At 42.4% G+C, this 144,179-nt stretch overlaps 1 protein-coding gene and 1 long non-coding RNA gene across 2 annotated transcripts; one reads left to right on the top strand and one right to left on the bottom strand.

Moving 5' to 3' along the window:
* Positions 1-40,355: 40,355 nt before the first annotated feature.
* LOC142826984 (uncharacterized) lies at positions 40,356-114,958 on the bottom strand. The gene is made up of 3 exons (XR_012901300.1): positions 114,802-114,958; positions 113,917-114,047; positions 40,356-42,406 (listed from the first exon to the last, which is right to left on the bottom strand). It is a non-coding gene; the product is annotated as an uncharacterized LOC142826984 (long non-coding RNA).
* Positions 114,959-127,516: 12,558 nt separating this feature from the next.
* On the top strand, positions 127,517-143,706 carry DNMT3L (DNA methyltransferase 3 like). Its single transcript, XM_075907752.1, has 10 exons — positions 127,517-127,604; positions 128,958-129,002; positions 130,073-130,152; positions 131,639-131,751; positions 133,723-133,894; positions 135,323-135,407; positions 136,265-136,356; positions 139,745-139,820; positions 141,263-141,402; positions 143,617-143,706. The coding sequence occupies exons 1-10, from the start codon at positions 127,517-127,519 to the stop codon at positions 143,704-143,706; spliced, it is 981 nt and encodes a 326-aa protein (XP_075763867.1).
* The last annotated feature ends 473 nt before the right edge of the window (positions 143,707-144,179 follow it).

Genomic DNA, 144,179 nt, shown 5'->3' with positions numbered 1-144,179 from the left:
ACGAAATAACGCTGCTGTGTAGACTCGCCCTGAAGGCTAACTTGTGCCATCAGATATAGTCTTAGATACAGGGCAGTGCATGGGGCTCATGTGCTTCTTGGTCATGCCAGCGGGGAGTGATTTGTGACACCTGTTTCCAGGGTGCAACATATTCCCCACAGTGTGTTCAGCCAGTCACGTTGGCTGGCATGTAGGACTGGAGCCCTTTTTTCACCTGTTCTCGGCACAATTGCTCCCAGGTAAACACAGACCCACAGTACCAGCATCTAGCTCAAGTACTGTGACTCTGACAAGCCCTTGGATGGCTCACACAAGAGGGAGAAGGGTCCTCCTAATTCCTTTCTGTTATGTTCCTTCTCTGCCCAGCTGCACAAGGCTAGACCACACAGTAAACAACTGGAACCTTCTGGAACACAGAAGGTTCCAGTGGGTGAGCTATTTCAGGGTATGTCTACACTACCCCGGTAGTTCGAACTAGCGGGGGTAATGTAGTCATCCGCAATTGCAAATGAAGCCCAGGATTTGAATTTCCCGGGCTTCATTTGCATGAAGCCGGATGGCGCCATTTTTAAATGCCGGCTAGTTCGAACCCCGTGCTGCGTGGCTACACGCGGCACGGAGTAGCTAGTTCGGATTAGGCTTCTAATCCGAACTAGCTGTACTCCTCGTGGAATGAGGAGTACAGCTAGTTCGGATTAGGAAGCCTAATCCGAACTAGCTACTCCGTGCTGCGTGTAGCCGCGCGACATGGGGTTCGAACTAGCCGGCATTTAAAAATGGCGCCGGCCGGCTTCATACAAATGAAGCCCGGGAAATTCAAATCCCGGGCTTCATTTGCAATTGCGGATGACTACATTACCCCCGCTAGTTCGAACTAGCGGGGTAGTGCAGACATACCATCTGAGGGTTAACAATATTCAACTCCATACACTGTGCAGTCTAGAGGGGTGCCCAAATATCAAAATTACTCTGCCAAATCCAAACCTATTCTGAGTTAGGCATCCATATTACATAGTCACTATCACACCAAGCAATGCTAATATTGGTTTGTAGTTAGTCTTTAAAAACTCATTATGGGATACAGAGAAACTGAAACTGTTGTTTAGACTGGCCAGTTTTTCCGGAAAATCAGCCACTTTTCCGGAAAAACTTGCCAGCTGTCTACACTGGCTGCTTGAATTTCCGCAAAAGCACTGATGATCTCATGTAAGATTGTCAGTGCTTCTTGTGGAAATACTATGCTGCTCCCATTCGGGCAAAAGTCCTTTTGCGCAAAAGTTTTGTGCAAAAGGGCCAGTGTAAACAGCTCAGATTTGTTTTCCGCAAAAAATCCCCGATCGCGAAAATGGCGATCGGGGCATTTTTGCGGAAAAGCGCGTCTAGATTGGCACAGATGCTTTTCCGCAAAAAGTGCTTATGCGGAAAAGCGTCTGTGCCAGTCTAGACGCTCTGTTCCGAAAATGCTTTTAACGGAAAACTTTTCTGTTAAAAGCATTTCCGGAAAATCATGCCAGTCTCGACGTAGCCTCTGCCTTTAGAGTGGTGTCATTTCATTGTGTTACAAACGAGGCTCAGAATGAAAAGTTTTTACAAGGATGAAACTGTAGACATCTATGGCTTGGTGTCTTCAGCCAGATGAAACGAAACATGTCAGACGCAGCAATGTCACACAAAAGGAATAAAATTGTAGGTCCAAATTCATCACTGACAGAAGTTCATCAGTGCAGTTTACCTGGAGTTGATTTTTTTTTCTCCTTTTTGTTCATATATAGGAGTAAAACCGTTCAACAAACGTTAGGAATATTACATTTTGCAATATGAACATTATTGTTTACTTTAAAAGTACCCAGGTCCCAGTGATCTAATGTAATTGTTAACATTAGAGCCAGAACTTCTGCTGCTGTAAACCCATGTGACTTCTTTGGCTTCAATGGTGCTATGGTGATTTACATGTGCTGAGGTCTGGACCAGATAGGATTGTTTATTTTCACCTTTTCAAAAAATAATTACAGCAATTCTCTGCTGAAAGTAGCAAACTATCAGTTTTCTTGAAAAGCCTCATTGATCATCTGGGGGAGTACTCAACTCAGGGATGGTGTGATGGGGTGTGCATATCCCACCCTAGGCTGGAAGACATTAACACCACATTGTGGATGGAGGAAGCCCCGTCCCTCTTTCCTGCCCTCCCTCTCTGCTCCCCGCAACCATACTGTATATGCTTGAAGTGCTCTGCCAGTATAAAAGGGAACAGCTCAACTCAGTCTGGGCTGGATGCCAGAAAGGAAGGACCTGCCATGGTCAATGGAAGCTCCAGCTGAAAACCAGCCACAAACCCTGTTGGCAGAAGCTGGAGACTCTGAGGACCAAAATTAGCCTCCACACCAGATAAAGCACCAGGGTTCCACCTGTGCTGAGGAACCTAGAATTCCTGAGGCTTCATGGGCTGCTACACCACTGAGTATGGTAGGAAGTGACCCAGGGAGGGTATCTACAACCCGGGTGACCTCAGCATATTTCAGTGGGACTCCCCACTCAGCCAGTGGCAGACCGCTCTGCCATTATCAAGGCCCTGGGTCAGGGTCTGATGGATTTGGGTGGGCCTAGGTCGCCAGCTGCTCTCCTAGTTGCTTCTTTGGTGCTGGCTGTTATGCCACACTGCTCTGTACCAAAGGGCTCTGGATGTTAAGCCACGGTCCCCTATACTGAAGGGACATTATAGTGACTCTGTCTGTTAGGCAACACTGCCCTGAACCTCGGGGCCTCTCTAGTTGATTTCAGATGATAGGGCCCACTGCCATGGACCCTGGGACTACTGCCATGGCCATAGGCTTTAGACTGTGGGGGTTGATAGGTCGAAGACCAACCAACAGACTTAACCACTGTGTCTACACACCCACTACCCTGCCCCTTATGGGACGGAGTGTGCATACACTGCCACAGATAGCTATATCACAAATAGAAGTACATAAACCAGATGGAGGCCTTTCCCTTCTCTTCTTTTAATCTAGCCAGGTGAATTACTGTAGGAGACACAGATCTACCTCTGGCTCCCTCTTAAAGATGAATGACAGCATATTTCATTTGGTTTGTTGGACATTCAGTACAAATAGATGTGTTTCATGTCAGACACTATGCCATACCAGGAGGAAAATATAACTATGACACATAAACATACACAAAAAAATATATCAGGGCAAAGTCTGATATTTGGAGGATGATATATATGAATATTTTAAACCAAGATGGGTACACTCTTTTTTTGAAGGAATATTATCAAGATGATTAGTTTACTATGGCTTTTCTTTTATCATCATTGATTTTTCCATGGGCCACATCTTGCTCCTCATACAAACATGAACGGCTTCATTAAGTTCAGTGGAGTTTCTCATGAAAGGGAAGCAGGATTGAACACCATTTCTTGCCTCATGAGTCATGCCTGTCTCTGGGCAAGACTGATTTCTCAGACGGAACCAGTTAGTTACCCAGGTTACCTTTTCGCAAATGAATATGAAACTCTTTTCCTCATATCAACTCCATTTGCAAAGTAGCTCATAAATACTGGGCTGACTACGGAGGCTCTCCTTGTCCCACACATCACGTACCATGTCCATAATTCCTCTGCACGTCCCAGTTCTTTGTAGAGAAAGTAGTTGTAGCTTTTTAGGTTCTCAGTACAAAGTGAAAAAGAGATAAGGGACTTTTGGTTTGGTTTGGTTTGACTTTTTTGCATTATCAGATATATGTGATTTTAGAAAAAGGCATTCCTTTTAAATGTTTATTATAGTATATTCAATAGGTCAACTGACAGAGAAGGACCCCACTGTGCTAGGTGCTTCATAAACCCAATATTAGTTAACCCCTGTCCTACCTCATCTAATATTACTAACAGAATAGAAATCCATTAAATTCTGTGTATCACGAGAGTAACACAGACATGCAGGAAGTTTCCCTTCAAGGAAATTAGCATATAAAAATAAAAATCAGCATCCAGCATCTTTGGACACTCCATTTATTGCTACAGAAATAACAGAAATTGATCACTCATATAACTTGGTGACTTTTTAATTTTATTTTATTTTTGTGAAGATGGGAGAAATATAAGGACATCTTATGTTTCAGCCCTCTGGTCTTGCTTTGAGAAACTCATGAACCTAAGAAATAAACTGCCTATATTGAAAGATCAGTTGACAGCACATGGATAATAGCCTGCTAAGGTACTATATACTATACCATATTTTCTATATTTCTCTTTCTTTGCCATTTATTAAATGGGAAAAAATTATATGGAAACTTGCTAGACATGTTTATGAGTTTGTCTGCCCCATTTGCTTATTCCCACTGAAACCATAATCCTGTTTGTGATAACACAACTGATTGCTGTGAGAAAATATCAAAAGCAAATTATTACGATAGTCTATGGGAAACAATCAAATGAAGACTGAACATTTTTTTCCACCAAAATGATCTTTTAAAGATCAGAGAGAGACACGTAACATATAATATATATAGTCATTCCATTCTATGTAAGTTCTTATACCATGCTTATCACCATAGTATCTGAGCACCTAAAAGCAGAATCTTATCTAATTTTTTTTCATAATTTCCCATAAAAAATCTTGTAGATGTTGACTTTTAAATATATTTAATGCTCATAAAAGGGGATCTATTCATAGCCTCTCAAGACTGAAGGCCTACATTCATCTAAGGAACAGACAGAGCAAAGGCAGCAACAATACAAGCTCTCCCATCAGCATGAAGTCCTGATGTGGAGAAGCTATTTTAGTGGAAAGGAGGTGATTCCATTTCTGTGCCCAGTCACGCCATGTCTGCTCTGGTGAGACTGCTCACCAAACCAGGTTGCAGAGTTAGTTTTTTATATGGAGGCCCATCCAATAGAAACTTCCAACTCATTCAACACCATCCACTGAACACCTCTCAAATGATAATAGTCCCTTATCCATAGAGCCAGTGTAAAGGTTTCTGATGGAAAATTTTCCTGTCAGAAAATGTCAATTAATAGAAATCTAAAAGTTCCACAGAAATGTGTCAAATCAGCACAATTTTGTTTAGAATCCTTCACTCCCTGAAACATTCCATTTTAATCTTATTGGAAGGGACTTTGCAGTTTTTCATTTTGAAACAACTTCTTACTTTTAAATTTAAATTTATTTTATATTTTGCATTTATATTTCTATATTAGTTTAAAATAAAAGGGCAAAAATTAGTATAAAATGTACCAATTGATCCAAAATTAACTTGATTCCATAGGAATATTATGCTTTTAATTGCAATTTAGAACTGGGAGAAAAAATTAAAACTTTGGAATTTCCCATGCAACTGAAATTCTGAGTTTTCACCAGCTCTACTTATCAGTCTATTTCTATAGTTGTAATCATTGGCCCCTATCAAACTGAGCTGACTTTAAACTAATGATCAAGCAGTGAAAGGTTTTGAATTCCTGAGGAATCCAGTAATCTATTATCAGTTCTTTTAACCCATTGCATTCACTGTGATACAATCTACATGTTCTTGTGGAAAATCTAAAGATAACCATTGCTACAAGATTTTGTTTTAACCCCCAGGAAGGAGGCGTGGATGAAATATTGGACAACTGTTTTTGGTGGGTATTGCACATGTGAAATTTGTGGAGCTAGGCATACAATTTTGTACCGTGTTGAAGGATTTAAAAAAAGACAATTTATAGGAGAAAATGACCAGCAAGGATTTAAAATATTTAGCCTGAAAGAGGAAGCAGGGGTTAGAAAGAGTGAAGTTGAACAATATATAATGCATAAAAGTTCAAGTGAAGTCACAGATGAAATTCAGTTCTTGAGCAAGGGGAAATTCTACCTCCTTAGTAGATTAACTGGACAATATGTTTATATGCATGCCGCACAACCAATCAGTAAAGAAGACTTTGAAAAACTGGATAATGCTACCTTACCACCGAAGCTGTGGGAAAGCAGAAAAGGAAAAACACTTCCTGGAGTTCCATCCAACTTCTAAAGTATTCTGAAATATTAGGTGTTCTTTTCCGATCCTTCCTTTAACTTGGCATGCCCTGGCCAGAGAGTAAAGCCAAGTACTTTTGTCCACGTAAATCTGATGCTTTCTTTTTCTGATTCCTTTAGGCTGCTACTCGTGACTACTTTTCTCTCTCAATATAGTTGCAATTTTTGTTTTTGGACAGTTATACCTGGCAGTCTTGTTTCCACTTTTAGTGTGGTTCAGCATGGGACTAGGGAAGTTGAATGTCACAGTTTTCCACTATTTGAAACGTCTTTCCCCTTCTCCTCCTCCCCTCTTACTGTGCAGGCTATCTTAATGAGTTGCACCTAGAGCATCGCAGTTCAGCTGGCAATGAAAAACAGGAAACATTTTGGCACATACTTTCCCTTTGTGGGGTAAGAGAGGAAGCAGACATAAGATCTGGCCTAACAGTAAGAACAAAAAAAAATGTAATGCACAAAATGACTTACCCATGGTTCAGTGAGAAACCAGACCTGGATCACCGTTCTGTCCTGCTTCTCTGCTGAGAGTACACATAAGCCTAGTAATCTTTTATTAATGGGACTGGCTAGAACAAGTGTGCACTGCTGTGTCTTTGAACACTAATGTGTGTGTTGTCTCCAGGGGGCTTCTCCAAAGGGCCCTGAAGTCAATCGGAATCTTTTTGTAGACTTCACTGGGATTTGGATCAGGCTCTAACTCTTGATCTGCAGCAAACAGTGAATATTGTAATTGTGTGAAGATAACTACATCAGTCATTTCAAGATCATTGATAGATTTGACACTTTACCATCATCAGAGTTCACGTCATCTGAAAAGAATAAATGGTATCTGTATTTACAGTGAGTTGCCAAGTCCCTGCAATGTATTATTTACATGCACAGATACTTCAGATGAGAAAAAGCAGGGTATTTCTAATGATGATGCTTTCAATCAAGTGGGCTCAATATGAGAAGCGACTCACAATCTAGGGCCTAATTCTCCCCCGTCTTGGTGTTCTTCACAGCCTAATCTACAATACTCACTTGTGACTCAATTTTTCCTCACAACACAACTCTGAAGTAGGGAAGTATTATTTTCCCTACTTTCCAAACAGAGAACTAATGCATGGGGAGATTAAGGCTCATGGGGAAGGTGTGCTTAGTGTACTAGGGGAGAGGAAGTTAAGGTGGCTGTTTGTCACATGAACAGCTTCTGACTGTGTGCTGAGGCACACAGCTCTGGAATACCCAGGCAAAAACACCAGTGGGTGCTTAGCAGCCAAGCTTCCCATATCCCCCAGTGCCTCCTGTCTGCTAGTGTTTCCGCTGATCAACTGCTCCATAAACAGGAGCATTTAAAATAGGAGTGGAGAGATTGTTTTATCTCTGTACTTGATACTGTGAAAATCCTATGCCCTGTTCTTATGTCCACAGTTGAAGAAGGATGTTGATAAATTGGAGAGGGCTCAAAGAAGAGCCACAAGAATGACTGAAGAATTAGTAAATATGTCTCATAGTGACACACTCAAGGAGCTCAATCTATTTAACTTCATAGAGAGAAAGTTAAGAATGACTATTACCATGTATGAGTACCTCTATGGGGAACAAATATCTAACAATGGGCTCTTCAGTCTAGCAGAGAAAGGTATAACGTAAGCCAATGGCTAGAAGTTGTAGAAGTTTCAGACTGAAAGTAATAAGTACCTTTTTAACAGGAAAGGTAATTAACCACTGGAACAATTTATCAAGGGTCATGATGAATTCTCCATCACTGGGAATTTTTAAATCAAGATTGGATGTTTTTTCTAGAGGAAATACTCTAAGAATTATTTGGGGGGAAGTTCTATGACCTGCCTTATAGGGGAGGCCAGCCTGCCAGATGATCACGGTAAAGGCATTCTGACCTTGGAGTCTAGGAAAAACCTCTGTGCAGTTTACAAAGCATCACAAAGAGAAAGTCCTAGCACACTAGCAAAATGACTGAAGGGTTGCTGGAAGTGTCAGAGGAGTGCCTTTGGCCCAGTGACTATAACGATTTGCACATCTCTGGAAAAATCTAAAAGTGAGCAATGCCGCACGAGAGAGTTCTTCATCTTGACACCATTAATCTACTTTCTACTGTGTCTGTCAGAAAAGAATTTATCAGGATTTTCTTACTACCTTGATAATGCATTTATAAAATCTGTGTTTAGAATGAGTACTCCAGTGAAAGAGCTATAACGACAATTTTTAAAAAAGGATCAGAGAAACTTTTAATCTCCTTAATTAAAGGCAGAATGTCTTAGCCCTTAATGTTTACTATTGTCCAAACAGTTTTCCCAAACCAAAATTATAGGGATGCTAAATGGGCTTTATAATGGAAGTTGGTGGCAACCTTAGGTATGGAGAGGTTACCATCTCTGAATAATAGATAATTCTTTCTAGTGTTGCTCGATATACAATACTTGTCTAGGCAGTGTCACTCCTGTACCCAATTACTCCTATTTACTGAAAAGCATTATGTGGGGTCACAATAGAATTTCCTAAGTGGAAAGGGGATAGAAACTTGAAGTGACACTGATCAGTTTCTCCACACTGCTCAGAATAGCTCTTAAATCTAACAGAAAAACTTCTCTCAAATCCACTCTATAGTATTCAGCAATGATATTCTGCACTCAAAATGAGTTTAGAGTACTTATTAACTCCCCTGGGAGCTTTGCACAGGGCAGAATTTTGCCCAAAGAAAGCAAGCTTTAGAACTTTCTGTCTCCATATTCTGAAACTTAGCTTCATGTGCAAACGTAACCACCATCTGGAAAATTCAGACCTGGGATCTTGGGAGCTTTAGTATAGGAGCTTCTACAGTTTGAGCTGTAAAGGCAGCTGGCTCTTGGCTTAGGCTATAGAGCTCCCTTGTTCTTATCTCCCGCTGTAAGTGGTCTAAGTGCTACTACATGAGACAGTGAACCACACTAGGTGTGTAGGTTATACAAACCAGAAGTATGACATTAGTGGTGGAGCGGTGCTAAGCCATAGTCTAACTTAGATGCCAAATAAAAATAATTCAGATAGTCTTACGCTTGTTGCTAAGAGGTCTGAGTCAATGCAGAACCTACAATTACACAACAGCTTCCGATTTGTTTTATCCAATTGTGTTGCTACTTTGAGCCTCATCAGCTTCTGTTTATTGACTTGTTATTTCTGAAAACTCCAATTTGTATTCAGAGTTCAATCTAAGAGGTCCATCAAGATACACAGCTCATGGAAAAACCAGACATGTTGTGAGGTAGAGAGAAAACAGAAGGGAAAGCAGGCAAGAGGAGATGTTTAAAAAAAAAAAAAAAAAAAAAAAAAAAAAAAAAGAGAGAGAGAGAGAGAAAGGGGAAACAAAATAGAAGAAAGAAGGGAAATAGAATGAAGGGAGTGTGGTGATGGGAAAAATCATGGAAAGAGATAAGACAGGAGGCTAGATTAGATTGGGAAATGTGTTTTTAATTATGTTCATGTAGTTCTTCATGCACAAATTACAAAGTGAAAGCAACATAAACTGCTTTGCTTCAGGCATGCTGGGAAACAATCCATAGCCAAGAATACATTATAGGGGAGCTGATAGTTAGTGACTTACTGCATTATTCACTATGTAATAATGGCCAGAAGAAATTAATGAGGCCTTTTTTAATTAGCATGGCAGAGGAAAGGCTTGTAAGCTTCCTTGCTTTGGGGGTTTTAGCCATATAACTGATCAAAAGCAACCAAGTGCATTAGTAGTTAGGTACATTCATATTTTTACTATTATTATTTGTACGACAGTAGTGTCTAGTGGTGGCCCCAGTCAAGGATCGGGGCCTGTTTGTAGTAGGCATTGTACATACATATAGTCAGAGTGCCCTGCACCAGAGAACTCTGTCAGGACAAGAACCAAACACAACAGAAGGAAAAAACAGACACACTGGATGAAGAGGATTGGGAAGAAAAGAAAACAGTAATCCAAGTAAATTCTACATGTTATTATTGTTTCTATTATCTTAGTCCTCAAGGAGCTTAATAAAGTCATGGACCTATGCCACTCTATGCTAGGTGGTATAAAAACACAGAACAAAAAACAAAAACAAAAATCATCCCTAAACAAGCAGCAGGCAGAACAGTCCTTACCCATATGCAGAATACACAGCTGTGTAGGACACACAAAACTTGGAGACATCACTGGGTCTTAATGTCCACCCATCGACCTCTTCCTATCCCTATTCGGTGGCTCTGCTTCTTCTAGAGAGGATCTAATTACCTTAAAGGTGAAAAAGCCTGCCAGACCCATTAGCAGAACACGGAACCTGCGAAAGAGCCATTCAAGCAGTAATAAAGCCATTGAACTGGCATTTGCTGTGCTAATCGACAGGAACTCAGTTTAAATATGCTTTAAAATATTTTAAGTGTGTTGCTGAAGATTATAAAATCACATTTCTAAAAAATTATCATCCTTCTCCCACCCCTGGGCTGCCACGAGCCATAGGGGCACCAGTTTAAATCATACTTCGTTGGACCCAATACATCCTAAAGATGCCCCTGACAGCAGGCCCATATTTTTATCATTTAGTTGCCCTCATACAGTCACACCATAACAATGAGCATAATAGAAATAGCCAGATAATGAAGACAGACAAAATGCCCAAGCACAGTCATTTCTAGAAGTACGCCCGGCCCATGTGCAGTCATGTTGCCAAAAGAATCATGCTACCTTTTGTACCTGCCTCTATGGATTGATTAAGACTTCCTGGAACTGAGATCCTACAAAATGTCATATTCCTCCCTCTCTCCTGTGAATATTTCTCCCATGTCTCTGTCAGGTGACCTCCCATCTTTAGGATGGTCTCTACTCCTCCTATCTTTACTCTCTAGTTTTTTATCTTTATCCCAAGATGTGTGGGGGTGGGGGTGGGGGGGACATCCAACCAACCCCCAGGCATAAGTATTGCAGTTAGAGATGCTGCCACATCTTCTGTGTTGAAGTGGTTTTCTTTATATAGAGTGTTTGCAGTTTGGGTCAATGGCTCTCGGTACCCCTCTAGATAAATTGTTCCAGTGCTCCTATCCTCAAGGCATGAAGAATTGAATCCCATCCTCCAATATGTCATTATTTGGCCACAGGTCCCAAATCACAAAGATGTTGCCAATTCCCTCCTTGCCTGTTTCCACTTTTCAAACTTCCGAAATTAGAATCCACTATCTGAAATACTATAATACTGTACTGCACCTACATCTCAGACTATTATCTGCTGCATCTTCCAAAATGGAGACCACGGAGGCTGCTATTATTAGCTGAGAGATCAACAACAGACTGTGGATGTGTGTCAGTAAAGACATAGTATTTTCATACCACACTGATAATGCATTTTAAAATTCCTTGTCAATCTGTCCTTGGAATCTGTCTTGTGGAAGCTGATCCATGCCAAAACTTATTTGTTTTTAACAAAGAGCTCTGTACTGGACAGTACATTTTCAAGCTGAAAACTGAGCAAAACCCAGTGTAAAATGATAATGCGGTGTCTGCTCTCACAAAGTGTGTGCGCGTGTGCACATGCCTGTTATGCAGTGTGACTTGACAGCTACACTCTGATTGATTGGCACACCTGCAATGTCAAAAATGTATTGCATGTCACAGAATGCGTTTTATGATTCATCATGTGCATACTGATTAATTGGCCCAGCATGCTGTCAAAGTTCATACCAGTCCAGGACTGTACAGATTAGTATATTGTACATCAGTAATATGATCAACTGCCTTTAGCACTTACTATATGCACCTGTCTGACTTTAACATTTCAAAAGACCACTGGTTAGATGCATGCTGCTTTCTCAAATAGTCAATCTCTTTTTATATTTTAAACCTGCTAATCTAATCTATATTTCTCTTTTAAAATGGCTTTATCGCAGGAAAAGTGTGTCCATGGAAACCCCACTTGCTTTACACTAGCAATGTACTTTGCTGCTACCTTTTCACATCAGCTATGTTAGCAGTACTTATTCCTTTGGAATGAAGCAGTAAACTTGTCTGGAGATGTTCTGAATTATTCATAGACAACACATACAAAGATAAGTCAGGGCATGAGGTACACCTGAGGATCCAAGCCAATGCTCGTATATATAGTGAGTGATGTCTTGTGTGGCCCTTTGGGGGTGTTGAGTGAGAAGTGGTGCGTGTGACTAGGAAAGAGGTGATTTTCATTAAGCCCTGCAAGCCTGTTTTTCTTTGACTAGGTGTCAGAAAAGTCTTGCTACTGTTGCTCTCCTTTGCTCTGCCTGTATCACATACATGACCTTAAATACCTAATTTTTTAAAGCGGTCTCCCAAATTAGAGCCGTTTTATGGGTACACAACTGTAGATAAATGTGGCACAACTTTGGCATCTCACTACCATTTTATGCCAGGAAAGGGGGGTAGTTGGATGCCTAAAGGTTAATAATTGTATGTGCCAAATTGTGTCTGCAAAACTGCTGGCAGAAAATGGGAAAACTATTTGATTCTACCGCTATCATCCAGCACTGAGTTTTGAGCTGATTTTAATAATAATTAAAAACCACCTTTGCTTACTGGGCATTGCAGGTATTTTTTGTCTTCCTCAGAAACATTTGGTACCACCCCTACTAGAAGCGGGATGCTGGACTAGATAAATCAGTTGTAAGATCTGGGGTGGCAAATATTGATTCTGATTTCATGCCACTTATATTTTGATGTATCTCCACTGATCTAGATGGCATTACCCTTGATGTCCATCAATGTAAGTGAGGTGAGAAGCAGGCCTCTTGTTTCTAAAACTAACTCTTGATAACATGAGTACACTTCAGTCAGAACAGGCCATTTTATTTCTCTGGGAGGAATTAAGACAATTTTCCCCTACTGCCAATACTGGGCATCCACAAGGCAGCCTGGGCAGTGCATGGTTTAGAGAAGCTGCCTCCATGAGTTCTTCCACGGCAGACACAAACTGTCACTCTACCCACATGGCAACAGTGGATGGAACATAGTGACCCCTCCGGACTCTCAGGGCTTTATTCCCCCCCTTTAGGGAGATGAGATGTGAGCCACAACAGATTGTGAAGATCCCATTTGTGTGCAGTGCTGAGCAGTGAAATAGTCCAATTCTTTTGCATTTAAATGATCATTGTTAGTTCTCAGTGTTAACACCACACTGAAAATAAATAGAGGCAGCTCACCCTGTCAGATTATTAACAGACTCAGGCAAGTGTCACAGCCTTTGTTACATCCCACTCACAGTTGGAAAGTCTTCTTCACAACCATCAGGTCAGGCTAGTCTGCACAGAAGTTTGCTGCAGTAACAGCAGTAACCAGAACTACCTGTGACTGGCCAGTGCTGGGTGCTAAGCAGCATTCAAGTAACTGGGCAAATCTCAGGAAGTGCCCATGGCTTTGGATGAATGACTGCTTGGGGAGAGAAGCGGCACCCCTTCTGGAGGAAATGCAATTGAAAGGCACAGGAGTTAAGTCATGGGTTGACCCAAAGGTAACCACAAACAGGAGAGGTGAGGCAATGGGAAACCATCTTCTGTACTTTCTCCCACAATAATTATCATGGGAGAACAAAGCATTGATCCATGAGAGGCCCCCAGGCCAGAAGGCATAACAAACTATACAGGGGAAGAAGATCTGGTCATTAAGGGTGTGTTTATATAGCACCCTTACCTCAAAGTAAGCTACACAATTTGAGCTACACAAATTGTGTAGCTTATTTTGAGGTTATTTTGAAATAAAGCACTATTCTGACAAATGCCTTAACCCTCATGGGATGAGGGTTACAGGGATGCTGAAATAGCACGCCCATTATTTCAAAATAGATTTCAAAATAATGGGTATATGAGGCAGTGAGAGGGCCTGGCAGTGCAGGGTTTAAATAAAGCCTTTTTGCCCAACTAGCCCCACCCCATTTTACTTGCAGCCAATGCCAGGCATGGAGGTAGGATAAAAGAAAGGAGACTGGCTCAGTTAGGGGCTGACCAATGAGGAGACAGGAGCTAGTTTTGTTGTTTGCAGGACCTGAATCAGAGCCGTCTACTGGGTCTGCCTCAGGAGCACGTAAGCCTCCAACCCTTCCTCTTGTTACAAAGCGAGAGAACCTACAAGGAACCCTCTCTGAGGAGGGATAAATTGGATTCTTAGGGTCATACCCCAAACATAAGTACCAGACTTAGAAAAGAGGCTGGAAATCCTAGGCCTGGGGCCCCAGTGACAGGAGCCTACACCTCTGGAACCTAGCCAGTAGGCTACCCTGCCTCTCTGGAGACCTGGCCACAGAGTGTGTTTAAAGATGCAGAATTGCTATTTCGGGATACTTCTGGTATCTCAAAAATAGCCCCGCTGTCTAGATGTAGCCTAATAGAACAGATTGCAGGTCTAATGGTCCTGTATCAAATCCTTTAAGAAGTTCAGTGGACGATATTTGCACCAAGAAAAATAATTACCTGAACCTTTATAAAAATAATTAGAGTAGGAACATAGAATGCAAGGAGTATATATGAAGTGGAGCTCACCATTATGACTAAAGAGCTGGAAAGATGTAACACATGTACATGGGGAATCTCGGAGCTGCAATGGAATGGCAGGGTCATGGTGATGGATGGAGATGCAATGTACTACCCAGGATCTGAGAAAATGGGGTTACATTTATCTTATCCAAGGAGACACCAAAGTATGAACTTGGATATAGCCCTACCAGTGATAGATTCACTGCGATTTTCCTTGAAGCAAAGCCAGGCAATATATTGATCATACAGCTTTATGCTGCTATGATAGCAGCACAGCCACATAATTGATGTGTTCTATGAAGGGTTTGAAGAGACACTCATTAAAATACAAAGCAATCATCCTTGTCGCTGGGAACCTGAATGTGAAAGTTGGAGGTGTAAACTTTCATGAAGAAGTAATGAGGGCAACTGAGTTTACAAAATGAGAGAGAAAGGGATTTAGGGGACTTCTGCAAACGTAATCACCTGGTCATTACAAAAATCATTTTCACCCAACATCTTAGATCTTTAGAGACATGGAAGTCACAGACAGAATGATAAAGAACTAAACTATGTAATGATATAGCAATTCTAGAGATGGAGCATCCAATGGAAAAAGACTTTTCAGAATGCAGACTGTGGATCAGACTGTCACAACTGTGTGCCTTAAACAAAAATTAAAATTCAAACACACAAAAAGGTTCAACTGGTCCACTGTGTCTGGACTTGCCCATAAACAAATAAAAGTATATGACTTCTGTCCAGAGTGGATCTGAGGCATTGTCACAGGTTAAAGAGGAGGACACCATCTGCTACCTCACAGAAACATGCAGGGACTACAGTTACCCATTGATCATGTGTTTCATTAGCTATTCAAAAGTCTTCAATACTGACCAACGGGACAGTCTTTGGGAGATATTGGCAACCATAGGGTACTTCTAAACGACATCCCTCTTTCGAAAGAGGGATGTAAATTAGACATGGAAATTGCAAATGAAGCTGGGATTTGAATTTCCCTGCTTCATTTACATAATCGTGTCACGGTGTTCTGTTGAAAAATGCTATTTTGAAAGTGAAATCGTGGTCTAGACGCGGTTCTTTCCAAAATAAAAGCCTTTTTTGAAAGATCCTGTTTTCTTTCTTTCTTTCTTTCTTTCTTTCTTTCTTTCTTTCTTTCTTTCTTTCTTTCTTTCTTTCTTTCTTTCTTTCTTTCTTTCTTTCTTTCTTTCTTTCTTTCTTTCTTTCCCTCCAACCTCAAGCACGCTGAAGACATGATGCTCTGCTGCAACCACTGATGCAGTGCAACAAATATTAGTTGGGAATATAAACTACCCCTGAATGAGGTGAATATGAAATTTGTGCATTTTGACATGATTCAGAAAAACAAGATACAAGTGGATGTCTCAATCAAAGGTCAAGGTACAGAGGCAGCAGATGAATTCAGTTATCTGTGAGCATGCATATCCAATGAAGGACATTGATCCAAAGAAGGAAGACTACCAGTCAGAATGGTTTGTTCACCCATTGCCTTCCTTACAAAAGTTTGGAAAACTGTGATCTCTCAAAATATATGAAGATTTGATTAGTAAAAAGTTTAATTTTTTTCCAGAGACACTTACAGATATGAATCATAGCATACTAATGCTGCTGACAAGAGGAAAACTGAATATATTGAAGAAAAATACAGGACTATGTAGCACTTTAAAGACTAACAAGATGGTTTATTAGATGATGAGCTTTCGTGGGCCAGACCCACTTCCTCAGATCAAATAGTGGAAGAAGCACTTCTTCCACTATTTGATCTGAGGAAGTGGGTCTGGTCCACGAAAGCTCATCATCTAATAAACCATCTTGTTAGTCTTTAATGTGCTACATAGTCCTGTATTTTGCTTCAGCTACACCAGACTAACACGGCTACATTTCTATGAATATATTGAGGTATGCTACCAGCTGCATCTTGTACATCTCCTGTATGCAAAAGCAGATAACTGATTATTTTAGAAATATTATTGGAAAGAAGTAGATCCTACTATTAGAAACCAGCAGGCACAAAGTTATGTACATCGGTAACTTCAGGCACACAGGTGAAAATAACCTTGAGAAAGTTACCATAGGATGAATGGTAGCAGGACTTTTTAGCAGGGATGATCAGCAAGGAGATGGGTAGATGATTTGTGGCAAATCACTGGATTCAAGAAGGCTTACTATGTTGTCAAAAATTTTAGACACAAATAACTGGATTTCACTTCACTTCTCAACCACAAGAGTTATCCCACTCTGTAGCACAAGACAACAGAATCCAGAAGAGTGATAACTCACTCAGCCACCACAACTTATCCCAATTTGAACCCAGTAAGTGACATTTCTTTATAAATGGCATGTTCCTAACAAATGGAACTCACACTTTCCTGCTGTTCTATTTTTTGTTTAAAATTCAGATTTGCAATGATGATATTTCCCAGAAGTGGCTTCAGGTCTAAGCCAGCAGACTTAGTTTCTGACCTTAAACTGAGTGTATTGTATTGTAATTGTTTTTAACCAGGAATACATATTTAAATTACTTTAGAAGAATGTCTGAGGCATGCTTGTTCTGAGACTCGATTCACCTATTCCTGCATAATGTGTACACAAGCACAGTCAACTAAGAATCTAAGGATTTTATGATTCCCAATTTCTAGTGAATGCATTACAAAGTGACTAAACATTCAGCAATGTTTCAAGTTAACTTATTGCCACACCCATGCAGATGAGCCCTTCAAACAACCTACATTCCTTTACCTGGGAGTGGAAGGAAATCATGAAAAAAAGTAAATAAAGGAGTGAGCTAGAAAGCATTTTTGTTACACGATTATCCCCATTGTTTACTTGAATGCCCAGGGCAGTGAGAGGAGATCAGTACCACAAGTGTTTCCTAGTTACGTTAGGGAACATTAGAAAGCGATTGCTTAAGAGGCTGGGCTCACCTGGAGCAGTATCTCACTCTGTGAGCACTCTTGCTGAATCTAGTTAGTGGTACCGTACATTTCTATTCTGAGAAGGATCCAAAGTCTGGTCTATACTCAAGAGTTTGGGCACCATGGCTATGTTGGTTGGGCCATGAAAAAAATCAAACCCATAATGACATAGCTAATATGCTAGCAAAAGCCCTAGTGTAGATGCAGTTATACTGTCAAAAAATATCTTTTTGTTGGTACAATCTATACCAGCAAAACAGGTTCTTTTGCTATTATAAGCTGTGCCTACACTAGCTATACCACCCAAACCTTTCTCGTGAAGGCAAAGGGCATGTCTTCACCACAGGCAGCAATCAAACATGAGGGGCTCCATTTATCACATGTTGTATAGAGTGAACACCATAAATTGACTGATGAGCACTCTCTCATCCGCTCCAGTGTGCCACCAAAATGAGAAAACCAAGCGGAGTCAACAGGAGAACATCAGCTATCATCAACTTACAGTGGTGAAGATACCGTGGTAAGCAGCCTTCAGTACATAGACTTCAGCTATGTTATTTCTGTATCTGAAGTTGTGTTACTTAGGCTGTAGCACAGACAAGGCCAAAGCCTAAATAATGCTGAGAAAGAACGTCCTTTAATTCGCAAGACAAGGACATTTTAATTATAAGAATTCTGTTAGTAAGATTTAAGAGTACTTAGCACTTTAAAATTAAACATCTTTACATTTCTGAAGCACATGACGAATCTTAACTAGATAACTCACACACTAGCTGGCCTGAGGTCCAGATTCTGCTTGGCTCTATAGCTGGGCTGCCGTGAAGAGGAGGGAGGGTAGAAAGAATTTCCTTCTTCATTTTGTGTGGCTCATATGAGGGCAAAGCAGAACTGCAATTCCTGTGTTCAGTGGATTTTCTCTGAGACTGCGTATGAAAGGGGACTGCTCAGAACACGTCAGCATGGCAGACTCTAGCTCAGAGAAGCTGAGTGACTTGTCAAAAGCCACAGAAAGTTTTTGTTTGAAATATGATCTTGGAACAGTGCTGAGTCTGGAACTCAGGGCACAGTACTTTGTTCCCAGTCTCATGCTTACATCAAGGAGCAAGTTGCCCAGCTGTATATACAGACACATGCATTTGGACTGAAAAGGTCTTCTGGGATTTCCCACCTTCCCCATTATAGCCCTAGCTCACTATGGCTACGTCTACACTGCAATGCTATTTCGGGATACAGGAGTATCCCGAAGTAGCTATCCCACTTCTTAACAGCAAGCCCGTTATTTCAGGCTTGCTATTCCAACATCCCTGTAAACCTCATAGACAGCACCAAACCTGTAGACAGCACCAAATTACAAAATAAGCTATTTCAAAATAAAATTGAAATAGGATATCCAATTTTCCTAGCTCAAATTGCGTATCTTATTTCAAACTACAGTGCAGTGTAAATGTAGCCTATGTTACCTACCAGCTCTGTGTTCTTGGGGAACCAGGGCATAGTTGCATAGAAGATGGGACAAGAAGGCATCTCCATTAGCATACACAGAATAGAGGACAGAGATTCCAAGGCAAGAACTGCACTGAACTCTGGGACACAGAAAGTGGGAAAGCATTGCCTGATGGGTAAGCTCTGCTGCAGATGCTAATGAGCCCACACCTGCACACACCCAGATCAGTAATTATTAGACCAATTTTAGTATTAAATACTCTATTGGTATCCAAAATACTGAAACTGCCTAATTGCATTATGAGCTCCTTCGAGGAAATACTACCCATAGCCAGGAATGATCAGCTCCTATTGTCTGGTCTAAACAAAAACAACTTTGGACTATTCCATAGAACCATCTGTTTACCTATAAACAAATCTAGTGTTCCCCCTTGAGCTACTGATGTTTCCTTACAAAACCCCTACCAATGCTCAAGTAAAGTGTTCTGATACCCGGATCTAAATTCTGCATCATTTCCATTGGGACTTCATCTTCTCCTCGCTGATTGCACTGAGGGTTCTACTCTGCCTGTCTCCAACACTCTGGACCCCCCGTTACCGTCACCATCTGGGAAACAATTCAGGCTTCAAAGAGTGGTGAGATCTCTCTCTCTCTAGAGGCTACGTCTATACTGGCATGATATTCCGGAAATGCTTTTAACGGAAAACTTTTCCGTTAAAAGCATTTTCGGAAAAGCGCATCTAGATTGGCCATGGACACTTTTCTGCAAAAGCACTTTTTGCGGAAAAGCGTCCATGGCCAATCTAGACGCGCTTTTCCGCAAAAAAGCCCCAATTGCCATTTTTGCGATCTGGGCTTTTTTGTGGAAAACAAATCTCTGCTGTCTACACTGGCCCTTTTGCGCAAAAGTTTTTCAGAAAAAGACTTTTGCCCGAACGGGAGCAGCATAGTATTTCCACAAAAGCACTGACAATCTTACATGAGATCGTCAGTGCTTTTGTGGAAATTCAAGCGGCCAGTGTAGACATCTGGCAAGTTTTTCCGGAAAAGCGGTTGCTTTTCCGGAAAAAGTGGCCAGTCTAGACACAGCGTCTATGTATAGTCTCCTGATCCTCCCTGCTTTATGTGATCAGTTATGGCTTGATAGCCTTAATGTTTGTAATTAGATTTAAGTTAGATTTAATACAGTAACTTTTTTTATTTGTCTGGCTCCCTTTGTATAGTAACTACCTAGGAATAAATAACTTTCATGGTTAAGCTGGTTGCTTCTCTCTGATTCTCTCTCTCCCTTTCCTCCTCCTCTCCCCCTCCTCCCCAGAGGAGTATTGTTTCTGGCTTCCTCGTTCACTCTGCAACAATGCTTCTTGTACCTAAGCTAAAGATCCCTGTAGAGCTCAAAAATCCTATGGGGTTTGCTCAACAAGTGGGTTCCTAGCAGAATGGTTCTGGTTAGGAAAGTGGGGATAAGGACATACTGAACCTGGGAGCGTATGAGGGAGGCAACTTTAAAGTGCTGTTTAACCCAGCCATTGAGCCCAAGGGCAAGTGAGGGTCACAGCTTGGCATTGGTGTGCAAACCAGCCTACTGCGTCCAGGGAGATATAAGGGGTCAGCTTGTGGGTGCTGATTAACCAATCTTCTCAGACATCCTCTGTTAGTGGGTGTGTCTGTGTGTTCCTCTGATTCTAGGGTGGGAAGAACCCAGCCCTGAGGATCCTGGATCCTACAGGAAGCTCCATTGGGAGGGGATTGGCAGAAGGGAGAAGCAGAGAATGCCAAGAACCCAAGTAATACAAGCAGCACATTGACAGAATTATCAACCTCTTAAAATTAAGGAGAGTAACTTTAAGAAATGAGCATAGCCCTGAGTAACTCTAGCCCTATATCAAACTTATGAGACCTCTTAACTAAGGATATCTTCAAGGGTCTGTCACCCTGCTCTCGGAATTGTCTGGAGAGAGTAGCTCAGGAATTAGGGCAGGTCTACATTTAAAACACTGCATTGGCTCAGTGTCACTGCAGCGCTTAAATGAAGGTGCTGCTATGCTATCTCCGCGAGAGGTAGTAGCTATGTGGACAGGAGAATCTTTCCTGCCAACATAGTGCTGTTTACAAGGAGGGGTTAGGTTGGGATAACTACAACACTCAGGATTACGGCCTTTTCACACCCTTGGGGGATGCAGTTATACTGACATAAGTCTTTAGTGTAGACCCATCCTTAGTCTTTCTCTCATTGTAGATGGTATGCTGCCTTCACGGTGCATCAGCGTCTTTCCCCAACACTTTCTAAGGCTTGTTTTGCCATTTACTTTAAGGCGACATGCACGCTTATTTATCATGCACTGTGTATTTTTTACTGCTCTATGTTCGAGGGTTTGCTGACCCAGAGCCTCTTCCAAAGTGGCCGTTTGCATTCGACACACCATCAGAACCACTGTCACTTCTTGTTTTTAAAATGTTGACATGTAACTAAGACACAGCAAATGATGACTTTTAGAAACAAGATGACACTGTTTTGCTACAGCTCATACACACCGACTGGTTAATCGGAAATGGGCATCAATAGTGTCTGCTCATTGGCCAGATTAGCACTCAGGTCTCCTCAAGCAGGGGCCGCTAGGTATGAGGTTTGAGGGGCATTCCCCTACAACACTGTCATGTTAATTTTGAACTTCCAAAACACAATAAGAACACCAAAAATAGCAGAAGATGGTATACAAAAATACTTCCCTGTCTGGTTAGATAAGAATAAGCATTTAAAAAAGGCTCCTCAAAAGATATGAGTGTGATATCTTGCTTGTAGGAAATATTCCTGATCTTTGGCCTTACTTCACGGTTCTCTTCTACAAGGAGAGATACCTCAGATGGCACCAGGGGAAGTATGCTACTGATATAAAGAGATAGAATTATCCCATTACCAAAAGTCCCTGCACCTCAAATAAAGGGAAGGGTGGGGGAACCACCGTTGCACAGTGCATGCCTCTATTTAATTACTTTAACTTAACATTCATGATTGCATTCAAGTATTTACAAGCTGCTTCATGAGATGACTCAGAGAAAGTTTGAAGCAGCACAGCTCACACCCCTATTGAAGGGGGAGGAAGTGGGTGGGAAGATTGCCTTGAGATCAGAGTCTGTGGGTTTGGGTTTTTTTTAATGCTGCTGCTTCACAAGCCCACTCTTTGTGCTGGAGTTATGATGTGGGTGTACTAGAAAAAAAGTTAAGCAGCTTAAGAAAGGTCTGCCAATGGGAAAACCCAAACTTAAAAAGCACAGCAAGGTAGGGCAGCTCTAAGAGACCCCCCCCCCCCCCCCCAAGGTGAGGACACGCATGGGAGCACTATTTGCAAGAGCCCAGAGTAGTTAATAAGCCAGTCCTGGAGTGCCAATCTGTGAGGTATGTGTGGCTGACCTGATTTCCAGCTGTTCTGTGTAGGGCTTGTCCCCTTGCACCATGCTAATGCAAATCTCTCAACTTTTTAACTGCAGGACTGCATTCATTTTGGGCCACAACAAACCACGTACGACCAAAAACACAGCTGGGGAGTAGTGCAGCATAAGAGTATCCTGGCCACATCCTCTTCTCCCTGTTACACTGGTAGCAGGGGGGAATGGCATAAGAGCCCTCAGCTCCTATATCATCTCTCTGTGGCTGGAGAATCATCCTTACCCTGCAACAATGCACACCCTGAACTTAGAGTGACCTTAGGGCCAGGTGAGACCAGCATCAAGAGATAAAGCAGCTGCCCCACACTGGAGAATGTGGCCCAGAATCTCTGACTTTTCAATCAGCAAAACAGAGAAATTTACATCCTGTGCTATAAATTACCATCTTAAAGCTGTGCAGCAGGAAATGCCTGCATCACGCTGATTGAGAAGCTCCCAGAAGCCTTCAGGCTTAACTCTTTCCCTCCACTTGCCTGAAGGCCTCCGTGAGAAACACAACAGGAAAATGACGGGCAAAAATTTGTCTCATCTGAGGAACCCAAACAGAAGAGCAGGGGGTGGCAAGGTGCCTTGTTACTCCCTTGTGCAGTTGCAGCATTGGGAGAACAGCTTACAATGGGCCGCTACTTCCCCTTCAAAGCAGGTCGGCAAGGAATGGTTGGGGAGGGTGGTGAATGGGTGAGCCTTACCAAAAGCATCAGTCACCACAGCTGACTCAAGAGGATGGAGAAGTAATCTGCACTAGGTAATAGGCTGGCACAGATTACTTGCCTACCTGAAGCATGAAAGGAACCAGAGATGAAACTGTGACCACCTGAGCTACATGCTGCTCCTTGACTCAGAGCTAATGGTAAATCCATCATCTAGACCTATGCAATTGTCATCACAAGATATAATGGATTTTAAGATTTCCTGTTGCATAACATCTTTCCTTAACTCATTTCAACATGCAACCTTAAAGGAAGGGAATTCAGTAGGTGAGGGATATTTTTCATCCAGGAAAGTAATATATATTAGACTGTTATAATCTTTGATGTTCTGAAAGGGTCAGGGGTCTTCTATATGTTCCTTGTTCTTCTAGAAAGATTTAGAGACATTTTGGGGAGTTACTTGGGGGTGCAAGGACATATCTCTTGTTTCCTTGTGCAAAAACCAGCAGTTGTGTTGTACAGGAAATTTTGTAGAATTGTCTGCTTTGTGAGACAGTCTGTTTTATGGCCCAAAATTTCACTTTTCTGTCAGGTTTCAAGACAAAGGATACTTTTCACATCATATTGTGTATAAATACAAAAAGCTACTTTGCATGAAATTCCATGTGAGTGAAATTACTTTTGGGAGGAGAGGCAATATGAAAATGAAAGGTATATTTATTGTTGTTGAAAACCATTTAAAAAAGGATTAAAATAAATGTCGAGAAAGCAAGCAAGCCACACTGCACAACTCACCAACTGTAGCCACTCCAGAGCTTGAGTCATTGGAGGTTGTGGAAGAATTTGAGTACCTGCCCCCAGTAGTCGATATCAAGTGTCTTGGTTGGTTTTAGCTTGTGAATACATCCAGCTGAGCCATTTGTGCCTGCACGCTCCTAGCAGCCAGAGCTACCAAGGCTGATCCAAACTTAGGTCTGGAAACCTGGATCTGGATTGCATCCACACTGCAAAATGCCTGGGTCCCAGTGGGACTTGGCTTCTGACCCATCCTTGGCAAGGTCAGTAGGCCTGAATCCTGAATGGTTCCTGGCTCAAGTCAGCCTATATGGATGAAAGTGGAGCATGGACTTAAACCTGACTCAGAGCCTTGGTTTGTTGTGCTGTTTAGATACATCTGAAGGGACAAGCCATCCCGTAGCATGGGTCATCCCAGAGTATTAACATTACACAGTCATTATAACAGTAGGTGAAGCTCCATCATTTCATATGGAACTAGACTAAAAAAGTACTCAAGAAGATATGGTAGAGAAATATCCTGCACTGGCAGGAGATGGACTAGAGCAGAGGTTCTCAGGTGGTGGTTTGTGGAGCACGGCTTGCCCACTGAGTATTCAGTGTGCTCCCTGCTCACATAGTGCTGGCTCTCCTCCTTTCAAACAGACACATAAAAAAGTCACTAAAGACTTTCCTATTCTGATGTTCTCCGAAGTAAGTAAGTACAGGCAGTCCCCGGGTTACGTCCAAGATAGGGACTGTAGGTTTGTTCTTAAGTTGAATCTGTATGTAAGTCGGAACTGGCGTCCAGATTCAGCCGCTGCTGAAACTGATCAGTTTCAACAGCGGCTGAATCTGGACACCAGTTCCACTTACATACAGATTCAACTTAAGAACCCCAGGCATCCCCAAGTCAGCTGCTGCTGAAACTGATCAGCAGCTGATTCCAGGAAGCCCGGGGCAGAGCAACTCTGCCTTGGGCTTCCTGTAGTCAGCCGCTGGTCAGTTTCAGCAGCGGCTGACTTGGGGACGCCTGGGACAGAGCAGCTCGGGTGCTGCTGGGTTGGTCCAGTAGCGCGGCCGCTCCTCGGCGCTACTGGACCAACCCAGCAGCACCCCAGCTGCTCTGCCCCAGGCGTCCTGATTCAGCCACTGCTGAAACTGATCAGCAGAGGCTGAATCAGGACTCCTGGGGCAGAGCAGCTGGGGTGCTGCCGGGTTGGTCCAGTAGCGCCAAGGAGCGGTGCTGCAGGACCAACCGGCAGCGCCCCACCTGCTCTACCACAGGCCCCGGGCTTTGCTCCACGTCTCCCTGGTCTGCTGGGGGGGGGGGCACTAGCTGCGTCCCCCCCCAAGAGACCAGGGAGCCACGGAGCAAAGCGGCGGAGGACCTGGGCCGGACCGCGGCGCTTCCAGATCAGCGCTGCGGTCTGGCCTGGGTCCTCCGTGGCTTTGCTCAGTGTCTCCCTGGTCTGCAGACCAGGGAGACACTGAGCAAAGTGGCGGAGGACCCAGGGCTGGACCCAGGGCACTTCCAGATCAGCTGGAAGTGCCGCGGGTCCAGCCCCTGGTCCTCCGTGGCTTTGCTCAGCGTCTCCCTGGTCTGTAGACCAGGGAGACGCTGAGCAAAGCGGCGGAAGACCCGGGCCGGACCCGCGGCGCTTCTAGATCAGCACCGCAGGTCCGGCCCGGGTCCTCTGCCACTTTGCTCCCCATCTCCCTGGTCTGCTGGCTCCCCCAGCAGACTAGGGAGACGGGGAGCAGCTTTTCTCGCCCCGGAGGAGGCAGGCGGCGGGACTAGGAGTCCCGCCGCTCTAGTACTCCGGGGCGAGAAAATCCCCGTTTGTAACTGCGGATCCGACATAAGTCGGATCCGTGAAACTCGGGGACTGCCTGTAGTGTTGCTGCCCCAGAGCTGATATCTGATCCTAAGTGGGAAAGGAGGCAGCTGCATGACTCTGATATGTTACACATGAACACATATGCAGAGGGCAGTGTCCTCTCACCCCACTCTTCTAACATGTGGTGTATGTACTCTATGAAAAGGCTAAAGAACCCCTGGAGTATGTGGTTTTTCTGATTTCTAAGGTCACTGGTCTTGTGAATTTTATTTACTTATTTCTGGAGGTGGAATATGATGAAATAGGCATAGAAACAACCAGCTCTTTTGTTGCCTTGCTGCTTTGATCTTAGATTTTGCTCTCCTCACTTGCGCAATATGGTACCTGCCACCAGAAGCCATGCTGGGCTCATTCACAGTATGTAAAAGCTAGTCAATAAAAATAACTGGAGCTAGAAGGAACAGCTCTTTTATGGTGTGGCATTTCCAAGTTATTTCTTGATACCGAGTGATCACATGTTGCCATTATAAAACAATCATGGTCTAGTATAATGTATAACTGCAATCATAAATCCAGCGTTGTATTCCAATTCTTTGACAGCAGATATGCCAGTGATTAGACCCCATGTCTCTGTGTTTCCCCTTGATTTTTGCTAGGATTGGTCTGTCTGCTTCAGCGGAATGTTCTGACTCCTACTCCTTTCTAAAACTAACCAGCTTCATCTGCTGCCTGAATAAAAGCCTCACGTTAGTCACGACATCTTCCTGCACTGTTTTATTCACATACTTTGACAGAAAATAATCTATTATAAAGCCCTACTTTTAAATGCAGGGATGGGCTCCAAAGCATCTGTCTTAGTATATGTAAGCCAGTGTCACCATAGCAGCAGCAGCATGGTGCTGCAGTACACTTATGCCCCTGTCCCAAATGCTAAGGTCAGGCAGCATGTCAGAGGGCCCAATGCATTCATAACTGTGCTATAGGCAGTACCATGGAACCTCTCTAGTCCGACACCCTCGGGACCTGACCAGTTCCGAATGAGAGAATTTGCCAGACCATATGAGATCAATATTGTCTATAAGAACATCAGAACGGCTGTACTGGGTCAGACCAAAGGTCCATCTAGCCCGGTAGCCTGTCTGCCAACAGTGGACAGTGCCAGGTACCCCAGAGGGGATGGACCGAAGACAATGATCAAGCGATTTGTCTCCTGTCATCCTTCTCCAGCCTCTGACAAAGAAAGGCCAGGAACACCATTTCTATCCCCTGGCTAATAGCCTTTTATGGACCTAACCTCCATGAAATTATCTAGCTTCTCTTTAAACTCTGTTCTAGTCCTAACCTTCACAGCCTCCTCTGGCAAGGAGTTCCACAGGTTGACTACACACTGTGTGAAGAAGAACTTTCTTTTATTAGTTTTAAACCTGCTCCCCATTAATTTCATTTGGTGTCCTCTAGTTCTTCTATTTAGGGAACTAATAAATAACTTTTCTTTATCGGCCCTCTCCACACCACTCATGATTTTATATACCTCTATCATATCCCCCCTCAGTCTCCTCTTTTCTAAACTGAAAAGTCCCAGTCGCTTTAACCTCTCCTCATATGGGACCCGTTCCAAACCCCTAATCATTTTAGTTGCCCTTTTCTGAACCCTTTCCAAGGCCAAAATATCTTTTTTGAGGTGAGGAGACCACATCTGTACACAGTATTTGAGATGTGGGCGTACCATAGTTTTATACAGGGGCAGTAAGATATTCTGGGTCTTATTTTCTATCCCTTTCTTAATAATTCCTAACATCCTATTTGCCTTTTTGACCGCCGCTGCACACTGTGTGGAAGTTTTCAGAGAACTGTCCACGATAACTCCAAGATCTCTTTCCTGATTTGTTGTAGCCAAATTAGCCCCCATCATACTGTACGTATAGTTGGGGTTATTTTTCCTGATGTGCATTACTTTACACTTATCCACATTAAATTTCATTTGCCATTTTGTTGCCCAATCACTCAGTTTGGAGAGATCTTTTTGAAGTTCTTCACAGCCTGCTTTTGTCTTGACTATCCTAAACAGTTTAGTATCATCCACAAACTACCACATCACTGCTTACCCCTTTCTCCAAATCATTTATGAATAAGTTGAACAAGATTGGTCCCAGGACTGACCCTTGGGGGACAGCACTAATTACCCCTCTCCATTTTGAAAATTTACCATTTATTTCTACCCTTTGTTTCCTGTCTTTTAACCAGTTCTCAGTCCATGACAGGACCTTCCCTCTTATCCCATGACAATGTAATTTACACAAGAGCCTTTGGTGAGGGACCTTGTCAAAGGCTTTCTAAAAATCTAAGTATACTATATCCACTGGATCCCCCTTGTCAGCATGTTTGTTAACCCCTTCAAAGAACTCTAATAGATTAGTAGGACACGATTTCCCTTTACAGAAATCTTGTTGACTTTTGTCCAACAAATTATGTTCTTCTACATGCCTCACAATTTTATTCTTTACTATTGTTTCGACTAATTTGCCCAGTACTGAAGTTAAACTTACCAGTCTGTAATTGCCAGGGTTGCCTCTAGAGCCCTTTTCAAATATTGGTGTCACGTTAGCTATCTTCCAGTCATTAGGTACGGAAGCCGATTTAAAGGATAGGTTACAAACCACAGATAATAGTTCAGCAATTTCCCATTTGAGTTTTTTTAGAACCTTTGGATGAATGCCATCCGGTCCTGGAGATTTGTTAACATTAAGTTTTTCTATTTGTTCCAAAACCTCCTCTAATGACACTTCAATCCGGGACAGTTCCTCATATTTATCACCCACAAAGGAGGGTGCAGATTTGGGAATCTCCCTAACATCCTCAGCCGTGAAGACTGAAGCAAAGAAATAATTTAGTTTCTCCACAATGGCTTTATCGTCCTTGATTACTCCTTTTATATCTCGATCATCTAGGGGACCCACTTGCTTTTTAGCAGGCTTCCTGCTTCTAATGTACTTAAAAAACATTTTGCTATTTCTTTTTGAGTTTTTGGCTAGCTGTTCCTCAAAATCGTTTTTTGCTTTTCTTATTACATTTTTACACTTAATTTGGCAGTGTTTATGTTCCTTTCTATTTATCTCACTGGGATTGGACTTCCACTTCTTGAAAGATGCCTTTTTGTCCCTCGCTGCTTCTTTTACATGGTGGTTAAGCCACAGTGACTCTTTTTTAGGTCTCTTGCTATGTTTTTTAATTTGGGGTATACACTTAAGTTGGGCCTCTATTATGGTGTCTTTAAAAAGTTTCCATGCAGCTAGCAGCATTACCAACACTTCCATTGCTTATTGGGCTCTCAGAGGACGTTTAGGGGTAAATTAAAGCTAAACAACACCACAGAACCCTGAGAGCCAGGATTGGTGTCTGTAAATAAACTTTATGGGTGTAGGATTCAATTGTGGAAGAACTCTGTATGTGTGAAGTATAGGGGTGGTGAGGCCTGCATTCTCCCCTCTTTCCCATTCCCTCCCCCCCCCCCCCTTTCCCTACTACTGATGAGCCAGAAGCAAGCCTCTAGGAACATACGCCATTGTAGCAAGAATGAATTGTAGATAAGGGTGGGAACATAACAATCTTGTTTACCTAAATGTACTGATCATGTAAACAAAGTCAAAGGACAAGCAGTACAACTGAGCCATATTGTAATGAGCAATGAGTAACACCCGGATATTTCCAAACTGCCACAAACAAGGTAGACACACAGTATTTAAAGCTGCACCAGAGCACAACAATTTGGACCTCACCGATAGGCTTTAGGTACCAGTGCCTCAGAAGCTGAGACAGTCTCCTCCTTCATCCGCAGCTGAAATGGGGTTCCCGGCTAGCCAAAGGGATGTAAGAAATGCCGCTTTTCCTATCATGTTGTTCTTTTAATTAAGGGGCACAGCTGATAGCTGTCATGAAATAAACTGCTTGGCTGTGTCTACACTGGGCCACTTATTCCGGAAAATCAGCCGCTTTTCCGGAATAAGCTGCGAGCTGTCTACACTGGCCCTTGAATTTCCGGAAAAGCAATGATGCTCTACTGTACAAAATCAGCCGCTATTCCGGAAAAATATTCTGCTCCTGCTCAGGCATAAGTCCTTATTCCGGAACACTGTTCCGGAAAAGGGCCAGTGTAGACAGCCCAGTAGTCTTTTCCGGAAAAGCGCGTCTACATTGGCCACAGACGCTTTTCTGGAAAAGCAGCCTGCCAATGTAGACACTCCTTTTCCGGAAAAACTGAAAACGGAATAGTATTCCATTTTAAGCAGTTCCGGAAATTCATGCCAGTGTAGACACAGCCCTTGTGTTTGACAGATACCTGTGTAGCGTTTTTTGTATTTTGAGAACCCAGTGTTGGACATGAGACTTACTCTTGCTGTCAACAATGGGACTGTGGGAAACTTGGCCACACCCAGATAAGTGACCATTTGGCTAACTAAAATCATGCTGGACAATGGGTAATTCCAGACCAGAGAGTTTTGGACTAGAGAGGTTCAATCTGCAATGCTACCTTCATTGGAGGGGCAGTGTCAGCAAGGGCTGCCTGGCATCATCAGTAGTTGCCCACAAAAGGGTAGGTGAGGGGAGTGGTGAACTCTGAGAGCCTCGAGTTACTACAGTCTCACAGCCCAGCTCTGCACTCAAGAGCAAGAGAACAGAATGCTTCTGCTGATGGTAGGTCTGTACTGTGACACAGGACAGCTCCTACATGCAAAGCTGCTCTACCTCACCCTAACCCAGCTCTGCTCACTGGGAAAACGGGTGGAACCCTTGATCTCCCCTCCTGCCAAAACAACAGAGACCACCATTTATAAAGCTTTCCCCAGAGGAAAGGATCAAACTCTCCACTTCTTAGTATAAATATGCCTCAGCACCGACCACCAGTGCCACAGATCCCTCACTAACCCAGCTTCTCAAGCAGGTCAAATATGGAGGCCAGGTTAACATTCTCACAGACTTTTGAGGTATACAGGTTGCAGGGTGAAACCTTCTTTCATAGGGTTTTATACAGCCGCATCTCACTGTATCCAACCACCTTCCATGTAAAATCAGTACCAATAGAAAAGTCCTTAGTGGGCCTCATGCAATCTCTGACACTTCTAGCTATGCTAGGAGTAGAAGTTTTGAATGTTAGATTTTCTTTCTTTCATTCATTCCTACTTGGTAAGTGTTATTGGTCAGATATTGTTGGGTGTGCCATTCTTATGGAGAAAAGGCTTTCTTAAAGAGTTAGGTTTTGCAGCATTTCATAAAGACAGCCTGTCCTCCTCTGTGGGCCTTTGTTCCACGGTCAACTCCCTTTCAACTGAGAATACTTTGTGCATGAGAGCTTTTTAGGAAGAGTTAATTTATTTTCTTTTAACAACATAGTGATATTTTATCACTTTCCCCAAATTAAAAAACAAACAACCACCACCTTCTCCCTCAAATACACAGAGAAAATTGTTTATAGGTAGAGATCTTGCCCATGTAAATTAAAGCCAGTAGGGAAATGTTCAAAGTCACAGAAACCAGGGGCTAGACTAGAAATATTTATACACCTTTAACAACAGTGAAAGCTACTGAATTCATCATACCAGTAAGGCCTTTACTATACTTACATGGAGATCGACGCTCCAGAGCTTGATCTTCCGGGGTTCGATTTAGGAGCTCCAGTAAGGACTAGGGATGCGAATGGTTAATCAGTTAAGCATGGGTGAGGCTTACAGCTTCAAGTTAACTGCCATGGGGCAGAAGGCATCCCAGTCTGGCTGGAGCAGCCCTTCTCGGCAAGGACAAGGTGTTGGATCCCAGATGGGCTGGAGCACCCTTCCCTCCCCGCCGCCAGCTGCGCCCCCCAGCTCCTGCTTCCTCTTCCCTGCCTCCCCCGCTTTAATCAGTTAATCGATTAAACATTACATTTAATGGTTAACCAATTAAATGGGATTTTACATCCCTAGTAAGGATCCACTAAATGGTCTGCTGATGGTGCTCCATGAACCCTGACACTCCATTGGGTCGCGAGGAGTAAGGGAAGTTGACAGGAGAATTCCTCTTATTGAACTCCCACAGTGGGGACACTGCAATGTTGAGCTAAGGTACTGCAGCTCCCCCTAAGTATGCTGTTCACGTAGCTGGAGTGGCATGTCTTAATTCAACCTGGCCTGAGGGTACTGATGCAATACAGAGATACTAATATTAAGGAATCCTCTTCCCTTTACTTGAAGCATCCCAGTGAAACTAGTGGCATTATTTTGCCATTGGATGAGCAGGAATTGATATTCAGACATTCATGTTTTGAGTGGGCTTCTTCCAAGTATGGAAAATGTTAACTTCTCCCCAAAATAAAACTCCACGAGACTGCAACGAACAAAACCTTTTAATAACTGCAGTAATGCTTTAGTCAGTCATGTTAAAAGTATGAGGCTCAGCTGTAGTCAGAGTCCAGATTAATCCTTTTTAATATTTGTCTTGTGATTTAATCTCAAATGCATTTGTTTCAAAACAATCAATTTGTCTCTATTTCAATAGCGGTTCTGTATACCCTGGAATTTATTTCTCTGTTTGTGCACTGTTCCACCCCATCACAAGTTTAATCGCCTTATTTAAAAATATTTAAGAACTTTAAATATCAGAAAAAGCAGACCTTTCACCATGAGGCAGACTGGAGATACGCATATCAGTGAATACATTTCCTGAGTAATAGCACACTACGCAGTTTATAAAATGCAATTACGCAGTAGCAGCTCTTATCAAGAAATGGATTTACACTGAATTCCTTGTAGCGATAGATCAAAGAACTTATTTTGTTGACCTATATCTGTACTTAATTGTAAAGCACTTTGTAACATACATAAGCAAATCATCTCCCTTCTTCTGAATAATTTCCTGTGTGTGAAGAGTAGTTTCCTTGACACAGATGCTTTGGAGAGAGGAACCTCTGAAAAAATAAACAGTATTTGCCTTGAATATGACTTATTCTAGAAAATTACAAATATGTAACATACTGGCTCATTATAAAAGTAATTAATTAATTAATTAAAGCACACACAAGGAAGGAGTCCTGTGGGAAAAAAATAGTATACAAACATGTAATTGGAATAGCAGGAGAATTCATTTTTATGCATCCTGGGCATAGAGCTGGTCAGAAAAATTTTGAAGAAAAATTCTGACAGCCTGATGGGAAGCCAGGATCTTGAAAGCCTCGGACATTCTAGCTCCCAAGCCTCTAGCTCCTCAGCAGCTTAGACATCCAAGCAGACTGCCTAAGACCCAGGACTCCCAGTACAACTGCATAAACAAAGTTCTGGGGCTTTGTTCTGACAGGGCTGCCTGATCAGAAGAAGAGGGGGATGGGTGAGGTTTGCTTCAGTTTTAGAGGGCTCTCAAAATGATAGAGGGGCAACTTGGCCAAATTTGAGTGACTGACTTTTCAACCTGGTGCACACGGTCACAGTGCTGGGAAGGACGGGGAGTCATTTTGCTATCTCCAGCTGGGCCCAGCTTCCACCACTAGCATCAATGCATTGAGCCCAAGGTGATCCACCAGGCTGGGTTGGGGATATCACTCCTATCTGCAGTGTGGGTGGGAGATGAGGAAGAGGCGGGGGCAGGAGTGGCCACTTAGCTGCACCCATTTGTGAACTTTAAGTAATTTTGGAAAATCCTGCAAAAACAAAATATAATTCACAAGGTTCACAAAACCTTCATCGCTACTTTCCATAGTCTTTGGTTTTAATGAGAGAAAGGAAGGTGTGATTAAATTTACATTTGTTGGTATAAAGAGGTTCATGTGTCTGTATGCACTAGTGTATCTGTTTAGTCAGTTGTTTGGCTGTTGGGTTATATGTTACATAAATTGTCAGTGGAGCTAGTTGAAGCCTTTGGCTGAGATTGTCAAAGCAGTGCAGGAGATACAGTCACTCATTTTCCATTAATTGTAATAGAAAATATGTGACTAAAACCTCCTCACTGCTTTGAAAATTGCCATCAGTGTTTTTAATAGTTAAATTACATTATGTAAAAGAACAGACTGTGTGTTTTAGATTTTGAACAAGTGGGGATGCAGAGCTAAAATTCAGATTTGTTACCACTGACTAACTCATTGTTTATGTAAACAAGAGAAAGTACTTTTTCACACAATGCACAAGTAACCTGTAGGACACATTGCTAAGGATGTTGTGAAGGAAAATGTATAACCGAGTTAAAAAAAAGACTATGTAATTTCAGAGATGATAGGCCATCAATGGCTGTTAATCAAAATGGTCAGGGATGCAATACCATACTAGTTGCTATCCTAAACCTCTTGCTCCTGAAACCAGGAGTGGAAGACAGAGATGGATCATGCCAGCTGTCCTCTTTTGCACACTCTCCCTGAGGCTCTGGTACTGGACAGTCAGAGCTAGGATACTGGGCTAGATGGACCATTGGCAGTATGACCATTCTAAATGTTTCTTTTGTTCTTACGAGTTATACATTTCCAAAGTCTATAGTATTTCAGAATAAAATATTTTGTGTCAATGAAAAAAGCACTAAAAATTACAATGAAATAAAAAAGTATTGATAATATAAAACTGTGAAAAGTTAGTATATATCAGACTACAAACTCCATTTTATTTTGTGAGTAGCATTTTCACTCTCAAACTGGACTTATTGGTGGGCTATATGGAAAGTTACCCAGGGCACTGTGGTTTGTGGGGAGGAATGTACCATGGTCAAGAGGCAACAGTCAAGAGGGAAACTGAGGGGCTCAGAATGATGGGGGAGTGGAGGTCCAGGGAGATAGTGGGATGATGCAGAGAGAAGCCAGAGGAGGCTGGGGGGTCAAAATACAAGTTTGCCCAGGGTGCCATTTTCCCTAAGGCTGGCACTGCCTCTAATTTGCCTTTTATTCTACATTGTGACTTTGACCCTCATCTTGTACTGAAATCGCCAGACAGGTGTCAGGAGAAATTCTTGCATCTGGAAGAAGGCTAACAATTCAATTCAATCAAGAGTCAATAGCCTGAAAGTTCTCCCATTCACATGACAGCACCTTAAAATAATCAACTAAGTGCCTCAAATAAATGCACTCATAACCAAGCCATGGATCACCTATGAGAAACTTGAAGTCCCTGAAGATAGTCATCTGAGAGATTGGAACTTATAAAATGGGGGCTTTCTTTCACTGACCATTTGAGAGAGGGGAGAAAACCCAGATCAGAAACAGACAAAGCTAGGAAGGAGGAGAAAGACAAGGAGAACCCTCAACTTGCTGGAAAGGCACTGACCAAGCCCCAAAGGACTCTCGAAGTGGTGAGGAAACTGAGGTAGGGATTTGCATGCAGATTTTGTTATTTTCCATAGATCTGTATTTCTTTTATGCTTTCTGTATGAGGAAAGTGTATGGCATTTAGAAACTCCTTAGTAGAATTTGGGTGTCTCATTAGACCCCAAAGACAGAAACAGTAAAGTAGAAAATTCACAGGTTTGGTGGAACTCTAGGAGCGTGCAGTAGCCACCACGGAAACTTTGGAGACCCAGTGCTAGTTTCCACAGAAAGTTTCTACTTTATGGTAAAAATGTCAAAACCTTAAAATTTTCAGCTGAAGCCAAGAAATTTCAGCCATAATACAAATAATTTTAACCAAAGAGAAAAGATTTATTTGGAAATGTAACCAGGGTAACTTGTGGCCCAATCTATCTAAACTGTCCAGGCTCCATGGTTGGACTACATCTCTCTCCTAAAGTATCACATTCTGCCCCATGCTATGTCACCACGGTGACTTAGGGGGTTAATTTTTCAAGAGAAAGTCAACATTTTCTATAAAAAACAGGCACATTTTAGAAAGAAAGAAAGAAAGAAAGAAAGAAAGAAAGAAAGAAAGAAAGAAAGAAAGAAAGAAAGAAAGAAAGAAAGAAAGAAAGAAAGAAAGAAAGAAAGAAAGAAAGAAAGAAAGAAAGAAAGAAAGAATTTTCCATTAAAAAGGTTGGAAGGATTTTTTTTGACCAGCTCTAGCTTGCATGTTTACAACATGCTTGTAAACACCAATTAGCAACTTATGTTGACAAAAATAATGATTTTTAAAATATGTTAGCTTGATCTGTCTATTTCTAGCTGCTAAAATATTTTAAAAAGGCATTTGTTGAAATGGGTTAGGCCAGTTTTTCTCAAAGTAGGCTCACTTTGAGAAACACTGGGGTGAGACAACATTTTTTTAAATCATCATTCATTTTCCCAGCCTCTATAGGTCCAAAAAAACCTATAACATTATTTTGATGTTTGAAGTTAAATAAAGATATAGTGAATCTAACTTGAAGGCCAGTAGTTAATACATTGTGAATCTGCAACTTCAACTCTCACGATATAGGGATTTTGTGAGGAAGGAGAGAGTATGGTAATATGTTATTTTAGAAGCTTAATAGCTTTAGAGGGGTAGCTGAGTTAGTCTTTAACTGGAAAAACCTAAACGAATAATTTAGCAGCACCTTAAAACATGTAGAATGGTCTCATGAGCTTTCATTAGTACAACCCACTTCTAGAAGTTTCATCTGAAGAAGTGGGTTGTATCCATGAAGCTCATGATACCATCTACGGCTGTGTCTAGACTGGTAATTTTCCAGCTGTCTACACTGGCCGCTTGAATTTCCGCAAGAACACTGACTTCCTACTGTCTGAAATCAGTGCTTCTTGCGGAAATACTATGCTGCTCCCGTTCGGGCAAAAGTCCCTTTTGCGCAAAGCTCTAGACGCTCTTTTCCACAAATGCTTTTAACGGAAAACTTTTCCGTTAAAAGCATTTGCGGAAAATCATGCCAGTCTGGACGTAGCCTACATGTTTTGTTAGTCTTTAAAGTGCTGCTAGACTATTTGGTCTTTTTAGAAATGTCAGGTGAACTGTTCCCTATTTTTAAAATCAGGAGGTACCATTTGTAGTAACCAGGCCGTTAATTTAACATTCACTGGCTTACTAAGGAAATGTAAATTAAAGAATGAGGTGGCAACAATGATAAGAGGTAAATTTGTTTGTTCAGTTGGGAGCTGGCATGTGTCGGCTTGTGCTTTGATGAAGTGGGATTGAAAGATTTCAAAGTGCACACAGGAAATGCTCTAGCAGATAAACTTTGTCCTGCAAGGTTCATCCCAGCCACTTTTTAGACTTCTGCACTTGTTTATCTGATCAGACAGTCTACAATTCTAGCCCCACAGAATCCATAAATAAAAGTGACTGTGATAGAGTCAAAAGCTGACTTCTACAGAGTTAGCTAAATATCTTTGCCTTAATGGAAAGGCTGTCAGGTACAATTGTGTACAAATGGAAGAGTGAGTTTTTGGGTCTGGTGGATTAAGCATCATACAAAAAAATACAGCTTGAAAAGAATTAATTGGTGGCAAAACTGTGATTACTTATTACAAAAAGGTCTTCATTGACACAAATCATAAGATGATCAACATTCCTGCCAAAACAATTCAACACAGTAGCCATTCAAATAAAATAAAATAATAATAATAAAATAATAATAATAATAATAATAAAATGTGCTATGTTGGCCAGATATTAGATATTTTATCTGCTATATGAAAAGTGAGGACATATATAAAATAACAATCTCTCCTGTCCCCCTCAACAAGTCTGCAGAACTTGTCATCAGATTATTTATTGAGAAACCAAACTGAAGAAAAGAAACATTTTTGAGTTTCTATTAACTATTGTCTTAAATAGTAATCTTTTGATTGTATAGTAGAACCTGAGAGTTATGAATATCAGAGTTACAAACTGACCAGTCAACCACACACCTCTTTTGGAAGCAGAAGCATGCAATCAGGCAGCAGCAGCAGCAGCAGCACACATGCACATGCGCGCGCACACGTGCACACACACACACACACAGAGCAAACCCAGTACAGTACTGTGTTAAAAGTAAACTACAAAAAAATGAAATTGAAAAAATTAACAAGGTCAGGAAACCTTACTTCAGTTAAAATTCCAGTTTTTTCTTCTACTTAACAGTATTAATGTTCACTTGTAAACTTTTGAAACAACAACCATTACATTTTGTTATGAACATTTCAGACTTACAAACATCCTGCATTTGCAAGGTGCATCTAGCTTTGAGGCTCTGCTCTATGTGTATTTTTAGGAGTTCACAGAAGGTTTTGGAGCAACTGCAGATTGACATATTCAGAATCCAAGACAAGACCTTGATCTCTAACAACACAAAATCTTGTTAACTTTAGCATGGAAGTGAGATTAAAACTGTATTAATTAATGTTCTGATGGGAGCCGTGGGTGAGCCACCTAGCTTTTAATTTTTCCCACTTTCTCAATATTGTCTAACATACTAATATCTCATATTTAATACAGCAAAATGTCAGCTTTTGGAGGGCAACATTACATTTAATATGTACATACTTTCATGCCCAATATCAGCCAACCAACAATTAATACAATATTTAAAAATATTGCATTACATACCCAAGATATCAAAGAATCTCTGTTTGGTGTTTCGGGTTTTTATCAGCATTATTATCATTTCAATCTGAAAAATTAAAGACTCAAGCTACGTCTAGACTGCAGGCTTTTTTCAGAAGAGATCTTCCAAAAAAACTTCTTCCGAAAGAGAGCGTCCACGCTGCAAAAGTGCATCGAAAAACCCATATGCTTTTTCAAAAGAGAGTATCCAGACTGAATGGATGCTCTCTTGCATGTAAGCTGTAATTGATATGAACGGAATGGCCACCAGAGCACCTGTGCTTTTTCTTCTTTCCACTTCTTCTGAAAGAACTCCCTCTTCCCCATCCACACACATCTTTTTCTGAAAGAGCTCTTTTGCAAAAAGGCTTCTTCCTTGTAGAATGAGGATTACTGATGCCAGAAAAACCCCTCTGTTCTTTCGATTTTCTTGTGGAACAACACAATTGCGTGTGAACGTTCCTCAAGTTTTGTTGGAAAAACAGTCACTTTTCTGACAAAACTCTGTAGTGTAGACATACTCTCAAAGGATAATTTAGGAACAACCATCCTGGATCAGACCCTTGGACCATCTAGTCCAGTATCCAGTCTCAGGACCAAAGGCTTCAGAGGAAGGTGTAGGAACCAAGCTGTAGGCAGATATGAGATACCCCACAACCACCATTTGAACTCATCTTGGTCTCTAAGGCTATGTCTAGATAGTGGAACTATTTCGGGATACCGGAAGTATCCCGAAATAGCAATTCCGCATCTTTAAATGGGCCTGTTATTTCTAAATATATTTAGAAATAATGGGTGCGCTATTCCAGCATCCCTGTAACCCTCATTCCACGAGGGTTAAGGGATTTGTTGAAATAGCATTTTATTTTGAAATTTCAAAATACCTCGAAATAAGCTATGCAATTAGCATAGCGCAAATTGAGTAGTTTATTTCAAGGTAAGGGTGCTGTGTAGATGCACCCTAAAGGTATGCCTCAAATGTAGTGTAAGATTGGGCACAGACTCGGGCTCAAGCCCAAACCCACTTTTGTCTACATACAATTCTGTCTGATTCAGGCCCAGAAAAGTTGGAGGCCTGGTCCCATGGTGGCTTGGGCCCAAGCTCTGTCATGTGATGGTTACTGACTAAAAGTCATCCTTTGCCAAGCGTGCCATTAACTGGTTGAGGGAGTACTGCCAAATTTTCGTCAATTTCTACTGCAAGGCAAGAAAACAGATTGACGTTAGCAACAGTTCCAGGAATGACCACACATATCAGCTAACAACAAACAATTTGGCAACGCTGGGGAGTCACTGGACCCTGTGCATGCAGCAGATTAAATGGCTGAAGACCAACTACCAGAAAGACAAGGAAGAGAACTATACCTCTAGCAACTCAACTCATACAGCACGTTAAATTTCTCACTCCCCAAACCAGTATAAGACTGCAGTGGAGCCTGCAGGTTCTGGGTGAGGATACCAACGTGAATCTTATGCTGAAACTAATCCTTGAGGAGGTTTAGCTGCCAGAGAGCTGCAGCACATCCTGGGTCCCTGCTTAGAAGAACTTTGTGATGCCACATCTCTTGCCGCCACTTCAGAACTCGCAGCAGAAACCAAAGAGGCAAAAGTCATCCCCCAAGCCTGATAAGTTTTCTTGTTCCATGTTTGTTTTTATTAATAGATACTGGCTTAAGCCCTGAAGCATACAATTTAATATCCTGTACAAAATTCAGGATAATTACAACTGTAGCTTATTCTAGGTCTCCATATAGATATCCAATCCCTTTTTTGACTTTATAACTTTGACTTTGATTTACAACTTCACCATGGGCACAACAAATCAACGTAAGCAATCTTACACAAATACGGTAGAATGTTTTGGTTCATGAATACTGCTGCACCATGCAGAATATAGACAGATTCTCTTGTCTGGGCTCAAGCAAGGTACCCAGAGCCTTTCAAGAAGGGGAGAAGAAAACATTTCAGAGGTTTATTTGTTGGTCTTTTTCATGTCAAACATTTGCTTTAATAGATGAAAATAATTCAGACTAAATTCAACAGAAATCCATTAACTTCAATTAATACTGGGGTTTGACCAAAATATGTCATGTTTGAAAGCACTTCAGATGATAGCAGTGGAGTGGACTTCAGTGGAAATACAACAGTTTAGGCCAGTGAAATATTTGTCCTTAGGTAATAAAATAGCCAAGGCTGCTAAATCATTGGGGACACAATACTTCACACTCCCTCAGGTTGGCTCTGAATGAAGCTAATAGTGTAGAAATCACCACACTGTAGTGACTCATGCAGATTAACTACAAGTTCAAATTGCATAAAACTCTCCTGTTACACAAGTCACGGAAGGTAACATAAAACTAAACTTCTTGCAAAAGCATGTATCGGTGTATTTATTTATTTAAATATATACTCAGTCATAAAACATCTTTCCCACATCCTTTATTTCCAAAAATCTAAAAATAGTAAATGATAAAGCAATCTGCCAGTAACTGACAATATAATAGTTTCTTGTTCTACTGACGACTGTACCATCATGGAAATAGGATCTTCCTTCACTCATAACAATTAGGGAGTTATATGATTTTGCTATAGTGTAGCTTCTAACCCAGTGAAGTAACCTATCAACTATGAAGAACAACAGGCAAAATGATTAGGTAATTTCTGTGCTTCACTTTTTTGTAGGCAAGTACAATTTTGCAGTTTCATAATCAAGCTCATGTTATACCAACTAAGTAATAGAAACTTAAAGTTCAATGCTAGAATCCAAATATCTGAATCTCTGGATCATTCATGGATATTTCAAAATATGCTTTTGGGGAATTCTGCCTCACTTCACCTCTCCACACATCTTACTATCTTCAAATCTTTTCACATGACAGGACACAAATATATGTCAAAAAGATCATTCCCACAACCACAAAACACTTGTTCTACCTATAAATAATGAAAGGGATTATTGATTATAAGTGCTAGCAGTATGTGGTAGATTGCTGGATTGAGTTCACATGGCTTCAGCGTATTACTTCTGTGCATCACCATACAACCTCCCATAACTATCTCTACGCCTTTTTCTGTGCAGCCCTGGGAGCTTCTTCCAGACCCCTTCCACCATGCTTCCGCCCCTCCGTTCTTAAAGTACATCCCACATTGAGGCCTAGAAATACTATTCCTCCTGCCATGGAAGTATTAAATTGAGAGGATTAATAGTAACGATTCAACCAAAAATCACAGAACTTAGAAACTGTGCCAACCAACATTGCTCTGTCTTGTTTTCTCTCACTTGATGTTTATTATTTCATGTTTGTTAACTGTATGTTGTCCATGAAGACAGTAAGCTGTTCAGGGCAGGCACCCTGTCCTCATTTTATCCGTAAAGCACCTGCCACAGATTTGGTGTTCTATAAAGAGTAAATAATAATAGGCTATTTTATTATTGTTGGTGGACTTCAGACGGTTAAGAGGTTCATTTCTGGTGCTTATCCCACATCATCTTGGTTTTGGTCTCTCAGTCAGGCTGGATGATTTACAGCTGTCTTCCTTTTGAGCTGCCAGACATTTCTTCAGGTTTGAGCCAGATCAAAATATCCTAAGAATAATTTGTCTTGTAATACTCTTGTCCTTCTTTTTCTAAACAAAGCCAAAACAAGCTATGAAAGACTTTCAAAGTCTGTGCACCAAGACAAAAAGTCAAAGTACATGTATAAATTGGGAGAAAGTCATATTTATCAGTGAAATTTCAATTCCAGATTGCAAATTTTTAAGCATTAATGATGAGGTATGACGACTTCTGTTTACAGGGGAAAATTTTCCCTCTGCTAGAGAAACTACCAGCTACAGAAAGGAAGGATGTCAAATTTTAGAGTCTGACAAACTTGCCTTCTGAGTGGTATATTACACATAGCTACTACTATGCATCATTCTCTTTACCTGAAGAATAATTTCAGGTTATTTTCAGAGGCCCACACTAAAACTTGGACTCAACCTTTAAAATGCCTGGAACTGATCAGAGTCAAACTGAAAGATGCCTAAGGTTAAAAAAGATGAACATGTGATCCATCATGTAATGCTTGGGCCTTCCCCAGACTACTCAAAGATGATATTTACTTTCAGATTCCAGAGGGTAATCTCCTCTTAACAGAGTTGAAAAGTTACACATACACGCACATACACTCCAAAGTCATAATGGAAATGTTAAAAAACAAACAAACAAAAAACAAAGCCTTCATCTTCCATTGCTGCTATTTCAACTAGTGCAACTTCTAGTAAGCAGCAGGGCAATGAGATGTCTGAGAACATTCCACTAGGCAAAACTCATCAGCCAAAAGAGCAGTCAAATTTTGAGCACCATCCTTTTTCCTTGTATCCTGCAAGGGAAGACAAATAAATCCTGTAAAGTATTCTGAAAGAGTATATTACAACACCAGCTAATTTTCCTAATGAATTTGGCCCCTTTGAGAATTAATGTATTATTATTCATCAAAAGAATAAAGTAATGTTGGCCTAATTTTACAAGTTTTGTTTTCCAATGTCTTTTTCCTATCTCAAAGTGAATGTCCTGAACTGCTCTTCAGCACAGCAGGAGAAGATAAAAAATAAAATAAAATAAAATCCAGACGGCTACTAGAAAATGCACAGCATCTGGTATATTTGAAAGTGACGTTTGCTGGATTTGCACACATGTATGTATGTAATCATTGAGCCAGATTCTGATCCCAATTATCCTAATGTAAATTGGATTGTCACTCCTGATTTGCCTTGGCATTGAAGTCACTCCTGATTTGCCTTGGCAGCAAAGAAGAATGTGATGACTAAAATAGGTTATCCTGTCTGCCAGACGTTTTGCTGCCCTATGTCAGTCTTCTGCCCTCTCATGAAATGACCAATATAAGTTTTCTTTCCCCATCCTCCCACCCCTAGCTGGCATTCAGTATTTCCTAACAAGGGATGATGTTTTGTGGCAGCAGAATGACTTTTCTTCTGTATCAGAATCTGACTGCATTTCTCTAATAAGGCCTCCTTCTTTCCTCCTTCAATACAGAGGCAAAGTACCTACATACTGAAAATCAAAGTTACTACTGTCCTGATTTCCATGCCCTTGTTTCCCGGAGAGTAAATGATTCTCACATCTCCTTTGTGATTCATTTCATGCTGGTAATAGGCAAAGTGGAATTATAATTAATTATCATGCCAACAGATCAGTGCATCTCACATTTCTGTGAGACTCATGGTTACTGATTGGATGAAGCAAATATGGCAGTCTGCATCTCTACACAAGACATTAACTATAAACATGCTAAGTACAGATGAATCCATTAAGTCTTTCCATTGCAAATATCAGAGGTCCCTTCTATGCTGAGTTAGAAAGGTACATTATCTTTAGATGACATATTATACTCCTCGAAGGCATGTAGGATTAAATCTTGGATCCACTGAAGTCATCATTGTAAAACATTTTCAATGTCTGAAAATGTTTGAGAACCTCACAAAACCTACAAGTCCATTAGATTCACCCATTCACCCAGTGTTTATGTAGGAACAGAGTGCAATAGAGCATGTGCGAATTGCCCGTTCCCAAGATCTCTGGGGGACTGCTGTCAATATCTCTGTACTTAATACAAACCAATTTGATTGCACTTGAGTCTAGTCAGCCATTGAGGGAGGAAGAGTCATGATAGTCAGGTTCCCTGGACCTTCAGAACGAACTTAGAACCTCCACTTGATCTCCTTGGTTCTTGGTCCCATTTTTTCCACAGCAGAAGAGAATGCTGCAGCCGCTGATGGACAGGGACTGCAGCAGCCCTTTATAGACCTTTGCAGATAAAAAAAGGGAGGCCGGAAGATCAGGACGCCCAGCAGACTCACCCAAAATAATGGTTTTTAGAGGGTGTCATAGGGGACCTGAGCTAAACTCCCCCCTTATCACTGGCCTGCAAGCAATGGGTACCTGCTGCCATTTCAGAGTTATCTGCCAGTGCTTGGGAGAGGGAGACATGTTTTGACCTCTTCCTCTTAGGTCTGCCTGTCATCAGTTCTGGAGAGTCCCGTGCTGGGAAGGGACACGGAGTGACACACTACCATGGTTCTCCTTAGTATGTGACAGTGGAATTGGGAGCAATGGAATCGTGGATTTAACCTTTGAGAAGAAAGGGGAGGGCCAGCTGTGGCCACAGAGCTTCTCTTCCCAAAGGATCCAGCTCACCCAAAATGGCAATAATGTTGCACAAGAGTAGAGCCCAGCAGACACAGTGAGCCAGGGCTGGCCTTACCATGAGGTGAACTGAGGCAGCCGCCTCAGGTGCCAGACTGTAGGGGGGCCCAACTAGGACCCAGAGTGTAGAAAATTGTGTCCACTACTGGCGCATATGTATTTTCTCTGCAGTACCATGAGAGGAGTAGAACAAGAAGAAGGCAGAATTGAGACCAGAGCTGGCCCAAGCTAAGGGCTGACCGGGTGATAGCCCAGGGTGCCCGACTGTAAGGGGCGCCACGCAGTGCTGCCAGGCCAGGCGGGGGCAGGGCCACACATGCACCACGCGCCCAGGGCGGGGCTGTGCATGCACCATCCACCCAGAGCCCGGGGCCCAAGAATAAGCCGCACGCCCAAGGGCGGGGCTGAACATCCGTCACATGCATGGGGGCAGTGCTGTGCACCCAGAGCCCCGGGCACAATAATGGCTCGGGCCAGCTCTGATTGAGACCTTTCAAAGTTTTGGCCAAAGCGAGGGGGCATAGGGGCGTCATTTGAGCTCCCCACCTCAGGTGCCAAAATGCTGTGGGCCAGCCCTGCTGTGAGCTGGGGATGGACTCTGGCTAGATCTCGTATCTGTACTGTGCCATAAACATATGACATATCAAGACTAGCAATAAGTCATTTTAATTTCTCTTTAATCCCAGCAGTTGCATGCATTCTGGCCTAATAATCATTCTGAAAATGTAAGTGAGAAGCCTACTATTTGTGAAACATCCTAGTTTGTGTTGCCCTTTGTGTGACAGCAAGGAGCATGTGTTCTAGAGACCCTGCTTTTAGGACCAGTCAAGCAACATTGTTCTGTGAAGATTTCCTCAGCTAAAGGACAGAGAAAACTAGATGGGGGGAAATTGTCTGGGAATATATCCTCTGCCCTAACAAAATGTAATGAACATTAACAGGTCAATCAACCCCCACAACCCAAAATTATGTGCTCTCCCTTATGTATTATTATCCTACATCCCACATCACACTCCCAGAAGATTCTAATCCCACTGAAGTTATTGGAAGTGTTTCCATTGATTTCCAGGGCTTTTGATCAAACCCATCTGTGAGCAGCTACAGAGGTCTAGAAGTGTAAAGAATGCTACAGCGAAGAGAAATGATTGGGAGTTTATCCACAAGATCGGCTGTTCTTAAAGACAAGCTGTAGCTCTTCCAGAAGCTATACAGGAAATTGGACTACGTGATCATAAGGGCCTCTTCTGATATTAAAAAAATAATAATACAAATGATCTAGTTTGTTTCTTAGCTAATATCTTGTTTATCCTTGCCAGAAAGATGGGTTTTCCTGCAGTCCTTTGCTAGGCAAAATTCCATGAACTCCACTAGAAACTTTACCTATCTGAGAACTGCAGGAGCAGTCTGTCAGTAGGAAAAGAAGGACAACTAATCCACATCTCCAACCTTTTCTGATTCTATATCAAAGGTACAATCACCCTTCAATAATCTACTAGACAAGCATCGACAGCTTCCCTCTCTGTTGCAGCAAGTGAAACAAAAGCAATACAAACAGAAACATCTTCAACATTCTTGCAGTTTTTCTGTAATGGATCACTTTTAATTAATTAGACAAACAAGTCAGAGACAGCCTGTAGGATATTTTATGTATGTTTGTGCCTAGACGTGTAATAGGAAACGAAATTAGTCTGTGTAATATGTGAACATAAAACATCTTTCATTTATTGTTTTGGCTTTCATGATTTTTTTTCTTTGCTCATTGTTGAAATGGCTTTCTGTGTTACTGTAATAGAAGTAGACACAAGAATGAAAAATGTGGTTTTGTTTGGTTCATCTTTTGCTTTCAGATTCCTAAATATGGAGCCATCACCAGACCAATAGGAAGTAGCTCAGCTGTATGCTGTAACATGAAGCCATGCTCACTCTTTAGGATCACTGCCTAGGATCAAATGAATAGAAATAATATTTCAGGCAGCTAACTCACCACATGCTATTACCATTTCCACAGCTGTGTATTGCTATTAAGTACACAACAACCTTGACAAAACCCCAGCTCTGATTCATGCAAAATTTTGGATTGATCTTGACTAATAAATTCAATATTGATTATAAAAGCCTTTTGAAAAACAATACATGCTTTGAAGGCAACTATTGTGTTTTTCACTTGAGGACTGAGCAGAGACTATTTTATACACTGCCCAAGCCACAAGAATGAAAAATCACCCTTCTGGGAAGGCACCTTCCTCCTTTTTAGAAGGAATTAGTCTCCAAGGGCCTCACATGCTTTCCCACGCTCACAGCTTGCAAGTTATAAAATGTGTGGGAGTACTGCAGTTTCGATTGGTCAGGTAGGCTGGGTTTCTGCTAGCTTGACCGAATACCTTTGAGCCCTATCAGCACACAATGATCAGTGGAATTCTTGGCATTTTTGTCATAGTATCAGAGGCAGTACTTTACAGAGCAAATGCCAATGACCTGCTGTTCTGTCAGAGCTCTGTACTTACCTTTTATTTTCAAGTCAAAGGTTAGGCCTATTTATGTAAATCCTCAGCCACCAGCCAAGTTTTCTGACCTGGTTTTCATTCTCCTAATTGTTTCAGGTATTTTTCTTGAAAAGCCTTGGTCAGTTAAATCTAGTTGTTGTTGGGGGTTTTTTTTAATTGCTTTGAAGAGTTTTAAGAGCCTTCATAGCCCACCCAGTTTGCAAAGTAGAAACATCAGTGGCCCAATGCCCCTGGGCACTTATTTAAAATTCATTTCCAGGAAATAAGGTTTTGATATGCAACTCCCCCATTTGAAGAGTATCTTTGGGAACACATGCACATTACTTTTTATTTGCATTGTGCAGCATTTGAAGTTGTGTATCGAGGCAATGGCCAATTATAGTCCCATTTGTCTTTAATTTCTAGTAAGAATATTATTCAGTTGGAGACATTTTTGACTTCCCACTTTGTCACTTTACGGGTTTCCATGATGTTTATGACGGGTTAAAAGACTGAATTTTAGTATTATGGTCTACACATACAAAGAATCATCTTCAACCCTTTACACTGAGATTCAACACCCTGTTATTATCTTATTTTTTTTAAAAGTGACTATGCTGCCAACAATAATTTAATAGGATTATCTTGCATAAATGAGTACAGGTATCTGTCTTAGGGGTTTGAACTGCTGCTGTTCCATACAACACAGACAGCATAGTTCAGTTCCTAAGTGGAGTCTCTAACTCTTCTCTTTTTCACATCTATTAGCTCTCTAATGGGTTATCAGGTCACTATTTCCTCTTCTGAGTATGGATAATCACACAGAACACATGGTGTCACATTTCAGTGGCTACGTGCCATTCTTGCTCCAGTGAAATGGACTTGAAGGGACAGAGGAAAAAGTAACTTTTTTGTGTTGACGGAAACTATAAAATGTTCTTTCACTGGTCTTACTACTGCAGCTTAGGCTGCCAGCTCAAAAGCAGCGGCTCTGGAAATAGAATTAGACTTCTGCACCCTGGGCCTGCTGGGGTTGAATGTATGCTGCGAGAGCTGAAACGCCTCACTTCTGGGGAATTAATTACATGGCTAGGTCTGTAGGTGCACTTTTCATGTTAATCGTTGGATTAGTCATTTGTCTGCTGCAGATGAGGGAATGATTGGCCTGTTTGCTCCCAGAAAAAGCATTCACATAACTTCACTGCTGTAAGTTATGGCTTCGGTTTACATGAAAATGTTGCTACTACCTGCACAATTATTTGCTACAGAGGGACACTGGGGGGAAAAAAAAGAAAAGGAATGAATGGAGGTGTCTCCATCTGAAAGCATTACTAGCTAAAACAATTTGTGTGGATCGCGTCCTATTGAACAAAGTGTTAAAATACAATGGTTGAAAAATCAATACAAAATACATTTTAAGAGAGTTGCTGCATTGACCAAGACCTAGAAATGCTAGTCAGTTGAAAAATGACTGAAACATACATTACAGCTAGACCCTGAGACTTTTTCAAAGTGTGGGCCACTTTTAAGAAAGAGAAAGAGAGAGTGTTTTCTGGGCATTTTCCCTCCTGTTTATGATGTACATGCCAATTTCCTCTTCCATTCACAACTGCTTAGCCTCTCTGTTGCAATAACAGCAATTGTTCACGTGGAAAAGTATTTCATGTATTTTGCCTTCTTTTAATAGGACCTAACTGAAGGACTTAGCAGCAGCTGAGAAGCCACAGTTTGAGAATCTTGGCATCCGGGCATTTCTTGATAAAAGCCATCTAGGTTTACGATCCTCTTTCTTCTGCTATTGCTGGCCCATTCATCCCTAAAAGCAGAGGGGAGAGCCACATTATCTTCACACTGAGTGCCACATTGCCCCCTTTAATTGTCATCTTCACAATTTGACCAGATCCAATCTCCAGCTCATGCCCAAAATATGGTTGGGGTACATGATGATGCAACAGGTCAATGTCATGATACAGTGGTTTGACATGCAATATAGCTTAGTGAAATTAAAGAAATAACTCTTATTTCCTTTCCCACAGACAAGATGCTCTCTTCTCCTTTCCACCTCATACACATCCACCAATTTCTTGATACTTAGGAAATAAAAGGTACCTTAACAGACTGTGATATGGTTATAGCTATTATAGATATTTATTACTACCCACAGTTCTATATTTTCTAGGTGCTCTTATGTAGAGTTGTGTAACACAAGCATAACATGGCTCTCTGTGCTGTTTTTTTTGGTGCAGCTTCTTATAAAAAATGTGACACTCCATGTGGTGCTGGGAGAGCGTTCTGAGTACTGACTGTCTGGTTGGTAATGGGCAATGTAGTGCACTGAGTGAGGTACACTGCATGTTGGGATAGGCATATGTAGAACCCATGGTTCTTAGAAGGCGAGGGGGTTGTTCCACAGCCAATCCACCTCTGCAGTCCACCCCAACGGAAATTTTCCATTCTTAGCCCAAAGATGGTCCAGGGCCAAAATGGGGATGTGCATGCCATCTGTCACCCCTCTAGTTAGGCAATCCCAATGCGACAAAGCCATCCAGTGTTGTACACACATTTCTAAAAGTCTCAGTCCTTCATAGCAGGATGTGCTTAATGGCCCTGCACGCTTGCGTTAATGCTGCCCCAGTAGTGGACTTCCCCACTACAAACTGATTCACAGCCAACTGGTAGCGGTCTGGAGATGCCAGCTTCCACGCAGTGATTGCCATGTGCTCCACCCGTGAGAGGGCAGCATTGCACTGTAATTCTGGGGCAAGCTCTGCACACAGTTCCAGCAGGGTGGGTTTTTGCATCCAAAAGTTCTGCAGCCTCTGCTCTTTATCCCACATCCACATAATGATGCAACCCCACCACTCAGTGCCTGTTTCCTCAGCCTGAAAGTGATGGGCCACCAGGTTCAGCGGCTCTGTGAATGCCAGAAGTAATCTGGTGTTGTTTCTTGCCATGGCATAGCAGGCCGTGCAGCTTGGGTTCCCGGTGAGATGAGGCGCTCATGATATACTGCATGACCATTCGGGATGTGTTCATAACTGTGACCACAGCCAGAGAGAGTCATGTAGGATCTATGCTTTTAACCAGAGATGGGGTGTGCACAGGAAACAGGAGTTCTTGAAAAGTGCCACCAAAAAAACCCAGTCAGAACTCTGTGGAATGCTGGGACAAAAAGAAATAGATCATTGAGCCCACACCCACACTGCACTGCAATCCAATCAGCCTTCCCATGGGCGGCAGGTATTCTAGGCAGGGGAAGGCATTGCCTTCCCAAACTGCCTCATCTGGCTGCGCCCATGCCCAGCCCTGTGCCATGTCTGCTGGCCAGCTCTCCGGAGCTCTGGAGCCAGGGCAGCCTGGGGACATTAAGGGGTGCTACTCTAGGGAAGAGAGGGGATAAGGGTCAGCAGCCACATCATGGGAGTGAGGAGGCTGGGCAGGGTCCAGAAGGCCACGGGGAGTTGTGGGGAGCATGGGCTCTTGTGGATGGGACTAGGGCAGCTTGCTTCCCCAAGCCATGGGGTCACCAACAACCCATGAGTAGCTCCATGGAATAGCTGCTATCACTGTGGATGCTAGAGCACCCAAGTATGGATGCACTCTGTTGAAAGAAGGAGAATTGTGTGAACATGCACAAATGATGTAGTTTGTTTCTGATTGTCAGTTTCTGATTGTCAGCATCAATTGCATTGACAAAATGCTGCCATGTAGAAATGGGCTAACTGAGCAGCCAGTATCATACATAGGAAAGGATGGAGCATTTCAAAGTGACAGCAAATAACAAATGAAAAATGAAAAATTCTGCAATCATGGGGTAGTAGCTAAATACATTAAAGCCAGTGATTGGTAGAATTCCTATGCTGCATTGCATAAACCCTTTCGATCCATCTTAACAAAACCAAATCCATTCAATAATGACTGCATAAATGTGGTAAATTGTGTTCGTCTTTCAAAAACAGAGATCACCTTTCCTAATATTTTAAAATAATTTTTGCTTCCCACAGTTTCTCTTCTTCTCTTTTAGAGGAATATCTTGCACTTTAGTCCTGTGGGAATTCTGCAGTTTTTTGGAGCCACAATAAAATTGTAGAATTTCCCAGGACTGGCACCTGCTTGCCACATGGTGACATAAAGGTTGTACCTTCTTGGTCAGACCAATGCTGAATCTGGGAATCTGCCAGACCAGGGGAGGTGAATGCCAGCCTCTCTGATGCTGCCAGCTGCAGGGGTCTGCTCCATCAGAAGCAGAAGAGCCAGCACTGACCGAGCAGGAACTTGGGGGCGGGTGTGCTCAGGGGAAGAGAAAAGGTAGATGCGGAGCCCCAGGACCACAGCCAGGAGGGAGCACACTGAGCCCCATGGAAGCCAGGCTGTGCTCCGGGCCCCTGACCATGGGGTTCTGCAGTCTCCCTGCCTCTCCCCCCAGGAGTCCTCCATCCACCTTGAGCTTGAGTGCCATAGATGAGCTATTTGTGGTACTCTAGAAGCTCTAGGAGGGTGGGAGAGGAGCTGCTGAGCACAGGGCCTGGCTTTTCCAGCCCAGAGGCACCCACGGGGATGCCAGACCAGGACTTTAGAAGTCCAGACCATAGATGTCAAATCTGTATTTGCTGTTATGCTCTGATATTTGGAATAGGCCAGGAAGCAGAATTTTGGTTTGTAAAATCTTCTCATTCAGGTTTTATATTATTATACAAACTAGAAAGATGAATCTACTATATAGGGTATAGCTGATCACAGGAGATGGTAGCGGCGGTGGATCAATACATTTTGTTTGTTTGTTTTTGCTTCAGGAGGTTGGATATGGAGACTGAGTAAAAAAAAAATCCTAGTTTTGACTCATTTCAGAGAAACTTGAGATTTTTTTCCATTTCAGTGAAACACAGCTTAGATCTATTTCTTCTGTGATCTCTTTTTAAATAGTTTCAGAGGGGTAATGGTGTTAGTCTGTAATTGAAAAAAACTTAAAAAATAACTAATAGTCTTGCAGCACCTTAGAGATTAACAAAAAAAATGTAGATGGTATTATGAGCTTTCGTGGGCAAAACCCTCTTCATCTCTTTAAATTGAAAGTGTTGAAGTTTAACCAGAGATGGGAACTCTACTTTTGCTTTCAATCTGAAGATGAGCCACAAAAATGTTTCTTCAAGGGGAAGAGGCGTTAAGACGACAAGAACATCGTATTTATTTTCCCAAATGTCGATAACTTTTACCCATGATCAATTTCACTAAAGCCAAAGGACACTGTAACACTACAAGGCTGAGGCAGACCTGAAACTCCCCCTGTTGGTTTTTGCCAGGCAAGCAATACAAAAATAAAATAAAATAAAATAAAATAAAATAAAATAAAATAAATAGTTCTCTCAAGCCTCTACGAATCACCTTGGTTTTGCATAACCTGTGAAGAGCTGAACCTTCATGTATAGACTTGTTCTTTGAGGCTGCTAGACGAGGAAAAGCAGAATTTGCTAGTCTGTTTCTTAAATCTGTAGCAATGCCCCCCTCTCACTGACAGCAAGTCTAACAAATGTCCCTGCATGCAGTCAGTGGCAATTGGGTACACCCGTGCAGAGTATGCATTCTACCTGAAGAAAGAAAGCTTAAAAAAGTGGACCTGGCCATAGACTAGAGGCAAAGTTTTCCTAAGGAGAGGCTGCTAGAGAGCCCACACAGAAGCAGTCACCCGATTTGCCTTTCTTTGCTTAGAGCAGACAGACTACAGCCCTGAGAGGAGCTCTGGGATGTCTGCTCTCTGTTAGTGCCCATGAGGAGCAGTGCCAGCCAGGGATGAGGTGTAATTGGATTCAGAGAGGAGCCAGGGAGTGAACACAACTTCTGCAGGAAGCAGTGAGCTTGCCCAGAAAGGAGGGTTCCAAAAAGCAAGAGATGCAATAAGATGAGTGAGCCCAAGTTGAGAGCCAGCCAACTAAAGGACTGAATAAGAAAAACATGCACAAATGTTCAGATCAATGAAGGGAAACTGCAGAGTAAGAGAGGAAATAAACCACAGAGTGAATGTTAGAATTTTAAAGAGGAAGAAACAAGTCATTCTGGGGGGAAGGGTAGGGAAGAGAAATATTGCGTATTAGCGGATGCTGGGATCTGGGGAGCAAATCTTCAGTTAGTGTAAACTCCCATGGCTCCAGTAATCTGTTCCTTTTTTGTGAGGCTGCGGTGTCACAGTACCATATAATACAGACAATGAATTGATCAACCCCCATGAAAGCTCATCACTTAGTCTTTAAAGTGCTACGACTGCTTTTTTTGTTTAACCAAGATCAGACTAACATGGCTACATCTCTGTTACAAAAACAAAGTTGAGTCTAGGGAGCAGGTTCCTTCTGCTACTGTAAAAAATAAAGGCATGTCTTCACAGCATGGCTAAAGTCGAATTAAGCCACACAACTTCAGCTACGTCAATTGCATAGCTTAATTCGGCTTTTGGTGCTGTCTACACAGAAGGAAGTCAAAGGAAGAACACTCATTTCACAAGGAGTAAGGGAAGTTGAAGGGTTACATGAATTGAAGTAAGAAGTCCTTCAGCTCGATATTATTTCAAAATAATGGCTTTCAGTGTAGACGGACTCTTTATTATTTCGGAATAATGTCAGTTATTCCAAAATAACATGCCGTATGGACATACCCTAAGTGAATAAAAATTATATTAAAGCTTGGTCAGGACTATAATACTGACTTTAATATGGATGCTGCTTAATAAACCCATTCTCAATTGGTGTCTTCATCAATTGCTGGAATCTTTGATGACCATTTCAAGTCTTTTGTGAACTTTATTCATTGCTATATGGAGTGGATTATGGGGAAGTCCTTTCTTTCCCTTTGAGTCATCACATTTAACTTAAATAGTCAGGCTGAATTGTCCACATTTCCCCTTCTAATTGCATATAGTTGGCTCCCTCCCTGCCCCTGAATATTCAGGGAAATGTCTTTGAGGATGCCAGCTCTCCTGAGAATAACAAGTTTTTACTACTTTAAGTGTCAGAAACCAACATAATTATTGATGAACAAGTTGGATTTTATTCTTCTGTGTGGACTGTCAATAAAAAGTTTGCTAAATGCTGTCTATAGAATCTTCACTTTTGGTAATGATGAAAGGGAAGGATTCTATTTGATAGAGTTTTTGGAATGCTGAGTTTGGCATACAGGCAGGTAAAGAAATCTCATATTGAATTATAAACTAGGCAAAATTGTTATAGAAATCACTGAGGGACAGTAAGCTCATTTTATACAGAATATCACCTCACCTTGACATGGGTAAATGAGGGATTTGGCTCTTACTGGACAGAGTTGTACAAAAATATTGACACTGTTGATGTAATCAGGAAAAATAATGACCCAGTTTCACATAAAGCAACACAATATGGAAATTTGCCTCAAATTGTTTCCAGTTTGTCCATGAAAAAGAAAGTATGTTTTACAGATGAATACCCCCAGCAAACCGAGGTTGTATGCCATATGAAACAAGAAAAAACTTGGTTCACAATCTCTTTTAGAAAGAGCCAGGGCCAAATTCTGCACTTATATACCTGCTCAACACCTGCATTCCAACTAACTCAGAGGAAGCTGCTGATGACATGTGTAGTTTATTGTGAGGGTGCTGTTGTGCATCAGCAGCTACACAGACATTGGTGGAAGAGGTGCCTGTGTCTGGTAGTAAGGAGATGCAGGATGGCCAGAGGTTCCTCCTCCATTGCACCATCTTTGAGAGTGGTCCTGCTTCATCCACCTTCTCTGCTTTAGGGTCTTAAGTATACACTAGTTCCTCTACCATGCTAAGGTGGCAGGCCAAGAGAAGGATGATTCAATGGGAGTAAAGTTGGCAGGCTCTGGACTTAATTGACTTGTCCCTGAATTTAGGCAGTTTCTCCTGTAGTCGTGAAACAGTTACAGGAGGTCTGCTCTGATTCCCTTCCCCCCTCTCCGCAATTGTTGGGACTTTTCTCTTTATTACAGGAGAAGCTGGCTCATTGTTGAGTATTTCATGGAAGTTTAGTTAACTTCTGTTGGTCTACACCGCTGTGTGCAATTGTCTGTACAGTTCATTTTGAATGACAGTTGAATTTGGTTCTTACTGAAGTAGCTTCATTTGCAGTAATATTCAATAAAAGTCTCATCATTACAGTAAAGGAGTAAATCTCACATCCCATACTACCCATTCTGAGCAGAATTAACTGAGGGCACAGTGCCCCAGCTCCTACTAACCCACACAAGAGCCCCATGCAGCACATCCAAATATTGACATGTTCAACTACATTTCCTACTGCCAGTACCTACAAGCACACAGTTTTCCCAAAAGAGTCAGGTCCCATAGCCTAGCACTTATTGGTACATTCTTGAATGGAAAGAAGAAGAAATTAATTGTATGGCTCTCTTAGGGTATATCTACACTGCCACCCTAGTTCGAACTAGGATGGCTAATGTAGGCATTTGAACTTGAAAATGAAGCCCGGGATTTAAATATCCCGGACTTCATTTGCATGTTCCCAGGCAGGTGCCATTTTTAAATGCCCGTCGTTCGAACTACCTGCCCGCGGCTACACGCGGCACAGAGTAGGTAGTTCGAATTAAAGCTACTAATTCAAACTACCATTATTCCTCCTGCAAGAAGGTTTAATGGTAATTCGAATTAGGAGCTTTAATTTGAACTACCTAGTCCGTGCCGCATGTAGCCATGGGCAGGTAGTTCGAACGACGGGCATTTAAAAACGGCGCCCGCCCAGGAACATGCAAATGAAGCCCAGGATATTTAAATCCCGGGCTTCATTTGCAAGTTCGAATGCCTACATTAGCCACCCTAGTTCGAACTAGGGTGGCAGTGTAGACATACCATTAGGCAGCTGTGATGCTGCCACACCAGATGCCAGGGCATGCCAAAGCCTGGAGGTCTAGCTGAACATAGCTGGAAACCAGTCTGGCTTACCTGTGGATTGGTATAGTTAAACTGGATATTACTGTTAATTAAGAATATGTTTAGTGTTTTTATTTTATGGCAGGGTGAGCAATGACACGGCGGCAGTTTTCCAGGGTTAGTTCCCAATGGTTCTCTCTACTATATTTACCTGCACCACCACAGGTATGTGCGATTGCAGCTACTGTTGGCTGCAGATTGCTGTTTCTGGCCAATAGGAGCTGCGGGAAATGGCGTGGACCGGGACACTGCTTGTTACAGCTCCCATTGGCTGGGAACAGTGATCCATGGCCAGTGGAAGCTGCAATCACCAATAGCTTTAGAGGCACAGGCAACCATGGAGAACCAGATCCAGCCCATGGGCTGGTATTTGCCCATCCCTCCTTTTTGGAATGTTTGAAGATTGCTGCAGGTATTAATCTACACAATATCTGTATCCCATGGTATAAAGTTATAGGGCGTTTTTGGATTGTAAACCTCAGTAATTGTATAACTCACCAAAGAGGAGAAAAAAGCTTTTACTAAGTCAGTCATTCCCAACCTTTTTAATGCCATGGACTGGCAAACCCATTCACAAACTTTTTGCGAACCGGTAATATTTTATTTGTATATTTGCAAATAATGAATATGTAAATAAAATGCTACCTGTCTGCCTCGCCCCAGCCCAGCCTCTTGCTCCCCAGGGCCTAACGCTCTTTGACCCCCTACGCCTACACCCCATGCCCTTTGACCCCTACAGCCCATGGCAACACCCTCTTGCCCCATGATTCCACCATGCCCTCACCCATCACCCCTTTGTCCCTCCCACCCCCACACTCCCCAGAGCAAAGCTGCTTCCCTAGGGAGTGTAGCTGTTACTACCACACGGGCAGGGGGAGCAGCAATTGCTGGCGTTCGCATGCCCTCCTCCTTCATGCCCCCTCCCCAAGCGCCTCTTGTGCCCCATGGGTAGAAAGTGGGGGAGAGCATGGAGCCCTGGCTCCCCACCATTACCGAGGAAGGTGAGGAAGAGAGGCATCTCCTGCTCCGCCTCCTCCTGCCACTGCCTCAGCCACCACGGCTGCCGGAGCTGAGCTGCCAGGAACAGCCAGCTTGAGCTCTGGCAGCCACCGTGACTGACAGATGCAGGGGTTGGGTGGGGTGGGCAGAGCTGAGTTCCACTGGGCTTGCCTTTCACCCTATGGGTGCACCTTTGCAGCCTGCGTGCCCTGTGTGTCTGTTGAGCAGTAAGGGGTAGTAGGGAGAGACACGCTCAACATCTCCATGCTCTCCCTCCCCATGGTGCTGGATCCTTCCTGCACCCCCTCTTCTTCATTCTGGCTCCCATAGTTATGCAGCTTTTGAACCAGAACATGCAATCTAAGAATTTTGTCCTTGGTTAAAACAGTAATTTCAGGATGTGTGCCTTTCAAAAAGGCTATTTGGAGACGCACGGATGTGACCCTAAGAATATAAACAATTGACAAAGGCAATGAAAAATGCCAGTAGATGGCAGCACACAACTAGCAAAGGAGAGGAGATGAATCTTCCTTCCATTACGTGAGGCATTGTCAATGCAACTATATAGTTCAGTAGCTATTGTTTCTTGGAATTGAACAGAAGCTAAGTGAGAGGGTTAATCATTCAAGCTTACCTCTGAAAGCTTGGCTAATGGTTCTTGTCTCGACCTGCCTCTCTTGGAACAAAACCATCTGTAGGACCGAAGCCATGTCTTAAAAAATGGACATTGCTACAGCTATGCTACTGTACTAGTGCCATAGTGTAGACACTTCCTACATTGACAAGAAAGGGTGTTTCTGTCAATGTAGGTAAGCCACTTCCCAGAATGGCAATAGTTAGGTCAATAAACAGCTACATCTACACTGGGTGTTAGATTGGCTTAACTACATTATTTGGGTGTGAAAATTTCACACTTCTGAGCAATGTAGCCAGGTTGATCTAAATTTTAAGTGTAGTCCAGGCCTGTGAAACAAAGATTTTGATCCTGCAAATCCTTGTGTGGCACAGCAGGAAGTTTTGAATGAGTGTGGAGGCTACTCATCAGCCCAAATAAGCACATTACATTCAGTGTCCTCCCTCCAAATGTTTCAGCCTAAATTTCCAAAAGTAACTAATTACAGTAAAACTCCAATAGTCCGGCATCCAATAGTCCAGCACTCCTGATAGTCCAGCATCAAAATAGCAAGAGCCTAGTGAGTGAGCTTCAGCAAAAAATGAGTCACAAGGTAACAGAGGCAGCAGCTGAATTGAGCAAAAAAAGGTAAAAAAGGCTTTAAAAAAACTAAAATATTACAGTATCCTGTACAGTATGTATAATAAAAAGGGGTAAGAACACTTTATATACAGTTTATATATATAAGCAGCTTATAGTACCTCCTGATAGTCCGGCATATTTGATAATCTGTCACCACCTAGGTCCCATAGGTTCTGGATTATCAGAAGTCTACTGTATATGAGTCTCATTTCCTGAGTGGTTATCATAAGACATCTAAGAAAGGCCTGATTATGAGATGGTGGGTGCACAGTACTGCAGAAAATCAGGCCTTTTTGGGGTGTCTGAAATTGGGCATGAAAAAATGGATGCAGCAAAATCCTTGGTCACTTTTAAAAATGTAGACTTTCACTTCTATTCCATGCTGATAAACAGAACTGATAACATGTCAATTCAAGTGTGGTCTAATCACTAAGGGCTGGCACTGAACAGAGCTGGGCAAATACTGCTACAAATATTTCAGCAAATTTCAGCAAGTATTTGTCCAAATTTGTAAGTGAATTCGCTTTGGCTGTGCATTTATTCCTTTTGCATTTTCTTAGATAGTCTTGCAAATGAGTTGGATGGCATGAATGTTCAAGGAAACAGAAATAAGCAAGTACGTCAACCTGGTCATGGAAGGAAAATTCTGAATGTGCAAACATGAATATTCACATTGAAAATCTGATTCTATAAGTTATACTTATCCTTGTCCAGTAACAGAAACATATTATGTGATCTATGTGTCCAATAAAATGAACTAAAGCACATACATTTTCATAATACTATGAACTTCTTCTAATGCACCTGTATTGGGCTGCCTGCCCCACACTGGGCCCTCAGGGAAGAGGTGGCAAATGAGAGAGGGGCTGTGAGGAGTAGCCAGTCAAGACTGGGCTGACCCATATAAGGAGGGCTGAAGAGCAGTCTCATCACTGGAGCTTGAGTAGGGAAGTGGACTGGCTGTTTTTTAGACTGAAAGCAGCAAGCACCCTGGATAGAACGGTGCTGCAAGCAGATATCCAGGAAATTAAAGGAAGCTCTATGTGGGCTGCAGGGATCTGCAGGCTGAGACCCAGAGGCAAGGGCAAAGGGGATGCTGGGGCTACAGGAAAGTTGCTCAGGAAAGTCTACTGTAAGTCAGAAGGGGAGCCATGAGAAGAATCCAGAGTTGTGGGCAGGCCCAGATCCTTCCCACAATCCCATTCACCACCGAGGAAGTGGCTGGACTAAAGGACTGTGACATTCCTCCCAGAAGGGCCAAGCACAGAATGTGGGACAACTGGAGGGCTACATCACAAAGAGACGTTGAGGTCCTGGGAGTGACATGGGTCCCTGGAGCAGAAGTTAGGGAAGGCCACCAGAGAAGGGTGCATTGGCTAGCAGAGCTGCTCCTTGGGACATCAGGCAGGGGGCACTGCAGTAGCGAGTTCCATCTCATCATAGGGCTACAGATTAAGAATTATTCATTGAGAGTGTCTTTTGCCAATAATGAATTGTTGAATGAAATGTGTAAATTGTTGGCAGACAGTTCATGAGCAGAAAGAGGTTAAATTCCTTGAGTAAACTAGTATCTAAAATTGTTTATACAGATGTAGCATTTGAACTGGTAAATAAATCAATTTGTGTCTTCAGGGGGTGCTCCACCCTGGGACTCTATCCTCCTTCCCCTATAGGTTTTATAAAATTCATATTTCTCCACATCCTGTACTTTTAGGGCTGTCTGACTTGTAGCCACATACTTTTTCACAGTGATGTTCAGCCCCTCCTCCCCCAACACACACACGCTCATAAGAACATAAGAATGGCCATACTGGGTCAGACCTAAGGACCATCCAGCCCAGCACCCTGTCTGCTGACAGTGGCCAATGCCAGGTGCCCCAGTAGGAGTGAATCGAACAGGTAATGATCAAGCGATTTCTCTCCTGCCATCCATCTCTACCCTCTGACAAACAGAGGCTGGGGACACCATTCCTTCCCATACTGGCTAATAGCCATTTATGGACTTAACTTCTATTAATTTATCTAGTTCTCTTTTAAACCCTGTTATAGTCCTAGCCTTCACAACCTCCTCTGGAAAGGAGTTCCACAGATTGACTATGCGCTGTATGAAGAAGAACTTCCTTTTATTTGTTTTAAACCTGCTGTCCATTAGTTTCACTTGGTGGCCCCTAGTTCTTATATTATGGGAACAAATAAATAACTTTTCCTTATTCATTTTCGCCACACCACTCATGATTTTATAGACCTCTTTCATATCCCCCTTTAGTCTCCTCTTTTCCAAGCTGAAAAGTCCCAGTCTCTTTAATCTCTCCTCATATGGGACCCGTTCCAAACTAATCATTTTAGTTGCCCTCCAGCCTATTCTAGCTGTCAGTCTTAGGCTGTGTCTACACTACATGGCTTCATTTCCCTTTGCCTACAACCCTCATCTACATGGCTCCGTCGACGGAGCCATGTAGTGTAGACACAGCCTTAAAGCCCTAAAAGAGAGGAATCATATAGTATCTCTGATTCTCTATTTGACTTGCTCCTGTATTAGTTCTGGATTTCCCAGTGCAACTGGGAGATGATACATCACAAGAGGAAAAATGGGCTCAAGTGGCAATATTTAGATTCCAAATTTCAGGGGTGTTTGGCTTTGTTTCAACCCATTCTGAAGACGGGAAGTGTTTGCAAATTTTACATCGAGGTTTGGAGCTAAATATTCCCAAAATTCAAGGACTTTTGGAGCTGAGATTTTGGTTTTGGACTCATCCCATGTGCTATTATTTAGAAAAGTGAGTGTTCTGTGATATACTTCAAAACCAAAATGAAGATGTTCCCCTAATGATCACACAAATCCCAAGATAACCCTTGAAAGTACTGCATTTCAAATGAGCATTCTTTTTTTGCTTATTCCTCTAACTGGCTTAGCAAGAATGAAAACATAATTTTACTGCAATTACCTAGGATTTGAATGAGAGTCGTTCAAAAGGAATACAGAAAAAAAAGTAGTTTTGGCATAGTTTCATGGGGTTTTGTACTTTTTTGAATGTAAAATTTGTAAATAGATTCATATACCCTTGAAATGCTTGAGTGGAGGCACTAACTCACATCCTAACTGAAGTAACTTTTGCAAAAAATAATGGAGTTCTTTAAAAAAACCTTGAAATCGCATTAAGTGACTTTAAATTACTGTAATGTATCTCCAATGGCTGGAACACTGAAAGCTGGATTTTCTCAAGGTTCTTCTGACTGTGTATAGCATGAATTAATATAAAATATAATGCTCCATAAGCCTTTCACAAGTACTGTAGTTTGAAAGTGATTGTTCAAGGTTATTAAAATACTATTAACCTACTGTATTCATTAAAGGTGAAATTCAACTCACTCTATGTAAATGCTAACATGAATTAGAGCACAATGGGAGAAAATGGGGAAAGATGCAGTCCACCACTGCACCGCAGTTCATTAAAGGCTGAAATTCCAGCCAAGGGACTGAAGCAGCAGTCACATTCCCATCCACTTACACTTGGGCCACTAGTTTTACCTAACCACAGAACTTGTTGCTCCTCCAGTCAGTCTTCTCCTGTCCACACCTGCCTGGGCCTAGAGATGTCCTCCCCAGTACTCAGGGAGCACAAAGACTCCTTACATGGCTACTCTTATAATCTCCACAGAGCCTCACCATGGGGTTAAGTAGCATATTATAGGGCTTTATGTCAGCCCTCCACACCAAGAGATGAGTTTCCTCCTTACTAAATGTTGCAACAACAGAAGGAACATAATAATATGCAATCAACAGAAACATTTGCAATGAAAGAAGAAAGAGAGAAAAATACCAGAACAAACAGGACATCACATACAAAGGACATGCTGGATAGCACTCCACATAGAGCTGGCACTGCAGAAGCCACAGTTCTGACACAACATGTACACCAAGTGCTCTTCTTCACTCTCATTGGAATAAATGCGGGGGGAGGGAAGGGGTAACAGGTCTTCAAATTTTTATTTGAATCAAAGTGAATTTCAGTTTGACCATTCAAGCAATCAAACTTTACTAGAATGACGTGAATTTTAAAGCTGAGAATTTGACAAGAGTGAATTTTGAATGGTATATTAAACTGTAAAATTCACAGTTTTTACTTGGCTAGTTACACAAGTCATCCAATCAGGGAGCAGAAATAATTCTGTATGATTTAGATAACTGGTGAACACAGCAAAAATTTGGGACTGTCAACTTTAGAGTGAAGTGTTTGCCAACAATGTGCAGTCCAAGAATAACTACTAATGAATTCAAAAGGCAAAATTAATTGAACAAATTGTTTATTATGAATTATTCATACACATAATTATTTTTTATTATTATTATGTAGGTTATTTTTAGGTATGCAGTAAACAATTAATGTGTCTGAATGCATGTAATATTATTAGTATTTTGACTCTAGAGAATCCTGTCCTTTTTAATTTCAGTAGATATTATCTTAGATTTGGGGACTAAAAGTGATACTGGCAAAAGAGTAGCAAATAACTATTCCAGATAATAGAAAAAGTGCTTGACAATTTATCTAGAATTAATTATTAGAAGAATTCTTCCAGAATACCAGGCCCAGATATGTATAATGGTAAAGTGCCAAAGGCAGTTTCCAGTAACAATCAGTGAACATACTTACAGAGAAGTCATAGAACCATTTTATAGAGCTTAAAGTTATACACAAACTACTAGAACAGTGATTGTGATGCTTATTAAAATATCAGATAAAAGAGGAAATCAAACGGCCTCATCATGACTTTGGAGAAGTTGAGAAACAAGTAGAAGGCCATGAATGAAAACATTGCATAAAGCAAAAATAGAAAATTCATGGAGCTATTTAAAACTGTGACTTCAGCAGTTCCAGCACTGTACGGTACCTCCCAGTCAATATTCATAAAATTAGCACAAAACATACAGGCTAATATTTAGATCCTACAACATCTCAATTCGTTTCAAACAGATATTCAGGATGTACATCTCTGGAATGCCTTTGGCATATAAAATTACTAAATGATGAATAGTCAGATTTCCAGAAAGACCAGAACCCAACTTTGGTAGTCTGCATAAATAAGAATATTTCCAGTGAAAATAGGCTAAGATGTATTTCATTAATATATATTGCACCCACAATTTAAATGACTGGACCTGTTTATAGTAGGGCTGGCCAAAACTTTTCTATCAAAACTATTTTCAATGGAAAATGGAGCTTTCAATAAAATGAAGGTTTTAAAAACAGTGTCTGCTTTTATAAATAACAATAATTTTTCATTAAAAAACCCAAATGCTCAAAACAAAAAATATCTGGCAAAAATAAAACAAAAATTCATTTTTTGCTGTTCAGTTTTGAAACAAAGGGCAATATTTCTGCCCCAAAACACCTTCCTTCCAATATTTTCTGACCATCTCTGATTTATACCAATTACAAACTACCAGTATTCTCTGCAAAATACAGGTTGAACCTCTGAAATCTGGGACTCTCTGGTCCAGCAACATCCATGGTCTAGCAGGAGCATGGATGTTGCTGGATCAGAGAGCCCTGGCAACTGGGAGTGAAAACTGGCTGGGTCCCTGGGGTGCCCTGGCCAGCGGGACCGGTGATCCACATCCCCAGGGAGCCCCAGCTGGGCAGGACAGCAGAGGGACCAGCAAGTCCCATCCTAGGGAGCCCTGGCCAGGTGGGGCAGTAGCAAGGAAGCCAGCAGCAAAAGCAGGGCAGCCAGCAAAACCCCGTCCCCGGGGATCCCCGGTCAGGCAGGGGAGAAGTGGATCCATGGCAGTTGGGGAGCCCCATCAGGCCAGAGCCCAAGTCCAAGACCTGCAGGGTGGAGCCCAGTAGAAATGGGGCCAGAGCAAAGCCAGCTGCAGGGAGGGGGAGCATCCTGGGAGGTTGGTGGCAGGGATCTCCCCTGATCTGGCAAATTCCCGGGGGGTTCCAGACAAGGGAGGTCCAACCTGTAATCATTTTCAACCAACGCCTGACAGCAACACAAACCACCAATCTCTAATGCCCTTACATCCTGTGGCCCACTAAATATAAAAATCCTCCCAAATAAACCAGATTAAACAGAAGTTTTGCATGGCGCCCCAGTAATAGACAGATTTAGGTGCTTAATGACTGCAAGAAGGAGTGAATTCCAAAGTCAAAGACCCCCAACCTTGAGTCAGACCACAAGAACATTCTAGACAATTACATAATGAGGAAAGGTGATTGTTTGTAAAAAAAAATCCATAGGGAAAATCTCAGATTTTTGCTGTAGATTTTCCTCAGGCAGTAGATCTCAGATCTGACATGAATCAGCTCATTACAACATTGGAGATATTGCATGTCTATTTAATTTGTGCATTACTAGTAGGAAAGACAAGAACAACAGTGCCTTTTTGGGGATGTTAGACTGGTTGATCATTTGTAAGACGTTAAAAAAATGTAATACATAATATTATATTCTCTTTGTTAGCAAAGCCATTTAAAATGCCATTAGAATTCTGTGGAGTCCAAGACAACTGATAATTATTTTTCTTTACCAGACTGCCTACTCATGTCCACTTCTTTCTGCTACTGGACGGCTAGCCCATATCTTGTTCAAGTGTATGTGTGTGTATGAGCAAGAAAAAGAAAGTCAGGTAAAAGTCAAAACACATTGGCAGGTGTATTTAGCTGCAGATGCATGGAAAGTCGAGTTTATCAGACCTTATCTTCAGAGGGTAATAAAACTTTACAGTTAACCTATACAGCAACTTCAAAGGCAAATTGTTGACAACAGCTCCTGGTTTATGACACCAGATAATCAAACCTTATGGATTACTTCAAGAGGTATGAGTATCTGCCTTCTGTTTATAACCTACACGTACATGGACATTCTAGATAAGATAGGTATATTGTTTTGAGCAAATTCAACAAGAACTGGGTGTAATGTAGAGGAGGATGGGTGTGGGCAGATAGATTGTGGGTACTATTGGTTGTTGAATATATCTCTTAGCTTGCTGCTAAATCTATTGTTTAATTATGATGTATACCACTTAGCAATGAAAACACACTTTTTACTCCTACATACAAAACATAATTCTGGTTAAGAGGCAGTACAAAAAAAAGTTACTGTAGATGGGATGACCATAATTCTCAGAAAGAATACGGGATACAGCTAGGCACTCTCCTGAGCCCCTTTCTCCACACACCCCCCCCATCCCCCACGCTATTGCTTGTTACTGGCACCCTACACGTGCATACACACACACACAGGCTGTTGCTCATCCCTGAAACCCTTGAGGAGAGACCTATGTGCTGGAATGCTACCACAGTCCTACCTCCGCACTACACCACACCTGGCTTTTTTTGACAAAAGTCAACATTTGTCTTGTTTGCTTTTGCCAATGAGTCAAGTCAGCAAGAGTAAACGGGACAAATGCCACCTTTAGAAAAAAGTAAGTTGGGCTGGCCAGGATAGGGCTTAAAAAAGGGACTGTCCCAGCCAAAATGGGACCTATGGTCACCCGAATTGTAGGCAACAGGAATTTATTCCTTCACTAGTGGAATGAAGGTTGAAATAACAGAGCAATGGGTAAAGCTCAAAAAGTTTGGAGATTCAGTTCAAGCTAGGGACATAACGAATCTACTCACTAGATTTAATTCTGAAATTAATCCACTTTCATGTGAATACATCTAGAGTTTTCAAATTTCATTTTTTTTTAAAAAGAGGGGAGAGTAGCTGTTACCATCTATTATAGACTTGAATGGGAACTTTCCTTAGTAAGGACTGAGGAAATACAGAAGGATTTAGCCTGCGATGAATATATTGCATATTATTGAAAAAAAGAAATTAAATAGAGAAAATGTGCATTCAGAACTTAAATAATACCCTGCATATCTACAGAAATACAAACAAAAATAAAAATGAATTTTAAAAGCCTAAATAGAGATTTTAATGACAAAACACACACGGCAGCGAACCATGTAGTCTTTGCTTAGGAACTTTATAGAAATGTCTTTTTTGTGGGAGGTGATAGACATACATGCTCCTACATCTCTGAACTGCTGCCTGCTCAGTTTCAAGGCTTTGTGGGGAGATGAGATGATACAGGTAGGGCCGGATGAACAACCAGAAGCCTATTCTACCTTTTTTGGAATTTAACCAATGGTCAATACATCACTGAAGCACTTTCTGGTTTTACTGAGATTCTTTAGCACGGAGGAATAGTGTTCCTTATGAGAACCAAAACATGAAAAGGCACATGAATTTTTGGTAAAAATAATGTATCTGAATATTTTCAAATCTCAGAAAAGTTTTGAGTTAATTTGATTCCATTCTAGTTGTAGGAGATTTTACATACCAGCCATTGACAGAAGCTGGAGTAACATAAAAATGAGTTTTTCCTGAAACCCACTCATCTCCACCCTGAGTTTTCAAGCAAGGTTGTCAGGTCCCAAAACTCCCCCTCTGCTCCAGATGGGACAGCAACTCACCTCTGAGGTGGCTCATTAAAGATTCTTACTCCCTGTAGTCACCAACATTCACCACTGACCAGCTGGAGCAAAAGCCAAGGGAGACAGCATTCCCAGCCTCAGGAGCCCACTGGCATCACTTACAGCAGACAGCCCATAACTTTCCTCATCTTTTACTTTTCCTAACTTACTATTTCACTCCTACATTGTCCAGTATTGCTTCTTCACACCCTACTATTCCTCCTGCCTCTCTCTGCTAACCTAGCTGAATGCACTATGTCTTCCGTCCTCCCTGGCCTCTATACCCACTTCCTTCCTTTCCCCTTCCTAACCCTCTTTTATCTCTTTCCCTTTGCTTGTTCCCCCCATACTCTGCCTCTTCCTACATTCCCATCCTATTATCTGCATTTTTATAATTTCTCCAACCCCCAAAATATTTAAAAACCCAAACATGAATACATACAATGAATAGAACAATGAATATAGAGAGATATTATTGAGGCAACCACATAATTTATTTATATCAAATCACTGCCCATCCCCACTCCATCATTTTTGTTGTCTCTATTCATCTTTTTACAACTAAACTTAAGGCTCTGTCTGTGCTATAGACACTACATTTAAACTGTGCAGGGGAGGGACGACGTTTTACATTTCCCAGTAAAACACGTAGGCTACGTCTAGACTGGCATGATTTTGCAGAAATACTTTTAACGGAAAAGTTTTTCCGTTAAAAGTATTTCCGCAAAAGAGCGTCTAGATTGGCAAGGATGCTTTTGCGCAAAAGCATCCGTGCCAATCTAGACGCGCTTTTGCGCAAGAAAGTTCCGATGGCCATTTTAGCCATCGGGCTTTCTTGCGCCGAAAATTTAGGTGCCTGTCTACACTGGCCCTCTTGAGCAAGTATTCTTGCACAAGAGGGCTTACCCCTGAGCTGGAGCGTGAAAGTATTTGCGCAAGAAGCACTGATTTTGTACATTACAAAGTCAGTGCTCTTGCCCAAATTCAAGCGGCTAGTGTAGACAGCCAGTCTAGACGCACCCATAGAATTCGTTTGGGTGCAACACAATAATACTTTATCAGAACTATTTATTCTTTCATTAGAGAGATGAGGTGGGTGAAGCAATATCATTTCTTGGCCCCACTTCTGTTGGTGAGAGAGAGACACTTACCAGATTACACTCAGTTAGCTCTTCTTTAGGTCTTTCCCTACTGTCATTTCCTTACGCACATAGCGTGTAAACTCTTACCACAATTAGGGTATGTCTAAACTACATGGCTCCATCGACGGAGCCATGTAGATTTGTTGTTTTGGCAAAGGCAAATGAAGCCGCGATTTAAATGATTGCGGCTTCATTTACATTTACATGGCTGCTGCGCTGAGCCGACAAACAGCTGATCAGCTGTTTATCTGCTCAGCGCGCTAGTCTGGACGCTCCCCTGCCGACATCAAAGCCCTTTGTCGGCAGCCCCGGTAAACCTCGTCCCACGAGGAATAACGGGGCTGCCGACAAAGGGCTTTGATGTCAGCAGGGGAGCATCCAGACTAGCACGCTGAGCGGACAAACAGCTGATCAGCTGTTTGTCGGCTCAGCGCGGCAGCCATGTAAATGTAAATGAAGCTGCGATCATTTAAATCACGGCTTCATTTGCCTTTGCCTATGTGTCTAATCTACATGCCTCTGACAACAGAGGCATATAGTCTAGACACAGCCCTAGAGTATATGAAAGGGTGTGCTACACTGTGTGATTGCTTAATCACTGACTGCTCTGAGCCAGAACTGACAATATTGGGCTAAGCACTGATGTTTGAACTCACTGAAAAGCCATTTCAACTATTGAAAATCATAATAGTGACTTAAAAACAAATTAAAACAGCCTTCCCATCATGATGGATACAATAGCAAGCTTCATGCAGACTTTGGAGTACCCACCTGACTTACACAAAATGCTAGAATTTTATTTATATTGTTGGACAGACGTATGCACTCCAGGGTCTAGGATTTCACCCTTCAAATGTGAGGTGCACCCAGTGCAGCTTCTGCTAGGGCTGCAATTTGGTTAACATTTCCTTTAATCTTTTTCCCTCATTGCAGCTATTAAAATCAGTCTAGAAGGTCTGAGCTTGAAAGGGCACGGCAAGTGGCAGATACAAAACACAGCACAGGGCAACCAGAATTGATGAAGTAGGGAGCTTTTTCTTTAATCATGGGCCACCTGCCTCTCTCAAGGAAGAGTTCTTGAATGGCACTTCCAGCTGCTCCAACTTAATAACATGCTTGTTTCCAGCATACCTGCCAAGATTTGAGAGAGAAATAGGGATGCTTCCAATGCAGCAAGCACATGTGCTTATCTTGATATGCATGAATTATCTCACTGAACTCCAAGGGATTGCCCACAGACTGCACAGGTAAGCACCTGATTAGTCTCAGAAGGATCGCAGTTCAGCTTGTGATACCGATTCACAGATTATAAAGCCAGAAGGAACCTATGTGGACATCTTGACTGACCTCCCTGTATAACACAGAGCAGAGAACTTTCCAGAATTAATTCCTCTTTGAACTAGAGCATATTCTTTAGAAGAAAAAAAACACCCCAACTTGATTTAAACATTGCCAGTGATGGATAGCCACCATTGCCACTGGGTAAGTTACTTCAATGGTTAATTACCCTTCCCTTAAAAACCTGTCTTTTATTTCCAGTCTAAATGTGTCTAGCTACAATTTCCTGTCATGAGATCTTGTTATACCTTTGTCCATAACACTGAAGAGATCTCTATTATTACATTTTTGTTATCCACATAGGTACTTACAAGCCATGATCAAACAAGGGGAGCAACAGCTTCCCTGAGCCCCAGGGCAAGGTGTGTGTGTGAGGGGGGGGAATAACTCTAAGACCCTGAAAGGGGTGGGGCTTTGTGCTGAAGGGGCGGGGCAAGAGGCAGCCAGCTTCTTATTTACAAAGTCACCTGAAAGTGAGAATAGATGTTCACGTGGCATCATTGTAGCCAGCATTGCAAGGTATTTACATGTCAGATGTTCTAAACATTTGTATGCCCCTTTATGCTTCGGCCACCATTCCAGATAACATGCATCCGTGCTGATGGCAGGTTCTGCTAAATAATAATCCAACACAATGGTGACTGCTGCATGTTCATTTTCATCATTTGAGTCAGACACCACACATAGAAAGTTGATTTTCCTTTGAGTCAAGTGTAGTAGATACCTTTAGAAATCTCACACTGACACATTCTTTTGCATGTTGTCAAGCCTGCACCGAAAGCATTCTTAAATCAAACAACGTATCCTGGGTCATAGTCCGAGACTGCCATAACACGAAATATATGGCAGAATCTGGGTAAAACTCAAGAGCAGGAGGCATATGCTACTCTCCTAAGAAGTTCCGTCATTAATTTAATTCACATTTTTTTAAATGAATGTCATCAACATGGAAGCATGTCTTCTGGAATGGTGGCTAAAGCACAAAGGGGCAGACAAATGTTTAGCATGTCTGGCACATAAATACCTTGCAACAGCAGCTGCAAAAGTGCCATGCAAACACCTGTTCTCACTTTCAGGTGACATTGTAAATAAGAAGCAGGCAACAAACAAATGTAAACAAAACGTCTGTCTTAGCGATTGGCTGAACAAGTAGAACATGTAGGCTCGAAAATATTACATTGTTTTGGTTTTGAGTGTAGTTTTGTAACAAAAAACTTTACATTTTAAAATTGCACTTTCATGATAAACAGATTGCACTACAGTACTTCAATGGAGAAGTACTTATATGAGGTGAAAAAAATACACTTTTTCTCTTTTTTACATTACAAATATCTGTAATAAAATAATAATATAAAGTGAGCACAGCAAACTTTGTATTACATGTTGTAACAGAAACTAACATACTTGAAAATGTAGAAAAACAACCAAAATATATATAACTAGCAGAAATACCCAGTGTCGCCCAGGGAAAATATACTAAAAGGTATGATGTATGAACTACGTCAATGACATTAACATAGAATATTTTACTGGAAATACTTTTCTCTTATATATTACTTTAAGAAATTAACATAGCTAGTACTTTTTCTGTTATCATAGGGAAAGGATCTCGAAGTTGCAGTTTATGTGACAGAAGAGTCCAGCAAATGCCTATGATCAAGGCGCTACTAAAAATCTAATGAGTGGCCCAACTGGGGCTCTGGGGGCCCAAATGGGGCTTTGGGGGAATCGATTTAAAGATATAAGCAATCCAGTTATTTACATTAGGAAATCAGTAGTATCCGTGCAAAATTTTGTGTTTCTATGATTAGGCGCTACTAAAAGCTAATTATCAGTGGGCCCAATTGGGACTCTGGGGGAACCAGGGGAACCGATTTCGAGATCTAACCAATCCAGTTATTTAAGTTAGGAAATCAGGAGTATCCGTGCAAAATGTGGTGTTTCTAGCTCTTACCGTTTCTTCAATCTTTCAAGACAAACAAACAAACTTTTGGAAATATTTATAAGATAAACTAGAAGACCTACCCAGCATTGCCTGGGTTCTTCCAGGAATGGAGTTGGTGGTGTGGCGGGTGCAGGATTCAGGGCATGGCCTTGGGGATGTGGAGGCGCAGGGCAGGATGTTGGGGGTATATGGGAAGGGTGAGAGAGTGAGGGTCGGGGGAGATCCAGCAGGGCTTCTTCCCCAGCCTCCATAGCTAGCAGGAGCCTTCTTTTCTCCCCGCCTCCTCCCCGGATGGCTTGGGTCTTCTGTCTCCCTCACCCCAGCTGCCAGGAACCTTTTCTCTCCCCTCAATCCTCCCCTCAGTGCTGCAAGCAACAATTGGGGAGGGGAGGGGAGGGATTTGGGTCAGGGGGGCTACTTATCAGGTGGTGGTCTCTCTGCAGTCTAGCTCTCCCCTTCGGGCTCACTGCCCTCATTGGCCTCTCTCAGTATTCCGTCCCTCTTCTCTGTGCCCCTCCCTCTCCATGTTACAGAAAATACTCCCATTCCCTGCACTTACTGTTTTCTTGGCATAACCAAACCCTGACCTTGTTTTAAATTAGGATAAGAGGAAGCTGCATACTAGCTCTTACGGTTTAGGAGGAGTTATTGAAAAAACAGACTTGCAGACAGGCACACAGATGGACTCACAGACAGATGCACGTATCTCTAAAATCCAGAGAGAGATTTCAACTACCATTCTATTATTGCTAAATGGAATGATTACAATTGTGAATAATCATGTTGAACTTTATTAATCAAGTTAATTTGTTTTGAGTTGATTGCTACTAAGGACTATCACAAACCTCCCCACTTTCTGCTTCAGCTACAAGGCATATTGCTTTGATCTTGTGAAAACACATAGCAACAGGTAAATCTATTTTTTTTAAACTACCAAAACAAGACCCTTCATTGGACCTACTTCCCCCACTAAGGAGAGGATGAGAGAACAATCAACATATTCAAGATGTACAGTCATGTTGATTCACACGTTACTGGAAGGTGCTCAGAAACTACAGTGATGAACATGGTATAAAAACGTATGTAGAGGAGACTGACTACATTTCAATATATTAAATTGCATATTATTTGCTTGCTCCCAACTTTCCCATAGATGGGTCTGAATGAGTGACCTTCATTTGTTACCACTCGCCCTATTTTCATGTCATCTGCTAACTTCCCAAGTGTTGATTTTATGTTAAAAATGTTAAATAGCAAAGGGCCCAGAACTGATCCCTGCATAAGCCCCACCAGTCACATTTCTTCTTGATGATGATTCTCCATTTGCACCACTGAAATCAATGGTCGTTTTGCCATAGACTTCATTAGGAATAGGCTTGGACTGTAGGGGTACATCTACACAGCAGCATTATTCCAAAATAAGCAGGGCTCACCGAGCCGCAGCAAGTCCAGCTCACCAGCCATGCTGTCCGGTGATCTGCGCATGTGCAGATCACCTGAACCTGGCTCTTCCGGGTTGCAATCTACTCGCCACAGGCAAGTAGATTGCATTATTTGTCGAGCCCTGAAAATAAGCATAGTGCACATCTACACTACCAGCCTTTATTTTGAAATAATGTCGAGCTGGGGGACTCTTTACTCCAATTCATGCTAACCCTCAGTTCATGAGGAGTAAGGGAGGTCAAAGGAGGAGTGTTCATCCTTCAATTTCCCGCTGTGTAGACAGCACCAAAAGCTGAATTAAGCTATTTCGATTTCAGCTAGGCAATTGACATAGCTGAAGTTGCATAGCTTAATTCAACTTTAGCTCAGTTGTGTAGACCTACCCTTAGGGGTAAATAAGAGTAAATAAGGTCTTTCCTAGCAATGTATGGGCTATGCTAAGTGACTGAGCACTTCCGGGGGGAAGAAGATAGCATGCTTCTGAAAAACGTTTTGTTACCTAAAAACAGCCAGCCTCTTGAAGTTCAGAATCACAATTTAAAATGTAGAGATTAAAAAAACTGTAGGCACACATTTGCATGTGCTCATATGGATCCTTGTAGAGCCCTCTGGATAGGGTGGAGGCAGACAAAGGGCACAGGAAAGTAATGTATTTTCCTATGTACTGTGCATCAGCTCTAGCAAAATGGGCATGCAGAAAAAGAACAGTTGGAAGGTTTGATTCAACAACTCCATGAGCGATGATACAACACTTTAGCAACATTTTTATCGGCTTAATCTTACTCCAGAAATAGCACAGCTTCCTGGAATTCTTTAAAGGGCTACACTTATAGCACTGGTACACAAGAAAGTGAACTCTTCTTCCGTTGTCCTCACCAGCATAGTTTTTCGGTTCCTCATTAGTCCTTTTCCTAGCACATGATACTGTAGTGCTAAAGGCAAGGAGTTCTCTTTCACAGGAAGACCTTCTCTAATTGCCCCATAACATCAGTGGAATGACTAATGCTTGCTCAGAAAGAGAAGGAAACGGGAACAAAAAGTATTTCTTGTTTTTCACACTAGGTTAACTCCTGGTTGATGCATGATTGTCTCATATCTAAGGAAGACTTAGGGAAAATCAAGCAGTTCCAAGTACCTGCCCCTAAATTCTCTGTTAGAATGTAACTGAATTGTAACGTATTTAAAGTGGGTTATGTGACCAATACTAACTCTTACCTAACAACATAGCAGCAAAGGGCCTTAGCACCAACACATGGATCCTGGTTTCTGGAGCTCACAATCTAGACTGGAACAATATAAAGAATTAGGCATGACTATGAAGACTGGAGAGGGCTACAGAGGATCATATATGGAATGTAAATCAAAGGCAGAACTGAAACAGGAGAAAAAAATGTGGTCCAAATGTAAGGGAGAGTGTGAAACAAAGCCCCATAGAGGAAGAAATGGAAATAAATGCAGTCTCTTCTTTTACTGGAATGACCACTAGTTGGCTCCTGGATTTTTAATTAAATAAAAGTTCGCCTCCCAACATAGGAATTGTAGTTACATAAGGGAAAATACTAAGCCTAGATTAATCTAAAATAAGAGAGTAGCTACCAATGGTTCACCACAAAACTGGAAGGGATTGGTCCTGGGTCCAGTTCTAGTCGATGTCTTCACAAATTGTTTGGCTAATGGCATAGAGAGAACACATAAGGTTTGCAGATGATACTAAGTTGGGAAACATTTTAAGCATTTTGGAGGATAGAATTAGAATTCAAAATGATCTTTCCAAAGCAGAGAAAAGTGTGAAATAAATAGGATGAAATTGAATAATGACAAATGAAAAGTTCTCCATTTAGGAAAGATTCACCTACTGCACAACCACAAAATAAGAAATGACCTTTCTATATGTGCTAACTACTTATGCTAAACAATCTGTTTGAACTTGCATTTAGCCATGACCTTCTCAGTGTCTTTCCAAGACCTGAAGAAGAGCTCTGAGCATCTTACAAGTAGGGTTGCAAACTGAGACGTAGTGAGGGTGTTATGTGCCCAGGGGCAAAGGCAAAATTTGTACCCCACCCCACCACGCAGCAGGGCCCTGAACCTGGCACACAGCTGAGCCCGACCCTCGGGGTGAGGAGCTTGTACTGCATCTTCCCCCTCCCCCTCCAGTTTGGGGCCAGACTCCCGTACTCACTAACCCGCCAGCGGAGATGGAGGAGGGTCAGACTGGGGGCAGAGAGGCAGTGGAGGAGGAGCAGGTGAGCTGATGGATGACGGGGGAGTGGAAGGGAACTAAATTGGTGCCACCTCCCCAGCATGGCACCAGAGGGCAATTGCCCCTCCTGGACCCCTTTGCTACGCCACTGGTTGTAAAAGGTTAACCAGTTACCCAGTAAGAATTAACCTTACCATCATACTTTTGAGGTAACCAGTTAACCAGAAGGCCGAGCATGGCGGCCCAGCTGGCAGGACCCTGGTCGTGGCAGGCTTAGAGGGAGCAGCCCTTGCCCATGGCACAGCACACCTGGCCAGAACAGCTCCCTCCAGCTGGGCTAAAGCAGCACCCACAAACAAAAGGCTGGATAGGAGGAGCCCCCCTGTCCACAGCAGACTAGTCAGCAGGACCCCAGCAGCGGGATTCCCTGTCTGGAGCAGTCTTTGCCACAGGACCCCTGCTGCACCAGCCTTTCATGGGTAAGCAGTTAAACAATTAAAATTATATTATTTGACTTTTTAATTGACATCCCTACTCAAGAGCTTGTCTCTGTCTCCAGCAGAAGTTGGTCCAAGCTATTACCTCACCCCCTTGGCCATCTGGGGAAAAGTACTACAGAAAAGGATTTGGAGATTATAGAAGACTGCAAACTAATTATGGGTCAACAATGTAATACTGTTGGGAAAAAAACATAATTCTGGGATCTACTGTCAGTAGAATTTAATGAAAGCATAAGTAGTATTTTTTCCACTCTATTCAGTAAAGATAAGGGCACTTCACTTCGGGAAAGATGTGGACAAACTGGAGCAAGTCCAGGACAGAGTAACAAAAATTAAACCTCTAGGAAACATGACCTGTGAGGAAACAAGAGGAGGAGACAAAATAACAGTTTGCAAGAATGTAAATGGTTGTTATAAAAAGGAGAGTGACACATTGTTCTCTTTAACCATTGGGACTAGGACAAGAAGCAATGGTCTTAAATTGCAGCAAGGCAGATTTCAATAAGACATTAGAAAAAACTTCCTGCCAGGGTAATTAAGCAGTGGAAGAAATTACCTAGAGACCTTGCAGAATCTCCAGTCACTGGAGGTTTTACAGAACAGGATAGACAAATACTTGTCAGAAATAGGCTAGATAATATTTAGCCCTGCCTCAGTGCAGGGAACTGTACAACATTTTTTAGCAAGGTCCTTTCCAGTCTTGCATGTCTATTATTGTGTGATTATAAACATGCTATGCAAAGTTCCTAGGACAAATGTCTCATTTTCAAAAAAAATTTCTAAAATGGGTTTTCACATCTTTACATGCAGTTATGTCTACAAATTTGCAGAATGTAAAATTGTAGTGGTAAAAAATAATTCCTAATACAATGGCAAATGTTTTCACAAAAGAACTCCCACCACTTTCACAAAATTCTATACACATGCAACCAGCCAAAAACACACTTAGGACCAGATTCCAGGATTCTTCTACTGAGTAGATCCTTGCAGCAAAAATAGGTGCATTGTGGCCAATGGAACCACAGATGGAGTAGAATTATTCAACACAGAGTTAGGCCAGATGGGACCTCTATGAACTGTCTAGTTGGCCTCCTGTCTGCCACTAAACTAAAGCATCTTTTAGAAAAATATCCAATCTTGATTTAAGAATGTCTAGTGGTGCAGAATCCACCACAATGTTTGTTACCATAAATTAGCATGTATAACCCGCACCTGTGCATAGCCCACCGTTTTTCCTAAATGTGTAAAAAAAAGTCTAAGATAACCCGCACACGTGTATAGCCCGTGGGTTATATACACTACTTTAAGGTACCTGGTAATTTCTGGTCGGCCTGCAGGAGGGGAGTCACACTCGCGTTCAGGCTCTGCACAGCCACAGCCAGGCACAACCCACCCTCCTCCGGAAGGGAGAAATAGAGAGCACAGGTGAGCTGGCCAGCCTGTGGGAGGGGAGCCACACTCATGCTCAGGCAAGTAAAAATAAACTTGTATACCCCACGGATATGTATACCCCGCGGGAGGGTTGCGGGGTTTGTAAAACTTTCTATAACCCGCGGGTTATATGCGCTAAAACATGGTAAGTTGCTCTTCTGGTTAATTACCCACACCGATAAAAATGCATACCTTATACTGAGTTTAACTTTGTATAGTTTCACTTTCCAGCCATTGGATATTGTTTTACCTTTGCAACTGTTAACTGATTTTTGTTTCCCATGTAGGTACTTAAAGACACAAATCAAATCATCCCATTGTCGAAGGATCACATTAGCTGTTTTGGCCACAGCTTCACACAGGAAGCTCATGCTGACTTTCCAGCATGATCCCCAAGCCTCTCTCGGAGCTGCTGCTTCAAAGGATAGAGTCCCCCATCCTGTAAGCATGCCCTGGATAACAACACAAATAAGAGTAGCAGAATTTTGCCCTAACATGTTGACATTTTTTTCTACTTTTGTTTTATTCCTTTCATGTGTACTCCTTCTGCCTTAACCCTGATGTCAGAAGCTTTCCCCAGCTTCGTAGGCCTTGTCTGTAATAAACCCCGTTATCAATTTAATCTATGTGACTTCAGCTAAACAACTAGCATAGTTAAAGTCAAATATACTTACCTCAGTATCTTGCATGCAGTAAGGTTGATAAGGGCTGCTCTCCCATTGACTCTGGCTATTCTTCTCATCCTGGTGGAGTACCAGCATCAATGGGAGAATGTTCGGAGAGTGATTTAACATATCTAAGCAGACACAATAAATTGACAGCTGGTGGCATGCCCTGCAGCATTGATCCACCATGTAGTGGAGATGAGCCCTTAGTTTCTTAGACAGTTTAGGGCATTTTAGACCCTTTGAGTGAGCTTCCCAGCCTGGATCAGAAGACTCGGGCTAGCAGGGACATAGCTGGTAGATAGTACTTAGAAGTTGTGACTCAGGCTAAGGATGAACCTTGGGCCTCTCTAGGCATCAGAGCCTGAGTTCCAGTGCACACAGCAACTTCAATAGTCTGCACAGCTATTTTCAGAGCATTAGTGTGAGTCCCAGTAGCCCAAGTTTGTTGACCCACAGCACAGACATACCCATACATGCCTTTATCTGTGGATGATAAAAGAATTTCCAGTAGCCTCCCCAGGAATTGAAATTAGGCAGGGGGTGTTCAAATTTACAGGGGGGAGGTGGTGTCAGGGCCGATGAGGGGAGAGACCGTGAGGGTGAAGGTGGGCTGTATGGCATCATAGTTCACAAAACTGAGGGGGTGTTGGAGAAATTCAGGGAGGTATGCACCCCCATGGGGGAGTGGGGCTGTAGGGAAATCCCTGAGAATTTCATGTATAGATTAGGGTTCAATTTCCATTGTGGCCAACAGAACTCTATTTTGTATTTATATGTTCACGTTTAAGAAATTTAAGTGATAACATCACAGTCAAAGTCTAGTTGCAAGTGGTTGTGAGAGTCATTCCATCAGAGCAAGGTTCTCAGGCTTGCAGACGCACGTATGCGTGTTATTTTATTCCTTTGTTGATCACAAAAGATTCTGCAAGCCTGAATCTCACCAGGATCTTCACCCTCTTGACATTGTACAATGTTGTTTCTCTTGTATAAATAAAAGACATAACTTTGCTGAAAAGACCACTTAAAAAAAAAAAAAAAAAAGACTTTAGAAATGAACTTGTGAAGTCTCCTACACTTGTTTTTCTTCCTATGCAGAAAGAGGATATAAAAAGATGTAAAAAAATGCTGCAGTGCAAAGACACATGTTGATATGAAGACGCAAACCTGTAGAGGCATTTGGTTTCTTTCTAAGGAATACGGCATTTGGTTTAAATTGCCAGTCTATACCATCAAAACCAGCATTTCTTTGAAGTAGAGAGGTTGGGGGTTCCTGACTCACTTTGGTGGGTACCGACTCACAGAAGTTCCACTGAGTTCAGTTAGACCACTGCCCAATTTTAGAAGCAGCTTCACCACCTGGCTTTTAGTGTTTTGATTGTGCATAGCACCGGCTAAAGGCAAAGCCCTCAGGAGGACTCATTTATACCAATCATCTTAGGACACTTGGCAGGTTCAGTAGTGTAATATCATTGAAAGGGACATAAATCCCATTCTAGTCTCTTCAATCCTGATAGAACTATTAGCTGGAATTTCCATAAGCAGGGAAAACTTAATGTCTGATATGGAGCGGTACTGACCACTATGCATACATCATCACTGAAACAGCCAAATTCCGGTCCACTGCACTCTACACGACAATAGAGAAGGGAAAGACTGTGGGGAGAGCCCCATGCTTTACAGAAAGGATCACCAGAGCTTTAATATCCACTCAGCACATATCCAAATATTAAAAATATCAAGATGTATGTATTGGAAACTGAAGCATTTGAGGGCTATTTAGGATATATAGAGCTATGTCTTTAATTATAAATGTCTTCTAAACAAAATCTTAACTCCTGCTCCCTTTGAAGTCAGTGGGAGTTTTGCCATTTAATGGCACCATGTTCTGGCCATACTTTTAAAAACAAATTCTTTTTACAAAAGGGAAACCACTCTCTGAGCAAGACATCTTTAAATTCAGCATTTCCAAGAGGCACCACTATAACTGAACAATGTGAGCTCAAGTGTGCTCTAAGCATACCAAGAATAGACTATTCAGAGGAAAAATGAACTAACTGGCATACATCACTCCTAAAAATAAAGTAAAAACTCTGAAAGAAGATTAGTTGGAAATATTGCTGTCAAAGGAAGAGCCTGTCAATAATCTGAGATTCTTTTTCAAAGATTTATTGCAGATTGTATTACACAATGTATAAAAAAAACCAACAGTGATCGGAGGCCTTGTATTACTGTGCGAGATAAGATAATCTTTTAATCCGACAAAAGAGGAATTTTGATGATTCACACCTTTCATTATTTCTTCACACACTCCTGCTTCTCTCCACAAATGCACCACAGGTTTTGCATGACTACCTCCTTAAACTGAACAGTACTGATATCATTTTCCCACAGTGCTCCGAGCAAACTAAGGGTGAACGAGTAACCCTTTCATGTCAGTTAAAGAAAAAAAAACCCTCATTATTTTCAAATAAGTGAAGAGGAAACTGGTTATTTATTGGTGCATTCACATATTTTATGCATGCCTTAACTAGGAGACATTTGATAGTTCCTGGGACTCTACCTTAATTGCTGTCTCAGATAATCATTTAATGGCAGGATCATATTTGTTCTATCTCTACTACAATGGTAAAATTGTGAAGATACAGAGTAGCAGCAAGAATGAGCTTGTATTGAAAAAATTACATCTCCCAGCTCTGGTCTACACTAGGGAGTTATTTAAAATAATTCCCCTTATTTTGAAATAAAATATTATCCACACTACTAAACCCGTTATTTTGAAATAAGGGGCTGGTAATTTTGAAATAACTCCTGCTTTCCACGAAGTAACTACTCCCCAGAGTCATTCAAAGTAATTACTCCCCAGTATTTCCTGGGGCTCTCCGTCGAGGTAGCACATCCACATTAAGGGAACCTGCCTCGGACTAATTTCGAGGCTTCCCTGTAGTGTGGACATGCTATTTCAAAATAGTTATTTCGGGAGTTATTATTTCAAAATAAGTTATGTTGAAATAATTTCCTAGTGCAGACAAGCCCCCAGAGACCATGCCGAAAGGGTTCCCATGCAAGCATAACACTCAGTTTAAATCTGCTGTGGAGATTCACTTCAATTAAGTCTTCAACTTCATTGCCAGCCCCCTATAGAGACATTCCCAGATTCACTTGGTACACCTGTTAATATTTTAAGATTGTAAAATGTAATGGACATACGCTACCATTTGAGGGGGGAGTTAAATCTCCCAGGATCAACAGGTCCACACTTAATGACAGCACCTAAGTGTGTCTTAGCCAACCATAAGGCAAACAGACTTCCCAGACCTTAAGGTGTGGTACTGGAGGGTGTGGGACACAGGTTTATGGATAAACAGATAGACAGTACAGAAGAGAGCACCATTATATTGGACTCTGTTTCATTTTCCAAAGTATGAAAACAAAGGCTTGAGGAGGAACTCACACCTTCAATTATATTAAGAAACAATGGGAGAAAACTATAGTTTGAGCCTTGCCATTCATTCAGGAGGTCCCAATCCTAGTGCAAAGACTCAGATATAATACGATCTATATTCCTTTTTTAGAGTCCAAATGGTAGGGGTAAGGAACCAGTGAAACAAAGAAGGAATAGTCCCCTATCCTTTGTAAAACACCTCATTGTTTGTTTGTTCTCTTTTTAAAAAAATACTGTGTATACTGTCTAATCAAACTGTGATGTGATATGATGTGCTTCTCAGATTAGGGTATTCCCTCTGATTTCAGTGGTCATTGGGTCAGGATTTATATGCTTTCTGAACACCACTTACTATATTATAAACACAATCTCAGTCTTGGCACATGACATCCCATGTTCTTTTTAACTCATCTGAATGAGATGTCACAGTATGAAACAAAATACAAATATAAAGAGATTTTCATGCCAGAAGATCCTCATAAGGACCCATTATTGACCTAATAATCCAATTATGCCACAAAGCCTCATGGGCCAAACAGAAGAATACTGGTCCTGCTTCATCTTTCTGGTTAATGTGCTGTGTGGAGTCTACCATCCATTCACTCTTTTTTATTATAACGTAAGTGTATACTTACAAATTAGGTATAACGACATCTAAACTAGGAACCTTTGCTTTAAAGCTTACTGTCTGGCTGGAGATTAGATCTCAAATGAACAGTTAGCTGAACATGGATCTTTGGATACTTACATGTCTTCCCACTATGACAGCAGATATCAGGTTTCCAGGTTCTCTTATCATTATGGTTCCTGATGATGATGCTAAATGTAGTGTCCCTGTGCATTATTTAAAAGTTGATCACGTGTTCAGTGAAAATGTGGCCATTTATCAAAGACACTGCTTTGCACAAAAATAGTTTTTCTTTTTTTATTTTTTACAAAAACATCGTTTTAATTTTTTTATTTATGCATTTTTAAATCAACTCTGGAGACCTGAATTCAACATTTTTTTAAAAAACAAACAAACAAGAAAGACCATCAGTTTTCTCCCTGAAAGGTATTTGGACATGTCACAAAACCACCATACAACTTGGCACAATATTTTTGGATAGAAAATTCTCAGCCAGAAAGAGGTTGGCAAATAATGCTGTACTCTAGTGGGCACTGTGAGGATATGTGTACAGTATCCTTAAATCTGAAGCAAGAACCAGGCAGCAAGGGGATAGGAATTTTGTGTGTTGGGGGAGGGGGCTCTATAGTGAAGGAAAATATGCATGTGATCCACATTCAGTAGATCTGTATTCATCATACAAATCATAATCCTATTTGTCTCTGTAAGAATTTTGTTCTGCATATTATTAACCATAGTATAAGGTACATTGAATGACAGATTTTTAGAAAATGAGAATCATATTATTTTCCAAAGTCATCTAACCCTGAAGATAAAACTGCTATAGTCGGCACAAATACACAGATCTTATTTTAATAGCCTGTATGATCTCAGTAGGTGGTTCAGGTACTGATCTCACCAATAAATGCCTAATACATCAAATGGTCTGGAATGCCACTGCTGGCCATTCTTGGCCTGAGCAGCTGTCCTAAGAGTCAAAAGAAAAATGGCTCTCTGGCTTGCTACTGATCCACAATGAATAAGCTAAGGCCTTTCATTTTCTATTATCCAGTAAAAAGAAAAGGAATCAAGTGAGAGATTATTTCTTCTACTGTGACTGTTGTTTCCCCAACCTTGTAGATACAGCAGCTCTGAAACTTGGCAGAATCAGAAATCCCTTACAAGAAGCTGGTGCCACTTACCTACCAGTCAGAACTGCTCTTGGGGCTACTGATACCCAGTGCATAAGGAATTTGGGGAGCCACAGGATGGATGTATCAGGTAGGAAAGGAGGCACAGCAGTGGCATGAGGTGCTGCAGACCTGAGACTACAAAGTGGCTACAAAGTGATCCAGAGCAGGATTCTCTCTCTCTTCCTGAAGCTGAGGTACAACTTTGTCCCTAAAAGCCTCCTCCTGCTCCTGCCCCCACTGAAGTCAACACCAAAATACCAAAAGGCTTCAACAATGGAGCCAGGCTGTAAAGGAGTATGATGGAGGAAACGGATAGTCACCCCATTCAACACGATCCAACCATGTTTTCCCACAGTATGAAGATTACATACTGGTATCTCTATACTACCACTATAGCATGTTGTCGTGTCCTACTCTTTAAGGGGATACAATGAACACAAAGAATGCAGAGTTTCAGTTTTAAGTACTGCCAGAAACCTGACTTCACACACTTGTCTCCAAGATCTGCGGTTGCAGGGGGTCTGCCAAAATAAACCAGAGGGCATACCAAAAAAAGCCGTTTCACCTCACACTACTTGGGCAAATCGCATTTTTTCCTTTCTGCAGCCAGAGAGAGAGTTAATTTTCCTGCATGTTATGCTGAAACCTATTGACTTCAACAGGGCCAATATTAGGAAGTAGCAAGTTGGGCAATTGCTCAGGGCCCTGAGTGAAGGAGCTGAGACTTCTTCAGCCTCACATGGTGGGGTTTGGGCATATTAATATTTGCATTTAATATTCAGTTTTTAATTTTTGTATCTATAATATTATTTTTTCTTTTGCATATTACCTGTGTGTGTGCGTGCAACTGCACAGATATCAATTTAATACAGTTTTTTATCCACTGGATATGCAGAAAAACAGCTCTTGTGGCATATGTGGGCCATTGAGTTTTTATAGTATGGCAGGGGAGGGGCTGCAAAAGAAAAATGTTGAGAACCCCTGTCCTATGTGACCCGACTAACCTTGCAAGTGACAGCCTTATTATAAGTATCCAAGAATCATGAGGCTGTCACTTTCCCACTGTCACAGCTAATTAACTTCTAGGAATAATGATGGGAACTATTTTATTTCACGGTCCCAAATGTGGACCTGTGTTGAATGTGGGTACCTGCCTTGCTTGAATTGGCTGAGAAAAAACTCCCCTTCATTACCCACATACAATAATCCAAAGGTTGCAGTCCATGTGCGACATATTCACAATACAATAGGGCTAAAAACAGCAGTCAAAGTTGCAACTCTACTTTTCATCACTTATGCAGAGATTTAGATGAATAGAAAACAGATAGGAGAGTTCACAACCTCTGAACCTAGCTAAACAAATGCACTCCTCCAAGAAATTTGATCTAAGTAAGTGTCATTCCAGCCTAGAAAATCTAGATGTGAAACCCAAAGCCAAGAACAAATAATTAATAAAAGGCAGCAAGAACAAACAGATTTTGTTCAGTAAATTGCCCATAGGAATTATTAAAAAAAAAAAAAATCTCAAAATGGTCATGTAATTCAAGTGCAAAATGCTTTTAAGGGATTTGACTCCTAAACAATAGTTCAATTCTGTTGCATATTGCCTTTCAAGCTATAAGGCTGATATAGTTGGAAATATTTTACCCAGTTTTCCCCAGAAGTCATATTACTCACTGACCTGTACACTCAGACACCACAGTTACAGGTCTTGAGGAGAGATCTTGATATACAGAATGGAGGTTTGCCAACAACATGAAGGTAATTTCTATAGCTGGGATTCCAGACAGCTGTAAATTTACTGTTTATGTAGTGGCAATACTTTTGTGTTAATTGACTGTCAAGTGAGCATCCTATTTCTGTTCCAAGAATTTACAATGGATCGAAGATATGCAAATGTTTATCTCTTTCCACATCAACCTGTGACAACAGAATTTAAAGATTTTTTCCAGCTGAGTTACTCCAAAGCAGCCCGAATAGGCATTCAACTAATTCAGTCTCCTCAAATAAGGCCACTGTATTAGCAATAGTCTCTGTCTCATTCTATCCCTTTATATATGCTGGAAAACAGAGAGGATAGCACAGTAGTCAGAAAAAGTAGGAGAGGCAAAAGAGAAGTCATTTCATTTGTGAAATCCTTTTTGAAGAGGCTTTCTCAGAGTCACATGGTTACACACACATCCAGGCTGCTTCCCAAGAAATACAGGCTCAAATGCCAATGTGGAGAAGTCATTCCTTGTTATGGGGAAACCCACATTAATTATCCCCACTGTAAAATGCTAATGAAGAAAAGGCTCTTGCAGTTTTACCACCAGGTAGCTAGGTGAAGTCAAACATGGGCAGAGGTGTCATGCTAACCTTGTCTACCTACCTTGCTATAAAAATTTATTCATTTCCACTGGGATTTTATAACTGGATGGCTAATACATGTTAGTTATCCCACTGTAAAAATACACATTTTTTGACAATGAACACAAAGCCACACACAGAGATCTCCTGTAGAGAGAGGAAGATTTAAGGGTCTTTTACTTTTCTGCTACTCAGTAACACTTTAGTGATAAGAGTCATTAAATGTATTCTTCATAACTGATGAAAAGAGAAATTATGGAGTTAAAAGGTGGAAGATAAAGTGAATCTACAATAAGAAGTGCTGCAGATGGTATCCTAGAAACAGAATTCAGTTCTTCAGTACTTTTAATGTTATTAATTGCAGAAGCAGGAATGGAAGAACTGATGTAGATAAAATAAACAATAAGCTGAACTACTCACAATTGGTTATTAATCCTCAAAACCTTATTAAAACATAGCATTTTTGCAGTGGTGATGTGCCCTGAACAGTATTTATGAAACATAGAATTAGCTGTCTTTGTAGATTTGGTATTGATGGGAGGGATTTATTTTATTTTTTTCTGGGAGAAGGGAGTAACACCAGATCCTTAAATGTAGTCTGAAAAATTAAAGTCATGAAGAGGATAGAATTAGGTGCATTTTACTAAGGGTTTACCCTGAAATACCACATATGTCAATAGGTAATCTACAGAGTAGTCACCATCAGCGTATTCTCCCACTGGGAAACAATGATGGCAGAGTTCTTCTGTGGAGACACCTATTTACTGTTTGTGTTGATGTATTTATTATTCATAAAGCATTTAAACAGAGTCATTGAGTAGAGTACTTGGCCATGGAGATTTGAGAGCACAGAGTTGGGAGACACGGTAGCTAATGATGGTTTAGAGCACAATTAATGTTGTGTACAGATACAGTTTAAATGTAGGCACAGTCCAGGAAAACATAGTGCTCCCTGTTCATAACACTCTTCACCCTTCTCATATACAGAGCTTAAAATTTAGAGCTGTGCAAAACCTTCAGTATGAAGCCTGAACCACAGGAAATGTACCTGTTTCCAGGCTTCATCACAAATCTGAAGTTTAAGCGAAGAATGCTTTGAAACCCTTTAACATAACCTAGAGGGGTTTGGGACTTTACCCTGATAACCTTTGGAAATAAGCTGAGCTGCGCTTTTGATTTTGGGGTCAACTCAAACCTGAACCTCAAAAAATTCATGTAGGCAAGTCCAAACAGAGGACAAGGGAAATGAATGAATTCTTGAAAATCAAAACTATTCAAATGTATTATCTCATTCAAAGCAGGAAGTCTAAGTGGCAAATAGCCTCATGACTGAAGCACAGGGCTAGGAGTCATGAGACCTGAATGATATTTCTGGCTATGCCATGAACTTCCTGTGAGAAACAGGGAGTGTCATTTACAGGCAAAATTTGAGACATGACCACTGATTTTTTGGGCCAAAACCAGGACCTGGCCTTCAGAAGAGCTGTGGACCTGCAACACCCCTTTATTTTAGCTAGAGATATGAGCGCAGAGTAATTCTGAAAATCAGGCTTTCAGTGCCTCAGACAGGACACAAAATATTGAAAACACACTCAATCGCAAAAAAAAAAAATCGATGGCAATTCTCAATGTTGGCCAATAATACTGGACTCTCAGTTTTTTCATCTGCAAAATAGGAATAGTATGAACCTAATTTGCAAGGGTATTGAGAGATTTAAATTACTGATTGTTGCAAAATATTTTCTAACCACAGAGTTAAGGCTCTTTGGACATAGAAACTACAGATGGTGTAAGTAAGAATACCAATAGTTAAGGTTACACAATAACTCTCATTTACCCTGTTTTTGGTTTCTTGCAACTTTGTCAAACTTTAAGCATTTGGACTAAAGTTTTCCACGCTGCCTCAAGCCACTGTGGCACTGAGCACACAAACTGAGAGCAGGGAGGCTCTTGGTGTGCTCTTTGATATCCTTCATCCCCAGTAGGAGTCAGGCTGGCAGAAAGGAGGCAACTGCCTGACTAAAATGCAAAAAAGTGAGTAGCCAGGGGCTGCAAGGAGACTAGAGCAAGTAGCCAAGAAAGGGAGGGGAGGACTAGAACATGGAACCATGGGGTGTGTGTGTAGCAGGGGGAGTATGAGGAGTCAATGGAGGACTGGGGATACTGGGACTAGGACAAAGAAAATATCTATGGAAAAGACCAGTTGCAAAAGTGTTAGGTGTCAGGACTATAACAGAGTTTAAAGAGAAGCTAGATAATTTCATGGAGGTTAGGTCCATAAAAGGCTATTAGCCAGGAGATAGAAGTGGTGTCCCTGGCCTCTGTTTGTCAGAGGCTGGAGAAGGATGGCAGGAGACAAATCACTGATCATTGTCTTCGGTCCACCCTCTCTGGGGCACCTGGTGCTGGCCACTGTCGGCAGACAGGCTACTGGGCTAGATGGACCTTTGCTCTGACCCAGTACGGCCGTTCTTATATTCTTATGATTGGAAAGGAGAGTTTAGCAGTTACAGAGCATAATCCCTATTTGTGTCATTTCCCTCCAGCGGATAACCCACACTCCACACAGAGGATGACAACTTATTACTGCTATGAGGTACTCTGTTCATTTGAGTGGCAGAGGTCTGTTCAGTGGCTCTAAAAGTTTTAACCCTGGTAAGGAACTAAGTTCCACATAATGCAATTTGGGGCGCTGGGTTAGCTTATTTTTCTAAAGATCTAGAAAATGGCTAACTATATTAAAAGAATACTTAACTATTAAGAAATGCCAGAATTAAGGTTTCCTCTGCAATCTTAATTTGACCCTCTTGTACTTATGCATTATAATAATCTTTATCATGTACATATTTGATTATTATATGATCACGTACTAAAATTAGATGGGCAAAGCAGATTTTATTGTTATCCTACTATATATGTTTCCCTAAGCTTTTATACAGATGTTGTGACACACAGTTGGGGAAAAATACCATAAGAAAATGATTTTCCCATCTTGGAAAGTCTACAATTCAATCCTCCTCTCCCTTAGAAACACACACACATCCTTTATATTTTTTCAAAAGTGACCCAAGCAAGAACAAAAAAGTGTGATCTTTTTAAAAAGCAGACCCACAGAAATGATGTTCTATCTATCTCCTTGACAGATGGTGATAATTTTGAAACAGGTCTATGCAAGATGGCCAGGAATCATCAGGTATGTAAATAGAGATCAATATATTCCCTCTCTCCTTTGGAATTCTCTCTTGTACAGTGGATTAGATTATTTTAGTATTTGCTGCCCTCATGTGGCCTCCATTTTTCCTCTTGCCCATCAATATTCACAGTGCTGTTTAGTAATTTTAAAAAAGCAATGTTTTTAGAAAGAATATGGAAACTTTGTAAAATTAAACATTAATTTTTTTTTGGTAACCATATCTTTGGACATTCTCCAAATTTACTCCATTGCACTATAGAAAAGCAGGATGCTCACTCTCTCCCACAGACACACACAATTACGTGGATTCAGAAAAATGAATAGTGCTGATTATTCTTTTGTGGCTTTGAGTGTGAGGGGATTCAGACCAAACTAAGGAGGAGGGCCTGAGAATTAGCTCCAGCTGAAAAAGTCCATTTTTAATGGCAATGGAGAAAGAAAGAGAGGTACTGAAAGGTGGCCTGTTAATACAAACACACAGAAATGCTGACAGGTAACAAAACAAAACAAAATTTTGAGTAACTCCAGATCCTATCACATTCCCATTATATTTCTTCTATATACTGGATCTATCTGGGATTACTTGCTAGTATTTGGTCTCCATCAGGTCTGATCACTAAATACTGGTGAAGGCTCAGATGATGGAAAATGAAACAAGTGTTTTAAATTGTAGGTAGTAAATATGTTCTTGAATAAACTAATGAGGGTACAGGCATAGTGCAATTTGTACCAATGGTTTTCTATAATTAGAGGCAATTCTTCTGCAGCTGCTAGCCTTGGTCCCATATGGGGTTGGGTCTTTGAGTTTTTCTTCTTCATTTGTTTGGCTTGAAGCATTGCCTCAGAAACTTCACAGATAATCAGATCCTTTTCTGTGACACCCATTTATTTAGTTTTGGGTCTTTCAACCTGTTAGCAAAGGCACACTAACAGGGATTTTGCAGAGGCCTGATCTTAACTGATGGTAAATGCCTTTGTCCCAGAAGATGGTATGCCCTGGAAACTACTGTATCTAATCACCGGCGGATTTCTCAACTCCAGTAAAACACAGACACATGTTTAGAATTTATGAATATATTGTAAAGTACAACAGGTAAAATATAAAATGGCATGGAATATAACACCGACTATAATCAACCCCTCACCCACAGATGTAACAGAAGATAGTACAGATAAAACCAAACAGTAGAATACTATACTCTGTCTGAGGCTTGTTGATTCTGAAGCTCAGGACCTTCTACTCTTTGGCTGCTGTTAGCCTCGGAGGAGGAACACTGAGGAGTCCTTCCGAGTGTGAAAAACAGTTCAGTTTGTAATCAGTCCCTGCTTTTGCAATGGACGACTAAACTGTTCAAGAACCACAGAGTAGATAGTGCTGTGGAAGGCATTCGCCACAACTGACAGAATGAAGGTCTGTGTGGTATCACGATCCGGTGCTGTGGGAGTAGGTAGCTGAGGTCCACTTAGCTCAGCAGTCGCCACAACTGTGGACCAGAGCACCCTGTTGGTGGTAGCGGAGTAGGGTCTGGTTCGTCACTGGGCTGATCCCAGCCTTCGCCACGGTCTCCAGACAACGACAACGAGCAACTCTCCTCCAGGTGGAACAGGAAAAACTGACCCGATCGCCTCAGGAACTGAGGTTTTATAGAATCCAAGGCAGGAAAACATCAAAGGTTTTGAGTGCAAAGACATAGCGTGACAAGTGCACATGATAGGAGCCTTGTGCAGATTTGGTGCCATGTGCACCCTGATGGTATCATGTGCATAGTCACGTGCTGTGTGCAAAATGATGTTTTGGTGGCAAAGTCACTTGGGTTCCATTTTAAAGTCCTCCTTAGTTCACAAACTCCATTTTGATTTTCAATATGAGCTCTAACAAACCCTTCTCTGACTCTCCACTTCTAACTCTAACACCTGTTTCCTATATATTCTTCCAATATTCTTTTCACATTCCAAGTCCCTTTAAGCCTGGATTCTCTTAGCTTTTCTATAATTGGTACCACCTTCATGGTCCCCTAATTCATTTGTCTCGCACACGTTCCATCCTTCTAACTCTAACATTCATATTGACGTTTTATTTCCACTGGTATTCAAGAACTGCGCCTGTCTCTTCCTTAATGCCCAGCATTCAAAGACATGCAAAAGTGCAGGCCTAACTACCAACTTGTAGATCTTTGCCATCAAATTGAAAAGTTTCTCTTTTGCAGATCACGACACTCACTTCTCTCCATTAGTCTATGCCTTTCCTGTCCTAAGTTTGTTGTTCAGTTCACCTGTACTATGCAATTAGGTACTTGAATTTCTGTGCCTTTGATAGTGGCTGGCCACCCAGACTTACAATCTTGTTGCCTGCTTATGTAAGGTATAATAGAATATGCAGGCCAGATACTCTTATTTCTGTTGAATGTCATGCCATTTCTTTCAAGACATACCTCCCCCTTTCTAAACCTTCTTCCATTTCCTCTTTGGCTCTCCCTCATGAGCACTGTTTCATCTGCAAAAAGGATGCACCAGGATGCCACTCTCTGGATTTTCTAAGTACACGCATGGAAGTTCGTCTGTGATAAAGATAATAATCCTCTAGAAACTGGACTGAGGTCTTTGGTCACTTACATAGTCAGATAGGATCTGGAAGTGAAAAATCCTGTATCCAGGTATCAGCTAGAACCTTCTTCTTGACCAGCTCCTGGTGTTAGTCAAGCTGGCCATCTTTCAATCCATGAGGAGAAGCCAGATGAGAGTGTGTTGTACGAGCATGTGCACTCGTGCATCCAAATAGAGTTCTTTCGATTTCCTGGATATCTCCTCAGTGCAGTGGATGTTATCTGGGGTTCTCTGCCATAATGTCCCATTCTGGATCTCTTGTTTTATACCTGTAACCTCACACCTGTTCCTTTCTCATTTTTCCTTCCCTGTAGTCAGTTGAGTCCTGTTTTCTTTTGACTTCTCTCCTTTTTTGAGGTAGGCAAGGGCTATTGTTGTTGTTCTCTTACCCAGGAATCAAGTAGCCAGAGCCTCCTGGTCCTGCTAAGTCTACTTGTTACTTTCACAGTAGCAATCTGCATGGAACTTGGAGGTAGGTTACAGGATAGTAGAGTCTAAAGAAGGCACTAGGAAGCCAGTCTAGATGCACATGGAATCTTCCCATGTTATTACCCGACACACAGAACATGAATCAGTTCTGTTATATTATATTATATAAATATAATAATTGAATTTTCTATGTTTCATGAAGAATTTCAAATACTTAATATAACCAGCTGCAGTTGTCACAGTAGCTCATATTGTGAGTTATTGCCAGATACTTATTGCAGATGAAACAGGAATTTACATGCTTGACAGTATTAAGTAAAGAATAAATCATGTCAAACCAATCCAATTGCTTTCTTTGACAGGATAATAAGTCTTGTGGATAAGGGAGAAGCGGTGGACATGGTATACCTAGACTTTAGTAAGGCATTTGATACAGTCTTGCATGATCTTCATATCACTAAACTAGGCAAATACAACTTAGATGGGACTACTACAAGGGGGGGGTGCATAACTGGCCGAATAACTGTTCTCAAAGAGTAGTTCTTCATGGTTCACAATCATGCTAGAAGGGCATAACAAGTGGACAAGGCATTGGACCATGGGTTTCTGTCTTGCTCTGCCACTGACCTGAGCTGTAACTTTGGACAAGTTGTTTCAGCTCTCTGTACCTGTTTCCTCTTTCACTCTTTGCCAATCTTGTCTGTTTGGGGCTGAAAACTCTTTGGATGGAGCAGGGAAAAGCTCTTACAATTGGGTGTGGATCTCAGCTGAGGCCTTTAGGTTCTACTGTAGTAAAATAAATATAATTAATTAATTAATTAACTGTTATATCCGGGGGCCTTATGCTAAAGCATAAAAACAAAATGTAGACCGTTCTCTTTACCAGAGAAAGATTATAATTATAAAATAGACATAGAGTTGGCTGAACAGTATCTGTAAGCAAGAATAATAGAGTAACTATTACTGTACATGACATAATTCAAAGATGGTTATTAGAGAGGTTGTGGAATCTCCATCTCTGGAGATATTTAAGAGTAGGTTAGATAAATATCTATCAGGGATGGTCTAGACAGTACTGGATCCTGCCATGAGGTCCCTCATGGTCCTAGTATTCTATGATTCTATGATTAGGCATTTGATAAATAGATTAGGTCCAATATGTTATGGCCTGGTTGTCTTGTTTCCATTGACATGTGCATAACAGACTCAAGTAATACAAAACATATCTAACTAAAGGAGTGTTTGTTTTCATTAGTATTATATTACTGTGCTTTCCAGAAATGTGAATTTGCCTACGGTAGTGGGTTTGTCTATAATTTTGGCAGTAGATAACATCTTCCATTAATGTAACAAAATCCCCCAATTCTGTTGGGCTGTTTATTTCTGGAGAGTTGTCAATTTGCATACCTAATGGCCAGATTCCCACAAGTATGAATGGAGACCCCAGATAAAGAAATTGATGCGAGCTGTTTGATGTCCTTCACTTTTAAAAAACAGGCATTTTTGAATGCCTCAATAAGACTAATAGCTACATTTTTAAAAGTGTCTGATGCTGCACCGTTGAAATCAGTTCTTGATTTCAGTGGGAACAAAATCAGCTTCTTAGTAGCCCAAGTCCCATTTTCAACTTCTTTCACAATACTCTACAATAGTCTTCAACAATATCAGTATGAATGACAACATGGTAGGTCAGGAAACAAACATGCAACAAGTTTAACTGGAAAACAGATGAAATGTCTATATCAAAATAAAATGCCAACACAATTTCCAGTATTTCTGTTCTAATCCTGTGCTACTAGGTAAATCAGGCTGTAATTTGTTCTAAACCCGGGTAGTAGATGCAGGGTATTGGCAGGATGAGGGGTCCCTGAGGACCATGAGAGTGCAGGGTCTGGGCACGAAGGGGATGGGAGGTTGCTTACCTGGCTCCACACCTCCCGCTGCTCCCAGGCACCACTTCCTATGCACCACCTCCCGCTGCTCCCATTGGCTGCAATTCTGGCCAATGGGAGCAGTGGGGAAAGCCTTCAGGTGAGTAATTTCCTCACTGCCTCAGCCAAGAGGGAAGGAGAGCAGCAGTGCAGAGAGCCACTTCCTCCCCCTGTAAGCTGGGTCCAGCCCACAAGGCTTGGGGTTCTTCCTCGCCCCCCTCCCTGGAGCAGGAAGCCAGGGCTGATTGTCCAGCCTCACAGGGGTGGGGGGTAAGACCAATAGGCTGGAGTGCCAGGATGGGCTCCCAGCTGCAGGGAGGGGAACTGAGCCTCGAGCTGCAGCCCACCTGCAAGACAGAAGTTTGAGAACTATTGTGTTAGAGCATCCTAGCACTGGCAAGTTCTGAGACAGCAACCCAGAAAGCATTGTTGCTTTCTTAGGGTATGTCTACACTACAGCAGTAATTCGAACTAACTTAATTCGAATTAGTTAATTCGAACTAAGCTAATTCGAACTAGTGCATCTAGACCTAAAAACTAGTTTGAATTAGCATTTTGCTAATTTGAACTAGCATGTCCACATTGAGTGGACCCTGAACTGAGGTTAAGGATGGCCGGAAGCAGTGCCGGCAGGGCATCAGATTAGGACTTAGAGCATGGAGCTGCTGTCTCAGGCTAGCCGAGGGCTGTGCTTAAAGGGACCCGACCCCCACCCCGGACAGACAGTTCTCAGGGGTTCCCCGCTCACTTGTCTAACTCGATGAGGAACAGCAAAGCAGTCCTGGCTTGGAGTGCCCTGAATGCCCACACTCGGCCATCAGCCCAGCTGCACTTGCCGCAGACTGCCATCTGGGGGGGAAGGGGGGGCAATCGGGGGGCTGCAGGAGAGCTTCCACCCCGAAGAGCCCGCAGAGCCACCACAGTCATCCCCATCGGGGGCTCGTGCCCCATTCCTCCCTCACCTCCTTCCACTTACCCCTCCCTAGCCCCCCTGCCTGATGTACAAAATAAAGGACACGTGTGTTCAAAAATATAAACTCTCTTTATTGAACAAAACTTGGGGAGACTGGGAAAAGGAGGTGGGAGAGGGGAAGAGAGCGGGGAGGAGAGTGGAGGAGGAAACCTGGGAGGAGGGAGCTGGAAGGGGGAAGCCAGGGGAAGGAGGAGGAGGGGAAATATCAAACTATGGTATGCCATATCTTCAGTACTGTGTACAGATGTGATCTCCTCACCCCAGAAAATATATTTTGGCCTTGGAAAAGGTTCAGAAAAGGGCAACTAAAATGATCAGGGGTTTGGAACAGGTCCCATATAAAGAGAGGCTAAAGAGACTGGGACTTTTCAGCTTAAAAAAGAGGAGACTGAGGGGGGTATGATAGAGGTCTATAAAAGCATGAGTGGTGTGGAGTGGGTGAATAAAGAAAAGTTCTACATTAGTTCCCATAATAGAAGGACTAGAGGACACCAAATGAAATGAATGGGTAGCAGGCTTCAAACTAATAACAGAAAGTTCTTCTTCACAAAGCAAATAGTCAACCTGTGGAACTCCTTGCTGCAGGAGACTGTGAAGGCTAGAACTAGAACAGAGTTTAAAGAGAACTTAGATAAATTCATGGAGGTTGGGTCCATGGAGTGGTATTAGCCAGGGGGTAGAAATGGTGTCCCTGGCCTCTGTTTGTGGAAGGTTAGAGATGGATGGCACGAGACAAATGGCTTGGTCATTGTCTTCGGTCCATCCCCTCCAGGGTCCCTAGTGTTGGCCACTGTTGGCAGACAGGCTACTGGGCTAGATGGACCTTTGGTCTGACCCAGTACGGCCATTCTTATGTTTTTATGTTCTAAGCTCAGGGCTCAGGGTCAGGGTCTCAGTGGACCACCTTGATTTTCATGCAAACCTGCTCCTGGGTGGCCAAGCTGGCAGCTATCCTACCCTAGATGTCCACTTTCCTGTGCCTAGTGCAGAGGTCGTAGATGAGGTCCACGATCTCTGCACTAGACCAGGCGGGCGCCCGCCTCTTGTGGCCCCGGGCACGCTCCTGGGAGCCACCAGCCTGGTCTTGGGAAGAGGCAGAGGGCTGGGTGGCAGCGGGTGGCTGGCTCACGTCATGCCAGGTGCAGGGTCTGCTGGTTGGGGGCTGGCAGGCTTGCACCTGGCACGGGCACTGTAGCCAGACCATGCCCCTTTAAGGGCTCCTGGGCCAGGAGGGGGGCAGACGAGTTTCCCTGGTGGTGCCCAGAGTGGCCACCGGGGCAAGCTGGGGAGGGCTAGTCTCCCACTAGTTCGAAATAAGTGGCTACACAGCCCTTAATCTGAACTACTTAATTCGAACTAGGTGTTAGTCCTCATAGAATGAGGTTTATCTAGTTCGAATTAAGCGCTACGCTAGTTCGAATTAAGTTTGAACTAGCGGTTTGCCTGTGTAGCGCCTATGAAAGTTAATTCGAACTAACGGCTGTTAGTTCAAATTAACTTTGTAGTGTAGACATACCCTAAGTCTCTCTTTTAATAAAATTCAAAATAGCTGTTGGCCAATTGCTGTGTAAAGATAGTAATTAGCTTTCAGTTATCACTAGAAACATTTTCACCTGTTTCACTTGTATATATGCAGATCTTCTACTTTGCCTAATTAGTGTGCTCTTTGGAAAACCACCTCCACACCACAGTCCTAGCATACTATTCTTAAGTCTTAAAATATGCATTCCTGGGAGCCCTCACCTACCAGCATGTGATATATACACAGTGTAGTAAAAACCATAGGTGTGCGCACGGGGTGTGCCAGGTGTGCTCGGGCACACCCTAATGTTTCAAAGGGCCGGCTGGCTGCTGCTGGAAATTTCCAGGCACCGTGCGCCGGCCATCTGTAAGACCAAGGGAGCGCATGCACGGCATGCTGAAACGCCGTGCAATGCGTGAAAGGGGAGACTCCCGGGCATGACATCACGGCCCGGGACTTTAAAACCACAGCTCCGTATGTGGTCTGGAGTCCTGGAAGCAGCTGGGGCCTGGGCTGTGGGGACTTCTGGGGCCCGATCACAGACTCCAGCCCCGCAAACTGGAAGGCAGAAACCGAAGGTAAGGTAGGGGAGGGAAAGGGAAGGGGTGGGAGAGGAAGGGGCTCCCAGCAGCTGGCTCCTAGCTCACTGGAGCAGAGTTCGGGGGCTCGGCAGGCACTAGGGCTCAGCTGCGGTGGGAGCGCAAGGGACAAACGAGACGCCTCTCCGGCCCCAAATGAACCCAGGGGGCACCCATAGCCTAGTGCTGTCACTGAATGGGCCCCCCACTGTGGGTGCCGCCTGCCCAGGCTCCGGCTTGGGGCAATCCCCTGGCCGCCCCTCAGTTGCCAGCTCCCATTGCTGGTGCCGCCTCTACAGCTGCCTCCTGCCTCCGCCTCCTGCTTAGTGCCTGCCAAGTGCTGGGTCTGGCTTGCTCTCTCCTGCGTGCACGTGAGCCCCTTTCCCTCTCACCCACACACACCCACACGCATTCCCAAGCCAGCTGGCTGGAGCCGGGAGCTGCGGCTCCTCCACTTCACCCAGCCCGCTCAAAGTTGCAGGGATCTTCCTTCTAAAGGCAGGCTCATCATTTTTCAATGGTGACACCATGAGGGCGGGAGAGCCAGGGGAAGGAGAGGTGCTGGGAGAAGGCTTGAAAGAAGGGGTGGGCATGAGGAAGGCGGGGATGGAGCAAGGCATGTGTGAGGGCACAGGGGCATGAGGCGAACAGGGGCAGAGAGTGGTGAGGGGGTGGGCATCAGGGAAAAAGAGGGCAAAGGGGGCAGGGACAGTGAGGGAAGGGGGAGACACCAAGAGGGTGCAGGGGTAAGGGAAGGTGCAGCTGCCAGGGGATTCTGGGGGTAAAGCAGAAGGGCAGACACCTGCAGGGGAGAGATCAGTACCAGAGGAGAGAGGCAGGGCGGGTGTGTAGAGGGAGGTGTTAGGAGAGGGGATGAGGAGGGGTAGCTCACATGATCAGAGTGGGGCTGCTGGAGGAGTGGGCACAGGGGGGAGAGAAGGGCTGGTGGAGGGGGGCAGGTCTCAGGAAGGCTGAGGGCAGTGAGAAGGGCAGGAATCAGGACAGCAGAGGTGGGTGAGGGGTTGGGGGGGGGGGGAGGACAGCAGGCACCAGGGGAGCTGATGGAGCAAGGGGAGGAGACATGGCAGCAGAGGGAAAAGGTAGAGGTTTATACAATATTTATTAATAACCTGGGTGCCACAGTGGCACATCCAAACAAGACACATGACCTCAGTACTGGTGCACAACACAAAATTCATTCTGCTCATGGGAGGAAACTCTTAGAGGGAACACTGCCCCCAGCCTCTCCGCCCCAGAGTTAATGTCACACACATTGGGTTAATGTAATTGCAGGATAGTTGCATGAGGGGAGTTTGGTGGGGGTCAAACTAATCCCTATTGGTAGGAGGATGGTGGTAAAAGTCCTTGGGGGGGGGGGGGGGGAAGGGAGTCACATGACACCTTTTACATCTAGTCATCTGTCCATCTAGCCCCGAGAGTGTTACCTCCAGAGGCATGGCTAATGGGAGTCAGGGGTGTTGTTAACAGAGGTCAGGAGTGTGGCTAATGGAGGTCAAAATTCTTTGGGTGCACACCCTAATGAAATGTGCTGCACACGCCTACGCTAAAAACATTAAGTAATTAATCACCACAGCCTCTTTGGAGGTAGATGTCTTGTATGCAATTCTTCTAGAAGCCTGAACCTTGTCATTTGGCACTTTTTATGCTCTGCACTGGTATGGGGAATAATAAAAACAGTAGCATTCCCAGTGAATACTATCAGTTTGATGCAGTATGTAACAACACATGTACAATAAGAAGTATCTGTTTACTGTATAATATGTAATGCTTTTTTTTAATAAACAAAAGAATCCAGGATCATTAATCAGTGCTTACATTTTTCACCAACAATATATTATCCTAAAGAAATGATGAGACATTGCTCATTTAACTTAGGCATGCTAAAAATCACCAGTCAACATCCACTGCTTTATGAGAGTTATATTGGGATTATCTCAAAAAGTCAATAACAATAACAAATCTTTATGGATTTAATACTCTAGTTTGAGCACCACTTTTAAATGTGCTTTCTTACGCTTGGTTTGACATAAAGGTATTTTCTTCTGTAGCACTCCCATGCTTTCCAAATTGATTACATCAGCATGACTGATGGGGAACGGACTACGTGTGTGACACAGGCATTAGTTATGCTGAATAAAATTCACCAAAGAAGGATTCTGCAGCACTCACAATGCTGCAGATATCGAATGCGTAGTAAATTGTTGTGTCATTTAAAGTTTTAGAGTTGTATTTTTCCAAATTGCATCTAGAATCGCCTGATTTCCAGTTGCCTAGAGAAGTTTAGGATAATAAAAAACTAATTATAGGTACAACAAAAAGTACAAAAATGTTACTTGAAAAGATAAATATTGCTGACTGCATGGTCTTCTGAAACTCACACCAATTACTGCATACATGCAACCTGGGGCCAAATTCTGAGGGATAGAAATACTGAAGAATGGCAAAGCGATATTTGCTACGAGTTCAGCTGTAAAAATAAAAATGTAGTTTTAATTATAATTAAACTGAATTACAGGCAGTGCAGAAGATATTCTCTGAGCTTCCGTGTAACTCTACTTACTTAGATTTCCGTGAGACGCTGTGGCATTCCATATGCTTTATGAAAATATGCTTATGATATGGAATGTCATAACTGAGGTAAGCTTTCTGTAAGATGATTCATGTAAGGTATCAATGGAAAACTTATGATTTACTGAATATGATTATCTTATTCATATGCATGCATCACTTCTGTTTCTGGAATTAGGAATACAGACTGTAGATTTATACTACTAATGTGTTCATGTTGGGTAAAGCCTGCTACTAGCTCTTCAGGTACAACAGTGAAAAAGCCGGACAGTGTTAATGGCCCATTAGCAAGAGACAATGAAATGTAAAATATGCTAGTGTTCCTGCGAACCTATAGATCAGCCTGTGAAGAATGGCTACAGGAACTGTTCCCTCTAAGCTGTGCACTTGGATAGCCACCCAGGAGAGATTCAGGTGCTGACCAGCAGAGGGCCCACGGCACACATAGCTGACAGCATGTGTTTCTGCTGGTGGTGCATATCCACACATCCCTCAGTACACATAACAAAATGTATTCTGCACATGGACAGAAAAAGTTAGAGGGAACATCAAGTACAGGTACCCTACAGAGATATGTGACCTCGTCACCTGCTACTAGAACCCATCTTAAATTCTGTATTTTTCCATGGAGGGGTGGGGAATCAAACAAAGACTTCCTGCCTTACAGAAATTCCATATAGGACAGGGGAATAAAACAATGATTGTCTTCAGTGTTGCCACTCCAAAGAGATGCTTAAGAACTTCTGGAAACAAAAGAACTATAACTGAAAGGGGGAGGGAGGGAAAAACTGCTGGACCCAGGCCAAGAGTCACCTGGCTTGTGAAGGACTTTAGATGAAGTAATAACTAGGGTGTCAAATTATTATCCATAACCAATTCCCAGTGAATCTATCTTAGATTACATGCTTTGTATTATTTTCTCATTAATCTGCTTTGTTCTGTTTGCTACCTCTTTGACCACTAAAATACATCTTCTCATAATTATTCATAGCTAATAAACTTATTTCCGGTTTATAAAATAACCCAGTTTAGATAATTTCTAAGGCCATGTCAACACTAGGAAATTATTTCAAAATTACTAAAGTTGACTTCACTCCCAATTTAACTAATGTGAACTAGCATGTCTTCTCTTTGGGGAAGCCTCAAAATTAGTCCTAAATAGCACATTGAACGGGGCCTGCCTCAGACTTAGAGCTCCCGGAAGCACTCTGGGGAGGGCACCCAGGTTGAATACTTCCTGTGGCTGCTTGGTCCGGCAAGCTGCAACGTGTGCTTACAGGGGCTCCTCTCTACAGCCGCCTCTGATAAGCCATTTCTCCACTGCCTCCCTGCTTGTGGGACAGAAAAGGGACACAGTAGGCATGCATCTTCTTATGTCTGGTTGCCCATGTGGATGCCACAGCACTCACAACATGGAGCCAGAGCTGCTGCAAAGCAGTGACTGACTCATGGGCTTTGTGCTGCATCTCATGACTCACTACTTCTAAACTGCCTGCATATTGCTTCAGCAGCACCAGGAGCAGGAGGATGAACCCCAGCGTGGCCTGCAGGCTCTGCTCACCCAGCTCCTGCTGCTGCACATGCTTCTCAATCCCCTGGACACCATGGAACACTGCTTCTGGCAGAGAGATATGAACTCGGACTGGTGGGACCATCCCGTCCTGCAGGGATGGGACGACCAGCAGCGGCTGCAGAACTTCTGCATGCGGAAGGCTCCCTCCCTGGGGCTCTGAGATTGGCACATCTCTGTTCTCAGGTGACAAGACACCTGCATGAGACCTGCCATCCCTCTCCAGAAGCGTGTACCCATCACCCTCTGTCTCACACATACACAGTGTCTGTCACACTTCCTGTGCGTGCACACACACACACACACACACACACACACACACACACACACAGAGTGTGTGTTTCTCACACTCCCTGAATACTCCCTCTCTCACTTCCCCCAACATGCATATTTCACACACACACACACACACACACCTGTTATTTCTATTAATTCTTGAAATTTCCTGTTGGAATGTGCAAGGCACATATATTCTCAAAGTTTGTTAAGGGTTATAGTGCTGTTATTTTAGTTGTTTGAATGGTCTATGAATTTCATGATTTTATTTTTCTTATCTTAAATTTAAATACTTGAGTAGCGAGTTCTGAAATGTCTAACCTGTCCTCGCTGTTATCACTGTTATTTTTATCGTTGTGACTTTGATGACCCCCTTGTGCTTTGTCATTTATTATTTAATAATGGTACCATCAAATAATAGCATCCTTCTATAATGTAAATTTGGCTTGCACTCCACTTAGCAGTGCCAATTTTTTTTAATTAACTAAACACATAACTGTAGGCACTGTGCAGATGAAGGTAGTTTATTATCAAATTGAATTTTTAGTTATACAGGAGACCCTCGCAATACACAGAATTCCTGTTAATGGCCTGATGGTGGCAGTGGGTGCCAGAGCCATGCTGAGCTTGCATCATTAACTTAGCTGGCAACCAGGGGGCTGCAGTCCAGAGATCCTTTTGGAGGATGGGTGGCTAGTATGGTTCCACTGTGGGTCAAGTGCAGGAAGCCAGGTTGTCACTTAAACGGTGCCGTCAAAAGAGCTCGGGTGCACTTTTCCCTACAGCCATGATACCACCTCAAATGGATTTCACTAGAACGAAGCTCAGAAGAATATATCTTGTCAAAGTGAAGCAGGCAGGCAGAATGAAGGGAGGGATGGCACACTCTGTACCTCCAAAGCAGTAGAAACTATGCATTGTATTGTTGGTCTCATGTACTAACCTTGGCGGTGTCCTTCTGAAATTGGAAAATACTCTAGTTCCCGCTTCCTTTCTGATATTTTACACAATAACAGCAACAACGAGAATTAAAAAAAAACCTCTCAGAACCTATCTTTGCAAATGCTTGTGCCAAAATTAACTAAAGAAATGCAATGTTGTAGAGTACTTTCTCAAGTTGTATAGCAGCTAAGACCTTGAAAATAACTTTATGCATCCCCTTTGTGCCTTGGAACTATCTCTAACAAACAACCACATTTTTTCTTTGCTCTAATCCTTTTAAGAAGAACATGGAAGGATTAGCAGGGAGAGCTTTTGTGCAACTCAGGAGCACCATCTACTGGGATGAGCATGCTATGTCTTTATCATTCAAAAGGGTGTATTGCAATGCTCCTGCACACAATGAAAAGCAAAGAGAGGAGGGGGTTGGATGGAGAATAATAAACCTCTCTGCTACTTTATGGAGTGCAAAGGATTAAACTCTACTGCTTCTTCTTTTCAGTCTACGTATCACAAGAGAACTTGTCCCGAGGGCCTCTCTAAGTCAGTGGGTCTAACTCACCCCTGCCTTGCATCTCATTTCTGTCAGGTTCATGGTGAGGATGGCCAGGAGCCATTAGCTGGCTGGAGAAGTGCCTGGAACAGCTCAGTGGGAGTTTAGGGTGATGCCCTGAATGAGGAGGTACCCAGGGAGCTAGAGGGGGAATTAGGGTGGTTGGCTCAGTCAAGGGCTGAGGCAATGGGCTTGAAGGGTTTCTACATGATGCAAGATAGGGGGAGACCCAGAGTTGTGTGACGGGTGGTGGTATGTGTGGGAGAGCATGTGGGCAGCTGGGTGGAAGAGAGAGGCTGTATGTATGGGAATGCCTAATGGTGATTGCATAGGGTGCTGGGCAGGAAGAAGGGGAAGCAGGAGGAGATTCCTGGTGTCGCCAGCATTCTTTCCACTGCCCCTAGACCAGGCATGTCCAAAGTCCGGCCCGCGGGCCAATTGCGGCCCGTGTTCCGGTTTAATACGGCCCCCCAGGTAATTTGGCAATATCTATCTTTTAAGGCCCCCAACAAATCCATATGTATTGAGATGAATACATTGTAAAATCTCAGTTAATGTCAGTTGGTCTAAATCAGTTATAAATATATTTGGACACAACATGTATACTTGGTGTTATGTTCCTGTTCATATTTTTTGAACTTAAAAGTTGACAGACAACCTTTATTACCAATAATATGTAATGTACTTTACAATGTTCCTGACATATATTTCAGCTTCCTGGATTTTTTTTAATCTGGCCTTCAGATATGAAAGGCAGAGTGATTTAACACCTGTTTAGATTTGTCATCCATGTGACAAAATGAAAAGTATGCCGTTTGCAATAAACTTTGCATAAAATAGTTAATTTGCATTTAATTTTAATGGTTCAAAGAATGTCAGGCAAAATGGTCGGCCCTCACGCATGTTCACTTCATCAAATCTGGCCCTCTTTGAAAAAAGTTTGGACTCCCCTACCCTAGACCATGCTGGTGCCACCAGCTCAGCTCTTGCTGTGGCTCATCTGGCTGCACACCAGCTGAGAGCAGAGCAGGTAGCACCCTAGCTGGCTGGGAGCAGGTAACACCCAGCAGTCACCACAGCCCTGCTGCTGAATGCATCTCAGCTGGGCTGTGGGGAGATGTGCTAAGGCTGCCAGGCGCACAGCATAACACTCAATGTCTGAGAGCTAGTAGTGCCGAAATGGGTGTCGAGCGACAACACAAGCTGCAAGGCAAAAGAGAATCAGGCCCGGGATCTGCACTGCCCCAAGAACTTGAAGGGAATTTATCTCAATTGCCTTGTGCCTGAGGACTCAGTCAGGGCCCCATTGTATTCGGCACTGTGCAAAGGTACGACACTGGCCCAGAGAGCTCCCAGTGTAGGGTTCAGATGTCATTTAATAGGTGAATAAACTATTAAATGGGGAGTGGGACAAGATAACAGGGCAGACAGGTGTAATTGCATAAATGAGACATGGACCTGGCACAGGGACTGATTTTAAACACTTGCATTCCCATTCCCGTCCAAGAGCTACCTAAAGTAAGGGGGAGGGAGGTAGGCTGTTCTCACTCAGTCCTGCATGAGAATCACTTCTAATGTCACGGCTGATTTGCCAGTGAAGACTACCGCAGCCCTCAGAGCTCCTAAGAGCTTTGAAGCACCCTGGGTTTTACCAGGATCCAAGAATGCCTCAATCATGCCTCCTCCTTTCTCCTTGATAACCAAGAAATAGGCCCTAGACTGGTGGCAAGTTTACTCTACAGGACTACATCACTGGTGTGTCTGGTGAAAATGCACTATGCTGATGGAAGATCACACTCCTGTCAGTATAATTACTCTGCTGTGGCAAGAAGTTGAAGTTATGTTGGCAGGAAAGCATTTCCTGCTGACTTAATGATAGCACAAAACTCAGGTTGCTCAGGGCAGTGAAGAGCGGGGAGGGAAGGAAGATGTTTTTCCAGGCCCCCTGAGTGATGCAAGCTAACTTAAGTGGTAGTGTAGACCTGCCCGGGGTTCCTACAGCAGCCTACAATGCTTGTGGTATCCTCTAAAGATGGAGGAGAAGTATAGCCCAAGTCTGGCTAGCACAAGTGAATGCAGAGCATTAATTAGAATGAAAATCATTTAACTTACTGTGCCCTCAGACTATTGCATGCATCCACTTAAGAACATAACTGGTGACACTGAATCTAGATGCAAGCTTTTCACTTCTGGAAACTTGATTTAGGTGATCCATGAATGGAAGATGTCTTAACCTAGTTGTTTAGTGGATCATATTGCTAACTAAATTCACCATGTAATGTAGCAGTTTCTCATGAGACAGTTCCACAAACCCTTAAAAAGCAAAACTGTTACTGTTTAGTTAGGAAGGATCTTTCTTCTCTAAAACTGAGATCATCTGTAGAGAGAAACTGGGACAATTGTAGCTGCAGGTGTCTACAAGGCAGAAAGAAGGGGAAGAGTAAAAGAAAGGAGCAGAGATTAGTACTCCAAGGAGGGCCTACAAAATAGTTATATACAAGCTCTTTTTCAGTTTGCTGAAAGAGTATTTCATTAATTATTTGGAATTTTCCTCATCTTTTCCAAAAACGTTGTTGCACCTCTATAGAATCCAGAAAGAAGCCACTATAAACAAAAGAGAAACAAATACAAATTCCCCTACATTTAATAAGGGTTCTGTTCTGACACTTTTTCAAGAGCTATTAAAACACCTCGCTGGAATGCAGCTAATAATTTCATGCTAATTAGGATTTCTTTGTGTTATGCATAACCAAATCCTGTCTCCAGACCCAGCGATGAATTGAGACTGTAAACAGAGCAATGAAGCAAGATTTTAATAGCAGGAGTCAATAAATTGGAATTGTTTTCTCTATTTCACCTGGTTTATGAAGGAGACCAAAATGTGGCAGCCCAGCATTGAAAAATAGTTGATGGGATAGGCAGCAATTTCTCTTTTCAAACATAGCACCACTATCAAAAGAGGGGGAAAAGGGGAAATGTAACATTTTTGGTTTGCTCGAAACATAGGTGTGAGTGATAAGAGAGACCTGTTAAGCAGTCTCAATATTTCCCATTCTACTGCAAGAATGTTCACTTGTGGACATGTATTAATGCATCACTCAATCAAGTTTTAAACATTCAACATCTTCCACCTCTTCTCTTGAGAGACAGATTAATTAGGCTGTAAAACAAATCTGCCAATAAACGTTTCCTGATATTCAACTTAAGTTTTCCCTTTCTTCATTTCATCACATTTAGGAAATCAATATTTTCACATTGTACACAACCTGTAACAGAATAATTGTTATCAAAATCCAAGCCTGAGATATGTATGTTAGATTCAAGAATCCAAATGAGAGAGAAAAATGTAATGTTTGGACTATAACACAATATGGAGTTAAACTCTTCAGTACCTCCCCTTATTTTCTCAAACAGGACTACATCTTACAGAGAGCAAACAAAAAAAAAAGCGGGGAGAGGAGGAAGTGAAGTGGGGGACAGCATAATAAAAGATGCAGCAGAACACTGTGGAATTAATTATCTGTACAGCGACCCTCATGCCTCCGACAAAAGTGAAGGATAATATCACAATCAGAGTAAGCCAGATCAAGTAATCCCAGAGCAGTTTTCGTGAAAGGAAGCAAAGTTTACCTGTGTGTTCTAACTCCTGGGTTAACAACCAAGATTTCCCCCAGAAACACAAAGCCCAGCATTCTAGAATGTACCCCAGGAGTTTCACATGTTAAGCCCTTTCACATATTAAGTAAACAAGCTCTGTTCCCCAAATAGCCCAGGAGAGCAATGGCTCGGCAAGAGGCTACCTTAGTGACCCAACTCTCAGCAAGTAAGCAGGTTGAACTATGGAAGAGGTTCCTTCTCTAGGTAGATTGTGAATATCCTTTTAATTTACATACGGGTACCTAGACACTATACCAATGATTACCTTAGAAATGCATTGTAATAATATTCCAATGTGTGTGGGAGGAGGGGTAGGATGGTTCATGTTACTCCAGGAAACCACTCCTGAAGTGTAGCTAGCAGCAAAATCTATTTACATTTGGATGTGGTTAGGAAAGAAGTTTGTTTTCTAAACATACTTTAAAATGATACATAAAATAATATCTACTGTTATAACACACTTTTCATCAGCAGGAATCAAAATGTTTTACAATGCATGTCACTATCATTAGCTTTCTTCTTACAGATGGGGAAACTGAGGCACAGAATCTTGCCCAAGGTTGCCCATCAGACCAATGGCAGAGCTGGGAAAATAACTATGGTTTCCTGAGTGCCAATCTGATACTAGTTCAGCTAGGTCATACTGAGATCAGATTTAACTTCTTGGAGTGCAATTTTTTTGCTAGTCTTTGTAGCCAGCAGCTCATCCTGTCCTCTGGTTTCTCCTTCCTGGACCATCAGTAGATGAAATAACATTCCCACTGATTGCAATGGGTATGTCTGGAAAGCTTTCTTATCGAGCCCAATATTAGTATTCAACTGTTATCACCTGTTCTATTCTATAAAGTGGTCTGAATGAAAACCTCCTTCTTGAAAACTCTTCCGTGGTGGGTTGACCATTTGTTAAGTAGGTTTTGTTTTAACTGGGCTTTCCAGCAATGACATACTCATGGTCCTAAGAAGCTTGACTTTTGTCCCCATATGGTAGACTGGCAGTAGTTTGTATTGCCACAGATTCCATTTTATTCATTTGGCCTCAATTAGTATTATGAGTCTTTGTGGGTTTTCAGTAACTGGCTCAAATCCCACTGCCTGTCTAGACTATTCACATACATTTTACATAAAGAAGTTTGACACTGCCCTTTTCAAACTACAGTCAAAAAGGACACACAGCTCTGGCCAACACCCTAAGGAAGGCCTTCCGAAGCATGTGGAAGAATTGACTATTAAGCATTGTAACAACTAGGTCTATATGAGGCAATGTTTTAGCTATTTTAGTTCTAATAATTTATGCAACAAACATGTTCCTTTTGTGGCTGATGTTAACATTTGAAATTACAGCTGTAAAGTGTGTCAACAGAATGGAACCAGACTTCTGGTCATATTGTTGGAATCTATATAGGAAGCAAGAGAGGAGTCTGAAAACCACTGAAAAACATTTAATTAAGGCCTTAAAAGTTTGAATAAAGAAGTCAGTGTAGGTTAACAGGCACAACCAGCTTGTAGGAACAATAGAGGAAAATGGAAATGGCACAGCTACAAACTGAGCAGTGCAACCTACAGATACTGCATATACCGTATAGAACACAGCACAACAGTGTTGTTTAGAACAGCGTGCTCAGAGTGCATGTGGCAAGAGACAACTTGTAGAAACATTATTGCAGAGCATCCAGTTGGCAGCTAACACACCTGTAAGAAAGTCACCTTATTTGTAACTTTGGCATTAGGGTAGGTGAAGAGGCGCCCCATGGCAGAGACTATAAGACTAGTGTCTATTATAAGACTAGTGTCTATCCTGATTTAATACATCTTTAATTGTTTTAAAGTTCTAATTTTTAATGGTTGATGTTGTTTATTGAATACAGTAGTTCGGAACAGTCAGGAATAAAATCCATGGCTTCCTTAGTCCTTCAGTCTAGTGTCCTACCCACTAGACCACATTGCCTCTTTACACAGGGAGATCTACATGCGCGATAGGGCCATAAAAGGAAATTGCCACACATGGAAACAAATATGAGAGAAAAATTCCAAGGGGGTTAGGTTGGTGGTCAATGGAGGGTGGAAGGGAAATATCATGTTTCCTCTACATACATCCATGATATGCCTACACCTTGAATACTGCATGCAGATGTGGTCACCCCATCTCAAAAAATATGTATTGGAAAAGGTTCAGAAGAAGGCAACAAAAATGTTCAGGAGTATAGAATGGCTGGCATATGGAGGAGAGATGATTAAGACTGGGACTTTTCACCTTGGAAAAGAGACAACCAAGGGGGAATATGATTGAAGTCTGTAAAATCATGACCAGTACGGAGAAAGTAAATAAGGAAGTGTTATTTACTCTTTCGTATAATACAAGAACTAGGGGTCACCAAATGAAACTAATAGGCAGCAGGTTTAAAGCAAACAAAAAGAAGTATTTCATCACACAATTATAGTCAACCTGTGAAACTGCCAAAGGATGCTGTGAAGGCCAAGACTATAACAGGGTTCAAAAAAGAACTAAATAAATTCATGGAGGATAGGTCTATGAATGGCTGTTCTGTTCATTCCCTCTTGGGCACTTGGCCTTGGCCACTGTTGGAAGACAGGATACTGGGGTAAGTGGACCTTTGGTTTGACCCAGGATGGCTGTTCTTATGTTCTTAAGGGAGGTAAGGAGAGAGAACAAATATCTGAGACTAAGCTCTGATTATTTTAACTTTTTAATTCCTAAAGTATTTAAAAGTCATAGACACTCATCCTCAGAAGAAGCAATTCCAAGGTGGCAGCCACACTGCATTTAGTTGTAGTAATGTATTATGGAGAGGTTTTGAAACAAAAAACATCTTCAATTAGAGGTCCTGCAGGGTCATCTCTGAATTAGTAGCGATTCCCTGTAGTCTCAGCCCTTTTTTAAAATAAGAACTTGACTCTTTCTTCTCTGCACAGATTTTCTTTTCCTCGGATCTACCCTGCTAGCTACAATCAGCTGATTAGATTTTTATTGGTAATATCATTAACCATTGATTTCAGCATATACACAAAAGCTGCTGAAATAATATTTCAGATGATAATAAGAAAAATGTATAGATAGGCAAAGTAAAAAAAATGCTGCTGGAGATCTTCCTGCAGTGAAATTCCAAGTGATGTAGACTTTTGAATTCGATATTATTACTACTGGTGAATGAATAGTAAAAACCGGTCTGATTTGTTTATTTAAATCCATTTACTTTGTATATTTGGCATGTAACGTTGACAATTTATGTTTTAATAAAGGTATGAATAAAGACATTGGCTGGATGGCCTACTATATTCCACATCCCAATGACATGAAAAACCAAACAATGGGTACTTAAGAACAATTTGCACCTTCTCTATCAACTTCATGTAGCACGGACACTCTAATTCAGTGGTTCCCAAACTTTTCAGCATCATGCCCCCTTTTTGACTTCTGAGAAACCCTCAAGCCCCCTTCCCCCCCCCCCCCCAAAAAAAAATAGCAGCAAAACTTGTTGAGCAAAGAAAAAAAAAGGAACTGACTAGGGCCGAAAAACAGTTGTGGGCCCTTAATTCCAGGAACCAGTGTTTAAAAAAAAAAAAAAAAAAAAAAGGTGCTGGGACTCCAGGGGAAAATTTGTTGAGAAAAAAAAAAAAAAAAAAGGTTGCCCAAGCAAGGAAAAAAAAGAAAATACTGGACATTTCACATGGTATTTTCTGATTTTTGTTTCTGGATGGACCAGGCTCTTTCTTGGGGGGAGGGGAGATAAACCGGCTGGGGGCAGGGGGGCTGGGTCACCTCGTACCCCCCCTGGAATTTCTTCACACTTTGCTCCTAATTACTTCCCCCCCCCCCCCGTTTTTTCCTTTCTCTCTTCCTTCCCCCCATCCCGTATTTATTTAGAAACTGGACCTTTAATAACTCCATTCATCTGAAGAAGTAGGTTGTGCCCACGAAAGCTCATGAGACCATCTACATGTTTTGTTAGTCTTTAAGGTGCTGCTAGACTATTCGTTGTTTAAGTTTTTCCAGTTACAGACTAACTCGGCTACCCCTCTGAAGCTAGTGTTTTAACATGTATATTAGAAGTTAAATTCTTGAATCCCAGCACCTACTATTCTTACGTAATTGTCTGATTCCCCTATACATTTCCCCCAACTGTGAAAACTTAGATAAGAAACAGAAAAAATGCTTAAAAGCCGTAATTTTGTGCAACTGTGAACATATAAATAAAAATCTAAAAAAATGATTAAAAATAAATCCAATATTATCCATTGAAAATATAAAAAATAAATTCTGCCATACCTAGCTACTGAGCAATAACAATTTGCAACAAGTACATACATTTGGCTTACCGAACTACTCAGTAATCTAACTTGGCTCTGTGTCCCTTGGTCCCTTGGGGTACGTCTAGACTACAGGCTTTTGTTGACAGAAGTTTTGTCAACAGATACTGTCGACAAAGCTTCTGTCGACAAAGAGCGTCTAGACTACAGCCAGTTCTGTCGACAAAGCAAGCTGCTTTGTCGACATAACAGTGTGGACGCAAAGGACAGTTTAGATGCAATAATGCCTTCTGTCGACAGAACTCTGTCAACAAAAGGCGTTATTCCTCATAAAATGAGGTTTACCAGCATCAACAAAACTGCTGAGTTCTGTCAACGTTATGTCGACAGAACTCAGCGGCAGCGTAGACGCAGGTTTAGTTTTGTCGACAAAAGTCCACTTTTGTCAACAAAACCCTGTAGTCTAGACACACCCTTAGTAATCACAAAGGCCTTTTCCTAGACTGCTTGTCTGGCATTTCCATGGATGCATCCTTTGGTCTACCAGTTTAAAGTGTCCCTGGGAGTCTTTTAAAACACAAATGTGATCAGAAAGGACTAGACAAGATATCATCCAGAATCATTTAGCAGATGTCAGCTGGAAGGAAACGTCTTGAATCCATGCCAAAGCCTCCTGACTTAAATTAGCGTGACACCCAGTTCTAAAGGGCAAAACAAATGGCAAAGTCCTGTCATCCTTTGGTGCCTGGGTGTGAGACATTTGATGTGTCTAGTTAGTCAACAGCAATATTCTGCCTCTCAGTTATGAAAAAACTGTTTTGGACACAGATGAGAAAAGTAATAAGAAGCGGCACCTTTAAACATTAACCTTGTGGTTCCAGCAAGTACCAAGCGGCAGGAAAGGAGGATCAGTATCAACTCCACAAAGAGCACGACAAAGTGACTCACATTTTCAGAGCTTTGTGAGTCACTTTTACAATGTTCCTGATAAGTCTGACAAAAAATTCCCTTTGTATTGGAGATCATGGGAAAAACCCCAAGCCAAACACCCTGGAGTTCAGAAGCTGGTTAGAGTCCAACTCTGGATCCAGATGCTAGTGTTTCAGCATATACGTTCTCTCTACTTATCATGATAACAATCAAGCTGGTGGTTGATTTTTGCTGGCTTGGTCTCAGCCCTGTTAAAGGAGTCCTATGGAAGTAGTTCTGATTTTGCACCTTTGTGACCGAGTTCAGTTGCTACTTTCCTAGGGTGACTAGATGCCCCATTTTTAAAGGGGTAGTCCTGTATTTAAGCCCTCCTGCAGATGTCCCTACTTTTTCTTAAAAAAGCCCTCCTGCTGGCTGGATCCTTGCTCAGCATCCATCCACCCACCAGCGAAGAGTGGTGAGAGTCCAGTGGCTGATGATGGGGTGGGTGTACAAGGCTGGTGGGGATCAGGCAAAGCTGCAGTGTGTGGGGCCAGGTGCTCCCCCTGCTGGCCCATCAGTGCAGTCCCTGCTATGTGCCTCATCTTTGCCAGCAGGCTCCCTTGCCCCCTGCCCCATTTTCAGCCAGCACTGGCTGCCTGCTGTGGTGGCTGGTGAATGTGGGCAGACACTGGCTAGTCATGTGTCACCTCTGCTGCCCACCCTTTACATGCTCCCCCTCTCACTGTCCTCTCCCTGCTGTGTCCCTTCACCCTCTCAATCTTGCTGCTCCCACATATCCTCCCCCCAGCAGGGTGCATCCCGCTCCCAGCACTGCACAGAGAACCAGCCCCTGGTCAGATCATTCAGCTCACCCACAGCCTGGCTCCTTTCTCTCCCTTTCCCCTGCCTCTGGCTGGGCTGGCAACCATGGAAAGCTCAAGACCCTCTGGCCCAGGACGCTGTCAGGAGGAGCCAAGCCCCGCATGTGTCAAAGCCCCGCACAGCGCTGGCATGGGGAAGCGTCTCCGCTCGTCAGCTAAGCTCTGGAGTGGTGCGGAGGAAGCTGTTTCCAACCTGTTTGTGCCCTGACCCTGCAGGCTCCACAGCAGCTCCTGGGCAGGGGCTTAATACTTTCTTCTCACACTGCCCCTGCTTGATGTGCTGCCCCCAAGCAGTGCAGGGCGACTCTGTCCCCCAGGCTCGCTCCCCTGCTGAGCCACCTCTTTGGCCAGGTTGGTTGAAGCCCCTGCAGTCAGATTCCCTGTGCCCTGGTGGTGCACTAGGCATCCTTACGGTTTAACCTCTTCCTGCCCCCACTGTAGCCAGGAGACAAAAAGTGGCTGGGTTATGTCAGTGGCTAGCAGCAGCTTGGATGTGTTAGCCGCCTTTCTATGGGCAGGAAAGGACAAACTGCTTCTAGCCACAGAGAAGTGGGGGGAGTGCGGAGGGGGAGAGAAAAGGGAAAGAGATGATCTCTGCAAAAACAGGGCCTAAGTTATTCCTAGCCCCCACTTCCCTGCAGCTGGAAACAGCTCCCTTCCCGCCTGCAAAGTACTGAATGGCTGCAGCTAGCAACGCTTTAGTGTGAACCCTCACAAAAATCTGGGAAGGGGGCTTATGACTCTGCATGCCCCTCATTTTGCCTCAAGAGGACACAGGTACCAACCCATCCCTGGGACCCAGACAGGCATGGTGGGTGGAGAACACGGAGCAGTGAGGGTTGAGTCAGGTCGGATGGCATCCCCCATCCTCATATGAAAGAGGTGTATGGGAAGGTGCACTCTCCCTGTACAAACTGTAAAGATAATATGGTACATAAAAAGACTCCAGCTATTCAGTATTTCTTATTAACAGGGGCTCAGTCAACTTGATGTTAATTTGAATGTTTGTGTAGTGAATAGTTCTGCTTGATTGCCATTGAACTTGCTTAAATACGAATAATTTTGCCAGGTGTCCTGTATTCATCATAGGGAAATATGGTCACCCTATGTTTTCCAAAATGCTTATGCCATTTACCAAAGCTCCTTACTTGCACTAGTGTCACAGTAGAGAAGTTTTGTTAGCCACTGTTCCACTGGACCCAACTTCAGGGCTACGTCTACACTCGCGGCTTCTTGTACCAGAAATATGCAAATGAGGCTAAGCATGGAATATTGCCGAGCCTCATTTGCATACCTAATGAGCTGCCATTTTTGCAGAAGAGGCTCTTGCGCCAGAAGGAGCTGTCTACACTGCCCCTTCTTGTGCAACAAAAACCCTCTTGCACAATGCCCTTCTTCCTGAAAAGTAATCGGCATAATGGCATTGTGTGAGAGGGCTTTTGTAATTTGCAATAAATTACTGAAAAACAAACCACACTACAGATGCTTCAGGGGGTAGCCGAGTTAGTCTGCACAGGATAAACTTAAAAAACAAAAACTGGTCTGGTAGCACTTTATAAACTAACAAAACACGTAGATGGTATCATGGACTTTCATGGGCACAACCCAATTCTTCAGATGACCCGAATTTTGAGTTTAGGATGTGCAGACCCAAAATAAATTTCTCCCTTTGATTTTTTTTTTCATAACCTCTGCTCCTTGTTTTCTGTCCCCCCCCCCCTTTTTTTTTCTTCCTCCTTCAGCCCTATTTATTTTGGGTCTGCACATCCTAAACTCAAAACTCTGGTCATCTGAAGAAGTGGGCTGTGCCCACGAAAGCTCATGATACCATCTACATGTTTTGTTAGTCTATAAAGTGCTGCCAAACCAGTTTTTGTTTTTTAAGTTCACACTCCAGACATTAGATACAGCAATGGATAACACTGTGGCCTCATCTGGGCTGGGAAAAAAAAATCAGAAAAATCAGCAAAAATAGAGTTGCCAGATTTCTACTGAATCAATAGTCCACAGTCACTTAAACAAAAAACAGTAGCCCAAAAGTAGCCGAATCTATTTATTTAAACACTTTCTTTATTACCACTTTGGTCTATACCTTTAAAAAGAACTACTATCAAGAGTATTACAGTTAAATGATGGATGTTAGCAGCATAAATCTGTACCAGACAAATTTTGTCAGCCAAATCTTGGCTTGGGTTTATTTATGTGCACTGAATATGGTTTATGCAAATAGTTATGAATAAATACAAAAGATTGGAAGGAGATTCTTAGTATGCTGCTTTAAAGATTTGAAAGTATAAACATCACCTCCATGACTCTAACTGAAGGTACTCACGTTTCTGACACTCTACCACCCTCAGAAATATTAAAAAGTAGTTAAACAGGAGCAAAGGTGACTTACCAGTTGGAAGAGAAGAACATACAGCACTGCAGACACACAGTTATAAAATGGCTGGCTGTTTTAGGGCATTTGTTTGTTTCTGCACATGTAAAAGACCAGCAGCTCCTGAAAGGTGTCCTGGGGGAACCGTCCTAGAATTAGAAAGTGCCATTGCCACTCTGCTAAGGAATCAACATCTCTGTGTAACAGTCTATATGAGCCCCACTTGGTACTTGACCCAAAGCCCATTGAAGTCAAAGGAAAGACTCTTCCAGACAAGTGGAAGAATAGATGGCCCCCCAGGATATTGCCATTTCCCCCAAAATTGGAGAGCTAGGGAAAAAAGGGAAAGTGTTAAGGGTGATTTAAGCACTGTTTGTGGTGTAACACCTGACACTTGTTTCTTGACAGCAGGTAAAGATCCCAGGCAATCATTCTTTTGCTCAGCTACTTTACATTGGGCTAACTTGAACTTGCATAGGACAACAGCCCCTTACCCTACCAGAGCAGCCCTGTATCTACTGGAGTCAGGAGAGGCTTGTTCCTCCCAGCCTTTGTGACATAGCAACTTGTGAGAGTGAAGGCAGATCATGATGAAATCTGCAGCAGTGAGCTTCCTGCTCCACCCACCACTCCCTGAACCTTCTTGTTTCAATGTATTTGGGGGGGGGGGGGAAAGTGCTGCAGAGGCTCCCAACCCTGCTGTTGGATCTGCCAGATAGACCTCTGCATTCCTGTTGCTAGAGCAAAGAATAGCCGGCCCAAGGAGGAGGGCAGTGAATTGTCTTCTCAATTAGGGTGGCTGAGCCTGTGCAGGGGGAGAAAGCCTGGAGAGGAAGAGCAGCATAGGTAGCTTTTGGCTGGCTGGAGAGGGGAGAAGAGTAAGCTAAGAAGGTGACTGCTCACCTTTGTGTTTTGTATTTGCTGCCGCAGTTCTGTTCTTACCCAGATGAAACCAATATCTCAGATGCCCTGATTCTAACCCAGCTGCTTCTGGCTTCAGCCAGGAGCCAAGCAACAGTTTGTATTGGTCGGGTCTTTTGTTGTGCTTGATGAGCCTGAATTCCTTTTACTCAGGTGAGCAGAGTGAACAATCAACAGCACAACAAAGAAAGCTGCCTGCATTGTTCTCATGCCTGCCAAGAAGGGAGGCAGGAAACAGTCCCCTTCTCATGGCAGGAAATTTAGGGGAGGCTGTAGCCCCACCTCCTTTCCTTGTGCCCTTGCCCAACTTCCTACCCCTTTTCCCAAGGCTTTATAATTTGCCCTGGGGTGAATTCAGAGGCTGAAAACAGACATAATGGTTTAGACTAGTGGGATTTCCCTCTCCTCCCTTCAAGTTTAAAATAAGATTTTAACTTGCAACAAGTTATATAGATATAAAAAAGTAAAAAGAAACTTTGTTTCTGCTAACAATATGAAAGGGGACATACGATTAGGAAAAAGTTCACCACATAAACAGCCTAATTTGCCAATAAAACTAAGCATAAGTAGAAAATGAAATTCATTTAAGCAGCCCATGGTCAGACGGATGAGCCTGGAATGGTGACCAGAACTTTCCCCATTCTTGAATGATTTTATTTATGTTAATAGTCCCACTGGGCTTGTTCCTGCAGCCATACGCAAGCAGTCATACAGTCACACTGACGTCGGATTTGAGTAAGGATTTGCTTGAGTAAGGATTTGTAATCTTTGGCTCCTTCTCCTCCTTCACAAGAGATGTGTAAGTTTTTCCTTGCTCGCTCTCTCTTCCCTCCTGCCTCAGACAACTTAATAGTTCAGTGATGCCCTGGAGTTTTCTCTCATTTGTATGACTCAGTGTGAAGAAGAAGCTGTCTCAATTTCATAGACTGGAAGAATTCCATGGGGCATAAGCATCTCCTGAAACAGAATGGAGTTTTCCCACACACAAACTTAAGAACAGCCATACTGGGTCAGACCAAAGGTCTATCTAGCCCAGTATCCTGACTGCCAACTGTGGCTAGTGCCAGATGCCCCAGAGGGAGTGAACAGAACAGGGAATCATCCAGTGATCCAACCCCTGTCATTCATTTCCAGCTCCTGACAGAGGCTAGGGACACCATCTGCCCAATAAGTACTGGGACCCCCTGAAGCCCTCCCAAAAGTAACCCTGGCCTTCACAAAAACACTAGTAAATACTTGTTCTTGCATAATCCAACTTTTAAAATACAAAATGGCTGGGCAGGAGCTGCTGCCTTGTACCTACCCATATTTACATATCTCTCATAAAGAGAGAGGATTTCACCTAGCACCAAGGTGACTAGTGAGTCAGAGATTCACCCCTCCTAGGCTTTAACACCTAAAAGGTAAATCCAAAGTAACACAACACAAATCCTAGTGTAAACCATCACCTTGGGCAGTGCTATTCCTAGGGTTCCCTACCTCAGGACCAATCAAGTTGGGTGTCCCAGACTCTAGCTCCCGTTCCTCCTTATTCAGAGTGGAGTCAAGGGAATCATACCTATCCCAGAAAATCAGCTACAAGTAGCCTGCCGCTCTCCATGGGGTTCCAAAATCTACTAAATGGGTGAGGCAGTCAATGTTCTTTCTAAGATTTTCCATCCATGAGCGAAGTGAGTTTTGTCTTGTGCACCAACATTGAGGTTATATGTGCTTGCTCAAATGTCCGACCCCAGGCCCAGGATACCCGGTTAAACATTCACATCGCTAGTTTACCCCACAGCATACTAATTCTGTTCTCAAAACCAGTATCTCACTTACTAGATCATTGCTGCTCAGTACTAAAATGTTCGGGTTTTCTCCTTTCCGTTTCATGTCCTATAAAGGTGTAGCATGGCAGAGCTAACTGAACAGAGCAGACTGGTCCAAGGTCTCCTGGTCCTTAATGGGGCAGGTTGCCTGTTACTGAGACCAAATCCCCTTTTTTTAAAAAAAAACATGATTTTAGGACTACTCTCAAGATTTTGGGGGGCTGAGTTATGACTTTTGGTCTTAGTGATAATGAAATTCCTTGTGCTATGTATACGGGTTTGGCTCAGGTCTACTACTCTGTGTGGCATTTTTTTTATTCTCTGTGTTTACTGCCATTTCAGGCACTTCATGTGTTCAGTGATGATTTCCAGAGCCAGGCAGCATAAAGGGCAGGAGCAACTGCACAGCAGCCTCAGCTCCAGTTCCAGAGCACACAGGGAAGTTTCCTGCCATGCAGACCCACCAGCCATGCTGCTAGAGCTGAAACTTGGGCCACAGTGAAGCTGCCCCAGGCAAAGGGGGGCAGCCATCCATGACACATCTCCACCAGCTGGGCTGCATGGTGGCCATCTGAGCTGGAACTGGGGCCGCAGTGACACTGCCCCAGTAGGGACAGCCTCACCACAGCCCTGGCTCCAACTGCAACACAACAGGCCAGCGGCCCGCCACACAGCCCTGCCAGCTGGACCACATGGCATTCACAGAGCTGGATTCCACCCCACACCACTCACCTTCCAGCAGCAAAGTGAGTGCTGCTGTGCAGCTCTGCAAAAGAAGTGGGCAGGCCAAGAATGTTTTGTGCACAGCCACGCATGTGCGCACCTTAGAGGGAACTATGGAGGCAACAACTAACGCCTGCCGCTCCCTTAAATCTCCCAGCTCTGTAGTGACTGAGACCTGCCTTGGAAGCTCCTACATTTCTGAGGCCTTCTTGTGTATTGATAAGGAAACAGCTCTTGGATTAAAATAAATCACAGCACATCACGTCATTTAGTACCTGGCATCATATAACTCAGCATCACCTGTTGCAGTTAGATGGAGACTGGAACCATTTCTCACTGTACCATACCATCTGAGTATGAATACTGCATATAATGGTGCAAAATCTTCTTTTATATTTCAAAGAGACTATCAGAAACTGTGAGGGCAATGAACACCTCCTTCTAGTGGCAATTTTTCCTGCACCAGACTATCCAGATATTTAGAAATGCCCTTATTTCTACACTGTATGGCAACATCTCTTAAAGTCAAACTCTCAAGGGAAGCAAAAGGAAATGCATGCACGCAAGAAAAATATAACTCAGTACCAACAGCTACAAAACAAAGGTTTGAATTCAGACTGTCCATATGAGCTGGATTTTCCGGCTGTGCCTTTCAGTGTAGTGCTGCCAGACAGCCATAATCCTTTGACTCCACTTCTGAAATTATTTTTAAATATGGAGTTTAAGGTGATGATAAAGCAAAGAGCAGAATGGCAAAAACATTCTTTTTTCCAATATGGTGCATAGCAGTTCACAGAAAGTGGTATCCAAGCAACAGGTGTGAAAGGGGCAAGATTATTAAAAGACTTGTTGAGTCAATTATCTCAGCCTGAACAGGCTGATAACTAGCATAATCGCAGTTGCTGCAGAACACAGGTTTTTCTTACAGTTAAAAATAATCACCATATGACAAAAAGCCATGTTAAGAACACAATCTCTAATGAAGCCTTCATCTCCTAAATTCTTTCCCTCACCTGCAACACATATGTGCTCTCTCTCTCTCTCTCTCACACACACACACACACACACTCACACACACACACACACACATAATCAGGAACAACTAAAAGCTTCACTTTCACATAGTACACCATTTTGCTCTTCAGATTTCATACCCAGAAAATAAGCCACTTAAAAATGGCACCTTCTTACTCAACAAACCTGCTTTCTGTATATGATTAATATTTTCCAGATCTGAAGCACTGTTTTTGTTTATCAACACAAGTTCTGGCAAAGATGTGAAATCATATTCTTGACTGTACAACATTAAATATAATAAAGAGTCTCATCAGATTTTATTATGATTTGGTGAGAATTATTATTTCCCTACATGACATTTGCATGTGAGCTCAACTGAAGAAATGGGTTGTGCCCACGAAAGCTACATTTACCATCTACATTTTTGTTAGTCTCTAAGGTGCTGCAAGAGTATTCGGTTTTTGGTTTGGCTTTGTTTTTTTCAAGTGTAGAAGTGATTTTACCCTTGGTGGATAAAGAACAGGTTAGGAACTATTTAGAAAAGCTAAACGTACACAAATTCATGGGTCCGGACTTAATGCATCCAGGGGTACTGAGGGAGTTGGCAAATGTCATTGAGGAGCCTTTGGCCATTATCTTTGAAAAGTCATGGAGATTGGGAGAAATCCCGGATGATTGGGAAAAGGCAAATGTAGTCCCCATCTTCAAAAAAGGGAAGAAGGATGATACAGGGAACTATAGGCCGGTCAGTCTTACCTCGGTTCCTGGAAAAATCATGGAAGGGATCCTTAAGGAATCCATTTTAAGGCACTTGGGAAAGAGGAAAGTGATTAGGAATAGTCAGCATGGATTCACAAAGGGAAAGTCATGCCTGACCAATCTGATTAGCTTCTATGATGAGGTAACTGGCTCTGTGGACGTGGGAAAGTCAGTGGATGTGATATACCTTGACTTTAGCAAGGCTTTTGATACGGTCTCCCACAATATTCTTGCCAGCAAGTTAAAGGAATGTGGATTGGATAAATGGACAGTAAGATGGATAGAAAGATGGCTAGAAGGCTGGGCCCAGTGGGTAGTGATCAACGGCTCGATGTCAGGATGGCGGTCGGTTTCTAGTGGAGTGCCCCAAGGTTCGGTTCTAGGACCGGTTTTGTTCAATATCTTTATTAATGTCCTGGATGAGGGGATGGATTGCACCCTCAGCAAGTTTGCGGATGACTCATAGACTTTAAGGTCAGAAGGGACCATTATGATCATCTAGTCTGACCCCCTGCACAGTGCAGGCCACAGAATCTCACCCACCCCTCCTAGAATAATCCTCTCACCTATATCTCAGATATTGAAGCCTTCAAATACTTTGAAGACCCCAAGATGCAGAGAATCCTCTAGCTGTGATCTGTACCCATGCTACAGAGGAAGGCAAAAAACCTCCAGGGTCTCTGCCAATCTACCCTGGAGGAAAATTCCTTCCCGACCCCAAATATGGCAATCAGCTAAACCCTGAGCATGTGGGCAAGACTCACCAGCCAGACACCCAGAAAGTTCTTTATAATAACTCCTATCATCCCTCCATTGACCTATTTCCCACTGATAATGAATGGTCAATTAGTTACCAAGATCATGTTATCTCATCAAACCATCCCCTTCATAAACCCATCGGCTGTGTCTACATTGGCACCCCTTTCCGGAAAAGGGATGCTAATGAGACACTTCGGAATTGCAAATTCCGCAGGGGATTTAAATATCCCCCGCGGCATTTGCATGAACATGGCTGCCGCTTTTTTCCGGCTCGGGGTTTTGCCGGAGAAAAGCGCCAGTCTAGACGGGATCTTGTGGAAAATAAGCCCTTTTCCGGAAGATCCCTTATTCCTACTAGTATTCCTTTTCCGGAAAGGGGTGCCAATGTAGACACAGCCATCTAGTTTAATCTTGAAACCAGATAGATCTTTTGCCCCCACTACTTTCCTTGGAAGGCTGTTCCAGAACTTCACTTCTCTAATGGTTAGAAACCTTCGTCTAATCTCAAGTCTAAACTTCCTACTAGCCAGCTTATATCCATTTGTTCTTGTGTCCACATTGGTATTAAGCTTAAATAATTCCTCTCCCTCCCTGGTATTTATCCCTCTAATATATTTAAAGAGTGCAATCATGTCCCCCCTCAGCCTTCTTTTGACACTAAGCTAGAGGGAGAGGTAGATATGCTTGAGGGCAGAGATAGGGTCCAGAGTGATTTAGACAAATTGGAGGATTGGGCCACAAGAAATCTGATGAGGTTCAACAAGGACAAGTGCAGGGTCCTGCACTTGGGACAGAAGAATCCCAAGCATAGTTACAGGCTGGGTACCAACCACTTAAGTAGTAGTTCTGCAGAAAAGGACCTGGGGGTTACAGTGGATGAGAAGCTGGATATGAGTCAACAGTGTGCCCTTGTAGCCAAGAAGGCTAATGGCATATTAGGTTGCATTAAGAGGAGCATTGCCAGCAGATCTAGAGATATCATTATTCCCCTTTATTCGGCTCTGGTGAGGCCACATCTGGAGTATTGTGTCCAGTTCTGGGCCCCCCACTACAAAAAGGATGTGGACGCATTGGAGAGGGTCCAGCGGAGGGCAACCAAAATGATTAGGGGGGCTGGAGCATATGACCTATGAGGAAAGGCTGAGGGAGTTGGGTCTGTTTAGTCTGCAGAAACGAAGAGTGAGGGGGATTTGATAGCAGCCTTCAACTTCCTGAAGGGAGGTTCCAAAGAGGATGGAGAAAAGCTGTTCTCAGTAGTGATAGATGGCAGAACAAGGAGCAATGGTCTCAAGTTGTGGTGGGAGAGGTCCAGATTGGATATTAGGAAAAACTATTTCACTAGGAGGGTAGTGAAGCACTGGAATGGGTTACCTAGGGAAGTAGTGGAGTCTCCATCCCTAGAGGTCATAGAATCATAGAATCATAGAATCCTAGGACTGGAAGGGACCTCGAGAGGTCATCGAGTCCAGCCCCCTGCCCTCAAGGCAGGATCAAGCTCCGTCTACACCATCCCTGACAGATGTCTATCTAACCTGTTCTTAAATATCTCCAGAGAGGGAGATTCCACCACCTCCCTTGGCAATTTATTCCAATATTTGACCACCCTGACAGTTAGGAATTTTTTCCTAATGTCCAATCTAAACCTCCCCTGCTGCACTTTAAGCCCATTACTCCTTGTCCTGTCCTCAGAAACCAAGAGGAACAAATTTTCTCCTTCCTCCTTGTGACACCCTTTTAGATATTTGAAAGCCGCTATCATGTCCCCCCTTAATCTTCTTTTTTCCAAACTAAACAAGCCCAGTTCATGAAGCCTGGCTTCATAGGTCATGTTCTCTAAACCTTTAATCATTCTTGTCGCTCTTCTCTGTACCCTTTCCAATTTTTCCACATCTTTCTTGAAATGTGGCGCCCAGAACTGGACACAGTACTCCAGCTGAGGCCTAACTAGTGCAGAGTAGAGCGGCAGAATGACTTCACGAGTTTTGCTTACAACACACCTGTTAATACAACCTAGAATCATATTTGCTTTTTTTGCAACAGCATCACACTGTTGACTCATATTCAACTTGTGGTCCACTATGACCCCTAGATCCCTTTCCGCCATGCTCCTTCCTAGACAGTCGCTTCCCATCTTGTATGTATGGAACTGATTGTTCCTTCCTAAGTGGAGCACTTTGCATTTCTCTCTATTAAACCTCATCCTGTTTACCTCCGACCATTTCTCTAACTTGCTAAGGTCATTCTGAATTATGTCCCTATCCTCCAAAGAAGTCGCAACCCCACCCAGTTTGGTATCATCTGCAAACTTAATAAGCGTACTCTCTATCCCAATATCTACATCATTGATGAAGATATTGAACAGTACGGGTCCCAAAACAGACCCTTGAGGAACTCCACTTGTTATCCCTTTCCAGCAGGATTTAGAACCGTTAACAACCACTCTCTGACTACGGTTATCTAGCCAATTATGCACCCACCTTATCGTGGCCCTATCTAAGTTATATTTGCCTAGTTTATCAATAAGAATATCATGCGAGACCGTATCAAATGCCTTACTAAAGTCTAGGTATATGACATCCACCGCTTCTCCCTTATCCACAAGGCTCGTTATCTTATCAAAGAAAGCTATCAGATTAGTTTGGCATGACTTGTTCTTCACAAACCCATGCTGGCTATTCCCTATCACTTTATTACCTTCCAAGTGTTTGCATATGATTTCCTTAATTACCTGCTCCAAGTGTTTAAGTCTCGGCTTGACAAAGCCCTGGCTGGGTTGATTTAGTTGGTATTGGTCCTGCCTAGAGTAGGGGGCTGGACTTGATGACCTTCTGAGGTCTCTTCCAGCTCTATGGTTCTATGATTCTATGATTCTATGAATGTCAGATGTGGAGAAAAAAGCATCAGAAAAAAGATATGCTTTGCCTCATCCAATCAGCAATCATTCCTTAATGCAAAGTTACTCAGGTAGTGGCTGAGCCTTAATCTCAGTGGTTATCTCCTTAAAAATTACTTCATGGATTTGGAATATATCCCACCATCCTGTGCATGCTCCCACTCACAGAAACCTTCATGCTCTAGAGCAAAGTTTGTAGAAAAATGGCTCACATTGCGTGGCTGGAAGAGAAGGACTGCATCCATCGATAACTTGGCTTAGTGACTTGGCTAACCTGGCAGCTAAAAAGCAGGTAACATTTAGAGAAAGAGGTCCTCAGACAAATTTGAAAAGATTTTGTCTACATTTCTTATTAATTCCTAGCAGATGAAAACTCCCATTCTATTCTTTTTGTTCTTGTGGTTATTATTTGTTTAGTTGTTCTGTTGTCATTTGTTGGCTTGTTTTCTGTTCTCCCCTGATTTTGGAGAGCAAAAATCAATAAAATATAAAGTTAAATAATATTTTCCATTTCCATTCTGTTGTCTCCATCAGTTTCACTAACACAACATTTTGTCTCATTTCCCATTACTGGCCATTTTGTAATTCTTTTTTATTCTTAGCCTTGGAAATGATCTCTTGTATAATCCCATTCCAAACTCTAGTTGTTTCAAAATTTGTGGTATAATGCAGTTTCAAGGGACAGGTCAAGGGATATGATGACACATTAGAAACTTTGCATACATGTTTAAAAATAGCCATCTTGAAAAGGCTTTTTATCTCAATAATACTTACTTGGTTAAATGAAATGTTTTGGGATCCTTCTAGTTGCCAAGGAGACGTAACCATAAACATTTAAAGGATTTAGCGGATTTTTTTCTTGAAGTTCCAACAGTTATCTAGATCAAGCTAAAAATGAGGCTGTGCTTGCAACCATAACTATGTGTCCTCCATAATGAAAAAAACACCTGCAAGAATTTCTGGACTTTCAATTCTTCTAGGTACTTATATCCCCATTTGAGCTATAGGAAGGATCTACAGAAATAGCCTTTCTTCTTTCTAAGCTGCCACCAGCCAATAGAAGATAACGCACTTGCATACGCTAATTAGAATTATACAACCTGCTCCCAATGAAGTCAATGGTAAAACAACAAACAACAAAACCCTCAAACCACCTGTTGATGGTAATGGAAGCAAGAATGAGCCCCAAATTATGAACAACAAAAAATTTTAAATAGTTTTGCTTAGTTACCATCCTTTTCCTTCAAAAATAGCCAATATACAAGATTTCAAAGAGATGTAGAAACATAAACAAGTCATTCTGAGCTAGAGATACACAAATAAGACATTCAACAAAAGTCAACATTTAAAATCAGATAATTCTAGAATAGCCTGTAACTTGGAATGAATTTGATTTTTTTGTTTGTACTCTACAGAAAATGTTCCCTTTTGTGGGCAGAGCAAAAAAGGAAGTTTCAAGTTATAGGTTTACTTAAAAAAAACATTAGGGGTCAATCCTTCCATTTTTTACTCTTGTGGATAGTCTTTTTTCTCATGCAGAAATTTGCATTTCCCTAAATGGGAATCACTATCTGAGTAAAAGTTACTAACAAGAAGTAGGGATGACCAGAATGAACTCTTAGAATGAAAGCTAATTGCAAATATAACACATAAAAGGCTACTGCCTTCCATCATGCAAACTGATATATTGAACATATCATTTAAGCTCTCAATACTATTTTATATATGTAGATTATAAAATATGTATGAATTCTGTATGTATAATTTTGGACTGGCAGATTATAGGACTCCTGTACTAACAGCAGGCAGTTCTATCAAGAGAGGTTCAAAATAGTTTTTTTAGTCTAAATTCATGGAGCATCAAGAAGAAAGTACCTTCGCTAAAAAAAATCACATTATTATAACAATGTATTCCTGCCTTCAGGAAAAAATATCTGCCATTAAAATGACAATAATTTCTTCCCTAATTTAATCTTTCAGGTGAAATTCCCCTCATTTTAACTTTATTTGCTTCAAGAGTACAATTGTCTGTAATCACATGATGATCTTCTCATTATACCAACCTAACTCCAAGGCAACATTCTTAGGATAAATTTTACAGATTTGCCTTAAAGGCAAGATTTGCCTTAATAGCAACTATGAACCAGTGAAATCTTGAATAGTATAACAGAAATATTGTGAAAGATCTGGGAGCATGTGTCTGTATTTCTCACAGTCACTAGATGGCGCAAAAGAACAACCTTGTTTTTTGTTTATATCTAGAAACCCTTTGATAATTGTTTATTAATTATATTATCTGCCAGTGTTATAATATCTACTACAATAGTTTTCATTTATCATAAGACAATTCTTTATGGCTATATCACTCTAGTATAATGTGGGTTCTTTACCTCCAACAGTTTGTCAGTGACCATGTCTATTTACAAAGGGGCTTCCTGCAGCTTAAGTTTCTGATTCCAGATACCTCTCTTTCAACGTCAAATCAAAGGTTGCCAGATACTTTATTTACCTGTGCATCTGCAGATACAGCTGCTTGCAGCTCCTGTTGTCCACAGTTCACTGTTCCTGGCCTTTGGGAGCTGCAAGAAGCAGCAAAGGCCATGCTACCTCTTCCTGCAGCTTCCATTGGCTGAGAACAGCAAACCCTCTTTGGAAATATTTTGAAATACTTTGTGTTTCTGGCATTTTAGAAGACTTTAAGAGAGTTCAAAAGAAACACTAAATACAATTTTAAAAAACAATTTTTTACACAGTCCTTGTATTTCACTAACTTGCCAGAGGAGTTATTTGCCAAAACATCAACAAATACGCACCCAAACCTCTCATGCTCCACTAACTCAGGTTAGGCAATTTATAAAATCACTGAAGTAATGTGATAAGCTCCCTTGCAAAAGAGCTCTCAGGTCCCCTCTTCATACACAGTTGACACCCTCTGACTTCCCTGGCAAATAGCATTGTACATTTTGGTGCACTATTTTGGCATCAGTCATTCTATGACATTATTTTTTATTTTCCTCAACACTTTCCCACCATCCTTTTTCTTTACTTAAGTATAACGTCCTCCCTCCCTCAAGTCCATCTCTTAACTGCTCATTCTCCCTCCTATGCTCTCTCCATTCATATCCATCTGGTTCCACATTTTCCCTGTCACCTATCTCTGGACAGTCCAACTGTCCAGGGGCAGAGTAGGGGCTGTTTTGTTGGTTGTGACATCCTTTTTCTCAAGAGAGACTGGTTGTATCTGCTCTTTCTAACATTTTTTAATCTTTATTTATTTTTAATTCTGTGAAGAAAGAGCATGCAGTATCTGGTATCGCTCCTAGAGGTTACTAAAAGACAAGATTTGCACCTAAAATCATTCATTTAAAAAAATCCTCATTCAGCAATAAAAATTTAATAGAAAAAGGTGTTGAGTTATGCACACAAATGCAATAAGGTTTCTTTTTATTGACTAAAACTCTTGTGCTTTTATCTTTAAAAATTGCTATGTGTATGAAAAGCAAAAATCTCCCAATATATTTATGTGGAATAATCATAATACTAGACTATGAGCAGAGTTAATTTGTCAGAGTTTTATAAAATGTGTGCCAGAGCCGGCACTGGTCCTGTTGGACATAGACAGTGCTGAGGACTCAGAAGAGATTGAGCCAAACTTCTCTGGAATAGGTGAGCATAGGCCATGACTGGAGCCAGCATGGGGCTGCAAGATCTTTGTAACCAGGGGGTTGTCAATAACACTGTTGGGTGGATGGTGAAGGGTGGAAGCAGCCTATTGTACAGGCTGCTGGAGTTAAGCAATAAACTCTAAATTTCCTCCCCTCTTGGGAAAATTATAGATATAAATATAGTTTATAAATGTTATATATTATAGTTTATAAATTATATATAAGCTGTATATATGTGTGTGTGTGTGTGTGTGTGTGTGTGTATATATATATATATATATATATATATATATATAATTGTATGTATATATCTATATACAGTTTATAATATATAGAGAGATAGATATATATATAATACTATTGTGACATCTGGTATTATGATTATATATATGTGTTTTATAAAATATTTATATATAATTTATAAACTGTATGAATATATATAGTATTATTATTGTAGTATCTGGTATTAAATATAAACCTTTTTTTTAAATAACAGTTTTGTGGAGTTCTGACAGTAAGTTAATGTTTGTACAGGGATAGATACCTGAGATATACATACACAACACTGGCTATGCCTCTGCAGTACATATGTTAAAGCAAGACATGGGAGACTAGCGAGAGCTTACAGCACTTGCGGCACAGCACAGGCTAATGATAATACAGGCGCTACAGTTTCTTCTTTCTTTCTTTCTTTCTTTCTAACCTGCTCTTTTTCGCTCTGCCCACCAGACTGCCAACAGGTTGAACAACTACAGCACGTTGCTGCTCCACCGGCGTTAGCTTGGCTCTAAGTACTGTACCACTGGCAGGCCGGGAGGGATGCCCCGAGCCTTGCAACACACCTGCTCCGCCGCCAGGCTGGGTCGCCCGTCCCTGCGATCTCTCAAGGCTGGAATTCCCTTGGCAGATGAATTCCAACACCGCCCCCCGGCACGTCCTCCAGCGCCCCGACGCCTCGCGAGAGACGAGCCGCGCCCTGCACCGCGCCCGAGCGCTCTCCAGCCGGGGTCAGCACCCGTCCCCACGTGCGCTTCTGCTGCCGGGCGCGCTGCGCATCTGGCCACAGGCACAGCATGGCCCAGGCAGAGCCGGCGCTGGTCCTGTCGGACACAGACAGCGCTGAGGGCCTGAGTGAGGTGGAACCCCGCTTCTCTGCGACAGGTGGGCAAAGGAGCCAGCCAGGGGCTGTGAGCCCTTTGGTACCAAGGGATTGTCCAAAGCAACGCTGGGAGGCGTTGGGAGCAGCCTGAAGGAGGCTGGACTTGAACGATCAACTTTAAACTTCCTCCCCTTTGGGGAAAATGGGAAGGGAGGCTCAGTACCAGACTGTGGGCATAGGAGAGACTGTGTCTGATTCACAGTTAATGTTGCCCTGGGAAATATGAGCGCCTCCTTTGTGGGTTACACAACTGACACTTCAATGCAGATGAGGGTTGTGCCACTCTGCACATCAGACTAATAACTGATCTCCCCCCACCTGCTGCTTAACTGTGCACAAATCAGCTGTATAAATACCCAACTTCTGGGCTGTTTGAAGAATTCAGTGAATGTGGGTGGGCTATACTAGTGTTTCTCTATGGGTACGTCTAGACTACAGGCTTTTGACGACAGAGGCTTTGTCGACAGACACTGACTGTCGACAAAGCTTCTGTTGACAAAGAGCATCTAGACTACATCCAGTTCTGTTGACAAAGCAAGCCGCTTTGTTGACATGAGAGTGTAGACGCAAAGGACAGTGTAGATGCAATAATGCCTTCTGTCGACAGAACTCTGTCAACAAAAGGCATTGTTACTCGTAAAGTAAGCTTTACCGCCGTCGACAGAACTCAGCGGTAGTGTAGACGCAGGTATAGTTTTGTCGACAAAAGGCCAGTGTTGTTGACAAAACCCTGTAGTCTAGACACACCCTACGTGGCAAAAGTTCAATGGTGCAAACTAGCTATACTGGTGTTTCCTGGTTAGAAAATCACAGTGCTGCTAAAAATTGAGTTATTGTCCAAGAAGCTGATGTTTTTTGCTCCCTCCCCTTCCTCCCCCGCCCCCCAGTGATAGAGCTGCAAGAAAAAGAAAGCACTTCTTCCGATGTGATATCTCTTGGCTCTCTTGAAGAAATAATGCTTGTTACACCTACAAGCCCCAACAGAGGTACTTTTACAGACTGTTTCTTTAAGCATTGCTACAACTTGACCTGCTGAATATATGAAAGAGAGTGTGTGTGCGTGTGCGTGTGTGTGTGTGTGTGTGTGTGTGTGTGTGTGTGTGTTATTTGATCTACACATAGGAAACTTTGGAGCAAAACTGATAAGATTGACTATCAAAGTTTGTTGCATGCAGCACTCACATGGACTCTAATGGAACTTCTTCAAGGGGAGGGCTTGAAGGCTTGGCCCCATACATTTCAGAGAACCCTTTCTATAGCAGAAAATACAGGTTATGCCAACTCTTATGGATCGTTGCTCTGCAACATTTTGAAGAAATAAACAACGGGTATTACAATTTGTTTCCTCCCCCCAGACTTTATTGCACATGAAGTCAATGAAAACCAAAGGAGTATTGAAGGTGAGTAATCAAACTAAATTACCTACAACTAATAGGCCATTTTAGCCATGTGGCTTAATTTCCATGTCACACTGCATATTAACCACTATATCAAAAAAATCCAAGTGTCCAACCCTAAGCAGTACCCAAAAATATGGGGAAATCAAACATAAACAAAAATACATTACAAAAATTAGCCATACAATGGCTGTCCTAAAGGACTGGGATCAAAGCCGTCCTCGCTTCTGATTCACTAGTTGAAATCTGCCTGAGGCTGTTAGTGCCTGAAAGACATTAACATTTAGTGGTTTGCTGGCATATAGGAAATGATTTGGTGGGCATAGACCAGCATCTCAGGGGGCTCATCGCTAGCACTATCAGCAAATTTGATATAAACTGTCTGTTTTAAAAATGCAAATGAAAGCTGATTTGGCACAAAGACTGCACTGCCTTGTGGCTGTATCTGTGCCCTTTCCAGGATCATGTGTGGGTGTGTTAGGCCAGCCCTCAGAGAGAACAGAAGCTGCTATGATGCTGAATAGATTCTGAAGCCAAGAAGAAATTGTCTGGCTAAAGAGATACATGTTTTTCTTCAGATCAGAGATCCTCATTGAAAATCTAGCCCTTAAGAACAAAGCTTGTGGATTTGGAAGTATTGGCAGGTCTCTAGCAGGCAACCTTGACAGAAATTGCTCACAGGCAAGTCCACAGCAGTGATTATCTCAGCTGGAGGTGGATCCTTGCATTGACAGTGCTTAAAATTGTTTGTATTAAAAACACAGTTGTCCCTTTTGGCTGTGTTAGTTAACATTGACCCTTTTCCTATCCTTTGCGCTATGCAGGAGAGGACCATATTCTTAAATCTCTTATTTAGAAATAATTAAAGAATATCCCAGTCAGTGTTTTTCATTGCTAACAGTTGTGTTGAGCAAGTAACAATGAGAGTTACTGATCTGGGTATGTCTAGCCTCTAGGGTTTCTGAGAGCTGTGTCTGTAGAATTCTGCATCTTGTCCAGAAGAGATAGGTGAGAGAGGCTGAAATTAAGCAATGCCAGATTTTGAAAGACGACATTCTTTGTGTTTCATATAGAAATCTGCATCTGCTGTGGTAGTTTCCAGATTCATACCCAGCATCCCTTGTTCCACGGAGGAATTTGTTCTCCATGTACGGTTAGTAGTTGATATGGCTCAATAAGAAAGCCTTACTGCCTTACAATAAGACCTCAGAAACACTGTCTGTTTAGTTTATTTAAGAAATGGTACAAAGGTGACTTGATCACTCTGTAAGCACCTACATGCATAGGTGCCAGTTTCCTCCCAGCCTGGGATGTGCTTAAGACCCCATCCATACCTGACAACTTCCTCCAAGCCTTCACCCCTGTCTGGCGTCTTCCCAGCCTCCCCTGCCCTCTTCCTATGCCCTCCCCTGAGTGTGCCCTATCCCTGCTCCTCCCCCTTCTTCCATGAGCCTCCTGCACACCTCAGTTCAGCTGGTTGTAGTGGGCAGGAGTGCTGGGAGGGAGAGAGAGGAGTTAACTGGTGGGGCTGCCACTGGTGGGAGGCACAGGAGGGCAGAGGGGGAACTTGGCTGCCTGTGAATGATAAGCACCCGCTAATACTTTTCCATAGGTGCTCCAGGGCTGGACCACCCATGGAGGCAGCATCTCTGCCTACCTAGCAAAAGGGTTCTGATAGTAGACTGTTGTTTAATCTAGCAGAAAAGGGGATGATGACATACAATGTTGGGGGGCTGGAACAGCTTGTGCATACAACGTTGGAGTGCTGACAGCCATTGTACCAAACTGTAAAGCCTTGGTATAATGAAAGTCACTTCAAGGCAGGAGGTGCTTCATCACCCCCCACATCCTTAGTACTGGCACCTATGTAATGGCTGGAAGCTGAAGCTAGACAAATTGATACTAGAATACTGTGCCCATTGGAACAACTTACCAAAAGGATGTGGTGGATTCTCCATCAGCTCAAGGCTTTAGATCCAGATGGCACATTTTTTAAAAAGATACTCCGTAGCCTGGACAGAAGCCATGGTCTTGATGCAGAAATGATTGGATGAGGTTTTAAGTCCTAGCTGATCATAATGATCCCATTCTCGTCTAAATATATAAGAAAGTATCACTAACCAGGCACACTCATGTCTCAACTCAATATCTTTAATGTGGCTCCCATTAGAGTTTGCACACATTGATAAAAATAATACATTAAAAATTAGAACTTCTATATTATTATGTTGCCCTGCGGAAAAGTCACTTCCCTTTCCATGCCTCAGTTTCCCTATTTATAAATGTGGGTACAGTACTGATATTTGCCTCCTTTTGAGATCTATTGATGAGAAGCACCATGTATAATCTAAGTGTTGTAATTATATGTCTAAAGTTATCTAATACATCACTGCTTTCCTGTTACATCCCATTCTTCACCACCTTTGTCAGTATTTGGTCTACATTCAGTTGTACATGCAATGCTTCCTAGGGCACAAAACATATTTTTCTGTTTGCAAAGCCCCATGCACATTACTGGTGCTACATAAAAAATGAATAATAGTGAAGCTCACGTGCAAAGCAGAACAGCTGAGAATGATTGTTACATTTCAGCAAATAAACCTACATTTGCAACTAACTATAGTTTGCTGTTTTATAAGGAGAACTTTGTGGAAACATTTTTCCTGTATGATGATGACGGCTTTCAGTCCTACTGTACCATCTGCTGCTCAGGAAAGACGCTGCTAATGTGCGATGATCCGACTTGTAATAGGTAAAAAGTAGAGGTAGACCTGAGGGAATGTCTAGACTTCAGCCACAGCATGTGATACAGCATGAATGGACAAATTCCAGCTAGCTTTAATCTCGCTACCTTGGGTACCAGAGTGGTGCAGCTGCATGTGTCAGAACAGGCAGTAAAAACTGGCCCAAAATCCTGGGTAATTATTTGTGGTGTTGGCCCATGCTGAAGTATGTGCTACCATGGCTTAACTGCTCTGGGGCCTCAGCTAGCTACATTAAAGCCAACTCAGTATGGCTAACTGTCGCCCCAGGGACATATCCTAACCCACAAGGTTCAAGTCCAGTTCCAAACTCTGGTAAAGTTTGCAGGGGCACGTTTTCATGGAGGGTTCTGGTTCAGTTCACTGAGGCTGGAGCTAGCTGCACAGTTCAGATAAGCTTGGGGTGCTGGGATGTCAGGGTTTTAGATCCGCATTTGCACTGTGCTCACCGCCTATCATCATGTTGCCATATATCTTTAGGATGTGCAGGTGTTGTCGTGTCCAGCACTCACATGCACATTTAAACCGTCTGTCGTTCTGCACACAATTCAACACAAACTATCCGGAAGATAGCAAGAGATGGGATTAGAGAAAAACCCATCTCTTAAAAACCCTCCATTATAAATGTGAATAAATAAATGAAATTCTACAAACCTGTTAAGGAAAATTTCATATTATTCAAAACACTGCCCTGCCTAGCCCCGTGCCATTCCTGGAAGCAGCCAGCACATCCCTGTGGCCACTAGGAGGGAGGTCATGGGGTATCCATGAGCTGCACCTACTACCAAGTGCCAGTTCCGCAGTTCCCATTGGCCAGGAACCATGGCCAATGGGAGCTGCAGGGACAATGCTTGAAGCAAGGGTAGTGTGCAGAGCCACCTGCTCCCCTCCCATCCCCCGACCAGGGACTGCAGGGATGTGCCAACCACTTACGGTATCCACATGAAGCCAGGGCAGGCAAGGAGCCTGCCTTAGCCCTGCTGCAGCACTAACCAGGAGCCTCCCACGGTAAGTGCTACATGGCCAGAACCTGTACCCCACACCTCCTCCAGCATCCCAACCCCTGCTCCAGCCCAAATGCTCTCCCAGAGCCTGCACCCCACACTCCCTCCTCCACCCTAACCCCCTACCTCAGTCTGGTGAAAATAAGAATGAGGGAGAACAAGCAGTGGATAAAGTGAGTAGGGTTGGGCCTCAAAGAAGGGGCAGAGGTGGGGAAAAGATATCTGGGTTTGTGTGATTAGCCAGTTGGCAATCCATAGGGCAGTCCCCAGGGGAAATAGCCAAATACTTGCCCTTTTCAGTATCACGTAACTGCCCCATTTTGAGGAAACTTTAATCTTTAAGGTTGGCTTGGCTTGGGTGCCCCCTTTTATCCACTCTCCCCCATAGAAATAACCTATCCCATTCCTAAAGCCTATCCCTTAGTTGTTGTGCCCTAGATAAACAAGAGTTTCCTTATAATGCATTCAGGCCCCACCTAACTCCTATATTAGTAGAGGAGGTGGTTTTTCCATTAAGTTCAATGGTAGTTTGATTTGCTCTCTAGACTTAATATGAAAATAAAAAGCAAGTGGGTTTTACTGGACAGATCTAGCCTGGCAGGTCATCTGATTGAAAACAAACTGAACTCCCACTTTTTCCATTCTTACCATACCCTGAGCTTTGCATATATTTTGGGGTTGTTTCTTTGAATCTATCTCAACTTTGATTGTTTTAAAGGTGTGGCCAGGAACACAGAGGGGGATCATTCATGAACGGTACACCACAATAGCATTTTATCAGATAGCACATGTACCAGCATCTTCAGTGAAACCATTTCTGAGGAAAGAGATCATTCTCTTGAATATGATTTTAAGTAACAGAAAACAATCAAACAAGTTAAATTGAGCCTTTTGCGGGCATAGAATGTGTGCAGAGAACAGTTTAAACACTGAATTGACATTATTTAATTTGTGTAGGTGCTATTGCCTTGAGTGTCTGGATGTGCTTGTAAGTCCTGGTACTGCAGAGAAAGTTAAAGCAATGAACACATGGTTGTGTTTCATGTGCCTCCCCTTGAGTTCAAATGGATTACTGAAGAGGAAGAACAGATGGCGTGCAGAACTGAAGAGCTTCTATGATCAGGAATCTGTAAGGAGCATCTCAAGTGACTTTTAATATAAAAGTAAAGGGATGGAGGAGTCAGGGCTGACACAGACCCAACCTTTGACCTATCTTTCTTCCCGCATCCTTTAATAATGCTCTCCTACATGTGCTTACGTTTTCACACCAAACGCTTGAATCTTCTTTCTTATAAAAAAGTAAATCAATACACAGTAGCTTTGCATCCTAAATCAACATTGGGCTCTGATTCTGCACATATGTATGTGTGTCTGACTTCATGTATGTCAGCAAAATTACACAGATTGCTACGTATTTGCAGGATCGTGGTGTGTGTGGGACTGAAGAAGAAACACTTTAGTAAGGACACAGTTTCAGGGAGCTAAAAAGGAGATATGTTCATGGTGATTCAACATATATATTTTCCTTCTCGATCAGTAAGTGTATGTGGCACTTTTTTGGGGACACTGGTGCTATCAAAATAGATTGAAGGAATGATCATTTTTACTCAATATAGAACTATTAAAGATCAATTAGATTTCTGATAAAGAATGCATGCAAAGTATTCAGAACTAGATTCATTTATGATACTGGATTACTTTTCTTTATACTAAAACAATTAAACTATATTAACTGCATCAGGCTGCTGTCATAAGCAAAATATAGATTAGAATTAACAACTTTGCAATTTTTGAACTGTATCATTTATTACTGTATTCTGTGCCAATTGAGAGATCCTAGTTGAGGCCAGTTAAGGACTCCAGAAAAACTAAGGTATCTTACCACTTCTGCAAGAGGAAAGTCAGCATACCCATTATCAGATATTCTGCCGCCAGCAGGTGGAAGCAGAACCCCATGAGCTGTACTGTTAGAAGGGATGTGAGGCTGTCGTTTGCAAAAATAAAAACATTTGGGGACAAATACTGCTGAAAACCTGATCTCTTCCTCCCATACAAAGGGATATTTATTTGCAACATATAAATCATTACTTCCTAATGTGTCAATCACACTCCAGAAATTTCCAAGGTTCTGAAATGCTTTTAATAGCCATTAGTTGCCTTATGCCCACAGCATATGTATAATGCCCTCCTCTGGACTTTGGGATCCTGACTGGATCCTGAAGAGAAGAATGGTTGCTGGGTGGATCATTTAATTAAAAAAGCAGTGTGTCAGGGCACCTGCATTTGTATTCCTTATCCGTAGCCCATCAACAGTTCTCACTCTAGGTTCCGGGTTCTTCAAGCATCAATACTCTTGGGCAAAGATCCCCATGTTTCCACCTCCTAACCACGGGTTTTCCAGGCTGTGCAGTTCCCTGCCTACGCTGAGACAGTCCTAATTAAATAGATTCCTTAAACAGGCCAGCACCTGTCCTTTATTGTTATTAATGAGCAATGTTGAGTATTCACACAACAGAATGGGTTGTGCAAACAAGGGTCTTTTTTTTTTTTATGACAGAACCATCTTAAGATTTATCGGCCTTTATCTGCATGGGAACGTAAACCAATCCGTGTTCTCTCCCTTTTTGATAATATTACCACAGGTAAGTGGATACAAAAGGCTTACGATTGTGACAGATATATTTAAAAAAATCAATGTATCAGGCCAAATTCATCTGTGATGTAATTCCATTGTCCAATGGGACAAATGAGTCCCATGCTTTGGTTACATTTTGCCCTTCATGAATCATTATGACCAACATAAAGGTTTGTGTTTTGATAGACCTCTTTTGTCAAAAAATGGCTTTTTATAGAACTTTTTTTGAAAAAAAATGTTTTGCTAAAATTGTTTCTGTCAATATTTTCTATTAATATTTTTCAAAAACATTATCAAAAATCTGATTTAAATAACCATTTGGTCATGTTCTTTACCAAAAACCCTTCATAAACAAAACATTTGACCAATGGTTTTTGATAAACGTGTATATGAAAATGTCATTGACACATTTAGGAAATAAAATCCATTTTGAAACCAGTAAAGAGAAAAAAAAAACCCTTCAAAATGTTGTTATTTTTTATGGAAAAAAGAGTAAGTTTCAGAACAATCCCATACCGTGTTATGGATTTAAATGCTGCTATTTGTAGCCCGAGTGGGGATATTCAGTACAGCACTACATAGTTTGATCTCACGTTTGTAATCTTGATTTTTTTAAATGTCTTCAGCTTTGTCAGTTGGTGAAGCTGTAAATACCCAACACTGTTCTATACTAGAAGAGCTACCTGCTTAAATGTCAGTTACTGAACTGCTCACTGGGCCCGTGAGGAAAGTATGTGCTTAGTTTGAAACATTAGGTCCCTCCACCAGCCCAGGCAATGCTTATAGTTAGGAGTGTGCTGAAGTAACGTGCATGAGGGCCCAGATTCCAGCACTAAGACTGTGTTTCTAATCTCCATTCTTCAGAGATGACAAATCTTGGATTTTTGGACAGCAGCTTGGGGGTTGGTGGCAGGCTGACATACTTAGATGATGTCACTGATGTTCGGAGGACAGATGTAAGTACGGCATGGAAAACATCACCGCGTTAACTGTGCACAGCTCTGAAGCTACATTATTGCATGCTGTGATAATTGTAGGGGAACACTAGCAGCCCCCAGGTAGCCATGCATGACCTAAACTGAAGCAGAACCTTCATCATTCTGAGGGGAGGGAGGTCAGGCAGGCCAAAGTGAGATCCTTGCCTTCTCACTTGGGACTGGGCTGAAAAGCAGCTCACATCACACCAGTGCTTCTACAGGAGGGGCTCACAGGTGGGCAGAAGAGAATTTGGGATGTGGACAGTGTGTTTACAAACAAAGAACATCTACCTGCCAAAACTTGAGTCTCAAAGTGAGCACGTAATGGGCCGCAGGCACCACCACAGGCCTCAGTAATAGTAAGAGGGACAGCAGAACTGCACTACACCCTGGATCCAGGTTGAGGAGTGTGAGTGGAGGATTCTTCTGTTATAGACGCTTTCCTTAGGGTCCCAACTAGTGCCCACTGAAGACAATGGGGCTGCGTCTAGACTGGCAAGTTTTTGCGCAAAAGCACTGACGTTCTACTGTCTGAAATCAGTGCTTCTTGCGCAAATGATTTGACGTTCCCATTCGGGCAAAAGCCCTTTTCCGGAAATGTTTTTGCTCAAGAGGGCCAGTGTAGACAGCTAAAAACTGTTTTGCGCAAAAAAGCCCCGATGGCGAAAATGGCGATTGGGGCTTTCTTGCACAAAACCGCGTCTAGATTGGCACGGACGCTTTTCCGCAAAAAGTGCTTTTGCAGAAAAGCGTCCGTGCCAATCTAGATGCTCTTTTCCACAAATGCTTTTAACGGAAAAACTTTTCCGTTAAAAGCATTTGCGGAAAATCATGCCAGTCTAGACGTAGCCTGGGTATTTTTACACTGACTTCAGTGGGCACTAGATCGGGTCCTTGAACTGTAAGTTCCTTCAAGTGAGTATTGTATCTTCATATGTGCTTTATATGTCACTTGACATACAGTTACCTGTTCTGTTCATTCCCTCTGTTGCACCTGGCATTGGCCACTATAGGAAGACGGGTTACTGGGCTAGACAGACCTTTGGTCTGACCCACTGTGCCATTCTTATGTATGTAGAGCACCTTAGTATATTAGAGCCTTGGCTTGATTGGTTCCTGTGGACAGTACCACAATGCAAGCAATAAATAACAGTAATTCTATTGCCCCTAATGCAAATGTCCCTACTGAAAAATCTCCTTACTCAGTTGGGGAAGAGAGGAGAGAAGTGGAAATGTGGGTCTATGTTTACCAAACTTTGTATAATGGGGCAATGGAAGAGCAGATTCTCCATATAAATGCATGGTTTAATCAAGTACATGCTACAAGGGATTCAATTAATTGACTGAAAATTTCCCCTGCTCCAAGAATTGAGAGATCCCGCCTGAAATGGTGGCAGTATTTTCTTTGTGAAATCTTGGGCTACATCTAGACTGCAAGCCTCTTTCTAAAAAGAGCATCTAGACAACAACAAGATTTTTTGAACAAGCGGCTCGCTTTTTCGAAAGAGAGTCTAGACACTCTCTTTCGAAAAAGCCCTGTTTTCATGCAATAGCGCCTTTTTTCAAAAGATGACTTTCGAAAAAAGGCATTATTCCTTGTAGAATGAGCAGGGCTCGACAAATCACTGAATCTACTCGCCCATGGTGAGTAGATTTTAGCCGGTTTCCCCGTTCACTAGCGGCGTGCGCATGCACAGTGCGGGGCTGGCGAGTAGATTTCGCTGCTGTTTGTCAAGGCCTCAGAATGAGGTTTACTGCCATCGACAAAACTGCTGTGTTCTTTCGATTTACTGTGGACAGAATGCGGCAGTAATCTAGACGCAGGTACAGTTTTTTCAAAAAAACTCCACTTTAAAAAAACAACAACTCTGTAGTCTAGACACACCCTTACAGATGTCCAAGTCACTCTGTAATTAATTTTATTCAAACCATCCTCATTTGCCCACTGAAAGTACACCACCATTCTGCAATTTCAGTGATGGATAAATAGCATAACCCATACCATATTTAGTATTTCAAAATCTGACCACTCACTATGCTGCCATTTGCCTTTCTAAACTCCTAGTTCCTTTTCTTTTCATGCCGTGGTCTTGTATTGCAAAGTCTGGTGGTCTTCACAACTAGTTCTCCCATGCCAGTCTTTGAGAGATTATGCCAACTCATGTCCACTTTAAAAGGAGGGTGGAGATTTTTGTGCAGCTAATGACATTCATCCTTTGTATATACAATTTCCTCACCACTGTGTCTTCTGATGTATTGTTGTTGGCACCATGTGCATGTATTTTCTATTACCTGCATGCACAAGGGTTAACTCCATATGTAAGTGATTTGAGTGCAAAACATCATGTGCACAAATACAGGTTACATTTTGAAAATTTGGCCTTCTGTATGCAGACATTACTGGCTGCTTGGTACAGATCAGTTATTCTTTTTTTGCATGTTTAGTACAAGGATGAATCTGTGTGGAGAAAATGCTATTGTTATGGAACAGTGCAGCATGGGCTGCAAAGACCAAAGGTCAGACTCTATTTTAGAAGTTGGGGTTCTGAACTACACACTGCACTCAACACCACGTTCTGGTTTTCAGTTGTGTGAGAGCTATGCAATGACTAAATGCTAACTTAAGCATTAAGTACAAGCCCTCTGTGACTTAATAAGAGAATAATGCAGAATTATCTGTGATTGGGAGTGACATCTGATAATGTCCCCAGAGAGGCTTGCATTGGGCAAACTAGGAGGGAAAGAATTCTTCAGATAGAGCCACTGCTCATATCAGGTTCTGTTCCATTCAGGTTCTTATACCACACCTATCCTCTTAGGCTGTGTCTACACTGGCATGATTTTGTGCAAATACTTTTAACGCAAGAGTTTTTGCGTTAAAGTATTTGCGCAAGAGAGCGTCTATACTGGCATGTGCCTTTATGCAAAAGATTTGCTTTTGCACAAAAGCATCCGTGCCAGTGTAGACACTCTCTTGCACAAGAAAGCTCCGATGGCCATTTTAGCCATTGGGCTTTCTTGCGCAAGAAATTGATGTTACCTGTCTACACTGGCCTCTTGTACAAGAACACTTGCTCAAGAGGACTTATCTCTGAGCGGGAGCATCAGAGTATTTGTGCAAGAAGCACTGATTTCATACAATAGAATGTCAGTGTTTTTGAGCAAATACTCGTGGCCATTGTAGACAGGCGGCAAGATTTTCCGCAAAAGTGGCTGCTTTTGTGCAAAATCTTGCCAATGTAGACACAGCCTTTAGTGTCTGAGTGCCTGTATGCAAAAGCTTGCATTTTAATAGCCACCAAAAAAAGAATGTAAATACATGGTTCTAAAAGAAACAAGAAGTTCTGAAACTTGTACATCTTATTAGGTAAAAGAAGTGGCTCCTTTTGATTTCATATTTGGTTCCACTCCTCCAGTTGGAAATTCCTACAAACACACTCCCGGTAAGAGGTGTCATGGAGTATAAAATGATATATAATTAATCAGTCTGACAGAGTTAAATCTTTAACTGTACCAGAGCTCCTCATGGTACAACTGAGGAGATGGGGGTGGAGCAAAATGTGGCTTAAGATATTTGTCTGTTCTCCTTATTCCCAGGAGTGCTGAGATGTGGTTTGGCACCTCGTGTGATTTTTCAGTACTCTCAAGTTGGTTCTGAATTACCTTGACTTGTGCCAGCAATCAAAATACTGCTGTGGGAGTTCTCCAACACAGTGCAATCTGACCACAGCCCTCCATCCTCTGACATGTGCCTCGTCCAGCAGGATTTGGGAGGGACAGGTTAAAGTGGGCTTTGCTGGCTACAAGTCCTCTGGGGATTACAGCTCTTTGTGCTGCTACAGCAGAAAGGACCACTGTGACTGTGATCATAGTCTAAACCTCCAAGATACCACAGGCCATAGGATTCCCCCAGCATTTGAGAGAGAGAGAAGACAACAATTTTAATTAAACTGTATTAAATCTGCTATATCTCCTCACCTATGGAAGGAGAGAGATTTCCTAGGAGACGCCCTTTGACCTTACAATCTCTATGGTAGCGGCCATATTCCATTTCGTCTTAATGCGAGTATGCAGTGGTAGAGGGTGCAGGGAAGACCCTCACTCTATATAAGAGTTGAACAGCCCACACAAGGGCAGGCCAGAATGCCAGAAAGCAGAGGGCCTGAACCATCTTTACCCCCAGAGAGCTCCTGGTGCTCCAGCCAGAGTGAGAAGCAGCTCTGTCCTCCTCCACACTGTCACTGGCTTTGTGGAAAGAGAATTAGGTGATCACAGTGGTCTCTTCTGACCAACACACCGCGAGGCTGTAGTTATTTGGCACCCCATGAAGTAGGCATTTTAGTGTTCACGCTCCCCCTGCACAACATGGAGCTTCAGGAAGCATCCTCCTCTCCTGGGGCTAACTGCAGCCACTCAGGCTGGGCAGCACCGCCCTGCCCTTTACCAGGGCCTCCATGTAATGTGCGGAGCCTGACCATTGGTGACTCCGAGGCGCATCCCTCATTTCCAGCTCAAATTTGCCTCTGTCCCATGTGGCTCTGGGGTCCATTTCAGATCTAGTAGAAGCAAGTGCTTATTCAAGCGCCGGGGCTAGGGCTGACCCCGTGTTCACTGTCTCTCTGCTTACATGGTGCATGTGAGGGAAATGAGAAATGACTCCTCAAACTGAAGTAATGGAAAACTGTATCTGTGTGAAAGAGGAACCTCTCCAGGCTCATTTCATATGTCCTGCACTGCTTTCTTTGCTAAAGTGACAGAGAGGCTCTTATAGCCCCTCTCTCTGAAAGCTGCACTGTCCCACTGGCAGAGCAAGACAGGATGGGCACCGTGTCTCTGCTACCTGCTTCACTCTTCTTTTCCTTTCTCCTCCTCTCTTTTGCCCCAGCTTGGTATTTCTATCAATATCACCGCATCCTACAATATGGGAAACCCCCAGAGAGCAGTCCCAGGCCATTCTTCTGGATGTTTGTGGATAATCTGGTGCTAGAAAAAGAAGACAGAGATACAGCTTCACGATTCTTTCAGGTACACATAAAATCCAGTCACCAATCCGGGCTGGCAAGCTGATCGTACAACCCATGGTCTGCATGCTTTCTTCTATTTCTTGAGCTGGGTGGCCCACGTTATGTACACTGAGTTCTATCTCTGTGTCCATCATGGAGAGGCCCACCTAGACCTCATTTTCCTCATGAATATTAATTTCTTCTCATCTTCACTGCACCTCTGTTTCTTGTCTTTCTCATGTGCCAGCAAAGATTACACCTAGCCCCTGGCTCCTCTCTGTGGCCTCATGGCTCCTCTCCACAAAGGTACAGACATTACCCTATTCACTTACACACCCTATTCACACCACTTGCACACACGCACACACTCCCCTGTCATAGGATAGAATGTTACAGAACTTAAAGATTGTACAGGAAGTTACAAAGTTTTTAAGAAGTTGCAGAACTTGAAACATTACATGAAAGTTACATGGCTTACAATAGAAAGGGACATAACTGAGAGTTACATGGCTTACAATAGCAGAGAGCCATTCAACTTACAACGGCTGAAACTGACGACTCATGATCCAAAAAGTTACATGTCTTTCATTCATATTATACTGGTCTGGACGAAGGTTTTACACAGCAGCAATAGGTGTATTTTCTGAAGAGAATTGAAAGGTTATTTTTGAAGGAAACTACCATTAGCATTAATTGCTAGAACAATATTAAACATCTAGCAGCTTCTATCTGATATCACACCATATATTTTCAGGAATTAATCCTTTAAAACAGGCCTGCATGATATACGGCCCGAGGGTCGCATGCGGCCTGCAGGGACTCACTGGGCAGCCTGTGATGACTACGGGCAGCGTGGCCCCATCCGATCCGCCAGACGGGCGGAGGAGCTGAGCGCCGCCGGGGAGGGGGAAGTGCGGTGATTCTCACCGCCGGGCTGCCTCCAAGCAGCTCTGGTGCGAGGAGGCGGGGCGCAAGCCAGAGGGCAGGATGCCAGCAGATGCCAGGATGCTGGCGTCACGTGGCGGCCAGACATCACGGCTCCAGCAGCCCCGTAAACTGGAAGGCAGAAGCCAGGTAGTGGAGGGGAAGGGGCTTGTGCTGAGGGGTGGGGGGCAGGTCAAGAGAAAGGGGAAGGCACCAAGGGACAGCGTGCAGGAGAGACAAATGCCAGAGGCCCAAGTGGAGACAATGAGGAAAAGGGCAGGAGGGAAGTGTCAGTGGGAGGAGGGACAGGGTGATGCTGGGAGAGGAGAGGATAAGGGCATTGGGAGCTGTATGTTGTGCAGGCCTGATTTAATTGAAAAATTCTTAATAAAGTATCACCCCCTCCCCCAACCTACCATTGCGGATAGGGTTGCCAAGTGTCTCGTTTTCTACCAGACAGTCCAGTATTTGTGCCTGGTAGCGCTTCCTGTGGTTGCGTGCTGAAGCCGGGCGGTGTGGGGTGGGGTGTTTGGTTTTTTTTATTTTATTTTTTTTTTTGTATGCCTGACATGGTTGGTGATTGTTTTGTTTTGTTTTGTTTTTTGGCTCGGCAAAAATTTTAGCCCACGTATTTTTTGAGAGAGCATCTGGCAGCTCTACTTGTGGCCTGCAGCTGTTTTCTTTTGAGTAATAAGGCCCTCGCCGCTTTCTGAGTTGTGCAGGCCTGCTCTAAAATATGCAGTCTTTAAGAATTCAATTCTGTTCCCTTTCTGTGTGCTGTAATGATTGATACTTAGATCAGTTGGTTTCCTTCTAGAAATACTAGTAATGCTCTTCAGACAACGATCAATTGTTTGTGTAACCTGTTGGAAGTCAGAGGGGCTACTTGTATGTGAAAGTGCCCACTAAAGCTGGTCAGGAAAAAATGTGAATGTACAAAAAAAAAATTTATAATTCAAAAGGAGTTGAACTGCTCTGTAATGTTAGAAATATGGAAGTGTGTATTGACCTGTTGACTGAAAAACAGGGAATTGCAAAATATTTAGCAAAAAAATCTATTTTTATTTTTGAATTTTCAAAATTTGAAATTGTTTAAATTTCAAAATCTGGAAAATTCTGACACTTGCTCGCACATTGCCCAATTTACCCCACAGAAGGGCAACAATCATATGAAAAAAAACTAGCTACGCATGTTGTGAATTGATAGAAGCTGTTCTTAAACATTTTTGGTGACTACCATACAATGTAGTATCAACACATGGCAGAAGATGTCTGGCTACTAAGACGTTTGCATATTTTTCCCTTTTAAAAGACAGAGGCAGTGACCATACACAGGGAATATAAAGAAATTGTCCAGAATGCTGTGATCTTATGGAGCAACATACCATCTGTTAAAAGGTGACACAACAGTTTACTTGCAGGGTTTTTCTAAAGAATGGCTTGTCTCTGATCCAAAGAAGCTGAAGACTAGTTTAGTTAACAAAGGGCTTTCTAAAGGTATGTATCTTCAGACACTTCAAATTGCTGTGTCCCCCAGTTAACTCTGGTACTTTTACTCTGTTTCTGAAGCTTGTGCTCTCACATACTTAAGCGATCGCTAAGTCTCAGCAGGGTAGCCATGTTAGTCTGTAAGTTTAAAAACAATGAGTAATCCTGTGGCACCTGTGGCACCTTAGAGACTACCAAAAATATATATATATAGTATCATGAGCTTTCATGGGCAAAACCCACTTCTTCAAATGAGATCATCTCAAGACCATTTCGTCTGAAGAAGAGGGTTTTACCCCTGAAAACTCATGATACTATGTATATTTCTTCTTAGTTTCTAAGGTGCCACAGGACTACTCATGTTTGGTTTTTTTTTTTTAAGTTATC

The sequence above is a fragment of the Pelodiscus sinensis genome, chromosome 1 (genome assembly GCF_049634645.1).
Source record: "Pelodiscus sinensis isolate JC-2024 chromosome 1, ASM4963464v1, whole genome shotgun sequence".
Taxonomy (NCBI): Eukaryota; Metazoa; Chordata; order Testudines; family Trionychidae; genus Pelodiscus; species Pelodiscus sinensis.
This window is presented reverse-complemented; position numbering and strand designations above follow the sequence as displayed.

What these genes read in the sequence shown, in the direction of transcription:
- DNMT3L (XM_075907752.1), top strand. Translation starts at nt 127,517, where the DNA reads ATGGCCCAGGCAGAGCCGGCGCTGGTCCTGTCGGACACAGACAGCGCT. An exon ending in ACCCCGCTTCTCTGCGACAG is followed by an intron (nt 127,605 to 128,957) that starts GTGGGCAAAGGA and finishes TCCTCCCCCCAG; the next exon opens with ACTTTATTGCACATGAAGTC. An exon ending in GATGATCCGACTTGTAATAG is followed by an intron (nt 131,752 to 133,722) that starts GTAAAAAGTAGA and finishes TAATTTGTGTAG; the next exon opens with GTGCTATTGCCTTGAGTGTC.